This window comes from Hemicordylus capensis, chromosome 6 (assembly GCF_027244095.1).
Source record: "Hemicordylus capensis ecotype Gifberg chromosome 6, rHemCap1.1.pri, whole genome shotgun sequence".
NCBI lineage: Eukaryota > Metazoa > Chordata > Lepidosauria > Squamata > Cordylidae > Hemicordylus > Hemicordylus capensis.
In genome coordinates, this window is record NC_069662.1 from 51,299,719 (window position 1) to 51,434,786 (window position 135,068).

At 46.6% G+C, this 135,068-nt stretch overlaps 2 protein-coding genes across 6 annotated transcripts; one reads left to right on the forward strand and one right to left on the reverse strand.

Annotated features, from left to right (window-relative positions):
- Positions 1-11,261: 11,261 nt before the first annotated feature.
- On the reverse strand, positions 11,262-83,805 carry ITGB3 (integrin subunit beta 3). Of its 5 annotated transcripts, none has more exons than XM_053265621.1 (15): positions 83,390-83,805; positions 68,911-68,996; positions 46,908-47,097; positions 45,401-45,653; positions 43,329-43,500; positions 41,366-41,527; positions 36,613-36,708; positions 36,245-36,334; positions 33,167-33,301; positions 30,271-30,700; positions 23,319-23,541; positions 22,362-22,462; positions 19,332-19,448; positions 14,640-14,806; positions 11,262-13,692 (listed from the first exon to the last, which is right to left on the reverse strand). In XM_053265621.1, exons 1-15 carry the CDS (start codon positions 83,451-83,453, stop codon positions 13,624-13,626), a joined length of 2,355 nt encoding a protein of 784 aa, XP_053121596.1. In that variant the 5' UTR covers positions 83,454-83,805; the 3' UTR covers positions 11,262-13,623. The 5 variants fall into 5 exon arrangements, with proteins under 5 accessions (XP_053121596.1, XP_053121598.1, XP_053121595.1 ...); XM_053265623.1 differs by lacking the exons at positions 68,911-68,996; positions 83,390-83,805 and adding exons at positions 47,197-47,330; positions 49,568-49,606; XM_053265620.1 differs by lacking the exons at positions 68,911-68,996; positions 83,390-83,805 and adding an exon at positions 49,568-49,894.
- An 8,316-nt stretch (positions 83,806-92,121) lies between these two features.
- Positions 92,122-92,457, forward strand: RPRML (reprimo like). The gene has a single exon (XM_053264664.1). The coding sequence runs from the start codon at positions 92,122-92,124 to the stop codon at positions 92,455-92,457; it is 336 nt and encodes a 111-aa protein (XP_053120639.1).
- The last annotated feature ends 42,611 nt before the right edge of the window (positions 92,458-135,068 follow it).

Here is a 135,068-nt window from a genome sequence, read left to right on the forward strand (position 1 = left end):
GGCCGGCAGGGGGGGCGCCGCCAGCCCATGAGCGCCCGCCGCAATAACTAACAAGCTGCCCCAGCCGTGCGCAGCCCGCCCAGACTGGAGATCTTTCTCACGACTCTTGAGTAAGTTGCGAGGGCACTGGCTGCTGTGCCTGCGCGGGAGGTGGGGGTGGCACCGGAGACGCTGGCCCGCTAGGCGCCCACTGATTCAATTTGGGGGGGAAGTTGGAAAAAAAATTGTTTGTTTTGTGGTGGGGGGGGCACCAGGCATTGGCGGGGCATTGCAGGCACTTTTGCACCCTCTTCACCTGGCGCCTAGGGCATGTGCCCTGCCTGCCCTACCGTAGTTATGCATCTGTATGTGAGCACTTTTGGGAGAGGGAACTATTTCCTCTCCCCCCCCCTTTGGAAACTGCATTGGGGACTTTTTTTTGGTAGAAAAGTGATATTCTAATCAGTCTTAACCCTAACTGTTGACTTAGACACCGTTAGCAACCTAGAATTGGATAGAGGGGGTGCGTGGGTGCTGGTATTTTATTTTATTTATTCATTCTGACAATACACACAGTTACAAATCTATCATATCATATTTGACTCAGATACAGAATACTAAAGCTAACCGCTTGAACTAACACCAGCCTTTACCAATTACCAATTAAGAAGTAGATCTCTCACCAGCAATAGACATAAGTAAGTGATGAAGGTGAATGGACTGAATCCTTGCCTTTTTCTATGTAGTTCCACCTCATATAAAAAACAGTGTCTTGATTTTGTTAGGGGTTCAGTTTAAAAGTTGATGAGATTTTATCCATTATCAAAATATTCCAAATTTTTACAAGCCAGTCTCTTATAGAGATGTGACCTCTTTCCCCCCATACTGATCCAATTGTAGGTTGTGCAGCACTTGCCGATAGGCTAAAGAAGCCTGCAGAAGAGAGACGAGGAGGAGGAACATCTGCTTCCCAGGCAGACCCCAGGTTGAGGGACTGGGTGTCTGCCTGTCTGCTTCTGCTCCCCCCCCCCCCCGTTTGCTATCTGCCTCCCAGGACTGGCTGCTGAGTTGAGCTGCGGGGAGGCTTTGGAGGATTGGGGCCCAGGGGGTGACTTGGAAGCTTTTTGGATTCCATTTGCCCAGAGCCAGCGGCTCAGGCCTATTTAGGGAGCTGCCAGTGGCGGCAGGCCCACCACTGGCAAGGTCGCCACCAAAGGGGCGGCACAAAAGGGGGGTCACCACTTTGGGGGAGAGTGAGGGCGCGGGCCAGGCCTCCTTGCCTGGACTTGGACATCTGGCCCCCTCCGTTTTTGGAAGTTCCATCTTCACCTCCCACCCCGGACGAAGGGCTGCCTGCCGGCCTGCTGTTCTGTTCCAGCTGGCTACCTTCCAGGATTGCCTGACTTTGACCACCTGTCGCAGGCCCAGCAGTGTCTCGTGAGAGGAGGGGCTTCTGGGGGCGTATAATTCTGGAAGGCAAACCTGAAGCCCACCTCCAAAGGAGGCCAGCCAGCCTTCAAGGTGGAACTGAGGGCTGGGGGAAGGCTATACTGCGGGGGAGGGGAGGTTTGGGCTGGAGGTTGTTGGGTTTTTTAGTGTACTGGGTTGTGCCAGGCCTTTTTCAGATATGTGTTCGGGCTCTCTTGAGTGGGATGGTGCGTCCGGCAGTTTGGGGGCAGCTATTGCTGTAGTGGTGAGGAATAGAAGAATTGGCGCTGGCAGAGCAGCTGGCCGTTACAGAGGAAGGGAAATCAGTAATTTAGTAACTGTTTCCACTTTCAACTGCCTTGTCAACTCTCAGGCCTTGGAGAGCAGCTCCAACTACCCACAGAGTCTGGCCTTGTTCCTCTGCAATGCCAGGTCAATTCAGATTAAGACCGAAAGTGTCCATGGATGAAGGAGACTTTACTTGTTGAATTCCCCCAGACTTTTAAAATATTTATTTATTGTTGAGTGAGTTTATATTTATATATTTATATTTATGTGATTGTCTCTGCTGCTGCTCTTTGTACTTTGTATTTATTGTTTTTATGCTTGTGTCTTACATTTATTTAATCAGATTTGTCTCATATTTTTAGCTTAATATTTTAACTGTATCATATTTATAATCTTGTTTTTAAATTTTGCTGTAAACCACCTTGGGATTGTTTTAATGAAAGGTGATATATAAATTTAACAATCAATCAATCAATCAATCAATCAATTAATCAATAATATCTCACCTTCCCATAATGATTTATTTTGCCATAACACATTGTACTTCTATTTATTATTCATTATATCTCGCCTTTCCTTAGATACAATCCTGAGGCGTTATTCCTTTCAAGGCTGTGTTTGTGTCTTTTGGCCCACCAGAGAAGAGAAGAGCTTTGCTCTTCTCCAAATTATTCAATCTTTTTTAAAAATTAGATTGGGAGAGAGGGGGATTCTATTTAATTTTGGTATTTGAACATAATATTTCTTTCTTCCTAGCCTGCACTGCAAGCAAGCCTCCTGCCTCCCGGAGCAACCTCTCCATGTGGGAGGAGGGAAAGAAAGGGAAATGTGCAAAGGGATGATTTTTAAGTAATTCCTGGAGACTGCATGTCTTCGTGGCAGATTTGGGGCAGAAAGAGGTCTGCTAGGGCAGAACAGTTGGTTGGGTGGAAGTGCCCCAAGGGATGCCTGCCACAACCCAGACTCCCACTGAATTGGTGAAAGGGCTGCTTTCTTAGGAATTGTCAAAGTTGCAGTGTCTTGGGGGCAGATTTGGGGCAGAAAGGGGTCTGCTGGGGCAGAACAGTGGGTTGGGCGGAAGTACCCCAAGGGGTGCCTGCCACCACCCAGATTTCAAAGGAATTGATCAAAGGGTTGATTTTTTTGTGATTTGGGGGAGTTTGAGTGTCTTTAGGCTCCCCCCCATAGGGAATAATGGTGGTTTCAGCAGCCCCATAACTGTACTTGGGGGGGCACTGGTGTGGTGCTGAGCGAGTAGTGGTGTAGTGCACAGAGGGTGCCAACCACACCCCCCAGGTTGCTAACCCATTGGGGTACTGTGCTTTGTTGTTTCTGAGGTGTTGAGTTTAGATTCTCTGGTAGCAAATGAGATTTTAAATGAAAAACCATGAATCCACTCTCATATACTACCAGAGAATCTACTCTAAGAACACTTCTAGAACAACAAAACCTTGTACTTCATGGGTTGGCAACTCATGTGGGTGGTTGGCATCCTATGTGCACTACACCACCATTCGGGAGCACTCCCAAGCTATCTACCTGATCTTTCAGGGGGAGTGTAATCCCATCCAGAACAGGCAGTTCTAAACTATCTCTTGGGTCCCGACTCCTCACAGTCAGCATCTTATTAATGGTTTTGAATTGTTCTAACTTTGTTTTTATAATGTTTTAAGCAGTTTATTTTACAAGGAGTTTGTTTTTGTTTTTTATTTGATGTATACTGCCAAGTGCCGTTGGATAGGGCAGTATGAAAATGTAATAAATAAATAATAAATAAATAAATATGTGGATTCAACTTTAGTTTGCTATCCCTCATCCAGCCCATTATCACTGCCAGGCAGGTTTTTTAGGGAAGATATGCCATTTCCTGATGAGGTTAACAGGGAGAAGTAGATCTGGTTGTCATCAGTATATTGATAACACCCTGTATGATCTCTCCCAGCGGTTTGATGCAGATGTTAAAAAGCACTGGAGACAGTATGGAGCCTTGTTGAACTCCACACTTTAGCTCTTGCTTTGTAGAGCAACAGTCTTCAAACGACACCATCTGGAATCTGCCAGAGGGGTAGGAATGGAACCACTGAACAGTGCCACACAATTCCACCTCCCTCAAGCAATCCAGAAGGATACTGTGGTCTATGGTATCAAAAGCCACTGAGAGATCCAAAAGGATCAGCAGAGCCGCACTCCCTCTGTTGATAGCCAATTGGATATCATCCATCAGGCTGGCCAAGGCAGTCTAAACCCCATAACCCACTCAAAAGCCAGTTTGAAATGGGCCTAGATAATCTGTGTCATCCAAAACTGCCTGGAGCTGATTGGCTACCACCTGCTCTAATAACCTTGCCCAACCATGGAAGTTTAGAAACAGGCCTGTAGTTAGCCAGCTCAAGGGATCCAATGCAGGTTTCTTCATAAAAGTTCTAATAATAGGCTCCTTAAGACGAGGAGGCATCCTGCGCTCCATCAGAGAAGCATTTATGATATTTACCAGACCCTCTCTGATAATACAATTACCAGATGAAAAAAGCTATGTTTGGCAAGAGTCAAGAGAACAGGTTGTAGGCTGCACAGTCTGAAGCAGGTTGTCCACATGCTCAGGAGTCACAAACTGAAAAGTGATCTAATCTCATCATATAAGAAGAGTTGCTGGGCACCTCTACAATAGACTCTGCAGTAGCTGTGGAATCCACTTCGGCACAAATACGAGAGATTTTATCTGCAAAAAAGTCATTGAAGACGTCCCAGCGAGTGACTGATGGTTCTGAGTTCAAATTCAAGGGGGAGGGGGGCATAACAACATTTGATATGATCACAAGCAGTTTGCACTATTTTTTATTATTTTTAAAATGTAGGTATGAAGTATTTTAAGTATTTTGTATTATTATTTTATTGTTTTACTTCTTTTGTTTTCAGTGTTCTTCATTGTGGTGGACCTCATCAGCCCTAAGTGTGGCTCCCTGACGAATTGCTTAAACTTCGGCCAAAGCTCAATGCTCTGCACAGTCCCCTGGAACCATGAGGAGATGACTTTTCTTGCTGTGCAGTACTGTGCTTTGTCCAGTGCTGCCTGGGGGCTCCATTAAGGGAAACCAAACCCTCTTGAGCCTCTGCACCATCTTGTACGGTGGGCATGGAGTGCTGGGAAGTGTAGCCCTTTCCATTGCTTCCCTTCTAGGGCTTTTAAGAGGAGGCTCCTCTGTCTCTTAAAAGACCCTCCCAGCAGGTGCAGTACTGTGCAGAAGTCAGCACAATGGAAAATGGCTCACACATGGAAGGGTGGTGGGTTTGGGGTTTTTTGGAGTTGTTGTTTTTTTGGCCAAAGCAGCCCCCACTTGAAAAACAGTGAAGTTCACTGCACTAGTGAAGATCACTGTTCAAATACTACATGTTTAGTGCGATTAGGGATGTGCAGAACATCTCAGCATCAAAATGTTTTGACTCGAAACAGCCATTTTGAGTGTTTCAAGTTCAAAACAGAGCACCCTTGAAGTAAAGGGCCTATTTCAAGCTTGAAGCAGAACCAGGCGCGGAGCCAGCCAAGCGGCGGCCTGTGTCCAGCCCCGCTCGGCAGCCCCTTCCAATATGCCCGTGCGCGTGACGTCACATGCGCACGGGGCATGGCGTGGGCTCCATAGGAGCCCAGAGTGAACTCCCTCCTCCCATGCCCGGGCTGCTGAGAGCCCGGGCAAACTCTCTGCCAAGTATTTCAGGCAGCTCCGACTGCCCTATAGAATGTTTTCCCCTTCCTCTCCCTCCAGACAGGGAGAGAAAGGGGAATATGTCCTATTAGGCAGCCGACCCTGCCTGAAATGATGCGCTGAGAGCTTGTTCGGGCTCTCAGCAGCCCAGGCCACGCCCCCTTGTCATGTGACTTTGTCATGTGCAAGGGGGCGTGGCCTGGGCTGCCGAGAGCCCGAACGAGCTCTCAGCGCGTCATTTCAGGCAGGGTCGGCTGCCTAATAGGACGTTTTCCCCTTTCTCTCCCTCCAGAGAGGGAGAGGAAGGGGAAAACATTCTATTGGGCAGTCGGAGCTGCCTGAAGTAATTGGTGAAGTGTTCGCCAGGGCTTTCGGCGGCCCCGGCATGGGAGGGGGGAGTTCGCTCTGGGCTCCTATGGAGCCTGAGCCACACAGGGCGGGGCTCTCTCGGTGGCTTTTCACCATTGGCGGCCTGGGTTCTTTGAACCCTTTCACCCAATGGTGGCTCCACCCCTGAGCAGAGCAGCCCCATTTCAATTGAGACATGTCAATTTTTCGAGCACCATTTGGGGGGCCTGTTTTCCCCTTATTAATTGGTTTTCTGGCACTGGCTTCCAATTAGCTTGTGATCTCCTTGCTTATTATCATACAAATCAAGCGTTGACATGGGCAACTGTGCCCCCATTGGCTGAAAGGGGGAGGGAGACTTGGGGGGGCACAAAAGGAGAGAATTTCAAAATGTATTCAAAGGGACTGGGGGGGTAGAGAGAGTCCTCATAGTGTGCCTCTCTCATTATGCATCAGGAGAGGAGGAAGATAGGTTTGATTTTGTGGTTACTTTCTCAGCACTTAGTATAATATGCTGTGCTATTCCTGCTATAACTACTTGTTTTGTTAGATCTCAGATTGAAAAAAGCAGAACTTGGTGCCTGCCTTCCTTGAGTATGGTTCGGTTTTGGTTTGTTAGAGAGAGAGAGAGAGAGAGAGAGAGAGATTTCTTGGTGATTGCTGTGATGAGCTCTGTGTCTGGCCTTGAGACTAACTTGTGCTTCACTCACTGCTCTGGTCTGCTCCGCAATTTGCATTGCAAGGTGTACTCAGTCAAAATGTGGCTGAGGTTGCTCTAGTTGAGCTTATGGCTATGCTTGCTGCTAAGGGTGCTGCTGTGGCAGCTGTTGCAATGCTAGAAAGTAAGGAGTCATAATTGTGTGAGAGAGGGCAACTTGTACCAATGATTTTACTGCAGCGCAGGCACTGTGGCTGGCAGTGGATTCTGGGTCAGTGATTCCTTTTTTGACAAGTTTTGGACTGTGTTTGAAATGTGTGTTCTGTGTTGGGAGGGACAGATTCCTGTTTTCTGTGTGCTTCTGCAGTGTTTTTCAAGGCATGGTTTCAAATTGCAATGCAAAACATGTGTGCACTCTGTGAGGACAGCTTATTTTGGCCATAGGGAACAAAAGGGGAATTGAAAACATCCCATTGTTCCCCATGGGTAGCTCCTAGGGACACCAAAGTGGGTTGGATGGTAGGGCATGATGGGTGCTAGCTACCACCCAACTCACAAAAGATATGGGTAAGTGGGCAATTTCAAACAAATATTTAACCTTCTCCCCAACCCCCTATAGGATCTTATGGGGTGTTTTGAGTTTCCCCATTGTGCCCTATGGTCAGATCACATGAAACATTTCACGTTGGTTGACTGCTGTTTTCAACAAAACATTTTGGCCATTTGTATTTCGTTTCGAGCTCAAAACAGAATGCAAAATCCATTTTGTGCACATGCCTCATTGCAATATGCTGTCCTTGTTTTGATGAAATCCCATAAAATACCCCTAGATGTCATTATTGCTCCAGTGCTAGATGAAAAAACACCTTTATTATGGTGATAAAAGATTACTGACAGGCAAATTAAGGGTGTTTCCCAGTCGAGGCTTTGGGGGTGTCAACTGTGCCAATACAGAACTTCTGGCAGTAGTTACAGAAGAACTGTGGTGCTCCTGGTCATTGCTAGCCTAAAGAGCAGTCCAGGGACCAGCAGGAAGAGAATGAGTGAGTGGCACAAGCACTGCATGAAACCCTCACCCTCTGGATTTGCTGCCCCTTCCTTCTACTACTCCTTTGACTGCAGAGGCGCACTAATCCCCGGACATTGGGGACCCAGTCCGGTCCTCCAAGGTCCGGGGGAGGCTCCAAATGGCTGGGGCCGGGGGCTTCTGGCAACTGAGCCACCCCGCACCCGCACCTCCAAAGCTCCACTTTTTAAAGAAGTCTTACCGCAGTCGAGGGGTGGCCGCGGGGGGAGGAGTAGAGTAGTCCTTTCCCCTTCTCCTCCCCTTCCCCCCGTGGCAGTGAGGTAGGAGCAGGAGAGACGCTGGCCCCATCCATTCAGGCCAGCGTCTTTAAGCAACTGCGAGGTGCGCCTGCGCAGTTGTGATCGTTGCAAGCTCATGGGCTGTCCAGATCCAAAGAGCTCTCTCCTCTATTGCTATTAGCAACGTCAGCGGGGCAGTTCAGTCAGGGAACTGATGCAGGGGCAAAGGGCTAGGTTTCCCTGCTAGCTGGACACAGAGACATATTTTAGTGGTGGCTCTCTTGCATCACAGGGGGAGGGTGACTGTCCCAATTCAGCCGAGTATAGGATTGCTCCCAGTGGCTGTTTGCTGGTTTCTTCCTTGCATTTCTCAATAAATTGTGGCTGCATTTGGAACAGGGAACCATCTTCTTATGCCTTTCCTATGTAAACCACTTTGTGAATGTGGTAAGCAGTACATACATGTTAAAGAATGTGTATGTTTTGTTTGTGCAAAATAGTCATACATACTGATGATCAACAGATACCACAGTTTGCATACACAATCCTGCCACTTCTATTAGCTGAATGCATTACTTTTAACATCAGAATATGCTTGGGGACATGTTTTATTTTTAGAAGAGATTCTGGACATAATCAGATTTTAACTGTTATTGTTTCCAATAGATTTTTATCATTCAGTAATCCAATCAGTAATTCTACGATGACATACTGGTGATGAAAAACGCATTGCACTGCTCCAAAGACAAACTTCAAATGACCTCTCTAATGATTTTCAGCTTCTATATTTAAGTGCCTTCAGCTGGCATGCTAAATGTATCACTGAGAGGAAAACTGATTTAAAGTTTACTGCCTGTATTACTTTAAAAGAAAATTGTTATAAGATGATGTACAGGTGGTATCTGACACCGAAAAAATGAGCATTAATGTATAAAAATGTTTCAAACAAATGTTGGAAATGTGGACAATGTGAAGGAACCTTCTTCCATATGTGGTGGTCATGGGGGAAGGCAAAGATCTTTTGGGATATGATATATAATGAGTTGAAGAAAAAATTTTAAATGACATTTCCTAAGAGCCCAGAATCCTTCTTGCTGGGAATAACTCAAGGAGAGTTCTCTAGAAGAAACTTAACTCTTTTTATGTATGCAACCACGGCGGCTAGAATAGTATACGCAGGGGCATAGCTATAATAGGGCAAGGGGAGACAGTTGTCTGGGGGCCCACTGCCTGGGGGGGCCCCAGAGGCAAGTCACATGACTGACTCCCCCAGCCACACACCCACCTGGGCTTCCTTTAGTTGTATTCATCCTCCAAAATTGATATGGGTGTTAAGACCTGGAGCTACCAGAACAGCATGTCTTTCTCTAGTACCATTAAATGACTTGCATCGTCCACAATTTACAAAACCTTTTAAAGAATAATTTAGGATAATGTTCTATTGTGGCAAATATGTTACACACACACACACACACACACACACACACACACACACACACACCTCACTGCAGCTCAGCTCATGAAGTAAAGAAATCTTAAATGAGGCTGAATAGTGGCAACAAAAAAATTAATAAATTTTACTATGCTTTTTGTTACCACTATTCAGCCTCAAATTAGGATTTCTATACTTCATGAGCTGAGCTTCAGTGAGGTGGGGCCCATTTTAAAATCTTGTCTCTGGGCCTACTCCAGCCTTGCTATGCCCCTGAGTATACGTGCAGAAATGGAAAGACAATAAAATGCCTTCACAAGAAGACTGGTTGATAAACATTTTGGAATATGCAGAGATGGCAAAACTTACAACACTTATAAGGGATGAAAACTTGGAATGTTTCAAAGAAGATTGGGAACCTTTCTTGCTTTACTTAAAGAACTATTTTTCTAACATGGACCTTTCAGCAGGGTTTGAAATTTAGTAATTACAGCAGGCTGGGTAGGGTAAAATCGAATTGGATGATAGAGTATATATGTTTTGTATTATTATAGCAATGGCTTATATGTATAGTTAACAAGAACCGCGCAGAATGATAAGCGGGAAGTCAATATTTACTTAAGTGTAACTTGATTGTTAAGGTATTGTAAAAACCAAAAAAATTTTTAAAAGGAAAAAAATGTATCACTGAAGATGGTGTATTACACTGAAACATTTGCTTGTTTTTGTTTTAGCTTACATGTTCTGTGGAAAAATCTGTAAGTTATTTTAATATATTTTACATATTAAAAAGGTCATTTGAAGTTTATTTTTAAAAAACCCAAAAAAACATCATGCCCCAAAGAAGCAGAAGATCCTTCTCAGATTCAAATTTACTATATATGGTAATTATTCAATTAAATGAATAATATTTGAAGTTGAAATCCTACAAATCCTACAATGAAGTTGAAATCCTTCAAACTGTTCTTTTACTTCCCTTTTGCAAGCACTTAAACTAAAAAATTCTACTACATATACAGTACAGTGGTCCCTCGACTTACAAACTACTCGACATAAGTATTTTTCAAGTTACAAACGGCAGTTTTAGATCCGGTTTTAGATGCGGTTTTTTCGACTTACAAATTTTTAGATGGGGTTTCCTTGACTTACAAATTTTTAGATGGGGTTTCCTCGACTTACGAATTTTACATGCGGTTTCCTTGACTTGCCTGCCTGTTTACTGCCTGTTTATTCTTGAAAAGAAATGTTCCTGTGCAGTTTGCAAGCCTTACTGGGGGTCTGGGTCTTTTTTCTAGGCTCCGGAACGCATTAATCCGTTCCCAATGCATTCCTATGGGAAACCGCTTTTCGACTTACGAATTTTTCGACTTACAAATGTGCATTCGGAACGGATTAATTTCGTAAGTAGAGGGACCACTGTATTTAATTTCTCTATCTGTGTAATCTATGCAAAATGATTTTGCCTGGTCAATGGCAGGCCTCACCTACTAGTTCTAAAGAATAAATCAATCATTTCTTCCCCTGCAATGCTATGGTCCTGACACAAATCCCCTCAGTGGCTGCCTTTTGAGAAAGAAAAAGACAGCAGGAGCTCCAACCACAGAGCTCTCACATCGCAGCTAGTTTGGCCTTAAATTTCATACACTTGTGGGAAAGTCCTTCCCAGCCAGGACGTCGTGTGGCAAGGATTCTGAGAATAAAAGCTGTGTGAACCAATACTTCTTTCTTGTGTACCTTCTGGACTATGGTGGAACAATTGCACTGGGTGACCCTATGTTCTAATACCGAGAGGAGGAAAGAGATTTATCACTATTATTTTTTCCATATTATTAATAACTGTATAAAACTCTGTCATGCCTGCCCAACTCATCTTTTTTCTAAATTAAAATGCCCCCAAAGATTTTAGCTTTTCATCATTGGGAAGGTGCACCAATGTATTGATCATTTCAGTTGCCCTTTTCTGCACCTTTTAGAATATGTGTATTTGCTTCCACAATTATTATAATTGCGGTTGTAACTATATTGTACATGTCTATGTGCACAAATGTTAGTGTTAAATATGTCATTGGGCTAAAAGGGAACAAGTAATGAATGAAAAAAAAAAAGAGGACTAGAGACACAATTAGTGGGCTGAGACAAATCTGATTTTATTAGGATCTGCCACACATTGCCACAATAGACTTACTTCACTTCTCCTGCTAGCAATCCACACCAGCTGATAACTTTTTGAAAGGATTGTGCATTACTGAAAGAGGGAAGGGGAGGAATGAGGAATACAAAGGGATATCCCCTCTGTAAATGTAAGCTGGTACCGTGTGAGCTTTCTTTGTAAGAAAAAACACTAAGAGGGAACCTCAGCTTTCTTAAATAGCAAACCCATGTTCTCCTACTTCAAATATATTGTGCTAATTGTAGCAATAAGTCTTCTTAATCCCAGAGGCAGATGTGTGTGTCATAAATGTGCAAACTCTTTGGCTGAGGCGGGGGGAGGGGTGGGGTGGCTCCTGGGTGTGAGAGAAAGCATTAGTGCCGTGGATGTGCTGGCGTGGGCAGCATGTGGACTGGGCTCCAGGAAAGAGGAAGAGTGAAAATATGTGTGCTGCCGTTCCTACTTCTAGAAAGGTCTGTGGGTTTCCAGAGGTGAGCAACCACAGAGGCTTTTGAGAACGTTTCCTGTGCGAGTGGCCAGCTGTGAACGTATGTGATTCTGTGGGAGATCACAGTCCACAGGGGAATCTTTTGACCCGTATTTATACACTTTGGAGCAACTAGAGAGCAACTTTGGGCATTAGCTGGAGCAACTAGAGCCCAGAGAGAAAGGGTCCATTGGGCGGGCCCCCTCTTTAATGGCAGGCTCAAACCTGAGGACAATTTTGGTAGGAGCTTTTCCGTCACCCAAAATGCAAATGTCTCATCACCTGAAGGTGACTCTTTGGGTCCTGAAAATAAAGTAGGACCTGAGAAGACCCCATGGGGGTAACGGGGGCACCTCCAGAGATTGTAAGGTATGGGGCAACATATTGAAGGCTCAGAGGGACACACATCACATCTTGACAAGAGCACTCTAGGTTTATGTGGTACGTATGAAACTGCCTTACTATGAGTTGGACCACAGGTCTATTTTGCTCCCTATGGCCCACTCTGGCAGCAGCTCTTCAGGGTCTGAGGTACAGCAAGGCCTTTCCCAGCACTACTACTCAGGTTTTAACTAGAGATGCCAGTAATTGAGTTAGGGGCTTTCAGTGTATGCTTTACCACTGAACTATCGGGGCCCTTCACAAAGCCACCCCAGCACGACCATATATTCAAGGTGAGATCTATTGTGTGAAGTATTGACCCAAACATAATTTGAGCCAGGGCTCAGCCTTAGAAAATAAAAAATCATAATGCAAAAGGAATGAGAATGTGCGGAGTGCCTTTTCTGTCTTCACCAAACTAAAGTGAAGACATCTGAGCCCCTCATGAGCCTCTCTATAAATTATATGGGGTGTGTGTGTGTGTGTCACAGAGTGTAGTTTCAAGGCAAGTTTGAAGGTACACACACACTAACACCTCTCTCTTTTAAGAAATTAAATACCAGACAGCCATGATTCTGGAGAGAAAGAAAACAGAAGATATATTCTAAAAACAAATATGTAAGACTTTCTGTCCCATGCAGTAAAAACTAGAGAGAGGTGAGCTTCCCCTCAGCAAAGTTCAAAATGGGTTGAAGTAATTTTTTTAAACCAAATCCAGAAAAAAATACTTTCTATTTCTGAGTCTCTTTTGAAGTTCACCCCTACTGCACTCCCAGTGAGATCTTAGGAAGTGTGATAAGCCTGAGGTAGCCTCTCAAACCCAACATGAAGCCCCCACCCCACCCCCTTCTCTTCCCCAAAACTTAACTGGTGGCACCAAGGCCACTGCCCAGTAAAGCTTGGATGGGAAAGGGAGATGGATAGCACTAGACAAGTCATTATCAACTAGGACTGGATTTCAGAGGGTGTTTGGGCTTAACTTGCAATTAACTCAGCTATTCCAAGTTGGAGAACTTTGTTGCTGAACCATTGCCCACCCCAAACATCACTGTTTCTTTCTTTCTTTCTTTTTTTTAAACCCTTCTGAACTAGGTTACATACCCCAACATTTTTGCCCCTGATTTTTTTTCCCAAGCAGAGTGTCCTGTGGGCCCCAGAGATTTATACAGTGCTGTCCCCACTGTAGAGAAAGACCTGCTTTCTCCTTCTTCAGTGTATAAGTCTGGCTCGCAATACGGAGCGAGCTGAGGTAAGCAGAGGATCTTGAGAGGATCGTGTGCAGCCATTCTTGCGTGACAGCAGAGCAATGAAGAGCAAAGGCCCTCAAACAACTTAAGCAATTGTCATTAAAATACAGCCCACCCAGCATACATACATACATACATACACACACATACACACACGCACCCCAGCACAGGCTGTTCTGTAAACATGAATGGGGAAGGGCCTGCAAGGCCTCATCTCCCTTCATGAATTCCCACGGTATGTTATGTTGGTGAATGTGGAAGTGGCTCCCTTGTACAATGGGTTGTTAGCCTGGAACAGAAAAAAAGGTACTGTAAATGAATGGGAACGAAGCATATCCTGGACTTGTTCATTAACGGTCCATTGTTAAGACATACTGTATCTATGCTACACACTGAAACTGGTTTAACAGTCATTCGCTCACTCCAGCGAACCCTGGGAACCATCTGTGAGAGGGGAAGGGAATGGAATCTCTATTACGCAGCATCCTCACCAAAGCTACAATTCCCAGAATTCTTGGAGGAAACTGTTTGAATTAAGCCCAAGCCAGATGTGGCAGAGAGATGCATGGGCGCCACCAGCCCATGTAATGTGTAGCTGAAAAAAATACATGACATAGCATCAGTTATTGTTTTTCTCTCCTCTTGCCCATAAGCAGTTACAGAATGGAGCAGAGGATGGGAAAATGCAAATACAATTATATCCTCTCATGACCGAAACAAAGTGTCTGACTGTGTCCTTTTTAGCTTATATGTATTTTAGCTACTCTGTTTGTGCTTTATAGCATATTTTAAACGTTTTGTAATTTTTAGATTCCTCCCTTCTCAGCCTTATCTGCTATATCAATCTTATTATCCGTAATATGTAACATTTCCCCCCCTTTTATATAGCATTTATTGTATAGTATTACTGTTTTATAACCTGTGCTGGTCTATGACCGTAATAAAGATTGATTGATTGATTGATTGATATATCCTGTCATTTTTTTCCAGCTACACATTACTGAAAGAAACACGGGGGTAGATGTAGGTCAGTGACACCCACATGTATCTTTAGACTGAGCCTAAAACTGGTCTGAAACTGAAATAAGGTTGTATGTGGACAGACCCACAGTCAAACTTGTATTCACTAGAAATGCTGGAGCATGGAAAATGACATTTAGATACTGCAAGATTTCCCACCCACCCCTAAGAAACTTCATAGGATCCTTTTCTGCCCTCCACCCTCATATTTCTCACCGTGTCCCATCTAGCCTTGGACCGCTCTTCTTCAAACTTGGCAAACTCCCGGCGGTCATGGATGGTGATGAGCAGTTTCCAGATGAGCAGGGTAGCCAAGCCAATAAGCAAGATGGCTCCAGCCACTGAAAGGAGAACTACAAGTACGTCTGGCCCCTTGGGACAGTCTGGAAGGAAATAAGTCATTGTACAGAGCTGTGAGCCTTCCCCATACCACTCTGGTCTGATGTCATGTCCCCAAGATTGAAATCCCCTCAGTCTGGAAAAGAGGAATAATGTGGAGCGGACAGATTGTGGAGTTCCCCCAGTGCAAGACCCAGGTGCTCCCATTCCGCCTGAACCAGAGCAAGAGGATATTGCTCTGCACCTTGCTTCCAACTCAGAGGACCCTCTTGAGGACCCTGCAATTAAGCTAAATCCCACCTACCCCCAATGTTATCAGAGCCAATGCCTGCAAAACTGGGCAAGGGCCCATTAAGACACAAAGTTTCTCCTGAGAAAAGGTGGAGACAACCACTAGCTAGCTGCAGCATATATCAATTTCAGCAGGCTCCAGACATTTGCTTGAGCAATATTTGGTGCTAGTATTTAGCCATGGGTGGTCCAGAGTGCCCCCATGGGTGCCTGACCACATCTGGAAAAGGTCCTGAGGATACCGATGTATCCAGCCATATCCCTCCTACCTCCCCTTGGAGAAGTCCAAGCTTCAGATCCCCTACTAGGGCTCTTGTCTCTGCTCAGAACCCCTGCTCCATTAGAAGACAGGCTCAGCCAGTGCCCTCCTCTGGAACAGAATAGCTACTCTGCTTCTACTTTTGGTACCATATCTCCCTCTCTATGCACACTTGATTTAGCTGCAATACCAAAGGCGATCTCTACTGAGGAAGAGAAGAAGTAACCACTATATTATAAAGGAATGGCTTGTTTGCTCTTGCCATCTGGAGCACCTTCTTGGGACACCTGCTTAATCTGTGAAGTGGGGAGATCCTGATCCTGTCTTGCGGTAGAAGGCTAGATGGCTCTACATCCAGGTTATGATTCTGGTTCCCACAAATATGTTCAACATTCTTTTATGATACCTGGGATTTGCTACAGTCACTGTCTCAGTTCTTTATACAGGGCATGCTTCTCTATTTGAATGTATCTCTGTATTGGCTTGGGACTGGAGTCACAGTTTGTCTACCTCTCACTTGTTGCCTTGAATTCAAACTGAGAGGTTCTCTCTCTCTCTCTGCATAAGAGGCTTTCAGTCAGTTTATTGTTTTCTTAGCCTATATTTAGTTAGTAATAAATATCAAACTCTTCTTTCTCAGTTACAGTTGGCTTCTTGTTCAATTACTTATAGCGGATAAGTAATTTCTTTGCACCAATATTGATATCAAGTAATGGCTTGCATGTGTGAATGAGCCATCACAGATCTACTGACACAGAACTTTAAAACACCATGGGGCTATTCTCACGATTGCAGAAAATCGGGCTAGCCTCCGCTAGCACGATTTTCTGTAATCGTGAGAACCACCAGGCTTGGCTGTGAGCCCGGTGGTTCTAGAGCGGGTAACCCGCTCAAGTACCCCTGCCCTAAAACCAGTTTTGCGGAGTGAGCGCTCCACAAACCTGTTTTTCAAGATCGTGAGTAGCCATGGCGTGGCTCCGTGGCACACCTACTCACGAGGAGACTCCCAGAGGGGAGGTGAAAAGCTGCCTCCTGGCTCTGGGGGTCTCCCCAGTATGCCCTGTGCACTCACACAGGGCATACTGGAGCTCCTGCGGGCCACAAGGCCTCCGAGCTCCCCAGCTCCCGTCGGCTCTGTTACACAGCCAGCAATTGTGTGGGCAGCCAATCCGGCCGCCCAGGGCTCCTGCTCACTTGTGTGCGGGGAGAGTGGGCTTAGCCCGCTCTCCCCACTCAACTTCACAAACTAGGTCTTACTGATCGTGAGACCCGGCTCCACCATTTTCAGTGGAGTTTGTCCACACAAATTCAGCAACTAATTGTCAAGAACTGTGCCTGTTCATGTAAATCAATCGTAAAAGTTTTTCTATATACAGTTTTCCTGGGCCCATCTGCTACAGGCCCAACCTGACCAAAGGGGGACATTTTAGGGGAGATTTGCTCTAGGAGGAGACCACATCTTTAGCCTCATCCCAAAACAATAACCCAGGGGGCCTTTTTTGTTCGAGGTTGTTGATTTTTACCCACAATAGGTAAAACAGCAGAGCACTAAGGAATGAGCACACACTCCAGTTACAGAGTAGGTAGCAGAGGATGGTTTGGATATTGCAGCTGTTTAGAGAAAACACATGGAGATCCTCATAGTGGATAGGTAAGGAGAGAGAGAGATGTTTCCATCTGCTCTCTAGGAGGAAAGGAAGGATTGTGACTCAGCACAGGAAGTACTGCAGAGTCAGTTCAGGGGTCATTAGGACAGTTGGTGCAAAAGGTCGATGCACTGGAAGTTCATCTCCAACATTTCTAAATTCAGAGGAAGATTTTTGTGGAATACCACACATTTTCAGCCAGACCTAGTTCTTAGGCTGTGCTATTATGTACTCTTATTTTTATCTTCAGGTTCAGTGCTATAGTGCTAAATCACCCACTGAGGAAGCTGCCATCAAATGCAACCCAGGAAAGGGGGTTAGGTGAGAGCGAGAGAGGCAGGTTCAAGCTGAAAATTATGAAGATCTTCCTAGTAGTCAGAACAACACAGCAAATGCCTAGGATGATTGTGGAGCCACCTTCCTGAGAGGTGTTCCAGACAAGGTTGGGCAACCAACAATCTACAATGATTCAGGCAGTGGGGATCTTAACAGTCCCTGTCATAGAAGGAGTGGCAACTTTTGTGGTTTCCCACCATTCATTAGCTGGTCTCAAACTGCTCCCCATTGAGGTCTGGCTAGGCTCCCTCAAAATCTGCAGAAGCCTCAATTATGTGTCAGCCTCCTACATGTGATGTGGTTTTATCTGAGCCACGTTTATACCCCCTGGGGCTATGCTGTATGTCACTTTACATACTTTGCACAACCAAATGTTGGCTTTATCATCCTGTTCAGCAACTGGGATCTTGGATGGCTTTGAGGGCTTTTTCTCACAGACCCATCATGCACCACCTGAGTGGGGAAAGATGCTCTTGCATTGCTGGAGGCCAGAGCAGGGTCAGTGACCTCACGCTCCTATACTGATGCATCAGCAAGCACAGACAGGCTGAGCATCCGGCAGCCTAAGCAAAACAGGCGTCAAACTAGACATGTGATAGTCAAACTAGGTCTGTGAATGGAACACCCAACATATTTTCCTTTTCTAAAGGCAGTTGTGGGGGCCCAATTTAGATGGAAACTGCAGCGTGGGGAGGAGTCTCCCCGGAGAGGCAGGTAAAGGAGTTCCAGTCAGAAATTCAACAAACTGCTGACTAGGGAAACTCCTCAGGGACTGACTGGCCCCATCCCGGTACTCGCCATGCCCCCTGTGTCTGACATCAAACATGGGTTCATGGCCACTGCCCAGGATAGGATCTGTTCAAATCCTCTCCCCATCCTCCCCAGTCAGCATTTCATTGAAGTGCTGACTGGCTCGGTTTTTTCACCAGCCCAGCAAGCATTTCAATGAAATACTGGCTGGGATGGAGGGGGAAGGCCGCATCTCATACTCCCAGCCAGCTGAGGGCAAAGCAATGCCTGGTGTTCCCCCAGGACCCTGAAGGCTGAGGGATGGTTGTTCGCCCTTGCTCCATTGTCCCCACGCCCCTGCCTTCAGGTATCTTGAAGAGTGTGATCATGCCCTCTCTTTTTCAGGCCCAATATACCCAGTTCATCCAACATTTCAGGCCCGTGCTAACTTGGCAAAGAGGCACCTTTTAACGTGGTGATTCTCTTTATTTAGCACGGGGAGAGTTACTGGCCCTATCCACCCCCAGCACAGTACCTCCAATGACTGTTGCTGGTGTCTATTTTATGTTTCTTTTTAGATGAATTTAGATGAACCTTGAATTTTATTCTGCTGCATTAGCTATTCCTCCCAGTTTTGTGTCATCTACACATCTGAGAAGGATTCGCTCCACCCCTTCATCTAAATCATAAATAAAAATGTTGAAATGTAGTTGCTGCTGAGCCCTGGACAAAGCCCTGTAGCAATCCACTTGAAACCTCTTTCTAGTTTGATGAGAAGCCATTGATGAGTACTCTGAATGCAGTTTTACAACCAGTTGTGAATCTGTCTAGCAGTATTATCATTCAGACCATATCTGACCAGTTTGCTAGCCAAAATATCACTCAGGGGCGCACCTAGGTATTTTTGGCACCCGGTCCAGAGGCTGAAGGGCTTTGGAGGCCCCCACTGTGAGCCTCCCCCCACCCACAGTGAGGCCACCCCTTAATTTTTTAAAAAAATACTTCTTGGGTGGCCAGCAGGCCTCACAGCTGATCCACCGCCACTGCCCCACTGCTTCTACTCGGCCCCCACCACTGCCCCCCTGTGCAGCCACAATTTCCCCCTTCCTGCCACTATTTCCATTCTTCACCTCTTGGGTGTGTGTGAGAGAGAGAGAGTAGCAGAGCGGAGCAGCAGGCACAGGCAGGCCTCCCTGGCCTGTGCAGACTGGTCTCCTCTGCCCGCACACATGTGCAGTTGGAGCATGGAGTGTCGCATCCCGTGATGTCCAAAGATCAAGCTTCATCTCAATGGCTTCTGGCCCTCACCTGGTTCCTCAACAACATAGAGGATGGACTTGCCACTGGAGTCCTCATAGTACTGGAAACGAACCACACAATCATTCTCATCCTTGTAAGTACAGTTCACAGCATTCTTCTTGTCTCCTGCGTGAGGGGGGAGAAGAGAGAACATTAGAACTCTCTATCAGACCAAGGTTCATTTGGTCAGGCACTCTGCCTCTAGCAGTGGCCAGCCAGAAGCTCCTGGGAAGCAGGACAAGAAAGAGAGAACCATCCCCTGGCACTTACATCTGGAATTTGGCAATTAGAGATATTCTGACTCTGAGTGTGGAGGTTGCATTTAGCCATCATGGCAAATAGCCACTGACAGACCTACCCTCCTTGATGAATTTGACTCATTTGCTTTTGAAAGCCACTTAGTGGAGGTCATTGCTGCTAACTGTGTTAATTAATTCCATATGTTATACACTGCATGAAGAAATGCTTTCTTTTTCAGCTCTAAACATCCGGCAAAGAGAAGGATGGTAGTCACGTGCTCTCATTTTGTGATTGTGTGCTTTTGAAAAACGGGGGAGTGTTCATCTGTGAGGTTCCTACTGGGCAGGAAGGCTTCATCCTAACCCAGCAGTTGTACCCAGCTGTTTAATGAGGTAGGAGGGAAAGCTCTCCTACCCAGCAAGAGCCTCATAGATGATAACTCCCCACCCACGACATTACTTTGTTTTTTAAAAGCACATGATCACAAAACAGAGTGCACACAGCTCCCAAACTTGGGTAGGATGTTTGTCTTACCCTGTTAAAGACTGACTAGCCTAGTAAGTGCATCTTTAAGAGACGGGGAAGTACCATTTGTGCTGAAGCAGGTATGGCCTTCTACTGAAGAAACACCCCCTTGACCACTTCACTCTAGGTAATTCCTGGCTGGTCTTTAATCTTTTTTTTTTTTTTTTTTTTGAAGGCAAGGTGATGGAGCATGTGCTGCCAATTCAGCTTCAGAAGGTTTTGAATGAAATGGTATTTAACCCATTTCACTCTGGCTTCCAGCTGGGAAGACTTGCCTTGATTGCCCTGCTGGCTAATCTTTGCCAGGAGCTGGATGGAAAATGAATCTTTTTCATTCTGGTGGTCCTCTCAACAACGTCCAGTACTATCAGCCATGGTATCCTTCTGGACCACCTTATCAGGTTGGGCCTGGGAGGCACAGTAATATGCTGGGTTTTGTTTTATGGGGAGCAGAGGGTCCAGAAGGTATCCAGAAGAGACTCCTGTTCAGCCCTGTGGTTTTTGCCGTTCCAAATGTCCTATCTTGTCCCCCATCTTATTTCACATCTACATGAATTGTTGGTAGAGCCTGTCAGGTGGTTTGGGTTCAGGTATCATCAATATGCAGATGATACCTGCTCTGATTCAATAAGGTCATTCACATGACATTTTTAGCCAGGCAAAAAGGGCTGTGTGGCAAGGCAAGAGTGCTCCTACTCCCCCCCCGCCCCCCGGTGATCTTTTTTTCTTTGTAGGTTGCGCAACTCATGCGCCCAAACGATCTGCACTGCTCGCAGCAGCGCGGGTGTCCTGGAGGCCGGGAAAATGCAGTCTGGCCTCCAGATATCACTACATGCATTGTGTGAGGAGCACTGTGCATTGTGGGATTCCCCTTCAGTTGGGCATTCTGGGCATCCGGCTCTGTGTCTGCTTGGGCTGCCTGCACCAGGGACCTGGGGAGGGGAGGGTATGCTCGCGCCCTTCTATCTATTGATCATATTTTTATACCACCTGATATGTACATCTCTAGGCAATGTTTCTACCTGGGTAAAAGCTCAGGTAAAAACCCTGAGCTACCTGACAGGACAGCACTGGGACTGACCACAATCCTGGTGCTTCACATGAGCAGCCCTACCCCAGTAGGGGATGCTTGTGCAACCCAGTAGGGCTGCACAAGCCGGCGTAGAGCTGCTTGTATGAACAGCCTCACTATGTCATCTGACTCCATAGAATCAGTGTTTGGAGGTAATGATAGGCTACATATAGACCAACAAACTAAGATTTAATCCAAACAACAGAGGTGCTCTTGGCCAGTAGAAGTGCCAACTGGGGAGTGGGGTACCCACCTATTCTATTCCCTCCGAAAAAGCAGGAATGCAGCCTGGGGGTGCTCCTGGACAGCTCTGCTCCTGGGGAATCAGCTGTGGCCAGAAGCGCCCTTGTGTAGCCCCAGTTGATCTGTCAGCTGCAACCCTTCCTAGAGGAACAGATCTGACCACTATCACCCATGCCTTGGTCACATGCTGTTTGGATTATTGCAACACACACTATGTGGAGCTGCCCCTGAAGAGTATTTTGAAATTGCAACTGGTGCAAAATGAAACAGCTAGGCTGATGTGAAGCAGCTAGGCTGATGGCACAGAGCATATTGCACCTGTGCTGCTCCACTTGAACAGGCTTCCAATTTGTTCCAGGTCCAATTTAGGATACTGGTCTATATCTCTAAAGTTCTTCCCCCTTCTCAGATATCCTAAGGATTGCCTGTTCAAATGTATCTACTTGCCAGTTAAGATCACCTGGATAGGGTCTGCTCTCCATGCTGAAAAGCCTGGAGAAGTCTGGTTGGCAAGCACCCAGGACAAGGCCTTCTCATTGGTTTCACCCAGGCACTGGAATTCTCTGCCCCAGGAGGCCCACACTGTCTCATCGCTAATGCAATTTTGGCAACTGACAAAGACCTGTCTTTCACTGTGCAGTTTGGATGGACTGATGCTGCTGCTGCTTACACTGTTGTTGTTGTGCAATTTTATCTGTGTTTGTTTTATTGCACATTTTTATTGCTCTCTTTGTATTTTTCAAAATTATATATGCTGGTTTAGGGGCCTGTGAGTGAAAAGCTGCTTCAAAATACAAAACTAAAGCCAAGCCACGCCAGCCACCCTGTAACCCTCTAGCAGGCACCTTGAACCATAGAGGGAAAGGGCAAAACAGAAATCCAGTCCATTACAAAACACAGTTCATAAGAAGGACAAGCAACCTGCAGTTCTTGCAGGAGGACTCATGTCTCTTACGTACCCAGCTCCTGCACCAACTCAATTTCATCACGGCAGTGACGGTTGCAGGTATCTTTCTCCATCAGGGTCCCCCTCTCAAACTTCTTACATTCTACACAGTCCCTGTGAGGAGGAAGACGCAGGTGCAGTGAGGACAGGGAAGCAGGAGGGCTGCTGGCTGCTGCCACTCCACGTACCACCTCTGTAAAACCTAGGAGGGCTGCATCTAGATTTTTTAGCAGGATCTGCAGTGGCTCCCTCCACTTGGCCAAGGGATAGACCCCTCTTTGAGCCCAACACACATTTAGGGTTGTCGGATCTCAGGGTCTGGGATGGGGGCATGTAAACGTTGAAACAGCTTACTTCAAAAGATGCTGAGGACAATTCAGCACTTTTTAAGGTTCACCCCTTTTTGTGGGGGTTTGGGGGCGATTTCAAGATCAGTGCTATCTTTCTTTTTTCCTACTGCAAGCAACCACACACACACCCTCAATTTTCAGAGTGTGAAACTCTACATCAGGTTAAATACATCGTTTGGCCCATATGTGTTTTCTTTTCTTTCTTTTAAAAACACACACACTTAAATAGCAGGTGGTAGGGCAGTCAGGCTAGGACTATGGAACCCAGAGAGGGGGAGGTTTAACCCTTCCCTGCTGTGCTGCACCCCTGACAAAAATACCACACCCCACCAAGTTGCTAACAGTCCTGGGAGCAAATGGTGACAATGGGAGCTTCCCTCCTGAGGATAACAGAAAATTGAGGGAAGAGCATTTCCATCAGGATTTCAGCACAGTTGGAAATGGATTAAATCCCCTTTCCTTATGCCCTGCAGCCCTGATCCTGATTGGATACTCCTTGTGGCTGCCCTTTTAGGTTTTCAGCACACAAATAGATTGGTTAATGATGACTGAAAAACTCAAGTGGATCATGGGAAGAAGGGAGGAGGAGAAGTTTTGGAACTTGCCCACCCCTTACTCACTTCTTGATGGTACAGGCATCAGGGCAGGTTGGACACTTCTCACAGGTGTCCCCAAAAGAGCCAGGCTGGGTGCAGACACATTTCCCACAGGCACAGTACCCATGAGCACTGCAAACCAGCCCATTGCCAGACATGCAGGTATCAGTCCGAGTGGTACAGTTGCAGTAGGCTCCTGTCCAGTCAGGGTCACAGTCACAATCACCGCAGACGCATTTCCCATGACCTGTAAAGCAAACCAGAGTATGAATATGTGCCTATGTTGGAGCCCAATTTAAATTAGAGGAAGAATTGCTCAAAAAATCATCATCATCATCCAAAAGAGGATCTTTGACAAAGGCCAAACCACACAATGTTAGATGTGTCGTACAGTTAGAGGCTTGTCTTTACTCACAAGTAGCAGCTACAATTTGGATCGGGACCACAGTGTGAAGGTAGGGATTGTTTATTTCCAGTCTGTTTTCTGCTGAACCCCACCCCCAAAATGGCAATTTTACCTTGAGTGTCATGTGCTACATACAATTGCACTGGGGTGGATTTTCGGCAGAGGAAATCAACGTGAAAGTAAAGGGTGAAATACCTCCTATCTCCACCAATTTGCCAAATTGCGCCCCCACACAGCTACTGCTTGAGAGAAAGTGCAAGCCTCCAACTACACAGTAGGGGTGTAGACCACATGCGGCAGTTCAGTCCAAATTTGAACCAAACTACTGCTCCGCGAACAGGTTCAGTTGGACCAACCAGCTGGGCTGCTGAAACTGATGAAGCATCTTGAACCACCTGGTTTGCGGTGGACCAGTTCAACTGCGAACTGGTCCGTGCACACCCCTACTGCACGGCACATTTAACGTCATATGCAGTGTAGCCCTATGTAGTTTAGTAAGCCACTATTTCTCCCTGTCTATAATGTGGGGGAACTAATTAGGGCTGTGCACTGAGCAAGTTATTACTCCAGTTTGCTCCCATGTTGCCAATGCACAGAGTTTTATGCATCAAAATGAGCATTTGATGCAGTGGGGTAGAGGGCTTACCTGCATCCAAGAAGAAGGTTCTCTTCTAATTGTAAATCAGCTGCCTTCTGGGCAGCCACAATGATGGCTCTTTAAAATTCTTCATTCTCTTCTTCTCCCCACCCAACCACCGCAACCACCACCACCAGCAATCACCCCACAATGCCCCATGGACATCAAAACAATGTGTCATTTCCCTGGCACTTGTTACTGAGAGAGGAATGGCTACTCCCTGTGACTATAGGCCATCCCACCATCCCTGTAATGCCCATGAGATTCCTACAGGGAAAGCTGACAAAAGCCTTCAGGAGTGTGTGGAAGCTGATAAAGCTCTTGCTTCTAACTTGCAAACACGTTCTTAACATTGTACAATTTTTTGCTGTCTGGAAGGACCCGAGGTTGGGGAAAGGCAAAGACAAGAAAAAGGTGCACTCTTAATATCTTTACGTCAGTATTGCCAAATACCAGGGCCTGTTCCTGCATTTAATTTCCATTCATCTGGGCACTGGCCCTTGTAGATTACTGATGCAGTTAAGCCATTAGCACTGGAACACACATGCCACAGTCAGGGAAGAGGTCAGAGGCCCCACAAAAACATCCAAAGAAAATATTTTCTCCAAGATGTCTGACTCCACCTCTGCACACACAGAGGGCAACAGCAACAATCCCCTCTGCAGGGGAGGATAACTAGGAAGACTGGTTAATGAGAAACTGAAGTGAATCATGAGGCGAGGGTAGAAGAAGGAGCAGCTGGTTGGAAAAAGCCTCTAGTGACACTGGGAAAAATGCAAGCCAGAGAAGCAGGTCGTGGGTTTGTCATGCGCCTGAGAAATAATGACTCGGATGGAATGAACTAGGAGAGACAACAGCTTAGTCAACGGAAGGGCAGTGGAGGAAAGCAAACACAAGAGCAGATCTGGAATGGCAACAAAACATCTTTGTATTCCAAGTGTGCATACTGAAATCTACACTTAGGATTAGGTTTGCAAACATGAAGGCTGTTCGCACAATTATAGTTAGGGTAGAGCATATGTCCTACTCTAGTTTGGAAGCTGTGCATGCTCCTGTTTTGTGATTGTGTGTGAGGGAAATAGCAAGTCAGAGGGGGCAGAAGTGATCAGCTGTGAGAGAGAAGCTGGGCCGGACAGCAATACCTCCTACCTTGGTAAAGTGCTGGGTATAAGAGCTGGGCAAGACAGCACTATCCGACCCAATTCCTCTCTCCCAGATGTCCGTTTCTTCCCACTCCAGCTTTGCTGTTTCCCTTGCACACAATCAAAGAATGGGAGCACATGCAGCTCCCGAACTAGGGCAGGACACTTGTCCTACTCTAATTATCATTGTATGAACTACCTTATTGTCTCTTGTGCTTCTTAACACCACTCTTGAGTGAATCATGTAGAAACTTAGCAGACGAAGCCTTCTCTATTACTTTCTCTCCATGCCAGAAAAAATCTTCACCTACTTATTTGCCGAGTGCCAGGCCTCTATGAAAAGTTCAGAAGTACCACTAAGAAATGGCGATAACCCTATACAAAATCCAAATGTCCCATCCTGAATGTTAACATTTGAGAAGGAATCTACCGAATCTGCGGGCTTAGCCAGATGGTGGCCCCCTGTGCCTGTACTGTGGCATTGTAGGCATGCAATGAAGAAAGATACCTGGATAGAATATGTATTTTTTGCCTGCCCCATTGGTGTTGCCAGTTTGCAACCTGGAGATTCCCCTGTACTGATCACTGTGCTATTGAATCAAAAGTTAAGACAAGACAACCGCAGTCTCCATCCCACCCATTTCCTCCTTTAAATTCCTCCATCTACTGCACAGCACACATGCCTAGAAGTTAGATGGAAGAAACTGCAGCTGCCTCATCTCCCAATCTGGTCTTGGATTTAGGGCCAAAAGATAGGTTTGTAGATACCCCGGATTTTCAATATTTCAATATTCAATAAATTGCGTTAGCAAAGTAACTTGTATAATATTTTTCTAGAGAATCACAACACTCAAGTTACACAATGGATGGCTTGCCTGTCGTACAGCTGTATGAGAAACACTGTTAACTAACTCATTGCATAACTATAGTTGTATTTCACAACACACACAGGAACCCGCATGGAATGGAGTGTGGTTCAGTTCCATACAAGGACAAGGTTCATTCCCACAGTTCACAGCAACTGCTCCTCATTCTTTTATTATTCTGAGTCACTTGCACAGCCATCCTGGGTTCTGGAACCATGCAGAAAGCCAAACCCACACAGTTCTTTCCTCCTCCCCCAAAGCAAACATTATCCTAGCCTGCATCAGTGTCAGAAATCACAGGGCTGGAAGCACTGCTGAAGTGGTATCCTATCCTCCCCTTTTGCATAAGCAGCAAATTTTCAGTTTACACAGAACTCTTCAAGGAGTTTCACAGATCCAGTTCTTGCCTGAACAGGGGCTTGGTGTAAACCTCAAGCTTGTCAGATTCTCAACATCCAATAAAATGTATCCTGTTGTGAATCCTACCTGCCATGGGAAAACACAAAGAACTTAGTATGCATGTATTGCATTGTGACTAGTAGAGCTCCCAAACTCAAAAGATATTCTGCCAGCCAGGAGACTCCAGGGCCCCTTAGGAAGCAAGGCCAAAGTTACATTTACTTTGAATCCCCTCCTAGATCCAAACTCCATAATCTTGCTCTTCCTCCTCTCTCCCCTAAAACTTAATCCCAAAAAAACTTTCTGATCTACTTTGTTTAAATAGAAAAGAAGCATGTTTGTGGTGAATTTAAACAGAGGAAATATGTGGCTGTCATATAACTATTTGCACACCAAAGCTCAGCATTTGTTAACAGTTTGCCCTTTAAGGCCTCATTCTTAGGCACAGAAGTAAGAACCAGCGGGTACACCATTTAAGGAGGGGCACCATCCTCATGGATTTTTCAGACCTCATAAGATTATTCCTCAGGGGAGTACCTTTATTTCTGGTCAGCTCACTGGTGCTATGCACTGAGTGATTATTATAAACCATTCAATAGGCTTCTATATTAGATACCTTATATTTTTGGATTGTGAGCCCTTTGGGGACAGGGATCCATCTTATTTATTTATTATTTCTCTGTGTAAACTGCTCTGAGCCATTTTTGGAAGGGCAGTATAGAAATCAAATAGATAGATAGATAGATAGATAGATAGATAGATAGATAGATAGATAGATAGATAAAATAAGAAAATACTATTGGTATACCAAAGGTCACAAATCCCTTTGTTTTAAAAAGGGCAGCCACCATACTTGGGCTGATAACACTCCTATAGTTATTCTGAGCAGGAGTGTAGACTTTTAAGTTCTCTGGGGTGGGGTGGGGGCTTTTTAGTATATATTTCCAGGCAGTGTACACTACATCCCCCCACCACATAGTTAGTCCCATAGTAGATACCTTGCAGATCAAAGCCAAAGTTGGGGTGGGGGGATAAACTTTACTACATGAATCAACACGAATATATTAAAGCTAATAAGAGTGGGTCAAAAAGCAGCTAACGAGCCCCAATGCTAAGAAATACATTCAGTATACTAGGGATTTGCACGAACCACAGTTTGACCCACAGTCCGAACACAGTTCCAGACTGCATTCCGAGAGCTTTTTTAAAAAGGAGAGCAGGTCCTTACCTGCTCTGCGCTACCCCTTCCAGCTTCCTGCTGGGGTGGCACACATCCCAGAAAGCTCCACGTAGCACCAGCATGGACATGGTGTCCACGCATGTGCGGGTGCCATTTGCATGGTCAGCATGGTGTTGCTGACCATGCAATGGTGTCAATGCATGAACGGACATCATGTGCGTGCTGGCGCCATCCGGAGCATTTTGGAACATGTGCCACTCCAGCAGGAAGGGGTGATGGAGAGCAGATAAGGACTTGCTCTCTTTTTTCTTAAAGCTTCTGGAATGAAATCCCAGACTGTGCTCAAACAGTGGGTCAAACTGTGGTTGGTGCACATCCCTACAGCATACACATTGTTCAAATCCTTCTACACTGAGTGTATTTCTTCCCATTGAGTCTTCCAAAGGATTCTACAAGAAAATATTAGAAGTTCTGGTAAGAACTAAACTGACTACTTTCCTTTTACTATCCCTACAACTGGACTAAATTTGGTCCAAATCCGTTAGGCAGTTCACAAGTTAGCCCACTTGCACCTCAAACATTCATGCATCCACCATCTTGAATTGGGGTGGATGACATCATTACAAACTACACTGTTGAGGTGTCGCTATGTGTCACTCACTACAACCATACCAAATTGGGTTCAAATTGGTTAGACGGTCCACAAGTTAGCCCACTTGTACCTCAAATGTTTATGTGTCCACCATCTTGAATTGGGGTGGATGACATCATCACAAACGACACCATTGAGGCGTCTCTATGTGTCACTCACTACAACCGTATTAAATTTGGTCCAAACTGGTTAGGGCACTTGTGCCTCACACCTAATCAGTTAGGCCACAAATTAGCCCTCTTGTGCCTCAAACGTTCATGCATCCGCCATCTTGTACTGAGGAGGACATCATTACAAACTACTCCATTGGAGTGTCCCTACACCTGTAACAAATCAAATTGGTTAGGCGGTTCACAAATTAGCCCACTTGTGCTGCAAACGTTTACGCGTCCATCATCTTGAATTGGGGAGGATAACATCATCACAAACAACTGTTCCTAACTTGGTTCATATTGGTCAGGGCATTGCCAAGCAGATAGGGACACACACACGGGGACACATGCACAGAATGCCAGGTGATTATAAGCTTACCTTCCTTAAGGAAAGTAGGCTAGAAAAGGTGAGGCTGACACCCAGCATCAGTGTGTAGTGGAGGCTTCTGCACTTAGGCAAAGTGGAGCTTTCTAAAACTAAGACTTTTGCTGTCATGGTGCTCCTTGACCTGAACTGTTCAGGCCAATTGTTCCTTAGTTGCTTTCTAATCTCCTTGGTAGAAGACAAAAGGAGGTCTGCTGTACAGAAGTACAGGTTCCTCCAGGCTTTTCCTCACTCTCTCCACAGCCAGGGATTACAGCTTGAAGATCTTCCTCCCCTTTTTACCTTTACACACACACACACACACACACACCCCAGTGGTGTGTCTCCTAGGCCCTAGGGACTTGCCAAGTCCCTATGAATACCAGACAGGAGGCTGCCAGGCTGCAAGCTTGCTGATGGTAGCTGACAGCTGGGTGCCAAATTGCCCTCTCTGAATTTTACACCCCTGATTCTGAGTATTAAAAGCACAAGCTCTTAAAATGAACTGCTTTTCTGCAATTTAATCTTAGACTCTTAACATTTTCTCAGAATCCTCCCCCATCCTCCCCCATCCTTCCCCACTGCCACTATGATATCTTAAATGCTGCCCTGGAGGATCAGGCTAAAGTTTACCAGAATTTTCTCCCCACCCCCCACCACTTTTAATAATTTTCCAGAATTTTCTGATGCTGGACATAGACAATAGATTTCTAGAGGGTTGAGAGCGGTTTGAGAGAAAGACATTGCTTCCTATGGTGTTGACGAGATGCTTCTTTTGTTCCACTGTTAGCTCTGGTGTGCAGGGGGTGGTTTTAAAACACCAGTCCACTCACCCACCCCCCCCGTCCTCCACAGCCATTTCCATCAGGCTGCAGCAGAGGACCAGGCAAAGCAGCAAGGCCCCTCCATCAGCCTGAGGAGGACAAACTGTTGTCTGCCCATTCCCCTCTGAGAACTTTTTTTTTAAAAGATTGCAAGCCCCTTGGGGACAGCAGGATTGTTTTTTAAAAGGCTGTAAGCTGCTCTGAGCCTACAGGATACAACAGGATATAAATTATTATTATTTTTTTTTTAAACCGTTTGACCAGGAAAGAAATAGAGATGAGTGGTACTCCTCTTTCAAAGTGTCTTCAACTTTTAAAAAGCCTCTCCCAAGCCCCTGGACAGATCCCACTCACCAGAGCACAGCTCTCCCTTGAAGCGGACACAGGAGAAGTCGTTGCATTCGCAGTACTTGCCAGAGAACTTGCCAAAGCCACTATTGTAACAAACACACTGGCCGCAGATGCATTCCCCACGTTGGTTGCAGGGAGGTTCCCCCAGACGGGGGCTGCAGTTGTCCTGCTGGGAAGGACTGTAATCCTCCTCCGAGCACTCGCAGTGGAAGCCTAGCCGGCCCGGGTAGCAGCGGCACATCCCGCACTCAAAGGTGCCGTTGCCGTGGTTACAGCTGTCGCTGTTAGGCTGGGCATCCTGCTGGCAACTACAATCGCAATCGAAGTTCACCTCCACTGTCAGGCTGTCCTCAAAGCCCACTGGCTTGATGGTAAACGTCCTCTTCTGTACCTGAGGGCAACCACGCGCCTTTGCCTCGATACTGAAGCTCACCTGGGAAAGGGAACACAGGCAGAACTGCTCACAGGAAATCTCCTAAAACATTCCTTTGAATCATCTCCCTCCATACAATAACTAGGCTCCAAAAGTCTCACTTCAGGTGAAACCCCTGCTAACTGGGCAAAGAGGCACCTTTTACCATGGTGATTCTCTTTATTTAGCAGGGGGAGAGTAACTGGCCCTATCCACCCCCAGCACAGTACTTCCAGTGACTGTTGCTGGTGTGTGTCTCATGTTTCTTTTTAGAATGTGAGCCCTTTGGGGACAGGGAGCCATCTTATTTGTTATTTCTCTTTGTAAACTGCCCTGAGACATTTTTGGAAGGGCGGTATAGAAATCGAATTATTATTATTTCTTGTTTACACAGTCAGACAGGTGTTATTGACTGGTTTGTTTTATCCAGACATCGAGTCCTTCCCAAGGACCTGGGATGCCAGAATTTTATCATCAATACTGTTGGTTATTATAGATATTGTCGCAAAATATAGGCTGTTTCCAGTAAAGCTGCTTTTTGTAATTGGCTGATGGTGATTTCTGTGGCCCCTATGGTGTTAAGGTGCTCTTCAAGGTCTTTTGTTGTTGTTGTTGTTGTTATGATGATGATGATGATGATGTTAAGAAGTAAACATAGGGTTCCCAATCCCATGTGCCCCTGGCATGTGTGGGAGCATTTGGTTGGCGGGGGGGTGGGGGGGCTGACAGACAAGAGAAATACTGCTTAACTCTTCCTCCACCCATTCTTTCCCCTTTTATACAACCCTTCCTCAAACCATTTCTAACTTGTATTTTTCCCTAGCTGGGCTCCAAGCTCAGAAACAGGCCTGACTGGAAGAAAAAGAAACCTGGGTTTGGGAGAGATTGCAGAAGAAAGCCGGCAGGGGTAGGGTTCTCTTGCTAACGCAGGCCTGCTCAATTTAGGGCCCTCCCCGGTTATTTTTGGACTACAACTCCCATAATCCCCAGCCACAGTGGCCAATAGCCAGGGATTATGGGAGTCACAAGCCAACACATCATATTTTAATTGTGTAATTTTTATAGTCTCGTTTTAACTTTTTCTATGTGAACCGCCTTGTGATTATTTTAATGAAAGGCAGTATATAAATTTAACAATAAATAAACAAACAAACATCTGCAGGAGAGCCAAAGTTGAGCAGCCCTTATTCTAATGCCTGCTGATCCCAGCAATGCAGAGGTAGACCATCCATTAGGTATGGTGAAGTGATGGCCTCAGGTGGTGGGCACAGGAGTTCAGCAGGCCCATTTCACCTCACCTCGTGGCCCCTGCTTACCCTGCTGGGCTGCTGTCCTGTATGGAAATGCCCACTCGGCAGTAGCGTGCTAATCATGCCTTTTCCTCCGACCCCATCCTCCACTCCTGTGCTTCCTTTTGAAAATCCAGGCTGGGTAAGGGATCGGAAAGAGGAAGCGCTTTAAGCTGGAAAGTAGTGCTGGCATATAGAATCTCAGAGATACCAGCCCTCTACTCTCCAGTAAAAAAGCACTTCCTCCTCCTCCTCACTCTGCCTGCCTTTTCAAAAGCTAGAGCAGGAGTAGAGGAAAAAGATGGAGGCAGAGCAGCTCAAGATGAGTGGGAAGGGAAAGCCTGTCGGGAAGGAAGGAAGAGAGCAAAAGAGAGATGAGGCATTAGTATGGAGTTTTGTAGAAGGGAAGGCACAGGGGGAGACATTTTGCACAGTGTGCAAAGTACTTTATAGGGATCAAAAAGGATATCAGGGAAGGGGAGCATTTTGGCCAGTGTGCTTCTCACAATATGGGGAATGCAGCATAGTGTCCCCTGCCTCCGGCACCACAGGGGCTTCAGCCGACCACCACACAGAGGTTTGCAAACATGTGGTTGCTGAGGTAATTGATAATTCCATCCTCTGTCACACACTCTTCCCAGTATTCCGTCACACACATCCTAACATGACTAAGGGTGTATTTGCACTGGCAGTTTGTCCCTAGCTGACTGCTGGACATGCTTCTGCCATTTTCTGGTTGGGTACATGATCAAGCATTATAATTCTTAAAGTATTACTAACATATTTAGCTATAGTTCTCTCCTATCTCCCTGGATTCTTTAAGGAGAAAGTGAGAGCCACGAAAGAGCAGAGTATTTTTTGTAACTCTTTTTGTCTCTCGCAAGGTAGACACAGTTGACTGGACACACAAAATATAAAGCTCCCTGCTCATAAGGTAAATGCAGAGGTGACACATAGAGGGCAGAATAGACAGATGAGAAGTGGGGGTGTGTGCTTAATCCTGGGGTAGGCGTGGGGAAGACTTCATGAAGAAGGGCAGGAAAATGACTGGAACATTGTACTGACACATTTCTGTTGCCTAGGCTTTTAAATCTTTTGTAAATCTTTTAAGACTGGTGGTGGAGGCCAGGGGAAATTGAGAACCCAGTCTTCTGTAACTATTAGAGCCCTAGGGCTGTCCACCCCCTCTGCAACTCACTGTGTCTCCAATCTTCAGACCAACACAGGACTTAACTCCAGGAATGACTTCATTATCCAGGCAGGTGGCATTGAATGACAGGGACAATTCCTCTGGAAGGTTCCGTACTTCCAGTTCGACCTTGGAACGGATTTTCTGAAAAAGTGAGAGACAATAAGGAGAATATCTCAGCCTCAGGTCATGGATGGAAGGAAACCTCACCTAAAAACACAAAAACCTTCCAAATTTGAAATTGGGTAAGCCCAAACTGAATAGTTTGAAAGTTCTGAATTATACATTTGACTCCATGCCTTATACTTTGATCCCTTCCCCCTTCCCATCTCTCAAGTCAGTTCAAGGGGCTTTTCAGATGGCAGTTTATTCTATAGGTTTTCAAGCTTCCACCTTACTTAAGGATGGGCTCCCTCTCAGGCTTCAGGTGTCTGTCTCAAGAAAATAAATGCTGTCTGGCAGTCAATCCTAAACAAAACAAAACAAAAATCACACAGGGACAGTGCTCCCCAGCTGGCTGGAGCACCAAAACTTGCAAGGAGACATGATGGGTTTCTTTAGAACTCAACACAGGCAATTGGAGCCTGAGAGTAAGCCCATCCTTAAAGTAAGGCAGCACTTGAAAAGCTACAAAATATTAGGGATGTGCAAATTGATTCAGGTACAAATCAATTTGTACCCAAATCTAGCTGATTTGGATGATTTGGACACAATACAAATCATCCCTGTGGTCTATTTGCTAGATTCCAGTCCAAATCGAATAGCGCCTAATTCAGTTCAAATGGATTCAAGATTCGGATCCCTCCTATTAATTTCCCCAGATTCCCAGCTTTCATTTTTTTAAAAAAAGCTAAGCTCTAGCCCTTGTGGAAGTGGCATTATGGAGCAAAATGTGTGGTCACTATTTTTCAAGTGTTTGGATTCTTTGGTGTATAATAACTTTGCCTCAATGAATCCCTATGAGGATTCATTACACACCTTCATTTCTTCTATTCATTTTGACTGTCTTTTTGGCAGTGCTGTCAACTGCCATGTGCCAACTACACCCCACTCCCACCTGCAAGGCAGTGGTACTACTCTGTTTATGTTCTAGGATTGTTTTTTCCAAGTGTTTAGGCTCTTTGGTTTCTAATAACCTTTCCTCATAATGAATCCCTATGAGGATTCATTACACACCAAAGAGTCTAAACACCTCAAAAATTCCTAAAATATAAACTGAGTACCCAGTGGCTTGTGGGGGTAGTTGGAATATGGGATGCCACTAATTCCCCACCCCCACCTGCAAAGCATTGGGGTAAAAATGAAAAGAAGAAATGAAGGCGTGTAATGAAGACACCAAAGAATCTAAACACTTCAAAAATACCTAAAAAATAAATTGAGTACCCCAGTGTGTGTGTGTGTGGTGTAGTTGACACATGGCAGTTGACAGTTGGCAGTGGCACTGCCCAATGATAGTCAAAATGAACAGAAGAAATGAAGGCGTATAATGAATCCTCATAGGGATTCATTATGAGGAAAAGTGATTAGACACCAAAGAATCTAAACAGTTCAATATTCCTAAAAATTAAAATGAGTACCCCACTGCCTTGCAGGTGGTGTGTGTGTGTGTGTGTGTGTGTGTGTGTAGTTGGTACATGGCAGTTGACAGCTGGCACTGTCTAGTGACAGTCAAAATGAACAAGGGCTAGAGCTTAGCTTTTAAAAAAATGAAAGCTGGGGATCCATGTTAGGGTTAGGATATGGCAACTTTGAATCCCCATTGTTTCCTATGGCGGAAATGTTCAAAATCAGTAAAAACTTTTTAAAAAAATCATTAAAGATCAATCAAGCCTTGAAATTTGGGTGATAGGTGGCACCCATGGGGGCCTACCCACCACCCAAATTTGGTGCCCCAGGACCTTGTTAAGTGGTCTGAATCAGTCCAAATCTGAATCAAATAGAAGCAAATACAAATAGAATCGGAGGCGATTTGCAGCGGGGGTAGATTTGGACACAAAACAAATCAGGGGTGATTTGTTTTGTGCACAAATCAAATTAAAAAAATCAATTTATGCACATCCCTACAAAATATATCATTGTCTGGAAGAGTCCAAGGTATAGAACAGATAGTGTGATGGTGTGTAGCACAGTGTAGCTGTGACCAGGATTTAATTTGCTCAGTCAAATGCATTGGGCAAGTCACAATCTCTCAGTTGAACCTAGTTCCCATGGTAGAGACCACAGTTCAGTGGCAGAGTTCAATAGTGCTCTCTCACTATATAAACAACATGAACAACAACAAGTGATAACAGGAGGAAAGGAAATCAGAAATGAACCACACACACACACACACAAATGGATGTTAAGGAACAATTAAGAGAAGTTATTCAAGAAGCAAGTAACAGGCTATTCATTAGTAATTCTGCTGTCGCATTCAAGAGCTGATCTCAGAAGGAGAAAATGGGAGGCCAATTTCTGCAATGTTCAGTGAGGCCTGAGAAATTCTGACAAACTTCTCAGCTTACTGGCCACAATTTTTTCCAAGAAGCCCCCCCCCACCCAATGAAACATTAGACCATTAATGAACTGTCTGAGTGGCAGTCTATGCAGAGTATGGAGTTGTATGGGGAGTATGGAAGTCAATGAGCACGCATGGACCACCTGGGCCCTGTTTCCCCAGTGCTCCATTCCCAGGCCGGCATAATCACATGGGGTCAGAGGGTTGAAACTAGACCCTCATTTTGGGCTGTAAATCCCAGTTTACATCATCTGGACCGGCTTTGTGGGGTAGGTTAGGCCGAGAGATGTGACTGGCCCAGAGTCAAACAGTGAGTCTCATGGCTGAACGGGGATATGAACTCAGGCCTCCCCAGTCCTAGTCCAACACTCTAATCACTATGCCACACTGGCTCTCTCTCCTCAAGACAAACTGCTCTGAGAACATTTTATTAAAAAGTGGAAAAGAAACAACAATAATAAAAGACATTAAGGCAGCTAGCCCTGAAAAGCTGACATCTGAAGTGGTTGCCTAATGTCAAATATGCCTCAGTCGCTGGGCCAATCTGACGACACACCGACACTTCCACATATCGCCGTCCATGTACTCACACTATATGAATCCAAAATGAGTTGCAAAACATTGTTGGAATTTGTCGACAGGATCCCCACAGTAGTGCCAGGGATCAGCTCACTGTAGCTCTGAAAAGGAAACAGCGGAAGCTTCCAGTCAGTGGACAAAACAGCAGTAAAGAAAATTTAGCTGAGGATTTGACTTCCTGTACTCGTCATGATTTTTCTGAAAACCTAAAATGTGGCTGATGACGGCATGCAAGCTGAACGTTTTAGTCTTTTTGAAACCGCTTGTTATGTTAGCCTTCTTAACAGGGAATTACAGACAACAGGAAAGCAGAGCAGGACGCAGATAGCCATTGGTGTGACCTCCCCACAATAATCTCTCAGCAAACAAGAATTCTTACCTGGTAAAGAGCCACAATGGTGTGAGTCACAGCAAAGATCAAGTTGATGTTTTTCTGGGACAATTTCTCTGCCATGAGACCAAGCGATGGATAGTCCTTGGTGGGGAGAGCAAAAGGGAGAAACAGAAAAGCCATTTAATACTCACTGGGACTCAGTATTAATTTTTTTAATTCTGGGAATACTTCTGTGTTTTAATAGTAGATTTACCCCCATCTTTCCTTATTAAAATAAGTACAAGGAAGCTTGCAATAAAAACAAAAAATATTTGCTTGACCTTCAGTACAGAATAAGTTATATCCATACAAGGTGTGTATGTGTGTAAGCAAGATCTCAGTATAGCATCCCACTCTTCGAACATACTGTCACATTCCCAATATACAGTCTTACTGTTAGCAAGACCAAGTAACAGAATCCAGTATGGGGCTGTACAGATGAATTGATGCACCTATGCAGGTACAAGCATGTTTCATGCTCTCAATGGCAAAGCTCACCAAGGGGGCAAGCTTGACCCATCCTAATGATATCCTTGACTGTGTCCCTTCTTTTGCTCCCAAATCAGCATATGGATGCCAGTCATTCTTATGGGGGAAAGTGCTGCCCTTAATGACCCTGTTGCATTGAGGGCAGGGGCGTAGCTATAATTGAGTGAAAGGGTTCAAAGAACACGAGCCCCCAGCTCCTGAGGGCCCTCCAGCTCCATACCTCCCTATTTTCTTCATTATCTTCCTCACTCTGGGGGGCCGCCAGAGAGAAGGATGAACACGGGGCCCCTCTCTCCTAGCTATGCCCCTGATTGAGGGCAAAACCTTTTTCCTTCTATCCCCCCAAACTGTATATATCTAGCCTCCACTGACAGGGATACCTCAGTGGGTGCAATGCTTCTATGTGCATAGACATACAGCATACCCTCTAGGGCCAGCTTCGGATACTGAGAAGATCTGAAAAATGCTAAAATGAACAGTAGACCCACTGCCTTGACAGAGGGCCTACCACCTAATTCTCACTTTGTAATAAGGCACACCAAGAAAGGTCATTGTTTTATAGCTGCTTCCCTCACAAACACAGAATCTTGTATACATTTAACTAAGAGTTTATTCAGAAACAACTCCATTTTCTCCTTCTCCTTCCTGCCCCCCTTTCTTCCACTCTGACTCCAACCCCTGCACTCTCTATCCCCACTGGGACAAACTTCTAAATAAGAAAATATAACAGATACGGGATATAATGAGATATCATATCCTGCCATGAGAGGATGTGTAATAAAGCGGCCTAATGAGTTTGCCTTGCCTATGCACTTTTCCCAACCTCCAAGATCCTGAAGCTGGCACAGATACTCCTAAGATTCTTCACAACAAAAATAATTTCTCTTTCCCCCTCCCTGACCCGCCCAGCTCTCCCCCTTCCCCATTCCCTCACACGCAGAGATAGTAAAGATGGGCATTTTGCTGATTTCCACACATATAACAAATCTTTATGTCACGCTCTGCTCTGTCATGCCAACTGCCTCCTCATTCCCCATCCATCACTAAGCTGTTGCTCTGGGTGGAGAAAAGGTGAGACAGGCAAAGGTCAGGCTTGCTTCTTCAGGCCCAGCTCTGCCCACTGCTCACAGGACAGAAATGCTGTGGGGGTGAGTAGATTGAACTGGAAGCTGGGCTTGTGAGTGATGGAAAAGCATGAGACAGATAATGGGAGGGGAAAGATCTAGGGTCTTTTTGTACACCAAATCCAACTGTGAAATTTCACAGGCCTAATACATGAAAAAATTGACTTGGCATGACAATCAAAAATGGTGGTAGCCATGTTTGTTTTATACACTCACAAAATCCTATCGCTCCTTCTCCCCACCAGACTAGAGCAAATGTGGAATCATGTTATTGCTATTAGTACTGATTATGATTATTAGTGAATGGTTGTAAGCATTCCGGTCATTACCAAGTCAGAAGGCTACAGGAATTGAGGGAATAGCTACAGAAATATGGCTGGCAACAGAAGAAGAATCAGTCAAGGCTCTAACCAAACTATACCAGCAAAATTGGAAAACAACACAGTGGCCAACAGATTGGAAGAGGTCAGTCTACATACCCACACCAAAGAAAGGAGATTTAACAGATTGTGCAAACTATCGCACAATCTATATAATTCTCCTAGGTGTGCCTTGGAATGTGCGTCCCAGCGCCCAGCTGATTGGCTGAGCGGCGGACGGGCCTGATTGGCTGAGGCACACCCAGGAGGATTGGTTGCTGCAGCAGCGGCAGGCCTGGCCACAGAGGCCAGAGGCAGCTGCGGGCCCAGCTCAACCACGGAGGCAAGGCCCAGAGGCGGGGGGGGGGGAGAAGGTGGGGCAGAAGTGGTGGTAGGGAGGAGAGGCGGCTGGGCCTGGAAGTGGAGACTGGGGCAGAAGGTGGGAGGGAAAGGTAACCGACAGCCCCAACGAGCGCACAGATGCTCTGCGCAGGGTCAGCTAGTATCCTTAATTTCACATGCTAACAAAATAATGCTCAGAATCATCCAGCGCAGATTAGAGCCCTACGTAGAAAGGGAAATGCTGGATGTTCAAGCTGGTTTCAGAAGAGGCCGAAGAACAAGAGACATCATTGCTGATGCACGCTGGATAACTGAGAAAGCCAAAGAATACCAGAAAGAAATCAATATGTGCTTTATTGACTACAGAAATGCCTTCGATTGTGTTGTCCATGTCAAGTTGTGGAATATCCTTAAGAAAATGGGCGTCCCAGAACATCTAATTGTTCTCATGATAAACCTATACACAGGACAGGAAGCCACAGTCCAGACAGAAGATGGTGAAACAGACTGGTTCCAGATCGGCAAAGGAGTAAGACAAGGCTGTATACTTTCTCCTTATTTATTCAATTTATATGCTGAACATATACTGAGAGAAGCTGAACTGGAAGAAGATGAGAATGGTTTTAAAGTTGGAGGAAGGGACATCAATAGTCTGCGTTATGCTGATGACACCACTCTGATAGCTGAAAATGTGGATGATCTGCAAGCTCTAGTAATGAAAGTCAAGGAGCACAGTCTAAAAATGGGACTACAATTACAGGTGAAACTCGGAAAATTAGAATATTGTGCAAAAGTCCATTAATTTCAGTAGTGCAAATTAAAAGGTGAAACTGATATATGAGACAGACGCATTACATGCAAAGCGAGATAAGTCAAGCCTTAATTTGTTATAATTGTGATGATCATGGCGTACAGCTCATGAAAACCCCAAATCCACAATCTCAGAAAATTAGAATATTACATGGAACCAAGAAGACAAGGATTGAAGAATAGAACAATATCGGACCTCTGAAAAGTATACAGTGTACTGTGCTTGATTGGCCAGCAAACTTGCCTGACCTGACCCCATAGAGAATCTATGGGGCATTGCCGAGAGAAGGATGAGAGACATGAGACCAAACAATGCAGAATTGATGAAGCATCCTGGTCTTCCATAATACCTCATCAGTGCCACAGGCTGATAGCATCCATGCCACGCCGCATTGAGGCAGTAATTGCTGCAAAAGGGGCCCAAACCAAGTACTGAATACATATGCATGCTTATACTTTTCAGAGGTCCGATATTGTTCTATTCTTCAATCCTTGTCTTCTTGGTTCCATGTAATATTCTAATTTCCTGAGATTGTGGATTTGGGGTTTTCATGAGCTGTACGCCATGATCATCACAATTATAACAAATTAAGGCTTGACTTATCTCGCTTTGCATGTAATGCGTCTGTCTCATATATCAGTTTCACCTTTTAATTTGCACTACTGAAATTAATGGACTTTTGCACGATATTCTAATTTTCCGAGTTTCACCTGTAAATGTAAAGAAGACTAAACTAATGACAATGGGTACAGCAACCAGCCTCAGAATTGACAATGAAGACATTGAAGTGGTGGATAGCATCTGCCTTTTAGGATCAACCGTCAATAGTAAAGGATCCAGCTGTCAAGAAATATGCCACAGACACAGACTACTTGGTAGTCTTGCAATGAAAGCCTTGGAAAGCATATTTAGATGCTGTGACGTGTCTACACCTACATAGATTAGATTCGTTCGGACAATGGTTTCCCCGATGACATTCTATGGACTTTGAAAAAGCAAGATAGAAAAAGCATTGATGCTTTTGAACTTTGGTGCTGGAAAAGACTTCTGAGGATACCATGGACAGCCAGGAAATTATGTGGTCACTAAGAGTTGACACCAACTTGACAGCACTTAATCAATCAATCAATCAATCAATCAATACTCAAGTTCTTACACAACATGTCTGTCAACTGCACCAAACACAAAAACAAAAGTATAAGGGAGCCATCTTATTTATTTATTTCTCTGTGTAAACTGCCCTGAGCCATTTTTGGAAGGGTGGTGTATAAGTCGAATAAACAAACAAACAAACAAACAAACAAACAAGAATGCAGTATGTTTTATTATTCTTTTCTAAATGGAACATCAGCTTCCATGGAATGAACCTTCTACTGGTTGCAACCATGGACTTGATGTGTAAGCACTGTGAGATATTCCCCTTAGGAGTTGAAGCTGCTTTGGGAAGATCAGAAGGTTCCAAGTTCCCTCCCTGGCATCTCCAAGATAGGGCTGAGAGAGATTCCTGCCTGCAACCTAGGAGAAGCCGCTGCCAGTCTGTGTAGACAATACTGAGCTAGATGGACCTATGGTCTGACTCAGTATATATCAGTTTCCTATGTTCTTATGTTCTGGCTACAAAACTCTGTTCCTACCAGTGTGGTAGAAGCTGCATAGAAGTTGTTGTTGTCGATGTGGCATTGCCCATCATTGGGTGTCACAATTCCTGCGAGTCTCCCATCCAAAGCAATGTGTGTCTTGGCATCTGTAGTGAAGACCAGCAAGTGAGAGGCATCCTGCCTCCAGCCAATTTTGTCCTGTGGCAAAATAAAAAATGGCAAGATAAAAAAATCTCCTCAGAGATGCACACAAATGCAAGAACCAGAAAGAAGCCTTCAAGGGCACATACCCAACATCAATTATCCCCCATTAGTTATCCCCTTTTAGCCTCATAGTTAGGGCAATAGAAAGATTCATCTTTTAAGTGCACAATCTATTAATTGGGTAAATATTTACTATCAATCTAGCACATTATTAATATTAATAGACCAGTAATAAAATCACAGATAGGTGAGGCGTTCGCTTGGTTAGGAATGGCTGTTGAACTTTAAAAGAGCAGTATTTATTAATTTATTTTATTGTTAAATTTATATACCACTAATCAGTCCACCACCCCTGCAGAGGGCAGACGGAACAGTCAAACTAAACCCCACCAGAAGTGTAACTTCTGAACTATAATTTCAGCTCTCTGCAAAAGGTCAGAGTCTTATTTTCTATATCTATAACTCCATTTTCCACACAAGGTCAAGTTCCATGGTTCTGATCAAACTCATCTTATGACAAAAGGCCTACATTCATAATTTCTAGGTCAACTGTCAGCTTTCAGTTATTCCATCAATAGTATCAAACTAGGTGTGTTAGGGAAGCATATAGCCCACCACAAAAGTGATATTCATCTACATCAAAGAATGTTCTCTGCTTAGATACAGAAAGGGAACACCCACAATTGACGTACACATATCAGGTGATATGCAAAGTCAAGGAATAAGGAAAGGTCAAGGAATAAGGGTTCTAGTAAATCAATATTCTGATAAACAAGTAAAGGTCAAGGGTAACACGTTCTAAGGGTTCCGTTGTGGGAACGGAATGGGTATAAGAGTGGTAGAGAAAGGGAGGTGTTGCCAGTTCTGCAGAGAAAGTGCCGCACTACCTCTCCAAGACCTGGTTACTTCAGCAAGCTGAAAATGATTGCATTCATCTTGTCCAGTGGTAAGCATATTAAAGTATTTCTATAACATTAACTGAATAATTGTGTCTGGACATTTTTCTGTGGGTCAATAAGACAAATAGTTCTGGAGAGGCTAGTGATTAGTGCACTGCTTTTCTGCTGATGATAATGGCCATACCCCATACACCCAGTAGACTTCTGGGTGCCTGAGGTGGAAAACCCAACTAACTCTCCTCCATTGGCATGACACACAGAGGCTATTACCACGATCAACGGAAAGCAGGCTAAGAGTGCTTAGCCTGCTTTCCATTGATCGTGGGAACCACCGGGCTCACAGGCAAGCCCAGTGCTCCCAAGGTGGCTAGCCCGCCTAAAACACTGCCCCCTTAAATGACGTTAACAGAGCGAGTGCTTCATTAACCTCATTTTGTTGCTCATGTGTTGCCAGAGCACACAGCGACACATGAGTAGACCCCAACCGGGAGGCTGAAAGCAGCCTCCCCAACTCGGGGGTCCCTCCCCTTAAATGAGGTTAATGGGGCAAGTGCTCGGTTAGCCTCATTTTGTTGCTTGTGTGTTGCTGTGGCGCGCGGCGACATGAGTAGACCCCCAACCAGGAGGCTGCAAGCAGCCTCCAGGCCTCGGGGGTCTCTCCAGTGCATCCTGGAACTTCTGGGGGCTGGCTGGTCCCCAATCCCCACCACCCCTGCCAGCTCTGTGTCAGAGCCGGCAATGCCCAGGGCTCTGGGCAGGATCATCTGCGGGGATTGCAGGCTAAGCCCACTCTCCCCGCAGACCTGACAGAAGCTTGTGCAAAGAGCTTCACAATCTATTGGGAAATTATGAAGTCACATTACCCCACTAACCCATGACAAAGAGCAGGAGCTTACATCACAGACAATTGCTTGGATGATGGCATCAAACCCTCCTTCGGGAGCATCACGGTTCCTCGACACATTTTGCTTCTTCACCTCCTCATTGAAACGCTCCACCTCATCCGTGAGCGCTAGGACATGCTTGTAGCCAAACATTGGCAGGCAGTGGTTATCTGGTGGTTTCAAACTAGCGGGCAACAGGGGAAAAACTTAGGGTAGGAATTGGCAACTGGCAGCCCAGAGGTGTGATCCAGCTCAAAGCATAGCCACTAGTTCCAAGCACTAACACCCCTTCTCACTATGATGGACCTTCTTTCTGAGCTGAGACACAGGCAAAGGCTCTCTAACCACCACCCATACCATGTGTGAACAGAAACGGGAGCCTTGGCAGATCCTCCACCTTATTAGGCACATCAGCCGCTCACTGCCACGTACAAGCCACGACACAGGCAAGTGGAGCAAGCAGGCAAGATACATAAGAGGATAATTGCCAAAGCCACGGTTAATGTTAACCCTCTGAAAGAGCCTTATGTTTATCTCTTCATTTGCATAGGACTGAATCAGTGCAGGGAACCAGTGTTTTTGTCTTGTTGTGTTGTTGTCTTTTACATTTATATCCCAAGTATTTATATACATGCTTATTTTTATCCTCACACCACCCCGTGAGGTAGGTTAGGCTGATAGATACATGACTGGCCACCCAGTGAGTTTCATGGCTGAATGGGGATTTGAACTCGGGTCTTCCCAGTCCTAGTCCAGCACTCTAACCACTAGCTGAAAATATCATAAGGCCTTTGTTAAAAATTAGTTGCCAACCAGGGACTTAGAACATTTTCATACACGAGGTTTACATTGCAGAAGAGAATTTTATGTGGCACAGTGCCAATGAACTTCTTTTGCCTGTTCTTTTTGTCATTTGTGCATGCTAAATGCAGAAGAAGGCAGCAGAGAACTCAAATGACTATTGAGGACAATAGATGTTTTTATCTTAGGCTATAGCTGATTTAAATTTTCTGCATGAAAATATCATTGAATGGCTTAAATCGCACTAGTAAATAGTTTACTTGCCAGATGTGTTATGGTTGTGGTGATGGTGTGTGTGTGTTTGTGAGGAGGGGAGATTACACTAAAGGTGACCTTAAATCAGTGGTTCCCAACCTGGGTTCCTCCAGATGTTGCTGAACTACAACTTCCAGCATCCCCAGCTATAATGTATTGCAGTTGTGGATGCTGGGAGTTATAGTTCAGCAACATCTGGAGAAACCCAGGTTGGGAACCACTGCCTTAAATCAAAGAATCCCTGAAAATCCCTGAAAGGGATTTTTTGACGCTACCAAAGTGACCTCCTTTCAGCTCACTCCTACGAAATACAAGTAGTCTAATATGTTAAAATCACATAATTTAATAAGTGAGGAAGAACTGTTAGCACTTGTCTGCACATCTATTCCTCTACCTTGACAAAGCTGTTACACACTTTTAGCTATTCTAGTTTCTTGACAAGGCTTGCTTGTTTGTGTAAACTGTTATGAGAGAGTTGCATGAAATGTAATTATGTGAATGCAGCCCCACACCACACAATACTTGGAGATGTTCACCATGCAAGTACAGAAGAACAAGGGGAGGGAGGCAGAAACTTGTTGAAACAATGTAGGAAGAAATTTCATACAAATCAGTTGCCCTGTGGAGCTATCTTCATGTAGCTGCACTTTAAATGGTTACAAAGCTGAAAAGTTGCACATATGAGTTAGCCTAGAAAGAACACTTAAGGAGTCAGTGCCGCCATAAAAATGAAAGGGGGTATGTTCTCTTAACCACAATTAAGAGGACTGGAATGTACGTGCAGTCTCTCCACTCAGCTATCTCCAATCCCACCTCAACAATAGTTAATAAATACATTCACACCGACATTAACCAGGATTTTTAAAGTAACCCGATTTGCCTTAAGAGGTCCTTTGTTATGCCTGCACTGCCTCAGAGTGCAGAGGGAATAAGAGTAGAGATTTGGAAACCCTCCAAAATCCTGATCATAAGCTTTTATAAAGGATTGCCTAGCAACTAATAGCACTTCTTCTGGCCAGAGAACTTACTCGTAGCATGGATTTTTGATGGCTTCTGGAGGGGAAATGTACATGTAAGGAGCCATAGGCTTGTCCACAAACGCTCCAAAGCCAATCCTCAGGTTGCTGGTCACCTCACGCATTTCTGTGGCAAGCCTGGTACCTAAGGTCTGGATGGTGCGGAGATCATCCCTCATGGAATTAGACAGGTCCATAAGGTAGTAGATGTCCACAGGGTAGTCCTCTACTTGGCGCACTTGAACTGAGAAGGTTTGGGAGTCATCTGAAAAGTTAAAATGTGGATGAGCTAGAAGGAAAGGATGGACAGATTTCCCCGAGATTCCAAGCCCATCCACTCTCTCCCCAAATGCTTGGTGAGCCTCGTCATGCTGACATAAACTGGCGAGCATATACACCACCCTCTTTCCCATGGCAGGAATCTCTGGACCCACATGGTCAACATTCAAGGTGTTAGGGCTCATGTGTCCATCTTGAAAGCAGCTGTACATAAGAGGTTCATAAGTGAAAGATTCTCAACATGCGAAGTAGATATTCAGATAAACAAGGCTATGAAGCTGTCTTATACTGTGTCAGACCACTGGCTTATTTAGTCCAATGGGTTTAATTAGATCTTATTTAGATTGCATGGGTTCAGCCCGGTTTGGCATTTCATCATGCTTGTAAAGGGGAATCTGGTAAGGATTCCTTTAATGCGGCTGAAAAGGGCAGGTGGGGGTGGGTGGGAGGTCACCTTATGTGCTGCAGTGGTGGCGGTGGGCCAGCAGCAGCGCACCTAGGCCCCACCGGGGCCAGATTCATGCCTCTGCCAGCCCGCACTGGTGTTGGGAAGCACTGGCAGGACCCAGGAGGAACCCCACTGGCCTGCCACCACCAAGGAGCTGCTGTGGCAGTGGCACAGAAGGTGACCTCCCACCTGCCCCCCTCTGCCCACCTGTTTCAAGTTACTAGAGTCCCCCCACCTTTGCTTGTAAAGGAGAATCCTTACTGGATCTCCCTGTACAAGCATGTCAAACCAGGCTGGACCGTTTCAATCCAGCTCGAGTTCACGAACCAAACCCACAGCCCATTCTGGCTTGCAGATCGGCAGTTCGGTTTGAATTACACGGAACTGCCTGGAGTGGTTCTATGCACACCCCTACAGGAAGCTGCCTTATACCAAGTCAAACCATTGGTCCATCTACTCAGTATTCTCCAAGGTTGCAGGGAGGAGTCTCTCTTAGCTCTATCTTGGAGATGCCAGGGAGGGATTCTTCTACATGGAAGTGTGCAGATGCTCTTTCCAGAAAAGCTCCATCTCCTAAGGGGAGTATCTTATAGTGCTCACATGTAGTCTCCCGTTCAAATGCAAACCAGGGCAGACCCTGCTCAGCAAAGGGGACAATTCATGCTTGTTACTACAAGACCAGCTCTCCTCCCACCAGGAAAATGTGAGATCCCCATGGGTGCCACCCTGACCTCCTTGGAGGAAGGGTGGGATATCAATGTGATAAATAAGCAAAAATGAATCTTGCTTTACCTGGCCGCAGGTGGAGCCGAATCTTCTGCGGTGTCATTTGGACAACGTTCTTTCCTGAGCCTTTATCACTGAGGGGTCTGGCCTCCAGAATACTGGTGCTGCTGGCTGGATCTTCAATAAAGTCACTTGGACAGCCATTGTTCAAGAGATTGACCTTCAAGTCACAGCGAGAGAATCCCGGGGACAGGCCCTGGTGGAGGAAGGGGAGAGAAAAGAAGACAACCAGCAGTAAGTGAGGAGGGAATTCTGACAGAGCAATAGTGTCCTTGTTCTGACAAACAAGCATCACCTTGAGCTTGTTTGTGTTGATGTGACTCCTGGGCACCCACAAATCCATCTGCCAGCTTGGCCAGCAGTGACTGCCTCCAGCTCTATGGTGAGCAGAACACCACACAGATCACTCCTCCAGAAGCCATCGCTCCACTGCCATTTTTGAGAAGATAAAATACAGCAAGGATCCCTTCAGAGCAATAGCAGAAGAGGCTCCTGCTATTTATCATCTTCATATCCTGGCACAGGGCTTACCAAATTTGAAGAGAGAGAAAAACAAGTGTACCCCTTCTGTAGCTAACCTTCAGCTCAGGTACCCCATAGATAGGGGCAGAGCCACTACTGAGTGGACAGGTTCAAAGAACCTGACTGCAAGCCACGGAAGGGCCACATGCACCCTCCAGAGCACATCCCCAGCCAGTGTGTGTTGGCTGTGTGCATTTATTTCCCTTTCTCTCCCTCAGGAAGGGAAACAAATGTACCAAGCCAGCAAATGCTGGTTGAGAATGAGCTCTGGAAGGCTCGTGCAGGCCCTCTGGAGAACAGGACATGCCCCCTTTGCACATGACATCATGAGCAACCCGGGCCTCCATACCCTGGCTCCGTCACTGCCCATAGAGATGTGATGTGTGTGTACATGTGCGTGTGCACACACACAAAATTTTAAATGGTACAGTTATGAGACAGGCTACTCCAGTCAGTGGCTTCCATTTAGACTAAGTTACTCATGAGCACTCCCATTACAGTAAGACTGTTTATGAGTAACTTAATCTGGATGTAAGCTGGTGACTGGATTAGTCCATCCCATAACCAGTTGCGGAGCCTGCTCAGCGGCCCCCTCCAGTTACACCCCATGCGTGTGATGTCATGCACATGGGGGCATGGCTCAGGCTCCAAAGGAGCCCTCCCACACCCAGGCTCTCAAGAGCCTTGAGCTAACTCTCTATTTGTTATTTCAGGCAGCACTGGCTGCCTGACAGCACGTACTTCCCTGGAAATATGTCCTATCAGGCAGCCAGTACTGCCTGAAATGACAAGCTAAGAGCTCTCTCGGGCTCTAGGGAGCTCAGGCCATGCCCCCTTTGCATATGACATCATGCCCCCTTGCAAGTGGAGGAAGAGAAAGGGAAGTATGTGCTGTCAGGCAGCTGACACTGCCTGAAATAACAAACAAAGACTTTGCTCTGGGCTCTCATGAGCCTGAGCGTGGGAGGGGAGAGTTCACTCGGGGCTCCTCCTGCGGGCTTCAGAGGCCCCTTTCATTGGCGGCCCGGGTTCTTCGAACCTGTTTGCACAATTGTGGCTCTGCCCCTGCCCATAACAATAATTTCTAAGTGTGTACACATATAATCATCAAAACATGAATTTTTATGTTACAGTTACTTCTCCTACAGTCACTGCCTCACATCCACACTAAGTTACTAATAAGCAGCCTTACTGAAATTAATGGGACAAGTAAGTTTACTTGTTCTATTAATTTCAATAGGAGTACTCTGTGCTAATTTTCTGAAGCCTTTCTGAGGGGTGGGGTATACTGGGCTTCAGCACATATCCAGCCAATCAGGAGCACAGGAGAAGAATCTTCAGCTCCCTCCCACTTCTTCTGCAGTGGACACATCACTGAGGACACGACAATGTCAAACTGGTGATCCTCAGATGGGGAACAAATAGCACCACTGCAGTGTGAGCAGGCAGGAGGGAACTGACTATCCCTAGAAGCCCTTAAAGTACTTCTAGGGGTGTTAGTAACCCATGTTGGGAACCCCTATCCTAGCACATGCTAGATGACATGGGGGGAGAGATGTGGCTGACTAGTGAGTCAAGTCACCATTTGTTTCTCTGTATGACTTCATTGCTTAATTTCTAAAATGAGAGACTCTGTAGGTTAGTCTCCTAGAAACCACTGCCCAACAAGCCCCTAATCCCATTTGTGGGAGCTGGCTGTGGTTCCTCAGGGGTGAGGAAAATTCAGCATGCACACACCAAGCCCACTCTCCTGTTTCCAGCCAGCCTGAAGGTGGAAGAGAAAAAACAATCACCCATTGTGCTTAAACCCGAAGGACTAAATTCCAAGACCAAAGCCATCTTATTTATTACTTATAACTAGCTTAACCCACCCAGAGCATCTGCGTGCTTGTACTTTGATTGCTCCCCTCATCCACCACCACAGCCCCCTCACCTCAGAGATCTCTCCACCCTCACCTGGGCCATACTCCCACTCCTCGTCCTCCATCCCATAGCTTCTATCCCCCTCACCCCCTCACCCCTCTTGTTCGCTCCTCCATCCTATTGCTCCATTCCCCTCACTCCTCTTGTTCGCAGCTGTGGTGTTGTCCGTGCTGACTGGCCAAGCTGCAGCCCCCCAACCCCAGAGGCCTCCGTATCCTCACCCGAGCCCTGCTCCTCCCTGCAGGAGCAGCAGCAGCAGTTGACCGGGTCCTTCCTCGCTGCCACTGCCATAGCCACTCATTCCCCTCAGGACATTGACAGGCCTGGGCCAATCTCTCACATGCCTGCCTCCCTCCACCAATGGCCTCGGTAGCCCTGGGCAGCAGAGGCGATTGACCGGGCTCTTCCTCACTGCTGCCACCATGACCATTCATTCCCCTCAGGCCACTGACAGGCCCAGGCCCATCCCTTGCCTTCCCTTCTTTTTCTCTCTTTCTCTCTCTTCCACTCGCTCTCCTCCCCTCCCTTCCTGAGTTAATCGATCTTGTTCATCTTGCTTTCTCATCTAATTCACACAGTGGCAGCCTCCTTCTCCTGAAGGGGCTCTTTTCTCCCTCATGACCCCTCTCTTTACAGGCCCCTGCCCACTATCCTTTTATCTATATATATAAAAGGTTAAGGACGTATGTGGCAAGGAGGAGCAGCCTGTGAAGGTTAAGGTCAGTTGGAATGCAACTGTTACTGGTTGGAAGATGTGCTTGATTGTAGAGGAGAGAAGAATATATATGATCAGGCTCCTCCTTCCTATCTGCATATGGAATTCCCACTGCCCAGTCACCATGGTGCTTCTGCTCTGTTACCTCCAATTGGTAAAGAACTGTGTGGGCGGGGCTTCCCATGTACGTCCTTAGCCTTTTATATAGAGAGATATTTGTATACCACTGTTCAGCCAAAAAAAAAAAAAATCCCAAAGAAAGAAAGTTTGAAACAACAATTTATTCATACACAAACTTCCAAACCACCACCACCACAAAAAATCAAAATAAAATATTTGTGAGTATTGGTCATGTGAGGTATTTATTATAAGCCTGCAGATAACATTTTAGATATTCATAAACTAGATTGGTAGACCTTATACTTACTTTAAAATTTCTGTTATACTATAAGAACTCTGGTAATTCAAGTGGACCATTATTTATTTTTATTTAATTATTTATATATAATTGACAATTAATTCTTAGTTAAGAAATGCATTTGATAAATGCAATTTTCACTCCACTACATCACACCACCACCTTTAAACCTGGGCAAATTATGGGCAGTCCAGTCATTCATTGTGTTAGTGGGGCATGAGAAGTAAACACTAAGGCCTTATTGTAACCACATAATAATTGTGGATATTTAGTAACATTTTACACATTATTTCAGTCATTAAATAAGGTCTCTATTGGCCCATGGCCACTGTAGCCCTGTATTATCTTACACAGCACTTCCAATTTTTTAAGGGCAGATCAACACTCTGGACTGAACAGCCCAAACCTATCTATGTTTGCTGGGCAGGTAGTCTTGCTGATGTGCTCAACAGGATTTACTGCAGGCACCCATTAACCCCTGAAAAGCTGTCAGGAAAGCCGGCTTTCTTCAATCAATCAGACTTTATTTCAGACTTTGGCCAACAAGAACCTGGATTTCTTGGAACCAGCTCCCAGGTTGGTACAGTGCTTTGTCACTCATTGTAAAAGCCAGCTGAAAAATAAAACCACCAGCAGCTGCCAAAGACTTATCATTTCCTCCAGCACATTAAGAACAGGAACATCACAGCAGGGCGGTTGAGATGAAAAAACAAAACAAAACAAAAACGGAATAAGGGTGATGCAGCAACAGGGATGGTGCAGGAGGAAAGCAGAAGGAAATGGTAATGGAGTTTCCAGAAATTGCAGCAAGATATTTTTGTGGTTCCTCAGAAAAACATCATAGCTTTAAAGGCGGAAAAAAATCCCTAGAAAATGCTTGTATCAAAAGGGGCTGCTACCTTGGGTTTTCAAAGTTCTGGCATCTCCAGCTAGACACCTTGGTACATGTGCAGGGAATCTTTCCCCTGAATTGAACAAAGTTTTTTTAAAGGCCCTGAAGACAGGAAGAATAGGAAGAGATCTTGGAGATCTTCTAGTTCAGTTTTTCTCAACCACCGGTCCACAGACCAGTGCCGGTCCACAAAGCATTGGGTACTGGTCCGTGAGGCATCACTAATAAAAAAATCACACACACACACAAATAAACAATTTCGGGCCAGCGGGGGCCACCAAGAGCAATCTGGAGCTCATTTCCAGGCAGCCCTCATTGCTGGATAACGTTCATTTCGCTTCCTTGAAATGAACATTATCCAGCAGTGAGAACAGCCTGGAAATAAGGTCCGGAAAGTTGCCCGAAATTGTTTTTTTGGGAGTGCCAGGGGGTGGGGGTGAGGGGGTGACCCCCTTACTAACAGCTTGTCCGGGAAACTGCACATGAATAATGTACCAGTCCATGACTCCAAAAACGTTGAGGAGCATGTAGTTCAGCCTCTGTTCAGTGCTCTAGTTCATAATACAGGTACTGCTACTACAGCATCCGTGACAGATGGCTGTCCAGTCTCTGCTTTAAAACTCTAATGAAGGAGAGCTCACCACTGCAGAGGCAGGCTGTTCCACTGTCAAACACACTGTGGAACACAGTTAGGAAATTCCTTCTGTGAGCTAGCTTGAATCTGCACCAGTTCAGACAAGACCATCCCTGCCAGCAATCAAGAACGGGACAAGCCAAGAGCGTGTCCATCATGACACGCTCATGGCACGCCCCTTTATCACATAGGTGGGCTGTTCATCTGAATGGTCCCTCTACACATGCTTCAAATACAAATATTAGGTGTGCATGTAGAGCAGGGATTCTCAACGTTGGGTCCTCAAATGTTATTGGACCAACTCCCATAATCCCCAACCAAAGGCCACTGGGGCTGGGGATTATGGGAGTTGAAGTCCAATAATATCTGGGGACCCAACGTTGAGAATCCCTGATGTAGAGGGACTATTCAAATGAAAACACCCACATGCACATGATGAAGGGATGTACCGGGAGGTAATTTGTAATTTTATCAATCTGGGGTGGGTTTGTTGTTGTTGTTGTTGTTGTTCGAGGGGGGTTTGCTTTGGTTGTGAGTAACCTAGATATAGGTCTTTTTCTGGTTTATTTCCAGGAGGGTGCTAGGACATCTGCAGAGGATGTCACAATTGGCATGCAATTGGTGCATCCAGGGGTGGAGCCACCATTGGGTAAATGGGTTCAAAGAACCCGGGCCACCACCAATCAGGGGCCGCGAGCACAGCCCCAGACACGCTGGGCATTGTTTCGGTCCCAAACAGGGCCAGGCAGCCCTGTTTGGCGCTGAAATCGGCCCACGCTGCGTTGGCAGCGCAGCCGGGGTGACTCTCCCTGCCTTAAAGGCAGGGAGAACCACTTCTGGTTGCACTGCCAACACAGTGGGGCCGATCGATCTCCCTCCCAAACAGGGCCACACAGCCCCGTTTAGGAGATCGGCCCATGCTGCATTGGCAGCGCGGCCAGAATGGCTTTCCCTGTCTTTAAGGCAGGGAGAGTCACTCCGGCTGCACTGCCAATGCAGCGTGGGCCGATTTCAGCTCCAAATGGGGCCATGCAGCCCTGTTTGGGAGGGAGACCACATCTCCCGCATATGACATCAGATGCAGGGCATGGCTAGCCGGGGGCCAGGGGGCCGCCACTGGGGCCGCACATGGGCCGCCGCCAGCCTCCCTGCGCTGCTGGGTGCATCCCCTTCCTAATTACATGGGCTGGAACAGGATTGTCTGAATCAGCTCTCTGCTTCCTTGCAATTCCAACCCAATGGTTCTAATTCTGCCCTCAGGAGCAACAGGGAAGAAGTCTGTTTCTTCTTCTGTAGGACTTCAGATATTTGAAGGCAGCTCGCATATCTCCCCTTAGCCTTCTCTTCTCTTGGGGCTTTTCCAAATGGCGATTTAATGGAACTTCGCCACACTTTGTTACACTTAGGGTAGGGGAGAGTTCATAGTAGCAAGGGATTTACAGCTACTTCAGTACAGTGCCGTTCATACAGCAAACTGCTTTTCCCATGACGACTCAGGACGACTGGCAGTTATTGTGCAGTGTAAGGGTGTTTAAAAAGTAGCACTTTGGGAAAGTGCTGGAAACGGCAGTGCTGAATATTCTGGCATTGTTGTAGTGCCATGTCGAGGGGCCCCATGAATAAAGCATGAGATGGAGGTGTGGTTGGCCCCTCTGCCTCCACCTTCCCCACTGCCGCCGCCGCCTCCTCCTCCTCCTCCTGCCTGTCTTCGCTGCCCAACCGGGAAGCAGGCACCCAAGCTGGCGAGCCAGGCAGATTGTCTGCTTTCTCACACACGTGAGCAAGAGAAGAAGCAATCCTGTCTGCCAGCTCTCCGCCAAGTCGATGAGCCAGGCATATCGTTTGCTTTCTCTCACATGCAAGTGAGAGAAGAAGCAACCCTGTTCAGCCTCTCACTCTCTCGCACACAAGAAAGCAGCCAATCCACCCAGCTCACTCGTTTGCCAGCCAGCTGGCAAGTGGGTAATGGGTGCTTGCTTGGCGGGTGGACAGCGTAAGCAGGAGGAGGAGGAAGAGGTGGAGAGAATAGGGAGAGAAGCCTGCCATATGAACAAGCCAAGGTTTGAAGAACATAGAAAACCATAATCAACCATAATAAAATGCCCCTGCTAACTTGGCAAAGAGGCAGCTTTCAACATAGTGATTCTCTTTTATTTAGCAAGGGGAGAGTAACTGGCCCTATTTACCCCCAGCACAGTATCTCCAGTGACTGTTGCTGGTGTCTATCTTATGTTTCTTTTAGATTGTGAGCCCTTTGGGGACAGGGATCCATCTTATTTATTTATTATTTCTCTGTGTAATGTTGAGGCCAGAACCCTGAGCCATTTTTTGGAAGGGCGGTATAGAAATCAAATCAAATCAAATCAAATCAAATCAAATCAAATCAAATCAATAAAAGGCAGCAATGTGAATGGCCCAGATGTACTCCAATTTATGCTTATTTATGTCCTAATTCATCCCAATTTACACTACTTCCTCTGCAGTAAAGCCTCACAGTTTAGGAAAGCTCCAGGACAAAAAATCTCAGCTCCTTTAGCCATTCCTGAGGGAAGTGAGTCAGGCCACACATAGCAGGAGAAGGCACAACACTCTCAGGCTCACTGGTCTGGCTGTTTTGTCCCCAAATATATTAATCAGCCAGACCTTGAATTTAGTGCATTCTGCTGTCACCTTCATGATTTATTGTCTTTAAAAATCAAGCTGAGTTCTACCCAGCTGAAATGGAAAGGCCAGTGATTAGTCAGAGTCCTACTCCCTTCCCAGCAAGAGAATGAACACTGCTTCTGGTTCTGGGTCATTTAGGTCTCCAGAATGTTGAGGCCAGAACCTGCCCCCAAAAGTCAAGGTGCTTTGGAGAGTGTTAGAGAGCTCATGCAGGGGAGATTTCTTTATCTGCCCCAGCTGCAGCGGCAGTGCACAGGAAAGGGAGCACTGCTAATTAATATTGTCTGGAGACATGGTGTTAAAGTTTCAAATAAAGTAGTTTATTTAGGAAATCCACCAGGGAGATAGATAAGACCTGCATGCTTGGTTGCTAGCTTCATATTGGAAGTGGGGAAGGGGAGAAGACTGAGAGAATGAAACCAGAGACTATCAGTCTAACAAAGGAGAATCAGAGCAGAGAACGCATGATCAGAGGGGAAATGCTCTTACCTGCTATCTCTACCCCTAATGCCCCTAGTGGTCAATAGGATTGCTGATGCTAAGAGTCGATGCTAAGGATGTGCATGGACTGTGAGACGTGGTTTGGTCAAACCCACCAGCTGGGCCAATCAGGTTGATGAACCGCTCGAACCAGCCTGGTTCATGGCGGACCAGTTCATGGTGGAGCCGGTTCTGCACATCCCTAGTCAATGCCATCAGGAGCTGCATCTCCAACAATGAGCTGGTCCCTTGAGAAAAAATGTGGGCCTAAGAAAAAGGCTCATCCAACGTCCAGTCACATGCAGTCCACTGCAAACATATACATATGTTTGCAGCTGCCATCCTGATTTAATTACTTGGCAAAAGTCTCATTGAAAAGTCTCATTTGTCATTACTAACTTTTCCTATTGATTTCAATGGGACTTCCCTCAAAAAATTCAGTCAGGATGTCAGTCAGTGTTGCTGGCACTGCTTTTCTGACAGCTCCCAGAAGCCTCTCTGCCTATGTTTGAGACTGCAGGCATATGGGTGCTCAGGAGCCGTACAGCACTGTGAGCTCTCTATTTGTTGGCATATTGGAACAGTCACTCAGTAAGCAGTGGGACAGTTACCCCTAGATTTAGTAGCTGCAAAAGAGCCAAATTAAAAGGGAGCTCACCTTGTGCCCTCCCCATACTGGGATACCTAAGTAGACTCCCAAAGTTAACTCGCAACAGTTAACTCTCTGTTCAAGGTCTTTCTGCACGATTGACCCTCCTATGGGTTACCTCGCCTCCACAGATGCCTCAAATGAGCTAAAACCCATTATCTCAGCAAGGAAGACAGATAAGGCACTGTGAATGTGCATTCCCTCCTTATCAAAAGAAGGCTGGAGTGGGCAATAGGAACCCAGATATGTACCCATTAAAACATTGATTAGTTCACTAAGTGTTTCCAACCGAAAAGTGTTCCCGTGTTTGCATGTTCAACCACTTCATTTGCATCATCCTATTCATTCATTTCCTGGGTCTTTCCTCCTTGACCTTGTTCAGTATGGGTTATGAACAGGCGAAAGCCACCATCAGGCAGCACATGATAGACATTGAGCACCAAACCAATCTCAGCAGCATCCCAAACTTTCTTATCAGTGATGGGCTTAGATATTCTGCCTCTCCAGCGGCATACTTCACCCAATTGCAAGTTCCAAAGCATAGAAGGGCGTTCACTCTGGCTTGCTGTCATGCCCTCCCTTCAGCAGTGCTAGAAGGCGGTTATAGAAGAAACCCATTTGCAGAGCGTCTAAGCCCCTGTGGATCAGGACAGATTGAAACTACTGAGCATGTCCTCCTCCAATGTTTGTTCTATAGACATTCACGCCTCCCTCATCCTTCCATTGCTATGCAAGTATCCAGGACGTCTGAGCCATTTCTACAGCTCTTTGCTGCTTTCTGACTTTAAGCCTGCCATCACATATAGCATTGCCAGGTTCTGTGCGGCAGCGACCAGCAATTATTGGCAGATGGTAGACAGCGAGTCCTATCAGCCTCAATCTGACCCTCGGTGACTCAGGGCGGGCTCTACACTTGTTCATTCAATACTGATTCAATAGAAAGACTCCTTTCTAAGGACAAGGGCTCCTCCCTTTTTCTTACTGCCCCTTATAACTTTATAATCTGGCCGTTATTTATTTATTTATTTATTTATTATTTAGAATATTTATACCCCACCCCTCCAGTACACTATTGCTAGGGGCGGCTCACAACATATATTTCAATAATGCAATAAACAGAACAACAACAACAACTATTTATATATCACTTTTCAACAAAAGGTTCCAAAGTGGTTTACATAGAGAAATAATAAATAAAATAAGATGGATCCTTGTCCCTAAACGGCTCACAATCTAAGTTTTATTATCAAGTTTTATTACTTAGGTTTTTATGTATTTTTGTCTTCTCATATCTTTTAATCTTTTTACATCAATTTTTATGCCCTCCCATCCCTTTTTATGACTTTTCAGGTTTTTTATACCCTCATGCTCCTTGTGTACTTTTTACTATTTTTATTATCTTTAGTATTATTATGTACCTTAAGTACTGTACCATATGTAATCACCCTGTGTATTTTTAATCTACTCTTACTTTTAACATGTAAGCAACCCTTATACTTTATGCTCGTCTATGACCGCAATAAAGACTGATTAGATTGGATTATTCACTCACTGTGTTGTAGTGCAGCACAGACAAAACAATGGGATCTTTTGAGATTCCCTGGAACTGCCCTAGTCAAGAAAGATGGTTGATTGCAATGTTGCCCCCAACATCTTCTTGGGTATGTCAAACCCCAATTCCATGATCCAGTGTGCTCCTTTGAGACCCACACACACCTTGGAGTCACCAGCAGCTTGGGCAATCTGCTGCTCACACACCATCACACCAGACTGTGTCCAGCTTTTTGTGCCAATTTCCAAATTGGTTATCTGGCCTAACCCAGTCTGCCCAGTCTTCCTTGCCAAAACGGGGAAACCACCCTGATGTAAACTGCCATGAGCCCTTTTTGAAAGGGCAGTATATAAATCGAATAAATAAACGCTAACCCCTGCTAACTTGGCAAAGAGGCACCTTTTAAGGTGATGATTCTCTTTATTTAGCAGGGGGAGAGTAACTGGCCCTATCCACCCCCAGCACAGTACCTCCAGTGACTGTTGCTGGTGTCTATTTTATGTTTCTTTTTAGATTGTGAGCCCTTTGGGGACAGGGATCCATCTTACTTACTTATTTATTTATTTATTTATTTATTTATTTATTTCTCTGTGTAAACTGCCCTGAGCCATTTTTGGAAGGGCAGTATAGAAATCGAATAAACAAACCAAAGAAACCAAACAAACACAGGAAGCTGGTTCCATTAAGGAGGTACCCTCATGGATTCACTTCTATCATCTAACCCCTCCAGTCTTCTCACCCTTGCTTCTGACTGAGCAGTCCCTGAGGAACGAGGTCCCTCAGTTGTTCAAGAAGCCCCAAGGTCTCTGCACCAGTAAAAGCTCGAGTAATCGCTGCGCCCATCTCTATCCCTGCTCCTTTTTCATAAACCCAGCCACCTCCTTCTCTAAAGCCTCTTTCTCTAGCCCGTCTGGGAATTCATACAATTAGGACATTAAACTAAAATGCCTCTTTGCAGTTGAATGTACCTTTAATCGGATTGCTCTAATCACACAGTTCTTTCCATTATACCCCTCCCTTCAACAAATCCTTCTTTTGATTTTTGAAACTTCAACCTTGCCTCAGTCCAGATATTTCCTGGGTCCACAACTTTGTGTAACTTTAATCTGACATGGAACTGTCCTACCCAGAGCTAATTTCCCCACACAAAGACTGAATGCAATCTTGGGGTGTTCACCAATCACCCTGGGGCAGTTTCATTAAAAGTCAGTGAGCCCAAAAGGTGACCCTGATAAAAGACTTTAAAAAGAGCCTTATTCCGAGAGAAAAGGATTCAGGAAGCAAGGCACAAACACCCAGCCACCTCTCCTCTCTCTCTCTCTCTCTGGAACTGCTAAACGAAATCATGCTGTTCTTTCCCCCACCCCACCCCCCATTTTTTTTGTTTAAGTGGAAAGAGAAAAAGAACTTTAGCATTATACACTCTTGAGCTTCCTACAGGTACATGTAGAGTATTTCAGCTAGCATCCTATATAATAAAAGGCTAAGTGAGTGGCCGTGGCTTTGGAATGTTGGGGATCTGCGTCCCTGCCTCCCTGGGCTGTTCTGGGCCTGCGCGAAGCGCAGGCCCAGAAGAGCCCAAGGGACACAGGACTGCAGACACCAGTGTCCCACAGCCACGGGCGGCCATTAGCCGGTGTGTGGCGGCGGGGGAAAGTGGCCGAGGCGGCGGCAGAGCCGCCGCCTCGGCCATGAGCTGCGGCACGGCGAGAGGAGGCCGAGGCAACCAGAAGCGGCCGCCCTGAAAAAGGCGAGGGCAATGGCGGCGGGGGAAGACCGAGACGGGGGACAGGGAAGCTGGGCGAGGTGGCGGCGAAGCCGCCAACGAGGCCCCCGCCCGCTCACAGCCGTCGCCCCCGCCTGCTCACCCTCCCTCCCAGCTGCCCAAAATCACCTTCCCCGCTCCCCCCCAAAAAAGATTAAGGGCCAAAATGGCCCATGAGAAGGTCGCCGCCCCCGCCTATCGCCCTCCCGCCCACCCAGCTGCCGAAGACCACCTTACCCGCTCCAGCCCGAGGGAAAAGAGAGGAGCTCACGAGCAGAGCTCCTCTCTGTGCTAAGTCACTGCTCAAACTGCCGCTATGGACGCAAAGGACGCCTATTGCGTCCATTGCGACAGTATGGGCAGCAGCTTAACACAGAGAGTAGCTCTGTTCCCGAGTTCCTCTCTTCTCCTTCGGGCTGGAGCGGGTAAGGTGGGCTCCGGCAGCTAGGTGCGCGGGAGGGCGATAGGCGGGGGCGGCCACCTTCTCATGGGCCATTTTGGCCGTTATTCATCCACACAACCCCCCCCCCCCAAAAAAAGTATAAGCAAAATAAGGAAGAACAAAAACAGAGACAACAACAACAAAAAAAACAAAAAGAGAGAGGGGACAAGGGGGAAAAAAAGAGACAGAAAGAGAGAGAGAGAGACAGAAAAGACGGGATAGAAAGCTAGCGCCCGTTATCATAACGGGCTTAAAAATACTAGTTCAAATAGAAAATCCCTTACAACATTGGAATTCAGCAATTCATCAAATATTCCAGAGCTGAAAACAAAATGCAAGTTATACAGTAATTGCTTAAACAGAGTTGTGCTGTTTAACAAAAACCAAATCTTGGGTGTGGGTGCAAACTTTGCGCCGCATTATAATTTATAGAGGGTGCCCAAGATGCCCGGAATATTTCATCTGTTATTCTTAAGGTGAGCTGTCACTTTAGCCATTGAAGCATACTCCCATATCTTTAATGCCCATTCGTCCTGTGTCAGGAGTGTCTGGGAGCGCCAGTCATGCTGTTCTGTTGCCTTGCCCAGCTGGACTGATAAGAGCTGGACTGACTACCCACAAGACTTCCTTCCTGTTGCTCTCTACTTCCAGCTCCCTGCTGGTTGATAGTGTGAAGATAGGAAACAGTGCTATTCTGTTCTAGACAGTCCATGCCCTGGCCTGTGAGTGGCAAAAACTTGAGGATGTGTAAGACATTTCCATATATAATAACCCCTAACACCTAACTTTTGAAAAAAGTTTTGATCAAAAATCACAGGATTGACCAATTTCCTTAAAACAAAAATACACAGGGTCCTGTCATCTTGGGCTATCTGTGTGCCCAATTTCAGAATTCTAAGCCCAGTCATTCTTGAAATGTAAATCATTGGACAAAAGGTGGGGGGGAGCATGTTGCACTTTTTAATGAAGGCAATGGGCAGATTCTTTCACATGGGGGCGGAATGATAGCTCAAGTGGGGAGGCCTTCAGTTCCAGACGTTTTTGTAATTTTCTGCCATGAAACTAGACACTTATAGGACTTTAGTTATTTTCAAAAAACTAAGAACAATCATTACAAGTCAATGGAATTACCATTCTGATTTAAGATCAATACAAAGTGTCCTGCTAACCCATCCTACATCTGTGCCCAATTTCAGAACTCTGAAGCCATTCTGGAAATATAAAAGGGGGTGATGTTTACCCATTTTTATGAAAGCAATGGGCATACTTTACGGAGCTCGTTCAGCTCATACAGTACACTGGCCAGGCCTGTTGGGCATCACCAGAGGTACACCTAGGTAATTTTGGAGCCTAGACCTAAAGGCCTTTGAAGGCACACACACACACAATTTTAACACATTTTAATGCCACCACCCCACCTGGGACAGACTAAAAAATATTTTGAGGCCCCCAGGGGGTGTAGAGGCCCTGGACCTCAGCCCCAAATTCCAGGGGTAAGAGCACCACTGGGCATCACCATGGCCCTATGTCAGCAAAGAGTGCTACTACACTCTCAGTGGAACACACCCAGAACACCCCTGCAGCTGCTCCATGTTGCAAAGGAAAGCAGTGGTGGTAGGCCAGCAATCTTTCAGGGACATTTGTCATTATTGATATTTTCATCGAGGAACTCCTGATAAATTCTGAGGAACCACTGCCCTAATCCATCCCCACTATCAGTGACTGCCTTCTCACCCCATTTTGTCCTATTTGTTGCAGACTGGAAGCTTCCCAGTCAGAGAATATGTCCCTTCTGTTCTCCATACAGGCCTAGAACACACTTGGCAAGGTACAGAGGTGATAGTGGAGGAAGAGGAAGACAAATTCAGATGGCAGAACCATTCATAACCATTCCCAGGATCTGCCAATGTGTTTAGCATATTTCTTTGCATCCCAGAAAACAGATCTTTAGAAAATTAGAACATCTTCATACCCTTCAACATTTCACCAATGAAAATAGAAGCATGCCCGATGTAAAGAGTGTAGCCAAGTAACATGGAAGCTGTGGTACACAAGGTGGGGCATCACCAAGCAACTTGGGAGGCATGGCATATAATCCTGACTATCAGCATGCCACAAATGAAAAGCAGGGAATAATGTGCATGCACCAGTTTACACTTAAACAGTTCCCATACCAAGGATAACTGCCCAAGCCCCTCATCCACTATTACACATTGCTGGGGCCTGGATTCCACCAATTCTATGCTGTGCACTACATATAGTGCCTTTCTGTTGTGCACCCATTTACATGCAAGTGTACTTGAGACGCAATGTATCCACCTACCCACCTGGAGATATAATTTCCAGAGGCTCTGGGGAGGGAGCGGAATCCTGAAGAATGACAACTCTAGCCACTCGCATGAAGAAAAACTGAACAAGGCACAATGCCCAAGAGGCATAAATAGGGACAGTAATTTATCAGCAACAGATTCCAGGGAATACTGGTATAAGGACTGGTATCAGGGGTGTAGCAAGGTTGGAGTGGGCCCAGAGACAATATTTTAAAATGCACCCCCCCTCACTGAAGCTCAACTCATGAAGTAAAGAAATCTTAAATGAGGCTGAATAGTGGTAACCATAGTAAAATGTATATATAACCTATGTGCCACAATAGAACATCATTCTAAATTATTTTTTAAAATGTGGATGATGCAAGTCATGTAATGGTACTAGAGAAAGACATGCTGTTCTGGTAGCTCCAGGTCTTAACACTCACATCAATTTCGGAGGATGAATACAACAGAAGGAAGCCCGGCCAGGTGTGCAGCTGGGGGAGTCAGTCATGTGACTTGCTTCTGGGGGCCCCCCAAGGCAGTGGGCCCCCAGACAACTGTCTCCCCTTGCCCTATTATAGTTACCCTCCTGACTGGTACGTGGCATAGTGGTTAGAGTGTTTGACTAGGACCAGGAAAACCCAAGTTCAAATCCCCATTCAGACAAAGGAACATAAGAAGCTGTCTTCTACTGAGTCAGACCATTGGTCCATCTAGCTCACTGGGTGACTCTGGGCCAGTCATGTATCTCTCAGCCTAACCTACCTCACAGGATTGTTGTGAGGATAAACATAACCATGTACACCACTCTGGGCTCCTTGGAGGAAGAACGGGATATAAATGTAATAAATAAATGAATACATAAATAATAAATGGGGACAGTTAGAGCCTATGCATCTTGGTATGTACTTGTAAACCACATTAACCCATTGCTCTCTCCAAAATATCTTACTATCCTTAGGTTCCATTCTGCCATTGGAGAAATTTTATTTTGTAATAGACAACAAAGTAAGGGGGTGGGGGGGAGACCTGGGCATGTTCTCATTCTTAGCTTAAATAGCAAAAAAGTGGGGGTTGGGAGAAGTCCAACACAAAGTGAATACAGCATTCAGAATAATATGTGCAAATTGAGTGACTGTGCAGAACAGAAGCAAGCACAAAAGGAGGGCTCTGTGTTTTAAAATAAGACTGGATGGAAGACCAAGGAGGATACCAGGGAGGGGAAAACCTCATTTTCTAAATTAAGACAACATGTTAGGAAGTTGCTTTGCTAGCTGTTTTTGCACCCGAGGGAGCCTGGCTTATGGCAAGAGAAACAGAGAAGGTTCTTTTGCTAATTGTTGCTTCTCTTCAGTAAACAGAGTCCCAGAGCCCAGCAGGGAAAGCATTGCCATTTTTGGAAACGCTTGTTAGAGTCAGGGAAAAAACATAAGCTGCTGTCTAGGAACACGGAAGATGGAAAGCTAAGACGGCTGGGGCAAAGTGATGACGTATTCGTCTGAGCTAACCAGATTTTTTTTAAAAAAAAAAAGCTTCCCCATCATATTACACACAAAACTGGCAAGCATTTCTGGCACTGGGCCTTGTGGTCCAGCCGTTACACACCCACAAATATCTCCTCATGAAATCTGCAGCCAGGAAGTCTGACAAATTGTATTAGGCCAAAGCCCTTAGGCATAAATCTTCAGCAAATGCCTGAGTTTGATCCCACAAGAACTATGTGGGATCATGGGTTTTCTTGATATTGATAATCCTTGATATTGATTTACATCCTGCTCCACAGTGTGTGTGTGTGTGTGTGTGTGTGTGTGTGTGAGAGAGAGAGAGAGAGAGAGAGAGAGAGAGAGAGAGAGAGAGAGAGAGAGAGAGATTATATACAGGATTCTTACAACCCTATTTCTTCCTGAATTAAATATGTTAGTGAGTAATGAGAGGCTTACAGCCACCTAATGGCACAGCAGGGAAATGCTTGACTAACAAGCAGAAGGTTGCCAGTTTGAATCCCCGCTGGTACTATATCAGGCAGCAGTGATATAAAAAGATGCTGAAAGGCATCATCTCATACTGCACAGGAGGAGGCAATGGTAAACCGATCCTGTATTCTACCAAAGAAATCTACAGGGCTCTGTGGGTGCCAGGAGATGAAAATGACTTGACAGCACACTTTACTTTACTAAATGAAAGGCTTACATTTACTTGTGAGTAGCAGCCACACAGGCCACAATTTGGATCTGGATCACAACATGGAGTTAGGGGCATTTAACTTTTTACCCCCTCACTGTTTTCCTGTAGAAAATTACCCCTTTGAAGCAGCTTTTTAACTCTTAAACTGCCATTTGCTACACTGGCACTTTGGGGGTTAAATAGCTGCTGGGGAATAGGGGTGTACAAACAGGTTTGGCATTGAACGTATTCAATGTCGAACTGGTTTGGATCGACCATTCGGGGCCGTGCACCTGCACACATGGCCTCTGCGTAGGCCGGGCCATGCAGAGGCCATGTGCACAGGAGCGCAGCCTCCATAATGGCCACCGGGTGAAGGCTGAACCGGCCAAGGGGGTCATTTCGAAGGTTGGAGGTGGGGTGGAACCTCCACAAAAAAAACCCCACCGCCGCCTCCAGGAACTCCCCGGAGGGGAGTAAAAGGTTAAAAAAAAATTCAAAAAAATTAATAAATCAAGATTGCGAACCCCACCCCCCAGTCCAGACTGACCCACGCGGGGGGGGGGTGTCCAAGGGAGTACCGGACCAAACTGGCCCGGTTGGGTTCGAAGCCGGTTTGGCCTCGAACCGAACCAGGCCAGCTGGTTCCGTGCACATCCCTACTGCGGAAGCATTTTTCAGCAGGAAAACAACACTGAGGTAAACTGTTAAATACTTCCTATTTCCATTATCCGATCTTGATCCAAATTACAGTCTTCTACGGTTACTAGTCATGAGTAAATGTCTTGATGTCATCACACTTTCACAGTTCATGTCCTCTGTAGTTTGGCCCTGAGGTGGTAAACCAATGTCTGGTTTGTACCACTTAAGATTGCTGGAGTGGGGGCGGGGGAATCACGGGACTGAATGTTTTTCTATACAAATAACAAGTTGTTCTAGTAAGATCTAATCTGCCCACTTTCCTATCACTATCCCTATCCCTACAACTGGAGTAAACCTGGGTCAAATCGGTTAGGCAGACATCCCTGTATATCATTCACTACAATTGTACCAAATCTGATTCAAATCCACAAGACAGTCCACAAGTTAGCCCACTTGCACCTCAAATCGCATCCACCATCTTGAATTGGGGTGGATGACATCATCACAGACTACGCCATTGAGGTGTCTCTATGTGTCCCTACAGCTGTAACAAATTTGGCTCAAATCGGTTAAGCAATTCACAAGTTAGCTCACTTGCGCCTCAAATGTTTACATATCCACCATCTTGAATTGGGATGGATGACATCATCACAAACTGCTGAGGTGTTCCTGTGTGTAACTCACTACAGCTGTACCAAATTTGGCTCAAATCAGTTAGGCGGTCTACAAGTTGGCCCACTTGCGCATCAAAAGTTTGTGTGTCCACCATCTTGAACTGGGGTGAATGACATCGTCACACACTATGCCATTGAAGTGTCACTATGTGTCCCTATAACTATACCTAATTTGGTTCATATTGGTCCAGACATTGCAAAGTTTATGGGGAGGGGGTGGACACACACACGGAATGCTGGGTGATCTCATAAGCCTACTGGGAAGTAGGCTAAAGAAAATCCCCGGCGTATACAAAAGTTGATGACGGAGATTGGTTCTAGTGTAGCTTTCTCCTGACACTTGTTTTCTATGTGCACAGAATTTGCAGATAGAGGAGCATGAGTATGATTCCAGTCTAAAGTGGTACTACTCAGACACAGGTCTTCCGCTTTCGCAAGAACCTGTACACACTTTAGGTAAGACACATATTTTTATTCCAGGAGCATAGCCCCTGGTAGGACTGCCAACTAGCTGTTTCTTTAGCAGTACCTTGACCTACAGAATCAGCAGCTGGAGCTTTTCTCAGCATGGAACATTACCACTGGCTAATGTCAGCACATCAGGATGCAGTGGCCAGTAAACTGGCAACCCCCAAGATGTAAGCCCAAGTCAGACATCATGCTGTACAAGTGTACAGATGGCTGCACACTCATACACATGTATGTGTGAATGACTGTACCTGTGTTCACTTTAAAAGTGAACCTGGATACAGGCCCTTCAAATGCATGGTACAGATAGGAAGTGTACTTCTGTACCTGCGTTCAGCATAACATGTGGATGACTATAACTGTTACAGATCTGTACCTGTGTACACAGTACACTTGTTGTATAAGTGCTGAACATAATGTGTGAATGGGCCTTAGTTTCAGCACAATGACTATCCTCTGGAACATGTAATAATAATAATTTTAGTATTAATATTACTTGGGAGAGTGCATACAGAGAGTACATTTCCCATCCCTCTGGGAAAGGGAAATCTTTCCCATCTTCCCAATCCTGGGATTAGAAAACAGGGTTTCCAAACCAGAGGAGCGAAAGCTAGGGATAGGCATCGCCCCTTCAGCTGCTCATTTTAGAAACTAACTAGTGTAGTGTAGTGTTTAGAGTGCTGGACTAGGACCAGGGAGACCCAAGTTCAAAACCCCATTCAGTCAGGTGACCTTGGGCCAGTCACTTCTCTCTCAGCCTAACCTACTTCACAGGGTTGTTGTGAGGAGAAACCTAAGTATGTAGTACACTGCTCTGGGCTCCTTGGAGGAAAAGTGGGATATAAAAAATAAAAAATAAAATAAGAAAAGATTGGCTGGAAGCAGGGACGCCATTAGGAGGTGGTGCTTGGGGCTGGGGCCCCCAGGGAATGGCTCAGAGTTTCGAATCTCATCAAACCCTTCCTTCACAATCAGGAGGTGGACAGTCGCCTGTGCAGGAACTGCCTTAAAGATTTCCAGACTATTCCCGCGAGCACTTTTAAGCAGCATGGCTAGCCATAGTTCGCTCCAGGGGGAGACACAGATGGAGTTAGTTAATGGAATGGAACTGTTCTGGCAAAATAGCAACTTGCAGTGGGGAAATTGGCAGATACATCAGGTGGTCCCTTTTTTGCCAAGAGCAAATTGTTTTGATGCCCAATAATTAATTTAACATCAGGGGAGGATATTCAAGAGGCTTCAGAAGAATCGGAAAGGGGCTTTTTGCTTCTTTGTTAACTCAACCTCCTCTCCCTCTCTCAGCAGGCTGAAGCTGGCAGGCCCTGCCACTGGGGATTTAACAGCCACCAAAGACATTCTTTAGATACTTTGAGAGGATTCCAATACAGGGTTATCATTATTTAAAAGAAAAACATTCCTTTCTGTTTAGCTCCCCTCTCCCACATCATGCCTTTCCCGGTCAGTGGCAGCAATGTTACCTGTACTGAAGGAAAGGACTGTTATTAGAGGAAGACAGAGAGGTACCTCCGGCACCACCTGAGAAGGTAACTCGTCTCCCCTGTACTTAAGGTGCATAGTTGGATGTTTCTGTAAATGTGTGTTGTTGTGGAGAAACTACTTATCCTTTATAAGTAATTGAACAGGAAGTCAACTTTAACTGAGAAACAAGAGTTTTTTAGGCTAAACATGGGCTAAGAAAGCAATTAACAGGCTAACAGTCTCTTATGCAGAGAGAGGGAGAACCTCTCAGCTTGAATTTAAGTCAGCAAGTGAGGAGGAGACAACACAGTGACAGATCTGACTTATTTTAAGCCAAATTTTGGGTTACGGCCCATTTGACCCACGAGTATATCCCTTAGGTTCTGGCAACAAGGCAAGCCAGTACACAGACACATTCAGATATCAAGCATGTCTTAGATCAAGAACAGATACAATGTCTATAGCAAATTCCAACACATGTTTGAGATATTTAGGGTTTCTTTGTATTAGCAGTTTTGTTGAAACTTGTGGTCTTGTAGCAAGCATGACGTCCTCTTTGCTAAGCAGGATCCACCCTGGTTGCACATGAATGGGAATCTACATGTGTGAGCACTGTAAGATATTCCCCTTAGGGGATGGAGCCGCTCTGAGAAGATCACCTGCCTGCTTGCATGCAGAAGGTTCCCAGTTCCCTCCCTGGCATCTTCAAGAGAGGGCTGAGAGAGGTTCAGCCTGCAACCTTGGAGAAGCTGCTGCCAGTCTGTGTAGACAATACTGAGGTAGATGGACCAATGGTCTGACTCGGTATATGGCAGCTTCCTATGTGGCATGGCTGGCCCGCAAGTGCTACTCAAGATCATTTGGTGTAGATGGGCAGGCTTCAGGTTTGTGGGATCTCCCCCCCCCCCCAGTACCCTAAAGTCCACCAACCAGAGCCAGGTGCAAAACATCAGCAGTGATGGTGGTGGAGTCAGATACAAAACAGTGGCTCAAGGAGCACAGCCAATTACCTACTGCTTCCCATGAGCCAAGTACTCGGATAACCTGTATATTTGTAAGTACAACTCTTCATCTGAGTTAGTACAGCTCGGGGATTCTAAGAAAAGAACTCTAATTCATAGTTAACCAATTTATACTTTTGTTTTACAGATGAGGAACACCGAGGCTGAGATATAAACAATGAGTACAAGGCCATGGCAGAGATTGATTTAATTTGCAATGTTACTTGCTATGACTAAAACCACTGGGAATCAGAAACTCTTGCCAATCTACTGCAGATTACTCTGTTATCTACCGATAGATTCCAATCTACTTCTTGCCACCGTCACCCTGGACCCTGTACGTCATTCACCTCCTCGATAAGATATCCCTTCCCTTACAGCAGCTGTACAGATGTTTAGCAATCTGTCAGCAAATCGAATGCAAACTTCCTGAGATGTCACAGCAACTTAGCCAACAGGGAGAGCTCAGAAAATGACCACTTTATAAAACAAGAACATTAAAACTAGGAGGCCTGTTTATAGTGAACATGGAACAAATTCCTGGCTGCCGCCCAAAGACCACAAATAAAAGTGGGGAAAGTATATGGGATAGCATAGTCTTAGTTTTGCCTCACCTCCTGAGAGCACCAAGCACAGCGTGGACTCACAGACAAGCACTGTTGGCATGAGTTCACACCTCTTGTAGCACAGATATCCTCACCTGAAACAGAAAGACAAAAAAAACAGGCAGGAATTGGACCACAGCTCTGAATGGCATTTTCAGGGGCCATTGGTGGCAGCAAAGCAGATGACACAGAGCCCTCCCCACCACCACCTTCTCTTCAAGTGCTCTTTTAAAACTGCTGGCAGTTCAGTTGCTGGTTTTGCCAGTTAAGATATTGCCAGTTCCTCAACACCCCCCACCCCGTGGACCAGGTGATAACCCAGAATGCATTTCATTTCCAATGGTTCATAAAAATGCTGCCTATGCTCATCCCACACACACAAATGCACAGCCACGATGTGCACAGTACACTTCCTCATGGCTATGCCTTCCCCGGGATCGTGATGGCAGGACCACTAAAAAACCATGTAACAAAAAGGCAAAGGTGTGCATGTTCGCACATAAGCAGGAGATAGTCAGAGGTGGCAAAAAGGTTAGTTTTTCATGCTATTTGTGATACTGCTCCTTCTTTGCTGTCATTCATTGTTAGATAATGAAAAGACTTAATACATTTTTGTTTAAATGTTTTTAAAAAGAGTATTTCATTGTAAAGCCATTAGCTTAACTGTGCAATATAGAATCAAAAGTTACCTTCTTGTATTATCTAGAACAAATATTCTGATTTCGTGAGAGGATGAAAGACCATTCATGATCAAATGTTAATGTTTCTAATTTGCATGTGCTAATTTGCATCTCAAATTTCAAAAGTTGGGATTCCAAAAAGTGATATCTGGGTCCTATATATAAGCTGAAAAAAATATTCTTTTTTAGGAATTGATTTTTATCTCTGGAGCATGTGTGTTTCTTCTTCAAATTCTGGTGAGAAACCTTGAACTTCACCACACACAAAAATTAATGGTGAATGGTGAATATAAAGGTATGCCCAATGGGTATGTCAAATCTTTCTTCAGGTGAAGGGTGGTAACAGCGGGAATAATTTTCTTGCATGTGAGTTGCTACTTCCGGTTAAAGCTATACAGAACTTTTCACACTCAGATCTTCAAATTTTAAGTGGCAATATGCACTTCAAATATGAACTTTCGATTCAGAAATAAACCCACCAGATTTTGAATTCCTGCAAAAATGCTCAACTCTGAAAATGCCATTTCTGCCTCCACCCCTGACACCCTTTGTGCCTTGTAATTTCACAAGCCCTATTTGGAAACATACCATGAAGGTCAAACTTCCACAGAAAGCTGCTTGCTAGAGGTTTTTACAGGAGGATTCCAGAATCCTTGGAGCTATGCATTCCTTAGGGAATTATCAGTCATATCTGACCAATGATGCAAGAAGAAAACAATGTATTAAACGAGCCAAATTCCCCTTATCTTATGAACACCCTTCACTTGTGAGAATGAAGAAGATCCTTCACACATGTAGTTGATAGGAAAGTCAAATGAGCTACCCCAGTGTGTTCTTGATGGTGAGGTGTGCTACCATATCCAGTGAATGTGTTTGTACGATATCTGCATATTTGTCATGTAATTCAGAAGGGGGTGTGTGTGCCTCAGCTATCACAAGTTTGAAAAACCCTGGTATAAGAGGAAATGAAAAGTGATTCATTTCCACTTCCACTTCCCTTGCATCTCAAACAAAAGGAAGTGGTGGGGTCACTATGGTTGGCACAATCCACAGGCGGAAGGGATCACAATGCCTCACAAAGCACAGCACTTCCTCCTCCTCCTCCCAGTTTGCACTAAAGGAGTGTAGAGACATGCCTGAAGAGACAGGGGAAGCTAGAGCTGGGGAAATGTTCACCCACACACCCTTCAATCTGGTACAACTCCATGAAGCTATTCTCGTGAGCAGCAAAAACCGGATTAGGGAAGCCCAGCCTGGTTTCCATTGCACATGAGAACTGCCAGTGTTGGGGACACCTCCCCTGACCCCAACATTAAACTCAGAGCTACCAACCAGGAATTATATGGAACCCAGGCCTGTGTCTGATTTCATTTTATATTAAGAGTTCAATTAAATGCCTGGACTCAAGGTAAACTGATACCCAGGTCAACTGCTCTGTGAGGGAGGAGGCAATCCAGCATTGTATTATGAAATGAGCACTCACAGAAACAAAAGGGCTAGGCCTGAGCTAATCAATATGCTAAAATGTAACTCACTATCAGATAATGTCTGTGGAAGAAGCCAGGGGCTGATCTCCCCTTTCCTGTTGCAAGAAGTCTGTGTTAATCTTTGTCAATGATTGCTCTGCTATGCCCAAAGGGGATGACTCAGTTGCTGTCTATAGAAATTCCACCCTAGGAGAACACCTGTAGATTTAGTCCTTTTACTAACACCTTTTGGGACCAGGCTAGCACATCAGGGGCCCATTTGCAACTCAGAGATGCAGATTTGCTTTAGGCAATGTCCCCTCCTCAAGATAGCAGCTAACAGAAGATGGGATTAAGATCTCTCTGGACTGACCAAATATCCTGAGCTAATTTTGGTAATTAAAAGACAATATTCAGAGGATAGCAGGAAAAGATGCCTTTTGGGATCCAGAAGACTCAAATGGACATCAAAGGAGGGAACCACTATAAGAAGGAGTCTCTGGACATGGCAGATTAGCTATCTTGTGCCTCCAAGCAAGATCTGCTCACAAGCGATCCCAGAGTTTGCTGCCCAAGCCACGGGGCTAGAGGCAGGAACTCTGTCCATGGACAGGAACTGTCTGTGACTTCCACTGCGCAGTGGGAAGTCAAGAATTCCCCAGCCATGGTGCTCTGACTCTCAGCCATGCTCTGAGCAAACTGCATGCTTGATCCAAAATGCTTGTCTCCAGCCAGAGGCCTCGCTCCTTCAGCTGAAAGATCCACCGTTCTCAAAGCCTCCAATCTGGGTAATATGCTGCCTTCACAAGCCTTGGATCCCTACTTTCCTCCTCCTTACTAATCACTGCTACCCCCCCCTTCCTCCTCCTTCTTTCTCTGCTTCTTTCTAAATGTTTTATTTAGGACTAGTATCTTTAAGCCCGTTAAATTAACGGGCGCTAGTAGAGCTTTGGGGCCACACTCCTCCTCCTCCATAACTTCACCGCTGCCTCCACCCGGCTGGGCCCGCCGCCTCCTCTGGCCCCACACTCTTGCCTCTCTTCCCCTCCCTCCCACCCCAATCTCCCCAATCCCAATTTTTTTTTCTTACCGGGCCGCCGCTCCTCCTCCCAGACAGCAAACAGTTAAGTTTGGAAGCGGCAGCGAACCAGCAGCAGGAGGTGGCGGCGACTGGGTCCGATGCCGGCCGCGGTGGGCCCGCCATGCCATGCGGCCTGCCGTGGTCGCTGCCGCCACTTGTCCATCGTTGTGGCCGGCTGCTGGACTGCCACCGCTCCCCCCATTCCCAACTTCTGCCCCTGGTATTGGGGCCCACTGCGGGCTGCCCGACTGCTGCTGGGCCGGCCCCGCAACCACCAACCGTCAGCCTGCCGCCGCTGCCATGGGCCCCACTTGCCGCAGCCATCGCTTCCCCATCACCCCGTCGCAGCCGCCACCGCCATCGGGCCCTGTCGCCCCACCACGGCCAGCATCGGCCCCAGTCGCTGCCGCCTCCTGCTGCTGCTTCGCCGCCGCTTCCAATGCTTCCAGGTATGGAGGTCCGGAACGGGACCAAACATGGCTGCCGTGTCTCTGTGGCCGTATCTTTCTCGGACATTCTGGGCATGCACTCCGTGCATGCCCAGAACGGCCAAGAAAGACACGGGCGCAGAGACACGGGCGCACACCCAGGGCTTTTATTATAGAGGATTTGTTAGATTGTTAGATAGTTGTAATTACTGATTGCACACATCTACACCTTGAATCGGAAACATGTTTTTATTTTATCCTGATGAGCAACTTTTTATAATAAAGCCCATTGAACTTTCTGAGTGTGTCTCTCTCTATCTCTGTTTGCGCGCCCAGATCCTACATGGTCACCATCCCCAAGAACCAATTCAGTTTGTGTATGATGTGACTTTGCCTCTTTCCCTCTGAGCATGTACAGAGTGCGAAACCAGATATAGTTCACAACACCAGGAGCTCCCGCTGCCAGCAAAGCAGTGAGCCCTCTGAAGCAGCCCGGCACTTAACCCAGATTTTGGGAGCAAGTGTGCCCCAAAACCAGACTAAATGATCATGTGTCTGCCGCTGCTGCTTGCAGCTGCAGCAGACACAACCGGGGAGAGGGGGCTCCCAGTAATGCACCATGCACTTGCGTGGTGCATTATTGGGGCTCCGGTGGGGGGAGGGCACCATGCAGGAGCACTTCCCTGCAACCAACCCCTGGAGAGCTGCTGGGTGGCCCACAGGAGAGCCGCTGCTTGCTCGTCTGGGCAGGCAATCCGCCCACCCAGAGAAGGGTAAGAGATCATCTGTGGGTAGGGTTGGGGAAACCCGCTCTCCCTGCAGTCCTCCTTTTGGCACTTCACAATGCTTGTGTGAAGCGCCCTCATGTCAGAATGGACTGACCTGAATTCTCTCACATACTTGCATGTACATGATATTATTATAAATATCATTGCTTATATAGCAACTGGCTGGACCATTTGCAAAGAAGAAAAGTCTCTGCCCCGAAGAGCTTACAGTCAAGGCATACAAAAAAGGAAAGAGTAAATTAGCAATAGAAACAGAAACTCCCCACACCATGGATGTGCACGGAGTACGCACATGCACTGCACTCTGCTTACATACAGCTTTTATATAACCATCTTTGGAATTCACCCACACACTCACATACATGTTTTCTTTGGTTATTATCAGTGACTCACAATGGGTTAAAAAACAAAACAGCTTGGATGCGCTGTTTGTATGGTGAAGGAGAATATAGCCTACTACAGATGTGTTTTGCTGTGACAACTTCCACACAGACTGAAATCATCATCGATATCGTGCCAAAACAGCTAATGAGATGAGAAACTGGCGTACTTCCACTGCAGAGAGAGGGAACTGGAGTTGAAAGACACAAGGTTTATCAAGACCTGCTGCAGCTGGGAAGATTTACAGAGATCTGAACCAAAGATCCCACATAAGACTGCTGTCCTCAGTGGAGCACACAACTGCCAGTGATTCACACAACAGGCTTCAGCCAGCTGTGTTCTAAGAGGGGGGCAGCACTCAGGTAGACCCTTTTCCCCGGTCCCTATAATTTCTTCCCTCCCTCTTGCTACTGCACCCCCCTCTAATAATCACATCCTTCAGTCTGCTGACTCACAGGCTGTGGCTTCTGCAGCTCCTACAGGATTACACAGCTCTGGGAAACTGTTGATTAAATAGCCCTGGGTTATTATTAACCCTCCGCTGGCTTCGCCATGGGAGTTTGCTTTTCCCTGTTCTGTAGGGGCTGTTCCCTTCTTTGTGAGTTTGCTGAAAGGGTGGTCATCAACTTTTGCAAAGGCCTGCTTTCCTCACTCTCTGGCTCCTTGCCCACAGCTTGGGAGATGACAAATAGATGGGTGTATCTGTGTGCACGCATATCTTTTCCGAAGATAACAAGGCTGGATTTTTTTAACATGACAGGTATGATGGCAGAGAATGGTTTTTGGATAAGCGAGAGGCAACAAGGACAGAGAGTTAGGTGAAGATAACTGGAGGCTATGAGCAAAAGGAAGAACAGAGTAGGGGAGAGAGACAAACAGGCATGGAGAGCACAGAAGACCAATTTCAAAAGAACATGAGATGTCGTCAACTGAGTCAGACCATTGGTCCATGCGGCTCAGTTTGGTCTACACTGCCTGGCAGTGACTCTCCAAGGTTTCAGGCAGGAGCTTTTCCCAGCTCTACCTGGGGATGCCAAAGATTAAACCTGGGACCTTCTGCATGCAAGGGAGATGTTCTGCCACTGAGCTCTGGCCCCATCCTCATTTCCCTCTGAAGAATGTTTGCAAGCCCTATCATATTTTCAGATCTTCAAAACTATGAGGCTTTGTTGAACTGGGTTCATCATCTATATCCTACTGAAGTCAAGTAGGATATAGCCGATTTACTTTAGTGATTTAACTGGGTTTGTGTTGTTGTAAACTGCCCAGTGATGGAAGTTTTGGGTGGTGTACAAATTTGATAGATAGATAGACAGACAAGCATCCACTGAAATCAATGGAGGGTTTAAAAAAAAATGACCACCTGCTTCACAAACCCTGACCACTTTGCCTTAAAAAACAGTATGTATGTATGTATGTATGTATGTATGTATGTATGTATTATTATTATTATTAAATTGATAAATTAATTAAAGAGTATAGGATTCAGACTACCCTTGCATGCAATCACAAAATACCTGCCCCAATATATAAACTTCTGACAGGGAAGCCATAACTCATATGATAGTGTGTACAGCATGGGGTTATATCTTTCTAGATTCAGTTGTGCACACTTAGAGCACACAAAGGTGACCTTTGGTGATGAGAACTATAGAGAAAGGACACTTTGCACAAAGTGCCTATTGCACTGAGAACATATATGGGAAGTGCCATTTTGTTAACACTTGCAAAGTCCCACTCATTGCAAAGAAACTAGACTGCACTCCTGCTATGAAGGGTCAGAGAAACTTCGCTCACCCAGAGATACTCCCTGAAGCTTCAGAAGCATCACTACCCTCATAATGAGAACTAAGAACTTGTGGGAAAGAAGAAGAAGAAATCTGTGAGCCTCCACAAACCCTGCTTCTGCACCAGAGAGCAGATTATTATACTTGAAGTTCTCAGACAAAGAGCTCTGCTACAGGCAGAGAGATAGAAGTACTGCACCAGTAAAGGCAATTTCAAATTGCCCCCACTTAAGGTTTCCACTCTTACCTTTGGACAGAGAGCCAGATGGGATTTTCCGTTCATTGCAAGATAAGATGACACTTTCCAGTCATCCATCTGGTGATGGAAATCCGAGGGATCACAATCATCTGAAGAACTTGTACCACAAGCCAACCCATGTGTGGAAACCAACAGTAACTAAGGATTCTGAACACCAATTGACCCATGATGCATGGAAACAATTCCAAAGACTGGATCATGGTGTGTGACTGTTGCCTTATTCCATGCCACTTTCTTCTGTCCTTGCAAAAAGCTTATAATGCTTCACATTCTTTCTCATTCCTTTGCACCTTCTGCTATGCAACCTGAAACAAGCTCCTTCCATTGCACCACCTCTTTCTCAACATGTTGACCATCATATTTAGTAAAATTTCTGGAGTTCCTCCAGTGTCACGTGACCCTCTCTGACCCCATTGCTACCACAATTTTGTCAGCTCCTGACATCTCCCAACTATCTTAGTCCTGTCCATCCAAAGTAGATTGTAAGCCCTCTGGGGGCAAAGACAAAATATGTTGTTAACAGTTACATACAGTGCTGATGCTAAACATATGATGAACAGATAAAAGGTGCAATCCTATGGGTTAAATAAACCAGTCTGGAGCAGCACAGGATTTGGTGTATCTTGAGATACACCAGAATATCTCCACTGGTGCAACTTAGTCAGCGCAAGGGCTCAAAACTGGAAGAGATGGGTTGGGAATGTGTAGTGGACACAATGGGGGGAAACTGACTCATACCTAATCAGGTGCGTAAGCAGGGTGGGGCAGGTAGGGCACATGCCCTAGGCGCCAGTTGCAGCCTGCCATGACCCACCTCTGCCCCCAACCACCACAGTTTGTTTTAATTATTTTTTATTTTGCCGACATGACAGAGATCTGAGTTGGGTGCCCTGCCCACCCCACCCCCACCCCCTGGCCCCCCCCGCCCCCACCTACCCCACCCCCCACCCCCGCCCCTTCCAGTAGCTCATGGGCACATGGATTTGATTGGTGCCGAAGGATAAACAAAATCTCTCTTCCTCTGCTGTTTGCTCTGATTTATTGGAAGGGGAAAGGAGGGGACAGTTTGATTAACATTCCAGAATTGTTCATAAGTGTACCCCTTATGAATTAATTTGTTAGTTTCTCTCTCTTCTTTGCCCCAACCTTGAGATTCCCCAGCAATAGCCCTGCCTGCTCGTTTTGTGTATCTTATTCTTAAGATGGAGTGGGTTTTTTGTTTGTTTTATTGCATGTTGTAGTTGTATGTGCATGTAGGCTGACGTGTTTTGTAGGAGGCACTGAGGCTGTAAGGCAACCCATGGTATTCAGTAACATCAAAGCTGATGAGCATTTCCAAAGCAACAGGCGAGGGGGAGCAGAGTGTGGTTGCCTTAGCAGACAAAGGTAGACCGTTTTCTACTGACTACAACACCCTCCACATCTGTGCCTTTTTAAAAAAAGAAAAGCTAATAGCTAGTGATACTTCCTTAATAGGCACCAGTGGCTAGAAGACAGCTGCATAATTTAGCATTGAGGACTTGTGGTTACTAGGTCCTGACAGCCCACATGCTCAGGGGTGGGCTGGAGAGAGAGAGTTTGGCAGCTGAAGTGCTGGACTAGGACCAGGGAGACCTGAGTTCAAATCCCCATTCAGCCATGAGACTTGCTGGGTGACTCTGGGCCAGTCACTTCTCTCTCAGCCTAACCTACACCACAGGGTTGTTGCGAGGAGAAACTTAAGTATGTACACCTCTCTGGGCTCCTTGGAGGAAGAGCGGGATATTAAAAATGTGTATGTTGCTGCTTGCTGGCAGATAGCAGCGGGGGGGCGGGGGGGAGGCAGGGGAGTTGCTAATACACACTGCTGGATTTGGAATGCAATAAACATGCTGATCTGGGAATGTAAGGACTACATCCAGTCTCCAGTACCTCTCTGAATAGCTGATAGGTGTGATTCCTGCTCTCTGAAGAAGGCTGTATCTGTGCTGCCTCAGCAATTTGCATCAGTGAAAGCAAGTAAGGTGCAGTTATAATTTTCAGGTAGTGCCATAATTTGTTAATTGAAAGATTAACAAGCTTGACTTTTATTTTTGAGCTGATATTATGGTGAAGTTATCTGAGAGATGGGTGTCAGATATTGGGGAGGTGGGGGGCACAATTTCAGTTCTTGCCCTAGGCGCTATTTTCCCTAGATACACCTCTGTACTTAATTCTATACCCCTCCAAACCATGGCTTCACCCTTGACAATGGCCTAAGGTTACATCAACTTCAGAGGTGGTATATGTCAATTTTTAACTTTAATTTAACTTTGGTTTTAAATAGTTTTAAGGTTTTTACTTTTGTGATTTAACTTGTTTTGGATTGTTGTAAACCACCCAGTGATGGAAGTCTGGGGTGGTGGTGTGCAAACTGGATAAATAAATGAATAAAATGCATCCACTGAAATCAATGAAGGGTAAACAAAAATCTACCTCCTGCTTCACACACCCTGACAATTTTGCCTTCAAAAGCGGTATTTATTCATCACCACCATCATCAATATCATCATTAAAGAGTATAGGATTCTGACTAACCCTGCATGCAAACATAACATACTTACCCCAGTATATAAACCTCTGATAGGGAAGCCATAACTCATACGATAAGATGTACAACATGGGGTTATATCTTTCTGGATTCATGTTGTGCACACTTAGAGCAAATAAAGGTGACCTTCAGCAATGGGAACTATGGAGAAAGGACACTTTGCACAAAGTGCCTACTACACTTAGAACATATATGGGAAGTGCTCTTTTGTTAACACTTGTATTCTTAGGCCCTTTACAGGTACTCTGTTTCTGGGGTCCTGAGGCAAACCCCCAGCCAGCACTTGCTCTCTACCACACCGGCTGGGGATGCAAGGACAATGTACCTCACACAGGGAAGGGAAGGCTGGAGAGAATACCATGCCTGAAAGCATAAACGCTGCAAATGCTTTTCTCCTTTTTCCTCACCCTCCAGTATGGTCAAATGTGTCTTGGCTATAAACAGTATTGGCTAACCATTTCTTGCTCCCACAACAGGTAATAGCATAATAACAGTGCCTCCCACACAGGACACGCAGGGTCGCAATACTCTCTCCTGGTGAATGCTGGATAGTATACTCTAACCATTGCTACTGCTGGCCAAACGCATGAGCCCTCTTGCTTTCCAGGACTGCAGCCTGGCCACATGGAGCAGAACAGTCAGTCACTGGACACAGAGTTCTGATGCAACTCCTTAAAAGGGAGGGAAAGCTATTACCTCAGTCACTGCACCCTTTTCTCCACCAGGGGGCAGGGTAACCAGGACTGGGACAAGGCCACTGCTACTCAGCACTAGCACTCAGGTGGTGGCGGGGGGGGGGGCACTGCTGTCACTCAGTCTCTTGTTTGGCCAACCTGGCTGAACATCCAGATGTGGAGACCTTGTGTGCAGCTCTTGGCCATTATTTATTACTCTCTTCTCCACAGGCATAAGAACAGAACAGCCCCGCTGGATCAAGGCCAAGGCCCATCTAGTCCAGCATCCTGCTTCACAGAGTGGCCCACCAGATCGGGGGGCATCCCTCCAACTGGTGCAGACCTTTCCACATGCCCCATTCTGTGCAGGCCACCATGGACCAGTGTGATTCCAACTGTTTCTCTGCGGGGTGGCCAGCCTACTTATTTCAGACAGGCCACTGTAGTGTGGCCAGCTCCATGACAGACAGTTCTGTGACAGGTGAAGGCAAACCAAACCAACCACCCGCTACCTGCTGCCTGCCATGCAATCCACAAAGGCAAAGGAGCCTCTGCTAGGGTGTGATAGTTGGCAACTCCAGTCATGTGTCTTTCTCTCGGAAGCTGCTTCTCCATAGCTGAGGCTGTTCAGTGAGAACATCCACACCATTACAGTTGCTGTTAAGGAAGGGATCCCTTCCTTCCACTCTAATTAGCACTAGCAATAGCAATAGCACTTACATTTATATACCGCTCTATAGCTGGAGGCTCTCTAAGCGGTTTACAATGATTTAGCATATTGCCCCCCAACATTCTGGGTACTCATTTTACCGACCTCGGAAGGATGGAAGGCTGAGTCAACCTTGAGCCCCTGGTCAGGATCGAACTTGTAACCTTCTGGTTACAGGGCGGCAGTTTTACCACTGCGCCACCAGGGCCAGCCTGGTTTCTTGCCTCAGTCTGGAGGGGGACAGGGACCTCTCTGCTACCAGGACTCCGGGCCTGTGATTTTCCTACTCTCTGACTCCATGAGCTCCAACAAGAATGAGAGGTCATTCACACAAACAATAGCTGAGGTGATTCTCATGACCTCCCAAAAGCGGGCTAAGGGAGCCCAGCCCGCTTTGGGGAGGTCGTGTGTAGCAACGGGAACCGTGTGGCTCCCGGCAGCAAACGTCCCAAAATACCCCTCCCCTTAAACAGGGTTAGCGGAGAGAGCACTCTGCTAACCCCATTCTTCTGATTGTGAGTCATCACAGTGCGGCTCTGTGCACTCGCGAGGAGACCCCCGACCGGGAGGCTGCAGCAAGCCTGGCCTCTGAGGTCTCCCCAGAATGCCCCGCACACACACGTGAGGCATCCTGGGACTTCCAGGGGCCGGGCGGCCCCCGATCCCTGCCACCCCTTACCAGCTCCACGACAGAGCCGGTAATTGTGTGGGCGGCCAATCCGGCCGCCCAGGGCAAGCTCCCCACTCGTCTGCAGGGAGAGCCTAGTTAGGCTCTACACACAGATCGTTTGTAGACCCTCACTGTGTTCTACCCAGGTTTGGGAGCTGTGTGTGCTCCAAATTTTTGGCTGTGTGGAAGCAAGGTAGGAGGAAAACCTGGGTAGCTTTTCATCCTACCTTGCTTCCACACAATCGAAAATCGGGAGCACACACAACTCCCAAGCCCGGTCAGAACATAGTTTTTTGATTGTATGAATGACCTCTAAGGTTCCCCCAAGCTTACAAGCAACAGGATCACTGTTGTGATGAATTAGGCAGCAGTTGGTTGCGGAGGGAGAATGGAGGGAGATAACAAGGGCAGTAAAAAAAAAAAAAAACCCTTTAAAGGTGCACCTCTGTCAGCCACTCCCTCAGAGCCATGACAACATTGCCGGTATGCATCAATGACAGGCCAGCATCTTGACAATACGATTTATATGGGTCAGGCCAGTATGTCAGGAGATACACCACGCCAGTATGTCAGGAGATACACCACGCCAGTATGTCAGGAGATACACCACTCCAATCCCTCTTATACCGTTCTCTCTCCAGGCCAGTTCCAGCACAGGTGAAGAACATGGGGACATGTCAAGAGAGTGCCCACCATGACATCACTGAGATGGACATCCCAACACACTGTCAGGGCATCCTTCAATTATGTGAATGAGACATGCAACTGAATCACCCCACTACACATGCCTCAAAATTCTGTCTAAACAGGATTTTGGAGCACTTGTTTAATTTAGATGAATGCCCCTCTCACGTGAGTAAAGAACACCTTGATAACGCATGAGGAGGACATCCTTCAGTGATGTCAGGGTGGGCAAGCTCTCAGCATGTCCCCAGCCTCCCCATATTTGCTGAGCCCAGCATGTATTGTCGGAACTGGACCTCTGTCACACACACAATGAATAACCTCTTTTTTCAATGCACAACTCAAACAGAAGGGAGATCACTCCCTTGGGATGAAAGTGTCATATAGAGAAAACACACAGAGACAGCCTTGGGTTCTAGACTCATCAGCAAGGAAGGCTCTTTTTGCCATGAAAGGAACTGGGGCAAGCAACAAGGGGATCTCTGACCGCACTGTTCTTCTTCTGAGAGTCCATAGGGTCCCAACTAAGTTACACTGAAGTTGTACCTGCATAAAAGTGGTCACCTGCAGTGTAACTAGGACCATAGGATTGCTGCTCTGTAACTTATCCCCAAGGCATGGAATCACCATATGTTGCTTTATAAAGTGCTGTTAGTACAAAAGCACAGGCACCAAATTGGATGTGAGAGAGAGATGTGAAGCATCTTCTGTAAGGAATTTTGATTTGGGTTTTTTATTTTAATGTTGTAGTTAGGAGATCCAAACTGTATTGAAGCAGCAGTGGAGAGGTACTAGTGCTTAATCCTATCCCTCTAGGTTATTTGTTCACTAGAAATTGCCTTCCCCAAGCTGCATTTCTCCCCAAATGGGGGTGGTGGTGGTGGTGTTGGAGGATGGACTCAGTATGTTTCAACTCATGGATGGGAAAGCGACTGAAGGTGGGCAATTTTGATCAGAAAAATGGCCCCACGATGATAGCATTTGGCACCATGTCACTGCTCTGATCCAATTCTTGCCTAATAAATTTCAGTTCTAAGGGAAAGGTTAAAAAGAAACATGTTTGGGCATCATTGAAAGGAAGTGATAGCCTTATATGTCAAAAAAGGATCTGAATGACTGTGTGTATAAGCATTCATCCTTTCATAGGCATGCAGGACAATCCTATGTATGTCTCCTTAAGAGTTCAACGGGGTTTCTCCCCTGCCCCGCCACATGAGTGTGCATAGGGCTGGAGCTTATTTAAACAAACTAACTAACTAAAATTAGTTTGTTCGTTCATTCCAAATTTGTTTTGGACATGGCGTTCTTACTCATTTTCGGCACTATTCAATAGGTAACTGGATAGCCATAGAAAAGTGTACACCCATCTATAGTAGTCATTCAGGTGAGGCAAGGCTTGATGTTTCTGGGGAACTATTTGAATTGCTACCAACATCTGCAGACCTATTTGGAACACAGAAGTGGGGGGAGGGGGATGAACCTGTAACGTACCATGAGCGATGAAAATTAGATCTCCTCCAAGTCTGTGAAAAGCCATCGCTGGGGTGGGGTGGGATTGGAGGGAGGTGGAAACATGTTATTCTAAAATTAGTGTTTCAGAAGAGAGCAAACTTTGAAGAAAACAAGCAACTGGAAAGTAATTACAGAGTCACAGAAGAAATGCAACTTTAGAAATTAAAATGGGAGTAGAATGGAGCAGAAATATTGCAGGGGAAGGAGAGAGACCCACAGGACTGATACCATGTTTCTGAAGAGGGGAAATCCAATTTGGGAGGATGGGATCATCTGCATGAGGAATGTATTGCGGTTCTAAATGGTTGCCACATTTGACAGGCTTTCTTTCCATCACCACCCCACTTCAGAATCTGAGCTTGATTTATGGACTGACTAGGCAAACCCACCAGGCAGTTCCTGAAACTGCAGTTAGAAGTGAGCTTACAAACCTGACAGATTGCATTAATCTTTAGGAGCAAGGACTTCGAGGCTGCTAACCATTATCCAGCCCTTTTACCTGGAAACGTAACACACCCATTCCCTAAGGGCATGATCTTTAAAAAGGCTGGCTTTGTTGTTCCCAGGGACAAAAACACTTCTGGGTAAAATGCTCTCATTACCGAAGCGGCATTCCTTTTTTCAGAGTCCCGAAAGTCCTTTCTCAGCAAGAACAAAGCACTGCAGCAGCATCTAATACCCACAACGAAATCTCCAAGTTTCTTGGAACGTGGTTAAAAAGAAGTCGATTCAAGCCAGCCCAAGTTGCTAGGTCGTTCAAATAAGCAGGACAAGGGGCGGGCCGTGTGTGGACAACTTACCGCAAACTCCGGCGGCGAACGCAATCAGTGCAAAGATCTGGAGAGCGAAGGGACGCTTGCCCATGTTCCCGAAGCAGGACCAGCTGGACGAAGTTTTCCTGAGAAGCCGCCTGTTTGCGAAGCGTTCACAGGAGGCAGGATGAGTTCATATGATATGACACGCACACACACACGGCACAAACTGAAGTTTACTAAGTGCGAGGGCTGGAGGAAGGAAACAACTGTCAGAAGAGAGTCATGGTGTACCCCCCTCTGTCGATCTGGACTCGGGCTGGATCATGGAGCTCCGTGCAGTCCTTTCTTCTCCTCCCCTCCCAGGGAGGGAGGGAAGGGAGGGCCCTTTATTAACTCCACACTGGGGAGGGATCGCTCCTTACGACCTCTATGAGGACTTCTTTCCCACCAGCTTCCCGCTGTCCTGGGGTTTCTCTCTGCCGGAAACTCCCTTCCACTTCCTTGAATCCAGGGCGGGTTTTTATTTATTTATTTGCTAGCTTTGAGTACCCGGCGTTGCTGGGGCTTATGGTGCGAGTTTCTCTTTGTTACTGCATCCATACGTTTTGTGGCTATACCCGTTGTATGTCTGTCTGAAACTGTGCGGGGTGGTTGTCGGGGTTCGCTGAAGTCACTGTGCCAAGTTTGGTGCGAGTTTCTCTTTGTTGTTGCATCCATATCCGTTTTGTGAATATACCCGTTGAATATCCATCTGTCTGATGTGGGGTTCCTCGGGGTACTCTGGTCCTAGGAAGTCACTGTGCAAAGTTTGCTGCCGAGAGCTCAAAAGGCACGGCGCGGGAATGTATAGGGAACGGACAGACATTCAATGGGTTGATTGGTTGATTTTCTGAACTAAATGAACTTCAACCCCACCCCCATCTCTCTCTCTCTCTCCTTTTCTTTTTCCAGCAGGAACAAGGAAATGGGATATACAAAAACTCATTCGTTTTAGCAGAACCCAGACTGACTTAGTCTGACTAGTCTGACTTAGACTGACTATGCCCCATTAACAATAACTGCACTAAAGTTTGTCATGGCTGACTGACTTACCTCGTTGATTTCAATGGTCCTTAGTCATGACGGACTAGTCTGGGTGTGGCTCACTGTCTCCCCAAGGAAGTAGTCTTTCACCCAAGTCTCATGCTTACACTAAAAAAAGATCAAGGAGCAAAGCGGAGGCAGGGGGGCCCAACCCATTCCCATTTAAACCTGTTCTGCTTTGCATCCTTGCTGGTTCTGGTGGCAATAGAGAAAGTTGCAGCAAGCAAATATATTATAATTTGTGCCAATGAACAGAGAGCAGGACTTTAAAAAAAAGCGTTTATATTCTGCTCTTCCTCCAAGAAGCCCAGAGCGATGTACATACTTAAGTTTCCTCCCAACAACTCTGTGAAGTAGGTTAGGGTGAGAGAAAAGTGAGTGGCCCAGAGTCACCCAGCAAGTCTCATGGCTGAATGAGGATTTGAAATCAGGTCTCCCCGGTCCTAGTCCAGCACTCTAACCACTACACCATGCTGGCTTTGTCCTGGCCCTGGGTGGAACAGTGAATTCAGAGTTCATCTCATCTGGGAAGGTGCCCTTGAGCAAATCCTTGATAAGCATAGCCCATGTTCTCCCTGCAAAATTATAACCATTGTGACAAGCATTATAGCATGAGCTCCTAATCTTCTTACACCTACAGACACCTTCCACACACACCCACACCCTCCACCCCTCCCTCCCTCAAGTATTACCCATGGACCCCCAAACCATTTATATATTATTATAATATATTTATATATAAATATAAATATATTATTATTATTATATATTTATATATAAATATAAATATATTATATAGTTTAGGTTGTGAGCCCTTGGGGGACAGGGATCCATCTTATTTATTTGTTATTTCTCTGTGCCAATTTTTGGAAGGGCAGTATAGAAATCAAATAAATAAATAAATGATATAATATATACTAGCCGACCCCGCACAGAGCATCTGTGCACTTTTGGGGGCCAGCGGCTACCTCTCCCCACCACCACCTTCTTCCCCAGTCTCCGCTTCCGGGCCCAGCCGCATCTCCTCCCCACTGCCACTTCTGCCGCCCCCCACACTTTCTTTCCCCTCTCCTGGGCCTTGCCTCCGTGAGGCCCACCACCACCTCTGGCCTCCACGCCGGGCCCGCCACAGCCACCGCGACCAATCCTCCTGGGTGCGCCTCAGCCAATCAGGTGCATCCACCGCCCAGCCAATCAGCTGGGCGCTGGGACACATATTCCAAGGCACAGCCAGGAGAATTATATAGAGAGATGTTCACAAGGCTTCATTAAACCTTAGAGAAAAAATAAATTCTCAGGATAGTTATTTTCAAGAACTTCCTTTAAGAACAAATTAAATAACAAAATCAAGAACAAATTAAAGTAAGTGCAGCAAAGATTTTTCCACTGATCACCTGGATTTACCTCATGGACCCCCAGGACTCCAGGTTAAGAAGCCTTGCTTTACAGGGTCATTTTGAAATGAATTAAATGCAAGTTATAGTGCATTTTTGTCCCAATGTGGGAAACGCAGTCTGTCCCACACAAAGGGCAGCTGATTGATATTAGCAGCTGATTGATATGAGCCCCTGGTGGCGCAGTGGTAAAACTGCCGCCCTGTAACCAGAAGGTTACAAGTTCGATCCTGACCAGGGGCTCAAGGTTGACTCAGCCTTCCATCCTTCCGAGGTCGGTAAAATGAGTACCCAGAATGTTGGGGGGCAATATGCTAAATCATTGTAAACCGCTTAGAGCGCTTCCAGCTATAGAGCGGTATATAAATGTTATTGCTATTGCTATTAAGATTTTTTGCTCCCGTCTATTTTTTAATATATTTTTTTAGCTTTTAGAGGGGGAAAGTCTTCTAACCCTCACCAGCCTCTTCTCTCCTTCTCCCTCTGTGTCCATCCAAATGGCTGTTGCTGCTCTGGATTCAGTGTTGCAACCAGAAGAACTCTAAATCACATCAAAGGGGCATTAGCAACTGTTTCGTTGTTCCTGTCTTGCTGCAGACACATGAGGATTTAAATTGGGGGAAATAAAGCCTCAAAATCCCAGCACTTTAAAATGTGCACAAACACAAACCCAACAACATATATGCATGAAATCTGTGTGGTATAATGACCTCACAAGGGTCTACGCACATGCTACTTTCATCTGACAAGAAACCAACCAGTCATAAGCACGTTAATGATTTCTCATTATAACCGATGGCTGAAGCATCAGGGGGGAAAGCAAGGACAGATGAGTGTAACAGCAGCAGCCTTCATGCCTTCTTACTCATTCTTAACATATAAGTTATCTGCCTCCTCCTCCGCTTATATCTATCTATAAGATAAAGTGCTTGGGGTTGGGCCTTACTCACTCACTCACTGACATGGCACTTTCCGCATTACATGCTGCAACGTATCCGCTAAGTGTGCTTCCGTACTGCCCCTGATCTGACATCACTTGCAGCAAGGTGCCATCCATATTTCTGATGCCCTAATTCGGATTTTATTGCTGCGCTGCAGCACTACAATGTCACATCTGTGTTGCAGGAAAGTAGCGGTATTTTTCCATTGTAGCAGGGTTGCAACAATGTTGCCCTGGTGTAAGTGGCATGGTGTGGATGGTTCATTTTGGGGGAGGTGATCTGTCCATATCGCCCCTTCCTGCTTCGATTTTATTTGTCTCTTTTTATTTTATCCCCCCCCTATTTTTTTTGTATTTTTACACTGTGTGAGGGGGAGCAGTGGGCGGGTGGGTAGAGACTTAAAAGCCAAGAGGCTCTGCCCAGCTTGTTTTGCTCACCACTTTGGTGGGGGGAGCAAAGCAAGAGGACAGTTGCCTTGACTTCCCTGCCGCGATCCTCTTGTTCAAAATCTACCCAATCCCCAACTCTCCTGATATCTGTCTAGGGGTCCTCTCTGCTGTTTTTGTTTGTTTTGCTTGATTGCTTGCACAAGGGTGCAGTGCTGCGAGTAAATTTTTGTTTTGGAGCGGCGCTTTCCCCACCATTGGTGGTAGGTTTTTTTTTCTTCGTTTGGGGGTGGGTTTTGTTTTTTGTGTGCTTGTGTGTGTGTGTGTGTGTGTGTGTGTGTGTGGTTTTGTTTTTATTTTGTGCTGGATTGCTTGTGCAAGGGTGCAATGCTGCAAGTAAATTCTCTCTTTGGGGCACTTTCCAGATTAGGCTCTGCAACGGGGTCACGACATATCTCTGAAGTGTGCTTCTGCACTTCATGGGTTGAGACATCACAGTCCCTATGCTGACTGCAGGGTGCCGTTCATATTTCCAATGACTAGTTTTGAATTTCACTGCGATATAGTGCTATAACACTGTATATCTGGCGTTTAGAAGTTGCTGTTTTGGAGGGGTTGTTAGTTTTCATGAGACTGCTCCCCTGCTGGGTGGTTTGCTATTTATGTTTTGAACGCGATTTGCCTGAATGGAAGCACTTTGCCACTGTTGAACAGCTAATCTGGAAAGTGCCTGGAATGGCACTTTCCTTGACATTTGTTTTTGTTTGTTTGTATTACTTGTGCAAGGGTGCAACGCTGCAAGTAAATTTTTGTTTTTTAAATGGTGCTTTCCCTGGAATCCAGCAAAAAAAAAAAAAAAAAAAAAAGAACCCAGATACAAGCCCTGCAAATGCTTGGTACAGATAGGAAGTGTACTTCTGTACCTGCGTTCAATATAACATGTGAATAACTGTACCTGTGTACTGATCTGTAGCGGTGTACACTGTACACTTGTTGTACAAGTGTTGAACATAATGTGTGAATGGGCCTATGATTTATTCCATTTCAAGCTCCATAGGAGTCTTGGCAGAAGTATATGGGACAGTGGGATATGATGCAGAAGTCAGTAGACCAGAAGTGCACTAAACCAGACAACATTTAATTTAAATAACAATAAACTTCAGTGGGAGGGACAGGGAGAGACCCCAACTTGCAGTGTTCCCCAGTGCTTCCCACTGATGTGAATAGAAAATAATGGGAAAAGCAAGTGCTAGAAATGCTAGGTATAGACACTCACTATCACTCTCCATGTAGTTCTTTGTGCAAGCCCATGAAAGGTCCTGTGGAAAAACCCACCATCCACAATACCCCTTGCCACCTTCTGTAGCCAGCCCTGATAGTTTTCATCCCAAAAATGTCCTTCACTTTCTACCCAGTCCCCCTACCCAACATGCACCCCTTTACAAAAACCATGTCAGCAGTTTGTATGTTTAATAAACAGATGAAACTGCAGTGTTCTGGGCAGAAAAAAATAGGAAAATTCTAGATAGCATCTCTTTAATCAGCAAATTGGGCACACTAATATGCATCTAAAATAACTGTAAAGCCCTAGTTTCTTATAGGTGGGGGGGGGGGGCTTTCTATGCTGTTCCTTCACTGCCCCCTAGTGCCCAGAAAGGCAAGATTCACGTGAGAAGTGTTTCCTTTCCACACTACGAACCTTAGCACAGTTCCACAGTCAGCGGGGAGCAGATTTATAGCTGTGATTCCACACAACACTTAATAAGGTGTTATATCTCCAGCAACACCCCAAAAATGCCCATCCCCACTGCAAAGACAAAAACAAAAAGACCCAAATGCCAGATTTTGGAAAGGAATGACTTGCCAATTAATGTTTCTTTGTCTTCTGATTTGTTTTTTAAATGAAAGCACTTCTGTTCTGGTGCACAAAAACATATTTTAAAAAATTAATGTGAGACATGCATTCATTTTTTCTTTTCTCTCTCCCTCCTCCCTCTCTGAACCTGCTCATATTGGGAAGCTGGACTGGACATACCATTTCTTCCCCCACTACAGTTAAAGTCCATTTTAATATTTTCTTCTCTAATTGGGGAGAGGAATGAATGTTAAAAATTCCTCTCCTCAATTAGAGCTCCAAGCTGTACTGGTCAATGACTGTAATAAAGATCTGATTCTGATTCTAGAGCTCCAGGTTGGGTGTGGGGTAGTTCCACACTGTGGTAGAGTAAAATAAAGTGTGCCATCAAGTCAATTTTGGCTCCTGGAGCCCACAGAGTTCTGTGGTTTTCTTTGGTAGAACACAGGAGGGGTTTATCATTGCCTCCTCCCATGCAATATGAGATGATGCCTTTAAGCATCTTCCTATATTGCCGCTGCCCAATATAGGTGTTTCCCCATGGAAACATACCAGCAGGGATTCTGTGGTACTGAGATACAAAGCCTCCCTGTAACTCCAAGCAAGTTATTATTCCCCAAGTGGAGAAAGATGCAGGAATCTCACACAGAAAGTGAGAGTGAGGGATTCCTATGCACTTGAGCTGGCTCAGGAGAAGGGGAGAAAGGAAACTTCAGACTCTCCCAAACGTTGATAGATCCTAACTCCAGAGCAAATTACTTCAAAAAAATAAAATGGGAGATCCGCACTGCCAAATGTTTCATACCATATTCTTAGTGCCCTCTGCAGGCAATCTGTGGCAATTCATGAAACAACCTTCTTTTTTCAAATTAGAATAAAAGGAGTTGGGGAAAAGATTGTTGTTTCACAGATAGTTGCACATTGTCAGCAGATGACGTTAAGACTATTACCCAACATCCTTCTTTGGAGTGTGGATTTTCCATTTTATTTTTCATATTAATTTGCACTGAAGTTGGAATATATCCGCATCGGAAAGAACCATTCCTCCTTCACACAGCACGTGGGTGAGATGGTGAAAAGCTTTGCATGCCCCTCTACAGCTCAGTACTATAGGGTGCTGTCTCTGTCCCTGCTCCCACTCAGAGCTCTAAAGCTGAGTGCAGCCACGAGAATATATATATATATGTGTGTGTGTGTGTGTGTGTGTGTGTGTGTGTGTGTGTGTGTTGTTTTTTAAAAAAATTACTGTGCTTGTGCTTCAACACAACAAGGAGTGGAGGAGGGACGCTAAAGAGAGATTTAAATATAATGGAGGCAGGAACACATACCAGAAATACTGGTAGAAAGATCAGGTCTGAGCAGAGACTGTTACGTTAACAAGATGGGTCTTCAAGGTGGAACAATAGCACCTCTCTTGTCCTTACCAGAAAAGCTGACACTGGGATTGCATCAGAGGCAAATTGCATCAGATCTGCATCAGATTTGCTCTTAAAAAGTAAAGGTAAAATGTGCCATCAAGTTGGTGTCTCGACTTTGGTAGAATACAGGAGGAGTTTACCATTGCCATCTCCCGCGCTGTATGAGATCATGCCTTTCAGCATCTTCCTATATTGCTTCTGTCCTCTTAAAAGAACCTGTAAAAAGATTGGGGAAACATGAAAATATAACAGATACGTTAGCATCTTCTGGCTTATCAATCATAAATGAGTGAGTGAGCCAGTCATTTCAAAAACTGAGAAAATGTCTAGTGCGAAACCATCCATCAAGATAAGCAAATAAATTTCCCTTGGTATTAAACATTGCACCAAAATCAGGGGGAAACAGAATTTGCATTAGCTGTTCCATCACTTCCAAATCATAACCCACCATGCAGTGTGACCTCAAACTACACACACAAGCACACAAACATACAAGGTCTTTAACTGAAGCTTGCAATTGTGACACTGAAGGAATCACAATGCAAACAGAACTGGATGAAATCCAAACAGGGGACAGGGTTTGTTTGTTTGTTTGTTTGTTTGTTTGTTTGTTTGTTTGTTGAAACCTATTGATTGGGTCTGGGGAAACTGAACTGAAAATGGAATGCTGCCAGTGAATTTCACAGATCTGCTATTTGCTATAACATATCCTTCAGACCTGTATTTCAGTGCCCGTCTGCAAACAAGTCTTTAAAGGCCTCAGGATCATTTATTCAATGCAGCTAGCCCTTACAGACCACACATGGCAACCCAGCAGAGACATCTGGATTCCCCTTACAATAAGAAACAGTACATATTGTGTGCAATAGATGGTTTGAGGAGTCCAGTATGAAGAGCTCTCAATACATTTCCCACCCAAAGATGTATAATGATTGCAAATGCCTGTGAGGGACTATGGCAGTGAAATATGGGGTTGGACCTTTGGTCGCTCTCAGTTCTAGCTGTGGGGAAGATAATTCTTCACAGGATCAGAGGAGACTTTGATCATCATTGATCAGATACATTCATAGTCACCCAGCCACAGAATCTGGATAGGTGTGGTCCAGGGCAATACCTCCCACCCAATCCCCCGCTCTGCCTCTGAGCTACATATCACTCTCCAGAAGATCACTTCCTCTATATGATTTGGTAGCATCTTGGCATATCAGCAAAGTTCCTTAGAATTGCATAGATTCTCTTTTGGGGGTGGGGGGAGAATATGAGCAGACAGCTCTCTGCCTGTAGTGGTGGGAGGGATGAAGGTGGTGCTTACGATCAGTTGAGGTGGAGTTTTTGTGTGAGTTGTTTTTGTCACACTGCTTAGAGACTTTACAATGTAACATGCATCTCCTGAGTTTCCAGCCTGCCTGACTGCACACGTTCTTTTGTGCCTGGAAATTTGGCTTCTGGAATTGTCTTTATTTTCCTTAAAGATTTGGTGGAACAGTGCTGAGGAAAAGCTCCTTACTTGTTCTGATATTTCTTTTCCATTTCTGCACGCACTTCTGCTTACAAAGTCTTTGCAAGAAGGATTCAAGGAGTGAAACAGACCTGCTATTTGCTGAGAAGTCCTCACATTGTTGGAATCATCTATCAAAGAGGCTCTGCTTTTTTAAAAAAAATTGTTGTTTTCTGGAAATTCTGGTGGATTCAAATATAAAATGAATGGGACTTTATTTAACCAAACACTCGTGGAAGAAGGGGTGTATTCCAACCGATCCCAAGACCTGGGCACTTTGATTGGCTGCTGCAATGGGACAGGGATGGTGGTAGCCAGTGATGGAGGGGCAACAGTCCTGCTCCCAGATGAAAGGAACCTCTTCATCACCCGAGTGGTCCAGATTGCCGTTCTCTGTGTCCTTTCATTGACTGTGGTCTTTGGGGTCTTCTTCTTGGGCTGTAATTTGCTCATCAAATCAGAGAGCATGATCAACTTTTTGGTCAAAGATCGGCGGCCGTCCAAAGACGTTGGCATTGCAATCATGGGGCTGTACTGAGAAAACACCTGAAGTGCTTCTCTGTGGGTGACTGACAAGTATGGAATTATGTCAGGAGTAAGGAATTCCACCTTGAGGTTGGAAGAATGGAAGCCCTGTGATATCATGCTGCTAGGCAAAGTAACAGAAAGAAAGAAAGAAAAAAAGAAAGAAAGGAAGGAAGAAGGGGGAATTCTGTTTGTGTGCTACAGATGATAAAGTTCCTGCCTGTATTAAAAAGTGAGAAAGAAAAATCCATTAGCCAGTTTTGTGCAAAGTTAAATTTCCACCTAATGTTGCATGTAGAAATGTCGTATGTTTTGCATGAGCGGTCCATGTGCAGAGAGGGGCGAAAGTGAAGATGTTCAAGTCTTTTGTGCTGTTTCCCTTGGATACCGGTGACTGGCCACAAAGCTTTGATTACATGAGCCAAATGTTCACATCCAGGTGCATAAGCTGAACTCCTGCTATGGCATGCAAGAGAAAGATGCCCATTCAGTCTCTCCAAGTCACCGCATGCTAAGTGAAGCAATGCTTTGTTATGTTGTTGGACCTCAGGGCTTAGAGCCTTGGCCAGGGGGTGGGGGGTGGGGGTTGTAAACTATATTGGCAGAATGTGTTGATATTCTGTCATCATCCAAGTGAAATTTTGTGTTGTAAGGGGGCTTCATTTTACCCTGTATATGAAAAAACCCCAAATTGAAACAAAGCGTGGTGTGTGTTGTTGTTGTTTAAATTGTACACAGAGATTCTTTTTCAGATGCAATGAGATGTTAATTCCTTGGAGATGTTTTTTTGAAAAACTGGAGGGAAATTTAATTTTAAAAATATATGTTTCAAAATGCTGCCTCAATCTCTCTTTCATTTGGAATCTCCTATGAGTTGCAATTTGATGCTCCAGTCAAAAAGATGAAGCACAATGATCTTGGAAGTTGTTCCATTGATAAAATGTTCTTCTGAACATACAAAGCTGCAGACCACTGGTCCATTTAGGTCACTGTTGTTGAACCTGGCTGGCGGCAGCCTTATAGGGTTTCATTCAGGGGTCTTTCTTTCCCTGTCCCTCCTGGCGATGCCAGTATGGGTATTTGTGGGGTAGACAAGAGGAGAAGTACCCCCCGGCTTCATAGCTGAATTAGATTTCTACTGACCCATTTTATGTATATATTTGTATCATCTACTTTGCTCAAAAAATTCTTGTGGACACCCATGGATGCCAGGAATTGAACCCAGGTTCCTCTGCATGCAAAGCATGTGTCCAGCACAAAGCCATTGCTACAGAAATCATAGCAGCTATCAACAAATGGAAGATTGCTCTGTTAAACTTCTATCAGTCAAAGATTTTGCAAAGGTATCACAGACAAAAAAAAAAAGTTCACTTTCAGTCCTGAAGTCTGCATTCTGATAACCTTGCAAGGTTGTCAAAATCCAAGCAAGTGAGCTGGGGAGGGGGACTAATTAAGAGTGGAAGGGGCTTGCTTCTCTTTTCCAGTATATGAATGCAGAGATAATAATAAAGGGAGTGAAAGGCAGGGTTTAGAATACAGAGAGAAGATCCTTTGTCATACCTACTCAGCTTTGAGGTACGGCTATAAGGATATGAAATTAAAAATATACATCCCACTGAAGCTGAGGGAAGTGATATATAAATTGAAAAGAAAGACGAATCTCAAATTTGTACAGAGCTGGATTACACCAAATTATGAAAAAATGTGATTATTACTTTTTTGCATCTTGCCTTGAAGTTCCTGGGGTGTGTCCGTGTGTGATATTTAAATTTATTTTACGTTTTTCATATCTATCTATCTATCTATCTATCTATCTATCTATCTATCTATCTATTGCGTACTCGTCGCTAATCCCATGAATAGCAGCTCTTGCGAGATTTCGTGAGTGAGAGGAGGGGGAGAGGAAAGCAAGTGGCCAGGCTGGCCGACGGGTGATGAGAGGAAGCAGCAGCCAGGCCGACTAGCCGGCCCCCGGGCGGGGAGAATGAACTGGGGCTGAAGGGAGGGGGGGAAACGAACTGAGGCTGGGCAGTGGGGAGAACAGCTGAAGGGATGGGTGGAGAGACAGGAAGAACTAGGGTCGCAGATGCGCTGCTCCAGGTCAGCTAGTTTGTATTATTCTTTCAAGAAGATCCAGTCCGTATCCCCTTCATCCTCACAGGAATTCTGTGAAGATCAGGCTGAAAGATAGTGACTTGTGCAATGTCACTTAATATGTCTCCAATTCCGACACATTATCTACTAAAAAACCACTTTTTAAAAAAATGCTGCCAAATCTCTCTCAATTTTCCAGTGCTTCCCTATTAATCCCAATTGACCATCAAATGCCGGTCTAAAGAGGGAAGGAATCCACATGCCACCGAACGCAGCTTGCCAGATTGTTTCACAATCCCACCTGTTTTTTCAGCCACCGGCATCAAAACCACGCAAGCCAACATACACCGTCAATGTGGCTAGAGAGCTAGGGACTTATTTTGGCTTGGTAGGTTATGAGTTGTGCAGTCCTGGGCTAGAAAGTAGGATCCAAAAGAAACCTAGGCTCAAACCCCACTCCGCTATGAACCTGACAGTACTAAGCTGTGACCAGCAGCCACTAGGAGGCCCAAAGCTAGAAACTGAGACCAGGAGGGCCAGGCAACCAGCCACATACCTGCCAACATGGCCCTATTTTCCCATGATTCAGGTGAATGGGAAAATAGGGACATGTTGGCAGGTATAAAGTCAGGGCTCCAGGACCAAAACTGGTAGCCAAAAGACAGGCCAAGCAGATAGGAATTAAGGACAAACCAGGAGCCAAAGGCCAGGAACACACCAGAGGTCAAGCAAGCCAGCAGCTCATGGAAGAACAAATGCACCAACAGCAAGGAGACCTTGAAACTGAGGAAAGGTCTGCTTCAGGTAGGAAGCCTCTAGCACGCTTCCGGTCTGCAGGGAAGCCAATTATGGGCCTCACAGAGCAGGACCAGCATAGGGCCTGCCCTGTGAGGCCCCGTGCAGTGCAGTAAGTCACCACAAGGGGCAGTGGTAAGCAGAGTCTCAGGCCCAGGGAACAGTGACAGAATGTGACCATAGGCCAGTTTCTCACCTTACCTGCCAGATAAGACCACTGAGATGCAGAATCGCCATTCTCAGCTCCTTGAAGGAACTGTGGAATGCACACAATACACACATTTAATATTACAGGACACAAAGTGGGCTTGTATATTTACCCTATATACAACCTGGCTCTCCAGGCCCCATCACTTTTATGAGGCCTAGGAATGGCAGGCCCAAGCCTGTCTGGAAGTGGGGAGGGGAATGGGCTGGATGATTACCCAGAGCCCTATGGCTACAGAGCCCCACATATGGCAGCACAGCAAGAGAGACTCTTCTAGTTCCAATGGGGCTGGAACAATATTGATTTATCAAGGGCAGGCCCTGCAAAGGTTTGAGAGAGCCTTGGGCAGGCCATCCTCCCAACAAATCTCCTGGTTGCCTTCCCTGCTCCATTACTCACCCCAGCTAGGGTTGCCAGTGCATCTCAGGGCTTGACCCAAGTTGCAAGGCGTTAACTTTCTCCTCAGGGTTTCCAGGCAGAGGAGCCAGAATCTCGGAGGCAACCTATTTTCTGGTTGGTTTGAGTTTTGAGAGCGTTTGCTATGATCTACATGGTTCATCAGGACACTAGGCATAGCTGGGCTCTGACCCCAGCTCATCAAGAGCCATCCCACACCAGGCAATTCCATCCAGTCCTGCTGGCTCCTTACCCATGAGGCACCACCACCCCTTAGCAACCATGCTCTGCCCTCTGACTGACAGGCAACCCAGCAACACTAGCAGTGCTTCCTCGTTTCTAGGCAAGGTTAGCGCCCCAACCTGACATCCCGCTAAAGCAAGCATTTTCACATTCAATTCAGGAGGCCTCCCATTCTTGGCAGGGGTCTACAAGTCAAGTTTTCTTTGCTCCGCCTGCACAGCACAAGCACTGCTGCTTCTTGTACCATTTCCTCTGAGGCTGACCTCCTCTTGCCTGACTGAGCCATCACAGAGGCATCCCTAATAATGGCCGAGAATGAGCCACAAGCAGAGAAGATGGAGCAAACAAAGCGCTTGATACCATGAACACTGTTCCCTCTAAGAGGGATTGCCGGATGTTGTAGACTACAACTCCCTGCATCCCCAGCTGCAGTGGCCTTTGGCTGGGGATTCTGGGAGTTGTAGTCAACAACATCCGGCAATCCTTGTTAGAGGGAACACTGACCATGAAGCCCCTGCAGAGCAGACAATTCAAGAAAGTGACCTAATCTGTATGGTACACACACAGGGGTGTAGATGGGTTCCAAGAGCCCAGATGGGTTCAAAGAGACCGGCGCCACCACCTCCTGAGGGGCCTCCACTCCACCCCTCCCTATTTTCTTCATTATATCCCTCACTCTGAGGAGCTGCCGGGGAGAGGGGTGAACATGGACCCCCTATCCCCTAGCTACACCACTGATGGTACAGAATGTCAAAAGCTTTGAGGGTTAGCAGTCACTCTAACCTGGCGGGGTGGTGGTGGTGACATTTCTGGCCCCCAGTTCCAGCAGTCATGCAAACCTTCAGTTTTTGCAAGTGGGTAATGAAGGAAAAGAAGGTGGGAGAAAAACAAATCTAAGAATAATCATGAACCAATTAATAGAGTTTTTAAAACAAGAGGTGCTAGCGCTCAAACCTGCTGGAAGCTTTTTCCAGTTAAAGCCCTCTTCAGAAAGAAGACATTACCAGCAGACTGGACTGGAAATATTGGATGACACGGTAATAAATGTAAAAGGACATCTGTGCTTCTTAGCTAGTCAACAGCACTGATTGCAAATTCAGGCTTGTCATGTTGCATTTCCAGCTTGAAAAAAGTGAGGGGAGAGGTGGGGGACAACCAAATTAGCAACACTTTTGCACGAGCTTTCTCACACATAGCTTCCAGCTCTCAGTGTAAATGTTGAGTGAGAGTGAGAGTGAGAGTGAGAGTGAGAGTGAGTGAGTGAGCGAGAGAGGTGTGTGTGTTTGCGAGCAACATGTGGAGAAACACAATGTTGCTTTAAAAATCTTGTGTCCGAGACTGGGAGCATTTGTATACACTAGCAGATTTCATCCCTTTTTTCCAACACATGCGTGGTGTGCTTTACATCAGTTTGTTGGTAATAACCTCTTTTTAAACCAGCGAAAACCTTAATCAAGCAGACTAATATTGTTCGAAAAAGTCAACTTGAGCTTAGTAACGAAAACTTTCGAAGAGTTTGCTTCCTGAAAACTGGTGTTTCCCCTCTTCACATCTAGGCAAGGCAATTCTATTTGTCTTCCTAAAGAGTGCTTTCCTTTTCTCATGTTAATGTTATGATTATGTAAAGACAGAGGCCCTCTAACCCCTGGACCTTGGGGCCCTGGCCTGTGTCCTCCAAGGCCTGGGGGGGGCCTCCTGCTGCCACTGCGAGCCCCCTGCCACCCCTGCGAGCCCTCCTCCCCGCCTCGACCACAAGCCCTCCTTCCCGATATGCCAGCTGCACATACATGCAGCTGGGCGGTGATGGGTGAGGCGAGCAGGGCAGTGGTGGGCGCCTGCTAGTGCCACTATGGGCGGGAGGAGGCCTGCTCGCCTCACCCCCCAAGCCACCCCCCAAGCCACAGGCACATGGGCGGCTGGCATATCAGGGAGGAGGACTCACAGCATTGGGGGGGAGGCTCTTGGGGGGCTTTCAGCAGGGGCAGTCCGGGCACCCAGTTTGCCAGGGTGCGCCACTGTGTAAAGACTCTAGTCAGTGCCTCTCCCTGGCATTTGCTGCTGGGCATTCTGAAAAACCCACTTAAAACCAGGATTTTAAAAACCTGGAAATACACAGGGATGAAGTTAGAATTTGGAAGACAAAGCCCAATTTGTGTGTGGGGTGCTCCCAAAGATCTTGAATGGGCTTCAGGGTAAGTCTGGCTAGTGTGTGAAAGCACACACTCTGTTCCAAAGGAGATCCGAGGTAACAGCCCTGTGTGGAAACCCTCCAGGAGATTCAAATGAAACAAATGAAGTTTACTCATCCATTCATATTCACTTGTCTCCTGATTTCTCTCCTCTTAAACCAATTAAGGACAAAGTGCATCCACAACTCTTGTATGGAGCAGATGTCTGGGGTCACTCCAACTTGATTGAACTTAAGAGCGCCAAATAAAACCCTTAGACTAGAGGCATTTTGAGTGTCCCTGAGGATACCTCTTCATTCTGAACCAAGGAGGCTTTCTATGGTTATGAGAGTTCATTCCTGCATCTTCAGTTCTTGGAGTAGAATTATTCCATTGCAAACAGAGAGATTGCCTGAATTCCATTTTTAGAAGTAGAGTTCTCTCCATGAGAAGTCTACTGACAGTGTGAGTGATCAGTCAAATGGCTTCTTTCTCACAGTCCGATTTTTCTGGCTGTCAACCTGCAGTGGCTGGTTATTTTAAAAGTTATTAAAAGATAGACTAAAGGAAGTGTCGATGCTGTTTGATCTAACTTTGCTTGTGTAAGTAAGTTTTATCCCTTGGCATGGCACATAATTAAATTTAACTATACTATTAGAGCTACTTAGCAAATCTTTAAAAGTCAGGGGAGCGTTGACACTTTTATGTTTTCAGTGGACACCCACAACAATCTCGAGGTCAAACAACACAAAGTTATGTATAGGCTTAGTACCAGTGTGCTTTGCTACTTAATTAAATAGTAGCTAGGTTGTGTCCTGATCATTGGAACTGTGGCATAAAGGAAAGGGGGCTTTATTCCTCCCCACCCCATTGTGGTCCCAATCTGGATCCACCCCCACCTGTAGAATTGTGCTAGCTTTGTAATAGTAGTGATATATAATGTACTTGGCTAACTTGCAAGTTATAAAATGTAGAAACAAGAAACAATATATTAATGTTCAATATTGTAATAACTGGCTGAACCGCAAGCTCTTAAACAATGTATCAATTTGTACTAGCTCACTTCTGTAACCCATTGAGCCATGTGATCTTGACAAATGGGAATGCTTAGGTAGTACTTACGAATGGTATGTATGGAGGAATGCATGAGTGAGCAACATGAAGAGCGCCCCTGGCCTCCACTCCCTCTCTAACACAGACAATGTTTGGAAAGACGCCAAGGCCCGAAGAGAACCAGGGAGGACTGCCAGTGACGCTGCACGGGAAGAAAGAGCTGAAGGAGACAAGATGGGTACGTCTTGTAATCACAGAGATGAAAGTGGACTGCAAATGTACCAACTGGAACTGGACTGGAAACTTCCCTTTATAAGTCAGGCAGGAACCCAGAAGACCCCTGAGAAGCACCAACATCCCAAGCAAGGCCTCTACGCTTCTTCCAACACCCCTTTCAAAGACTGATCACCTTTGGAGTGGGGCTGGGTGAGTATGTGTGTGTGTATGTGTGTGTGTATGTGTGCGTGTATGAGTTAGAAGCTAGCTTGCTGTTTTGTTGGCTATAATAAACATGGATCCTTGATTGAGTAAAACCAGCTGGTGTCTGTGTCCGTTTCCTGGGGCTACCTTGTTGTTGGTGGTGCAGTGCTAAAAGGACTTAGAGTAAATAAAGGTCACACCCACCCACCACCCACCCCACGGCTGCTATTTGCCTAGGAAGTAAAACTCACAATGGCACCAACAAGAGCTTCTCTTCCAAGGCAAAGAGCAGTCATGGGGCTCTTGATCTGGATTGGGACCCTGCGGGGAGCAAAGTCACCCTTCCCTATGCTACAATCTGCTGAGGGCCCAATCTGCCTGCTATTTATCTGAGAGGAAAGCCCAGCCTGCCAGCATTAAGCATGTACTTAACAGCATGTCATTTGATGCTGAGGTAATGGTGATAATAGTGTTTCAGCCAATCTACTTTAGTATCTGCAAAGAAGATTCAATAGAAGGTTTACTCCACTGTGTGCTGAGTTGCCACGTGTAAGAGAATAAGACACAGCTTCTTGCCCACAGTTTTTTGTCTGTGTGGTTATTGACAGGGATCCGTAGTCATACAGAGAGACACTGGCACACACATTGTTTAAGTCAATGCAGGCAGTAGCAGCATCGGACGAGTTGCACCACAGGGCAGCCCAGCCCACCCAATGCAGCATAAAGTTGCACAACGGCATTTTGCACAACTGTATGCCACGGCTGCCCTGTGGCACAACTCTTCTGCATAGCAGTGAGGCAGCAGGGCTACTACTGCTACAACAAATATTTATATTCCGCTTTTCAACAAATGTTCCCAAAGCAGTTTACATATGAATGAATGAATGAATGAATGAATGAATGAATGAAAATAGTTCCCTGACCCCAAAGGACTCACAATCTAAAAAAGAAGCATAAGATAGGCACCAGCAACAGCCACAGGAGGGATGCTGTGCTGGGGACTTGTAGGGCCAGTTGCTCTCCCCTTGCTAAATAAAGAGAATCACCACTAAAAAGGTACCTCTTTGCTCAGTTAGCAGGGGTGGTGGCTCCTACTACCCACGTTGCCTTGTGTAGTAGGTGAGTCACTCAGTTCAAATTGTACCAATAATTCAAAATATAGGTTACGGTTTACCTTATGATCCAACAGTGATGACTGAAACATTGAATTTCTGCTAGCCAACAGTAACAGATTGATAACAAAAAATGGGACTTTAGTTGGCTTTGCAGTAGAGCAGGTTTGCCAAAGGTCAACCCCCACCCCAACCCAGGCCAGAATATCTGATATGATGAATGGTGTTAATGATGATCTGGATATATTTTGATAATTAGTAACTCACTTGTCTAATAATGGCCTATAGTTTTGCAAGTGCATTCTTGGATTTTATTTTGCATGGTTCTTTTAGTTTTGTTATGGCCAACAAACAAAACATACTACTCCTGCTACTTGTTCCCAGAAGATCTCAAGAAGCAGGGCTGTGCCCGAGCAATCCCAGTTATATGCCAAATCCTGCCATCTGTATAAATTCTAAAAATTCAGAACATTTGCCTAATTTCTCTGATATCTCTTTATTTATTCTGTAAGGTTTGCTAATTTGCAATATGTTTCTCCTGAACAGGGTTGCCAACTCTGACTGAAGCTATTCCTGGAGAGTTTTTTGCTAACATTTTTCACAATATCAAGCTATTAACATCTCCAGGATTGCTGATTCCTGGAGGTAGTCCTGGAGGGTTTGCAACCCTGCTCCTGAAGCACAGGTGCATTGTCCTTTCACGCCAGGCTTGAAAACTAGTTCATGAAAAGGAGCTATTGTTTATTTATATTGCTGACAAAGTGTACTCTGGCTTGAGGCATCTGTGGCACAAGGTTCCATGTTTAAAACCATGAATTACAATAATAACACTCCAAAATGTGAATCCTAGTGAAATATTGTATCAATTACTAAAAATGCCTCTGAGTTGCAGGGGTCCTGGGGCCACCCCAGGGCACTCACTCAACCAGCGAACCAACTGCTTGCCAATTGGGAGGGCAACAGACTGCACTTCTGGGTTTCTACTCCAGCCATGCCCCTTGTGCTGGCATCAGCACATCGATGCACCATGCAAATCAGCCATGGTTAGAATGAGAGACTTAAGAGGAGCAAGTTACCTGGAGTATACTTGAAGCCTCTGAGATTCTAGGGCCTGAAGTGACCTCACCTTGAGGTGAGCAGTTCTCTATTGGCTGCAGGTACCGTCATCTTTTCTCTCCTGGGGTCTTGGCCTGGTTCTCCTTAAGGGCAACAAAAGCTTAACCCCGCCCCCTAGTTCTACTAGGGCCAGGTGTGGCCAAACCATGGCCCTTCATGAAATTGTACCAAATCTACCACCTTCCTAGCTCTCTGGCAGGGGCGTAACTACCATTAGGCAAGGGGAGGTGGCTGCCTGTGGGCCCCTACACCTCGAGGCCCCCCCCCAGAGGCAAGTCACATGTGCAGTGAGTGTGTGTGTATCAGCGAGGGGCCCATTTTAAAATTTTGTCTCTGGGCCCACTCCAGCCTTGTTACGCCCCTGCTCTCTGGGTTTTCTTCTCTCAACTGACCCCTCCCATCTTGGCCAGTTGTTTCTTCCACTAGTGCTTGGCAAGGTTCTCAGGGCCCCCTTAAGTGGACTGGGCCCAGCCAGCAATCAATGGCCACTGGCTAGGTAGGCCCCCTTCCTCTTACTGCTGCTGGCTACAATGTTGTTTGTGCTGCTGACCTGCCAAGAATGGAGAGGAAAAAAACCCACTTCTTTCTCCATGGTAGGAGGGAGCTCACTGAGGTATAGGGTTGCCAACTCTGACCAATGTTATTCCTAGAGAGTTCCCCTCCCACTATTTCTCACAATATAAAGCCATTAACATCTCCAGAATTGCTTCCTGTAGTCCCCTGGGCATGAGTGACAATTGCTGGAGACTTCAGGCCAATTCTTGGAGCCTTGGCCATCTTACTCAGATAGAAGGAGCCTCCCTAGGGTCACCTTGCCACCCCAGGGATCACCAGGAGCCACCCCCAGGGGTCACCAGAGGACTCCCACAAATATATCATGATCCTCTACCAAGATGGTAGAGGAGTGGGAATTGGGTGTACCACATTCTCAGGGGCGTAGCTACAATTGAACAAATGTCCCTGGCCCCCTGAGGGAGAGGGGCCCACCAGCTGTGACAGCTTGCTCTTTGCTCTCCACTTTGCACCTCTCTAAAGAGGAAGAGGGCAGGGGACAGGAAACCATCAGCCCTTTTAGGCCTACCAATTACAAACAGGCCATCCTGCTGCCACTCTGTAGGGACTCCCTCTGGAATCAGTCCTGACTCTCTGAACATCCTGCCAGAGGAAGTCAGTAGATGAAAAGGCACTCTGTTGTTTCCTATGGAGCCAATCATGTCCATGGAGCCAAAAATTAATTCTTTTAAAATTCCTGATTAATCAACAATAAATCCTATCAGCTTGGGGGTGCCTTGGGGGAGTGGAGGCCGGCCCTGCCTACCATGTGTCTAGCATGTGTCTAGTATGTGTGTGCCCTGGCCATGCCCCCTGTGTCACTGTCAGATGCAGGAGGTGTGACCAGTATTAAGAATGGTGCTGCTCAGCCTCACTCTTGATCCCCTCCCCAGTCAGCACTTGGTTCCAGCCTGTCTGGGAGCTCCTTCCTCTGCCTGACATTGATGCAGGGGGTGTGGCCACTGCCCCAAAGAAGGATGCTTGGACCTTCTCCTGATTCTCCCCAGTCAGTGCTTAATTCCAGTGCTGACTAGCTGAGGCTTTCTTTCTCTGCCTCATTGGAAGTGAGGCAGGGAAAGAAGCCTCCAGCCAGCACTGGAATGAAGCACTGACTGGGCAGAAGAGGGATGTGCCTCATGTCCCAGCTGGTGAGTGCTTTGTTCGCTGGCTGGGTGCAGGAGGGGACAAGGGGGTGCTCTAGGGCAGGGTTTCTTAACCTTGGGCCCCCAGATGTTGTTGGACTACAACTCCCAGAATCCCCAAACATGGCCTTTGTGGCTGGGGATTCTGGGAGTTGTAGTCCAACAATATCTGGGGGCCCAAGGTTAAGAAACTGCTCCGGGGTGAGGGTGAGGGAGTGCCTTGGCACCTCAGCAGCTCAGGGATGCTCGTTCCCCCTTGCTCCATTGTCCCTATGCCCCTGCTTCCTTTTTAAAAGACTGGCTGTGACTGTCATCTCGTCTTAATCCTGGCTGCTGTTCTACTTGTCTTATATCTGCTCTGTCTCTTATTGTGTTAGGATGATCCATTGAATTTTATTCTCTGCCTTTTTATTCTTTTATCTTTGATTTTGTTTTTGTGCTTTTATTGTAAGCCAGGAACTATTTTAAATACTTCAAATAAAATAAAATCATACCATCAGCCATTGCACAGCATTGGGGGTGGGGCAGGTGCAATTGCTTTCGCTCATGGGAAGCTGCCCAAATCCCCTCTTCAGTATGAACTGTTACAGGTATAGGAATCCCATGCCTTCCTTTGATCTGTTGCTGATCACTCTTTTCAAGGTGAAATAGGCACACAAGGAAGCTTCTCCATTTGGAGTCCCTTACAGGTGGAGGTAAGAGCCACAGTCAGAGCTCTTCTCAGCCAGTCTCCTGGCTGTAACAGTAACAGAACTAAGACAAACAAATTAAGTAACACTCCGTTTTGAATGTCTGGTAAAACAACAACAACTGAAAAGCTGGATTTGTGACTAAATTGTGGAACCCAGGGGTATAGCAAGGTTGTAGTGGGCCCAGAGACAAGATTTTAAAATGCCCCTCCCCCTTCACTGAAGCTCAGCTCATGAAGTAAAGAAATCTTAAATTATGTTTTGAAAGGTTTTGTAAATTGTGGACGATGCAAGTCATTTAATGGTACTAGAGAAAGACATGCTGTTCTGGTAGCTCCAGGTCTTAACACTCACATCAGTTTCGGAGGATGAATACAACTGAAGGAAGCCCGGGTGGGTGCGTGGCTGGGGGAGTCAGTCATGTGACTTGCCTCGGGGTGGGGGGAAGGCACTGGGCCCCCAGACAACTGTCTCCCCTTGCCCTATTGTAGTTACACCCCTGGCAGAACCATGACATGGGTTGGGATGCTGCCATTCTATTCTGACATCTCCATGGAACAAACCCTCTTTGCCTGGCATTGCCAAACTGATCGCATTCAGTTTGCTACTGGAAATTTGAACATTGATTGCAATTAGATTGCAGTGGGATAAGGACACCTTGGTGACAACAATCACCCCTGCCCAGAAGGCGATTGCCTCATATCTATAGAATTCATCTGCTTTCAAGCCAGCATGGGTTGATTCATCTGTTACTGGAGCTTTCCTGGTAATACCTGTACCCACATCACAATTGTCATATGCCAGCAAGGAGTTATTCACACATGGCTTCATGCTGCGGGGCAAATGTTGACTGAAGCCACTTTGAATTACACTCGCAGCACTGAGGGAAGCAGCCCTTCCCCTCTGCCCTCTGGTTTTGTTTTGATGCAAGTTCATATGGCATGCCTCCATGTTTTCCTTCTAGCCAATGTGTGTGTGTGTGGTGCTTTCTAAAGAGCTATATCTGCATTTCTAAAGAGAGTATCCCTCTTATCATGCTAATGATTCTACTTGAGTCCCTCTCCCTATTTGCTCCAGTGTTTTCAGAAAAAGTAGCTTAAAACCAGCATTTAAAAAACCACAGAAATACATCGAGATAAGCTAGAATTCTGAAGACAAAGCTCGATGTGTGTGTGGAGTGGGTCCAAGGATCTCGAAGGGACTTTGGGGTACGTTTGGCTGGTGTGTGAACACACACACACTCTTCCCAAGGAGATTTGAGGTAACAGCCCTGTCTGTAAAGCCTCCAAGTCAAACTAAATATATGCAGGATAGGCATGAACAGTGTCCTGACAATGTTTTTAAAAACTGAAATGCAGCATCGTAGGCTGCTATGAAGAGAGGAGCTGTGGTAGAGGGAGGGGCTGCTCAACCCTTTCTCTCCCTACCATTTTTTCTCTCAAAATTGCCCCTGAAGCTCCTTTCTCACCCACAGGTGAAAAGCTGTGGGACTCTGTATTTCTTCCCCTCTGTAGGGAGAAAAGCAACTTGGGGAGGACAGTTCTGAGCAGGCAAATGATGGGAGGAGAGAAAGAAGCACACCACCACCACCATTTCTCTTCTGAAACTGGCAGCTTCCTACAGTTGTTTTTTTCAGCCCCAACACCCCTGCCCCTACCCCCCCCCCCACCACCACAAACAAAACAAAACTCAAACCATCAGGGCATCTGCTGCATAATGTCTAGTCTGGCCCTGACAGAAGGGCAGTAGCAGGGAGTCTTCAAATGCAATAAACTACTGCCAAAGCACAAGGTATGAGAGAGGGGGAAAGGCTTGAAGTTTCTGAAACAAAGTGATAAGAAAGCGAGGGAAGGCAGCAGCTGCTTTTTGGGCGCCTGGTGCCAAAAGCCCGATGGCCAAGAGAACAAAACTAGGACCAAACAGGGAAGGAGGACAAGACTCTCAAGCTCGTAAGCAGAGATGGAGTATTATAATTGAGTCCTCCTCTCCCTACATGTCGCCATGACGGCAAGAGAGAGGTCAGCAGGGGCACAGAGAAGCAGGCACACAACTGTAACAGAGACCTTAATGAAGGTAATTTATTCAGAATAGATTTGTTTTTGTCAAATAATAGGCCCACATTTGCTTCAGCCGGTCACGTTGGAGACTAACTTTATAGCTTACAGCAAGTATCTTTTAACACCATTCCATAGATTTTAGCCCTACCGTGACTCATAGTCACATGGTACTGTTTAACAATTTTATTTTATAGCATCTTTATCGCTTTTTACAGGCATTCATTGTTCTTAATCTTATAGTAATTCCATAGTAGCCTTACAGTCTTTATGCTAATAGGCACATATCCTGTCTGCTTTTAATTGCTTTTAATATCACATGTTACATGCTCCTTTTACCTTGTGCTGGTGCTCTGAGACCATAATAAAGACTGATTGGTTGGAGACAAACAAGATTTTTGCAGAAGGGCAAAACTCAAAAGGCGTCAACAAAATACAATACAAAGGAAGGTCTTCCTAGCGTAGGAAGTTAGGTTGTGCTTGTTTTGTTCTGTTTCACTTCACAGCAATAGCAAAGCCAGACATATCAACTAGGCTGTGTGTATGCTGAGATTTAACACAAGTTCTTGTGCTGTCAAGTCGGTGTCAACTCTTGGAGACCACAGAGCCATGTGGTTTTCTTCGCTGCGATACAGGAGGGGTTTACCATTGCCATCTCCCATGCAGTATAAGATGATGCCTTTCAGCATCTTCCTATATCGCTGCTGCCCAATATAGGTGTTTCCCAGCAGGGATTTGAACCAGCAACCTTTTGTTCCCTTGGCAAGTTACTTCCCTGCTGCACCATCTGGTGGCATAAGATTCCACACAACCAAGCAAAAATCATAGAACAGGGGTAATGGTACGATTGCCAGGAAGTTTTTCACATGGGGCTTTTAAAGCCCTTTAACTCGTATCTCCTCCGGAATGGAGGGGTTGTATTCACATATTGGCCAGATTTACCCTGAAGTCCATGTGAGTTATCGGGGAGCACTTCACACACAATTCTGGTTTTCCACTGCACATTAGAGTGGTTAGAGTGCTGGACTAGGACCGGGGAGACCCGAGTTCAAATCCCCATTCAGCCATGATGCTAGCTGGGTGACTCTGGGCCAGTCACTTCTCTCTCATACTTCACAGGGTTGTTGTGAGGAGAACCTTAAGCATGTAGTACATTGCTCTGGGCTCCTTGGAGGAAGAGCGGGATATAAAAATGTAAATAATAATAATAATAATACAAGCTACCTGTAGCGAAACATTGGTGAGGCCGCCAGTGAGGCACTAGCTTGGTGTGGTTGTGGGGCTTGTGTGCTCTGAGGAAGGTGAGAGCTATGCCAGAGGTCCAACCATACTGGACAGGTCTCACCAGAGGAGCCAGACAAAGAGTGCCTCTCCCATCACCAATATGGTGAGATGTAACTTTAATAAATCTATACCGGATCAGTCGTCACCCGGGTCAACAAGGACCGCGCCAGGTGCTATAGTCCCTGGACATCTGGTGGCAAATGGGCAACAGGACTCAGGATCTTCAGTTGAGCAACCAGGGCTGAAGACAGAAAAGTTACTGGAAGAAACGTCGCTTAACCGGAAAAAAAACACCAAAAAATGCCAACAAGGAAATAATGATCTGCTATTACAAGTCTAGTCCAACTAGAAGAGGTTATTTAAAAAGAATGTACCAAATCTGGAAAGAGAAGCATCCAGATACAGAAATAACAGAACAAAGGCTAGCAGACCAGAGAAGATTCATAATAAGAAATAAAGTATTCACAGGAGTTGAGCTGGAAGAACTGCAAAGAGCAACACAGGCTCAAGATATGGAAGAAGAATTACCACCAACTGAAGCAGTTGCTCAGGCGCAGATGGAGGAGGTGTTGGAAATAGAGGATACAACCATTGCTGAACTGTTTCAAAATCAAAACCAGGCAACCTCCCCTTTGCCTTCACTTCAAAAACCCAAATGCCATTTAACAGAAAAGCAACAAGAACTAAAGCAAAAAATAACTGAGCACATGAACCAAACAACCACCAGGGTTCGACTTCCAGCTCTAAAAACAGTTGCCAAAAAACAACTTGCTCAGGCATTAAAAGATGTCAATGCTGCACTTGCAGAAATAACAACCAATAATTTGCAAGAAACAAACCAACTAATGTACAGAGTAGCAACAATAACAACAACACAAGAGCTCGGATATAAGATCAGTGGACCTGTAAAAAAAGAAAGCAGTACATCACCTAAATAGAAGATTCGATTAGAAAATAAAATCTCCAGGCTTAGATCAGATGCTAGTAAATTGAAAGATATGAAAGACAAGAAGCTGAAGAATGAAAACACCAAACAGTATCTGATCCAAAAATACCACCTAGATTCAAGGAAAATTAGAGAAGTCCTGGAAATAATAAAGCAGCAAATAACAGCAGTGTCAAAGAAGATTAGCAGATACGAAGCCAGAATTACACAACACAGGCAGAATCTCCAATTCCAGTCGAATCAGAGACGTTTCTACCAAAGCATAGAAGGAGAAACTGCAAGAAACCTAGAAACACCAAATAAAGAAGAAACAGTGCAATTCTGGCGGAAATTATGGGACAATCCAATAGATTATAATAAAAAAGCAGGCTGGATGAAAGAGGTAAAAAAATGTAACCAACAAATGCAAGATCTAATAATAACACCAGAATTAATAAGTGAAAGAGCAAAGAAAATTAAAAATTGGACTGCGCCAGGCGACGATGAACTGCATGGCTTCTGGCTTAAACACCTAACAAGCCTTCATAAACAACTATCAAAACAGTTCAATCACATTATGAAAGGCAGTGATATTGAACAATGGTTAACAACTGGGAAAACTCATCTCATGATGAAAGACCCAGCAAAAGGTGCAGTTTCAAGTAATTATAGACCGATAACCTGCCTGCCAACCATGTTCAAATTATTAACTGGAATAATAGCAGATGAAGTGATGCAACACTTATTAACTAACAAACAGCTTCCAGTTGAACAGAAAGGAAATTGCCCGAACACCAGAGGCACAAAAGACCAGCTGCTGATTGACAACATGATTTTAGAAAACTGCAAGAGAAGAAAAACCAATCTAAGTGTTGCATGGATTGACTACAAGAAAGCCTTCGATTCATTGCCTCACACATGGATACTAAAATGTTTAGAAACAACTGGTGTCAGCAAAAACATTCAGATATTTATTAAAAAAGCAATGAGCATGTGGAGTACACAGTTAACAATCAATGGCGAGGCACTTGGACAGTTTAGCATCAGAAGAGGTATTTTCCAAGGGGACTCACTATCCCCTCTATTGTTTGTAATCGCCATGACCCCACTTTCACAAATACTAAACAAAACAAGCCTCAAATACCAAACATCTAAAACATCCAGTAAAATCAACCATCTGCTGTACATGGATGATCTGAAGTTGTATGGAAAGTCCCAGTCAGAAATCGAATCACTGCTAAACACTGCCCGTATATTCAGTAGCGATATAGCAATGGAGTTTGGACTAGACAAGTGTGCTGCATTAATAGTGAACAGAGGGAAAATAACAAAAACAGAAGGAATAGAACTGCCCAATGGAAGCAAGATCAAGAACCTGGAATAGAAAGAACATTACAAATACTTGGGCATTCTCCAGGCTGATAACATCGCACACACTGAAGTTAAAAGAAAAATTGGAAGTGAATACATCAGGAGAGTCAGAAAAATCCTCAAGTCCAAACTCAATGGCGGGAACACCATACAAGCCATAAACACCTGGGCTATACCTGTTATCAGATACACTGCAGGAATAATAGACTGGACCCAGGCAGCTAGAGATGCTAGATGGTAAGAGCAGGAAAATCAGGACCATCAACCATGCTCTGCACCCCCGCAGTGATGTCGATAGGCTATACCTCCCTCGCAGCTCAGGTGGAAGAGGAATGCTGCAAGTCCATCAAACAGTCGAGGAGGAGAAAAGAGGCCTTGAAGAATATATCAAGGACAGTGAAGAAGATGCACTTCAAATGGTCAAGAACGCGAAACTATTCAACACCAATGAAACAAAACAGGCCTACAAGAAAGAACAAGTCAAGAACCGAGCAGAAAAATGGAGAAATAAGCCCCTGCATGGTCAATATTTACACAATATAAGTGGAAAATCAGACATCACCAAGACCTGGCAATGGCTTAAGAATGGCAACTTGAAGAAAGAAACAGAGGGTTTAATACTGGCTGCACAAGAACAGGCACTAAGAACAAATGCAATAAGAGCCAAAGTCGAAAAATCCACAACAAACAGCAAGTGCCGCCTTTGTAAAGAAGCAGATGAAGCCGTGGACCACTTGATCAGCTGTTGTAAGAAGATCGCACAGACTGACTACAAACAAAGGCATGACAAGGTAGCAGGGATGATACACTGGAACATCTGCAAAAAATACAAGCTACCTGTAGCCAAGAATTGGTGGGACCATCAAATTGAAAAAGTTGAAGAAAATGAAGATGTAAAAAGATTATGGGACTTCCGACTACAAACAGACAAACATCTGCCACACAATACACCAGATATCACTGTAGTCGAGAAGAAAGAAAAACAAGTCAAAATAATCGACATAGCAATACCACGGGATAGCAGAATAGAAGAAAAAGAAATAGAAAAAAATCACCAAATACAAAGATCTACAAATTGAAATTGAAAGGCTGTGGCAGAAAAAGACCCAAATAATCCCAGTGGTAATTGGCGCCCTGGGTGCAGTTCCAAAAGACCTTGAAAAGCACCTCAACACCATAGGGGCCACAGAAATCACCATCAGCCAATTACAAAAAGCAGCTTTACTGGGAACAGCCTATATTCTGCGACGATATCTATAACCATTGACAATAAAATTCTGGCATCCCAGGTCCTTGTGAAGGACCTGATGTCTGGATAAAACAAACCAGTCAATAACACCTGTCTGACTGTGTAAACAAGGAATAATAATAAATATCCGGGGCAAAAAAAAATTCCACTTTTTGCATTATTTGGGGGGGACAACGTTGAATTCGCAGTAAAACCTAGTAGTAAACTTCTGGTAAAGCCTGCTGTGTGAAGAACTCCATGGCACCTCTAGTGGCAGGTGTGGTGGTGGACTTGGGAGAAACCCATGTCTACCCCTTGTTCAATTTCCGACATCTCCAGTTGGGGCTGGAAAATATCCATCTGAAACCCTGGAAGGCTGCTGCCAGGCAGTGTAGCCATTACTGAGCTAAATAGACCAATGGTTTGACTCAGTATAAGGCAGCTTCCTATGTAACCTATGTTCAATATGCAAAGCGGGAGGTTGGGGGCAGAACTCGTAGAGGAAAAGAGGCAGGCAGGAGTGTAAGCACCCTTCCCTGCCTGCTGCTTGTCCTATGCACATTTTTTAAAAAGATAACAATATGGGCTTCTTCCTGAAATGATCCCAGCCAATCAGGGATCACATGTGCATCTCCCTCACTCTGATTTGTTCCATGATGATAAACATTTTCACCCTATTTTGTATGTCCTTGGAAATAATGCTAAAACGAGGTGAGTGGTGGTGTATTCTGTCTAGTCATTGTTTATGCTGTGGTGTTGAAAAGTTTGTCTCAGTGGGGATCTTGTAGAGCAGGAATTCTCAAAGTGTGGGTCCCCAGATGTAATTGGACTTCAACTCCCATAATTCCCAACCAAAGGCCTCTGGGGCTGGGGATTATGGGAGCTGAAGTCCAATAACATATGGGGACCTACATGTTGAGAAACCCTGCTGTAGAGAGTGTAGGGGTGGAGTCGGAAAGGAAAAGGGAGGAAAAGGAAGCGAAAATGGATGTTGCTGAACAAATCTTTAGTTCAATCTACTTAAGTTTTCTTTGTATGAGGGAAGCAGCTATAAAACAAGTGGGCACCTACTTTGTGACTGGCAAAGTTTTTCTCAAGTGCCTCCTACTTCCAGCAGCCCAAACCTTAAAAAAAAACAAAAAACCCACACAAAAAAACCCACACCATTCAGTGGCCACTCAGGTTTGTTTGTGCATGCCTAATTATGAGTCTGACATTTTTAAATGTTTACATTGTTTTGATACTGGTAATATTTGCTTGCTAGAATTGCATGATGGGAGAGGAGGGGTCCCTATCGGCATAAATCCCAGCCGCCAGTAATGCAAGAGGCTTACAGGTGTATAAATGCTTATGCTTGCCAACATATTATGATCATAATCATTTACTCTGCAATCACTCATTCGATGTGCAATCCGATTATGCACAAACCAATTTGCGCTGAATTGGGGGTGATTTGAGGATTCAACAACAAATCAAATCACCCCTTAAATTAAGGGGCTGATTAGAGGTCAAATTGAATCAGCCCCAATTTGACACAAATTGATTTGCATGTTTCCAGTGGCCATTTTGGTGGGCTTTCCCCCCTTGCTGATTGGTTTCCTGACACTGGTTTCCAATTGGCTTGAGATCTCCTTACATAGGATCATAGGCAGCTGCCATATACTGAATCAGACCATTGGTCCACCATTGGTCAGTATTGTCTAGCCAGACTGGCAATGGCTTCTCCAAGGTTCATGTTCTTATGGATAACTTCATGGAGGAAAGATCTATCAACAGCTACTAGTCAGAGGGCTATAAGCCAGCTCCAGCCTCAGAGGCAGAATGCCAGTGAATACCAGTTGCAGGGGAGTAACAGCAAGATAGATGGCATGCCCTCAACTCCTGCCTGTAGGCTCCCAGTGGCATCTGATGGGCCACTGTGTTAAACAGGATACTGGACTAGATGGGCCTTGGGCCTGATCCAGCAGGGCTGTTCTTATGTTCTTAAGGTTGCAGGCAGGAGTCTCTCTCAGCCCTATCTTGGAGATGCCATGGAGAGAACTTGAGACATGCTCTTCCCAGAGCGGCCCCATCCCCTAAGGGGAATTTCTTACAATGCTCACATATAGTCTCCCATTGAAATCATGCTTACTACCACAATAACAGCTCTCCTTGCTTCTTGGTTGACTCCTTGTCCTTCAAATCAAGAATTAGCATGGACAACTGTGCCCCCATTGGCTGTGGGGGAGGAAGGAGAGGGGTGTTGGAAGTTAAGGACTTTGAGCTGTCTCTTGTCTCAGACAGTGGGGGACAGACTAGTGAGTCAGAGGGCTAGAGGGTCAAGACATTGGTCATCCCTTCTCTACTGCTCTGACACGATCCCTTTGGAATGTAGATTGCTAATCTCAGGGTGACTTCCTTCCTCTCTCTCTCCCCTTCCTGTTCCTTCTACCTTGCAACATGGCAAGCTCCTCTCCCTGTACCATGTGTGTAGAGAAGATGCAGAATCCATCTGCATCCAGCTAGATAGATAGATTAGAGATCCTAACTCCTCACTTTCCTATCTAGAATTGAGTTCCTTAATAAATGCCTTTTATATTGATTTGAAACTATGAATTGGCTCCAAGTTACTTTACTCTCAGCATACTTGCATGCCTAAGTAAATTCTGCTGTGTTGTGCCTGTGTGCACTCTGCTATAATGAAAAGGGGATTCTTTCACCACAGAGAATTCCCAACAAGGGGGATACTTTTGGAAGGAATTTCAAAATGTATTCAACTAGACTTGGAGGCAGAGAAAGCCTTTGAAACAGGAGAGAAGGAAGGAATCAAGGAAGGTTTGATTTTGTGGTTTTCTCAGCACAAATGCTATGCTACCTATTGCTGCTATATAACCTTCTGATTTTGCGGGATCTCAGCTTGACAGAGGCACTTGGGTGCCTGCCTGCCTGGCTTGAGTTGTGGTCTTGGTTTTTTTCTGTTTGTGAGATGATGGTGTGATGAGAAATGGGCAGTGGCAACTCCCTCCGGTCGGTCAGGCTGCGGGTGCGATGGATTGGTGATTGTCATGAGATGAGCAAAATGTCTGGCCTTGAGAGTAACTGGTGCTTCACTCGCTGCTCTGGAGCTTGTTGTAGTAACTAAGAGACTGAACTACAAATAGGGAAGTTCTCAGTTTAATCTGTCTTGTGACATGAACTCACTAGGTGACCTTAAGTAAACCACTACACCTCCACACACCCTGTCTGCAATATGGAGATGCTAATACCAACCCCATCACCTTAAGTGGTGCAGCGGGGAAATGCTTGACTAACAAGCAGAAGGTTGCTGGTTCAAATACCCACTGGTACTATATCAGGCAGCAGCGATATAGGAAGATGCTGAAAGGCCATCATCTCATACTGCTTGGGAGGAGGCAGAGGCGTAACTATAGGGGGGGCAGGGGGGGCACGTGCCCCGGGCGCCATCTTTTCTGGTCACGTGGGGGGCGCCGCCATGACAAAAAAAAATTTAAAAAATTTTTTCTTTAAAATTTTTTGTTAATACAAATGTTTCTTGCTCAGTGCAGCAGTGCTGCAGCAGTCAAGGGAGCACGTCGGTGCCCCCTCCCCCATGAGCGGTCCCTTCTGCGCCGCCCGTGCCCACCCCATTGCTTTGCTGGCGCCTGGCGGCCAGTCAGTGGCCTGGCTTGGCGGCGGTGGCGGGCGCTTGTGAGGAAAAACCTAAGTATAATGTAGTATGTTGGGGGGGGCGTGGGGGGGTGCCATTTCAGTGCTTGCCCCGGGTGCCGTTTTCCCTAGTTATGCCTCTGGGAGGAGGCAATTGTAAACCCCACCTGTATTTTACCAAAGAAAACCACAGAGCTCTCTGGGTGCCAGGAGTCAAAATTGACTTGACGATTTGCCTTTACCTTTGCCTTTAATACCAACCTACCTTACAAGCTTGTTGTAAGACTGCAAAATAGTGTAAGTGAAGTAGTTTGAGCACTACCAATATTGCTAAGTAGTATTAAGTATAATTCATCATATTTCAAACATGGTTCTGTCATTCATCTGAGAAAAGAGAGAGGGGGGAGAAAGATGATACAGCACCAAAAGCCAAAACAAAAGGGGGAGGGAGATTTCCAAGGATGCTGAACGAATGTCAATAATGGTTTGTTAAATATGCCTAATGCGTTTCGAGTAGCAATGCTGTTCTTTAGAGGCCAGTGAATATACTATTGTCTTTCAGGGTTGCAGGAATATTCCTGCTGTTGCAGGATATAATTCCCAGAAAGATAATATTAAAAATGTCAGACCATTACTGACATTCAGCAGCACCCTTGGAAATCCCCATACTTGTTCTGTCATTCAGTCCCCATGTCTTTTGGTCTTATTTAGAAATGAATAATCTCTGCTATACAATCTGTTAGAAGAGAGATTTACTCACTGTATTTCGCTCGTCTCTTGGTTAGGTATTTTCACCGGACACCAGGATCAAAGTTTCAAACAAAGCTTTATTTCATTGCTAGCAAAAGCTTTTGGGTGCGGCTGCCCCCAATCTGGCAGGCCATCCATCTCTGATACTCTGCCGTAAACAACTTTCGCACCTGCACATCGTATACTTTAATCCCAAAAGTTCCGATTTGCTTCCAAGTGCTATATTTCCCACTTACACTTCTCAAGACATCTGGCTTGTGGCCTTGGCCTGGTTTCCCCTCCCCATTGAGACATACTTTTAAAGCAGTGCCATCATAAAATATCCTCAAGGAGTGGGGGAATCTACCAACAACTGCAAGCACCATTGGAAGGGTGTGTATCATATTTAGCTATAGGGATGTGCAGACCAGTCCAGAGGTTCAGGGGTTTGGCCCGGAGGTTCGGGGTTTGGGGGTTGAACCAAAAACCCAACCCCACCCGGCTCTGTCCGTACTGGAACCGAACCTCTAGACAAGTCCGTGATTTTTTTTAAAAAAATTAAATAAATAAAATAAATACCTGTAGCCCATTCAGGGGGCTTGCTGTATGCTGCGGGGGGGGGGGAGGGGTTTGTCAGCGAAGGTTCCCCCTCCCCCCGCAAGCCTCTGAAATCACCGCCGCGGCCGGGTAAAGGGACTATTTTTGGCCCGTTTGGGTCTCCGTAACTGCGTGTGGCGGCCATGTTGGCCACCGCCGCACATGTGTAAATAGCCTCTGAGAGGCCTGACACGGCCTACGACCTCGCAGAGGTCATTTGGTCACCGTGCATTGACCGGGGGTGGTGGTGGTTTCAATGGGGGCCGAACCGAACTTGGCCGGTCTGGTTCGAGTCCAGTCCGGACCAGAACTGAACCAGGCCAGCCGCTTCCGTGCACACCCCTAGTTAGCTAAGTGCTGTTCAAACCAATCGTGCTTTTTGGCTGTTGAAGCAGATTGCAAATAACATTCCAACAAATTCAAAAACCACAAAAGGATCTAAGGAAAAAAGAAATGGGGGGGAGGAATTGAATTAGGATACAATATTAATATCCAATATTTATACCCAAGTACAAACATTAAAAAATCAGTTCCCATAGCAACCTAACTTGGTTTATCATTACCATGGCAATTATAATTCATAGGATTTGTTAGACACAGAACCACAGCTATAACTTTAACCTAGAGCAGGACAAGAGAAAATATTTTTAAATGTTAAGACTCTTAATCATTCTGCACAATCCAACCTTCCACATTAATAAGATGATTTTCTCGTATTTCAGGTTGTTGATATCAGCAGCACTACTTAATACTTTTAAAGTGCTTTTACGTAAGTGCTTAAAACACTCAAGTGTAAATAAAGTTATGTATTTTCACCTCCTCACTATATGGGCACTTTTATTGGAAGTAATTGAGTTGTAACGTGAGGTAAATATATAAATGAACAAATACAAGCAACCACACACGCACACACACACCCAACAGAATCCAAAGGGTCTGCAATTAGTTCTGTGGGCCCAAATGGATTTTCAGCTTGTGTTTCTCAAACACCCCCCACCCCCATGCCACGTGGCAAGCTGTTTTTGAAACTGAAAGGGCTTGCAAAAGCAGAGCATGACATCACAAGGAAGAGGGGCTGATCTGTGCTTCACAAAGAACAAGTTTAAAAATCCCATGGGTCTGCCCCAGTCCTTGGGCACGCCTGAAGTAACTCTGGATTCCAGCCATTATTATAAAGCAAGGCAATCTTTCTCTTTTCCTGTGCAGTTGTGTGGTTTTTTTTAAATTCTAGAAACATATTCAGCCAGCCTCCTCTAGATGCGGGTGGGTGGGTTTATATGAACCCTTAAGGAACAAGTTTGAGGGTGTGGTTGGATCCAGTCCTTATGCCGAGTATTCAAAAACCAGAGCTTGAATTAGAGATAGGATGAGGGGGCTGACCCTCTTATCTTTTATGCCAGCTCCCTTAGCTGTGGTTTAAAAGATTACAGAGGGGGCCATGTGTCGGCTAAAATTGGGAGGATTGAAGGGGTGGGACTTATGAATTTTATTCAGAACCCACTACCTTTCTCCCCATAATTAAAGCACAGTCAAGAAAATTCCACAGCATGTAGCACTTTTCTCCAGTTTAGGCTGGAGCACCAGATGCAGCCCCTCCTAGACAGAGATTGACTGGCCGGCTATGGTTATCCAGGCTCTTACAACGTCCAGATTAAATTATTGTTGTTCTTGTATATGGGACTGCCCTTGAAAACAGTTCGGAAACTTAAGCTGGCTCAGAACACAGTTACTAGGGATGTGCACAGTCCTTTAGATGATGTGGTGGCTTTGGATGGTGCTGTTGTGTCCATTGTCGGATATGTTCTGGGCAACCTTTTTGCCTTACTGAGGACTCTCCACTTGGAGCTACAGCTTGAATGGATGGAAGCAGTACCCAGAATGTTGGGGGCAATATGCTAAATCATTGTAAACCGCTTAGAGAGCTTCGGCTATAGAGTGGTATATAAATGTAAGTGCTATTGCTATTGCTATTGCTATTGCTATTTACGGTCCTCCGAATCGGTTCGAAGAACCGGCGTTTCTGCCAGTTCAAAGGTGGCGGGGGTCTCCCTTTAAGGGGGGGTGTACTTACCCCTCCCGCCACTTTTCCCCTGCCAGTGTCCACGTTTCTTAATACCCATCAGGTCAGCAGTGTACCTCCCTGCCGCCCCATTGCCCTCATCTTCCGGATATGACCGGAAGTCACAGGCAAGTCGGCATGCACTACTACTACTACTATTTACATACTGCTTTTCAACAAAGTTTCCAGAACAGTTGAGAGAGAGAGAGAGAGAGAGAGAGAGGGAGAGAGAGATTATAGTTCCCTGTCCCCAAACATCTCACAATCAAAAAAAGAGATATAAGGTCAACACCAACAACAGCCACTGGAGGGATACTGTGTTGAAGATGTATAGGGTCAGTTGCTCTCCCCCTGCTAAATATAAGAGAATCAACACTTTGAAAGGTGCCTCTTTGCTCAGTGAGCAGGGGTTACTGACAGAACCTGCTGGTCATATTACACCTCGGTGCTTCCAGGCACAATTCAAACAGTTGGTTTGACCTTTAAAGCCCTTAAAGACCTGGGAACCCAAGGGAGCATCATGTGAACCCATCCAGTAGATTTACTTTAGAGGTCTTCCTCTGGGTATCCTACCTATAGGAGGTGAGGCAAATATTGATTATGAATGAACAGTTTCAATGGTGGTACTCAACTTATAGAAAGCTTCCCTTCTTGTGCAGTTTTGACAGGCACCAATTCTTTTGCCCTCTTGACAACAGGTAGATCCTTTCAGTTCTGTAGGCATTTCTCCCCAAGAAAATGGTGGAAAGACATATGCAGAATTCCTGGCTCCCAGCCATTGTGAGTGCAGGTGCAGCAGGTGTGAAAAATCCAATTCTATGCTAGGGATCATTAGGAAGGGGATTGAAAATAAAACTGCTAATATTATAATGCACTTATACAAAACTATGGTGCAGCCACACTTGGAGTACTGGGTACAATTCTGGACACCACATTTTAAAAAGGACATTGTAGAACTGGGAAAAGGTGCAGAAGAGGGCAACCAAGATGATCAGGGGCCTAGAGCACCTTCCTTATGAGGCAAGACTACAATACATGGGGCTTTTTAGTTTGGAAAAAAGACAACTGTGGGGAAACATGATAGAGGTCTGTAAAATCATGCATGGTGTGGAGAAAGTGGATAGAGAGAAATTTTTCTCCCTCTCACATAACACTAGAACCAGGGGTCATCTCATGAAATTGATTGCCGGGAAATTTAGGACCAGCAAATGGAGGTACTATTTCACGCAACGCATAATCAACTTGTGGAATACTCTGCCACAAGATGTGGTGACAGCCAACAATCTGGAAGGCTAAGAGGGGTTTGGATAACTTCATGGAAGAGAACTCTATCAACGGCTATTAGTCGGAGGCCTATAGGCCACCTCCAGCCTCACAGGCAGGATGCCTCTGAGTATCAGTTGCAGGTGAGTAACAGCAGGAGAGAGGGCATGCCATCAACTCCTGCCTGTGGCTTCCAACAGCATCTGGTAGGCCACTGTGTGAAACAGGATGCTGGATTAGATGGGCCTTGGGCCTGATCCAGCAGGGCTGTTTATGTTCTTATCTGTTTTACTGTGACTACTAGGCTCCACTTCCCCTGGGTTGGTAATAGAATCAAAAGAGTAATTTTGACATGCAGCCTTGAAATGTCCCAACCATACTCTTCTGCCCCACCATAGAAGCCCTCCCATTCATCCAACATTCCTCCCTAGGAGAAGGAATGCTTCCATCCATTCAAGCTGTCGTTCCAAGTGGAGAGTCCTCAGTAAGGCAAAAAGGTTGCCCAGAACATATCCGACAATGGACACAACAGCACCATCCAAAGCCACCACATCATCTTCTGCTTCTTAAATCTTGTTTGATCTTTCTGTCTCCTCTAGAGCCTCAAGTAAAGGAACACTGAGTGACCAACTAAGGAAGCCACAGCTCTCCTTTCTTGATACAACTTCCTTTTTGGGGGACATGTGACTATGTGGAGGAGAAGAAGAACTTTCTCAGAAATATGAAGGATCTCTCTCTCTCTCTCTCTCTCTCTCTCTCTTTCTCTCTCTCTCTCTCTCTCTCTATATATATATATATATTCTCTTAAACATATCCGTTGCTAATCCTATGCGTGGCAGCTCTTGTTGGAAATTCTCTGTGGTGAGAGAATCCCTTTCTCATTATAGCAGAGTGCACAGAGGCACAACACAGCGGATTTAGTTAGGCATGTGTGTATGCTGAGAGTAAAGTAACTTGGAGCCAATTCATAGTTTCCAATCAATATATAAGGCATTTATTAAGGAACTCCATTCTAGATAGGAAAGTGAGGAGTTAGGATCTCTAATCTATCTATCTAGCTGGATGCAGATGGATTCTGCATCTTCTCTGCACACATGGTGCAGGGAGAGGAGCTTGCCATGTTGCAAGGTAGAAGGAACAGGAAGGGGCGAGAGAGAGGAAGGAAGTCACCCTGAGATTAGCAATCTACATATCCAAAGGGATACTGTCAGAGCAATAGAGAAGGGATGACCAATGTCTTGACCCTCTAGCCCTCTGACTCACTAGTCTGTCCTCCACTGTCTGAGACAAGAGACAGCGCAAAGTCCTTTAACTTCCAACAGCTCTCACAAGAGTTTGTGAGCAAGCTGCCATTCGGGTGGGGGGGAAGTGAACGGGGAGAAATGGACAACAGGCAAGAGAGTGACACTGGGGAAAGTGAGATGGTGGTGTGGGATGCGTGAAGAAAGTGGTACTGGGGAAAGCTGCAGCCACCGGCGGGGTAAGAAAGCAGCCGTGGTTGGGGTAGTGGGGGGCAGCAGGCGTCTGGACAGGAAAAGCGGTTGGCCAGGTGGCTGGTCAGAGAAAAAACACACCTTGGAGTGGGGAGGGCTGAGAACAGGGACCGAGAACTAGAGGTGCAGATGCTCTGCGCCCGGCCCAGCTAGTTATTAATAAAGACAGATCAAAATCCTCCAGGGAGAGGCTTGTAGTAAGAAGATGCAGTGTTCCGAGCCTTTCACATACAGTAGGGCCCTAAAGTTAAGGCAGGAGTCTCCCCTAATCATTATACAATCTGTGTATTCTGTTCCGTGTAAAAAGAAAATGCTTGGTGCAATAGTGCATTACTGACAGTATTGCTGCTCCAACTAAAGTAAGGTGCAGAAGTTAATGCAGTGGATGACTTACTGTACGCTGTCACATGCATGTTGCAATGTTACATTCACACAGCTGCACTCTTGCGCAAGGCACAAATGCCATTGGGTGATAGTACGATCATGATTTCACACACACCCCAGTGCAATCTTTGTGCTTGTGTAAGAGTGCTGTTGTGCTGCTGTATGAATGTTATATTGCAGTGCAGACATCACATTGAGCAGTATGTCAGCCAGTAGCCTTAACTTGCAAAGTCCATGCTCTTTGATGCGTACGTGAATTCATCAGCACTTCAAGAGTCAGGCAAGCAGCTTTCATAGCCTCTCAAGGAATAGGGGAAACCAGGCAGCTAACAGATCTCACAGTGGCAGATGTTTAGTTCTTCTCCCTTTAGAGTGGTGTTAAACAGAATAAGTGTTTTTGATACCAAACTATCTTTGAAATCCATTCATTCATAAATGCTAAGTTTGAAATGTTACCCTGTAGTAAACATTCGAACAGGATCCAATATTGTGTAAAGTATCATGTAAAATACTGTTTGTTTACCAGCACATTTCTTGATACAAAATAAAACTGGCATTATATCTATATACAAACCTCAAACCTTGTAAAAAGCATTTAACGTTTATTAAAATTGATCTGAAAAAATCTGAGACACGGCATGAGTTGGTAGCAGCTTTTACAGACAATTGTTAGGGTGCAATCCAGGCTGCATTAGGTAACATCCAAGCAGTTCTCTAGTTGATTTTCAGGGTGCTTTCCAGATTAGCCGCTCAACAGCTGCAAAATCCTTCCGTTCAGGCAAATCACTTTCAAAACGTAAACAGCAGGGGGAGCAGTCTCGTGAAAACTAACAACCCGAAAAAAAGCAACTTTTTAACTCCAGATATAAGAAGTCATAGCACTAAATCGCAAAGATAAAATTCAGTAAGGCATCGGAAATTTGAACGGCACCTTGCTGTCAGCGTAGGGACTGCGGAGTCACAACACAGGAAGTGTGGAAGCACACTTCAGAGATAAGTCATGACCCCGTTGCAGGGTGTAGTTTGGAAAGCGCCCTACTCTCCTTGAATAATTATGGGATGTAGAGAGGTGACACCAACTTGCTCTCATAAAAAGATCTCCCTATCCATACCGGCTAGGCTGGATGGATCCTTCATTCCTCAGACTGCCTGGGACACAATCAGAGCCCTCAATAGGAACTCCTCCATCTAGGAAATTCCACCCTCCCTGCATCTCTCCTTGAATTGAACATTCTGCAAAATGAGACAGCTGGCTACTTGCAGTGGCTTACGCATCTAGATACATCAGTGCAATTGTGCCACTTGCCAAAGAAGCAGATGGTTCAGGTCCTCCCAGGATCCAGATCTGCAAGTAGCTTCAAAGTTCAGTTGAAATGGAAGTCTGTTGCTGGGACATGATTGTCTTGCATGAAGATAGGGCAGGGCATGGGGAAAGCTTTCTTCCTCTTACTTGGCTCCTTCTAAGAGCCTTAGGGCTCCCTTTCCATGTTGAAGCAAAAGACACCAGTCGTTTTCGGATCTCTCTTAATGCAAGATGGCAATTTGAGAAACACATACATGCTGATGATCACTTTTGCCACAATCAACATAGCAATTGCAACTCCAAGGAGTATTTTGGAAGGCTGCCCATTGGTAGGATTTCCTTTAAAAGAGAAGCAACATACTCGAGTCACTACCATAACAACTGACTGGCAAAATATATTTCTGGAACTGGATCACTCAGAGTATTTCCCCCCACCCCAAGATTTGCTGTATGGTCCTTCTTAAGAAAACCTCTTCTCCAGTATTCCCTATGCAAGGAAGGTTCCAGACCTTACATCCCGAATTTTGAGGTGGCAGGTGGAACTGTGCACAAACCCTGAGGGACTGCTTGAGAATCCCTTCAGATGACACTCGCCAGAGGAGGGCGTAATAGCAAGGGGCCCAAGGCACCTCCTCAGAGACCCCACCCCCTCAGGGACCTCAAGCTCTGGACTCTCATCAGTCCTAGGATCTCTGGAGCAGCTGTGGTGGAAGGACTGTGCAGAAGCCCAGAACAAGTGACACAGCCACATTTGGTTTCCCTCCTTCAGCCCTACTTGAGAGGAGGAAGCAAACACAAGTGCATGCCTTGGATCAGGTCCAGACTAAGGTTCAGGGTGAGCTAAACATTACAAGCAGCGACCTCCAATATCCAACCCTTCTGCTTCCTCCTGTCAGCTGCTGATGCAACTGCTCTGGGGGATAGCTGCCTCCCTGAGCTCTGAAAGCCCAGTTCTGCCTGAACAGTTCCCCACGTGCACCAGGGAGTTATTCGCACATGGCTTCATGCTGTGAGGTAAATGTTGAGCGAAGCCACTTTGAATTACACTCGCGGCATTGAGGGAAGCAGCCTCTCCCCTCTGCTCTCGGTTTTGGTTTTTGCAAGTTCACATGGCATGCCTCCGTGTTTTCCTTCTAGCCTATGGGGCAGGGAGAGACGACTAAAGAGCTATATCTGCATTTCTAAAGAGAGTATCCCTCCTATCATGCTAATGATTCTACCTCAGTGCCTCTCCCTAATTGCTCCAGCGTTTTCAGAGAAAGTATCTTAAAACCAGCATTTTTAAAACCCAGAAATACCTCGAGATAAGCTAGAATTCACAAGACAAAGCCTGACTTGTATGTGGAGTGGGTCCAAGGATCTCAAAGAGACTTTGTGGCAAGTTTGGCTGGTGTGTGAACGCACACACTCTTTTCTGAAGGACATGCGGGGTAGAAGCCCTGTCTGTAAAGCCTCTAGGCCTCCTTGCCAAGAACTCTGCGTGCTCCAGCACCTCTCAGAATTGCTGGCAACAGCAGTGTTAACCATACGCTGGTGGGGAGCATTGTTAAGTCAATGCAAAGAGCAAAGAGCTAAAGAGTAGGGATGTGCGGTTCGGTTCGGATCCGGACCGGTTCGTCCGAACCGGTCCGGATCCGGCGGCTCGATCCCGGACCGAATCGGGCCCTCCCGGGGACCGAGCCGGACCGAATTCGAGCCGGTTCGGTACCGAACCGGCTCGGGTTTCCCGAACCGGTTCGGGAACGAAAATGAGTCTCTGGAGTGTCTCTTTAAAGTTCCAAGTGTGTCCTCCATTTTGTGTCTCCTTCCCGAAACTTTTGCTCCTCCTTGCATCCATTTTGTGATGCTATTTCCAGGCATTGTATTGGCTGCGCTATTGATCCTTGATTGGCCAGAATGAGTCCTTTGGTCTGGTAGGCTGCTTGGCTGTTGCACTGTTGAGAGCTGGCACCCTGTTGGCCGTGGGGGGAGTGCAAAGGTGGGGGCTCCCAAAGGAGGGAATTTCAAACCTATATAAACCCAAGCCTCTTCTCTGGAAACTTCTCTTGGCTGCAGTTGTGGGATCATCTCTGAGACCTGCTTGCCCTTTGCTGGCTGCTCTGGTGTCTCTGTGAGTCCTGACTGTGTCCTGTGTCTCTCTGTGTGTGCTCTGTCTAATCCTTTGTCCACCAGCCCTTTGTGACTCTCTGTGTGTCTCCTCTCTCTGTCTGTCTCTTCTCTTGCCTGTATACTGTGTGTTACTTCACTTTACTTTCTTCTTAATTTCCCCCAATTTTCCCTGTTCCTTGTCTGTCTGCTTTTCTCCCCCCCCCCTCCCCCCCTTTCCCTTCTCATCCTTTGGGCCTACCCTCCCCCTCCCCCACTCCCACCCACTGCATCCTCATTGCTTTAAATCTTCTTCCATTAATTATTGCTCTTTGTCCTGCCTTGTTGTTGTCCAACTTTTTGATTTTCACATTGCATTCCATTGGTTTCAGTTATATATTGCTTGCTGGTTTTGCTTAAATTGTACCATTTTGTTTGTTTCTGCTGACTGCTGCTGCCCTGCGAGTTGGTTCCCTGAATCCCTCCCCCCCACCCCCAGAGGATTCTGTTGTTGTTTCTTGTTGTCCCATATAATCAGTTTTGGTTCCCTGCTCCAAACTTGCCCCTCCAAGTCCAACCACACCCCACCCCAACCCCACCCCATCCAGCCTTCTCCCAAGTTTGCTGCTGCCAAACCGAGTCCAGTTTTCTTTGCTTGGTTCCACTTATTCATTTGCTATTATTAATTTGCAGCAATTGTGGTTTCATTGTCTCTGTTCACTTAGTGGCCCCCCTCAGAGTCTGTGTTTGGTTCCCCCTCCCCACACCCCCACCCCCAAGTTTTTTCTGCTGGTTATAGTCTTTCTTTTAATTTTTTTTTTAAACTTCTGGCTTGTGTTCTCTTGATATATATTGCTTTATATATTTTGCTACCCTCCTCCTCCTCCTCCCCCCCCTGCCTGCCCCCCCCACCCTCCCTCCTCCCAGACCCTACCCTAGCCCAGGCCCAGCTCCTCCCCCAACCACCCCATCCAGCCTAATCGCTGCTGCTGCCCGAGTTGTTCCAGTTTCTCCTTTGCTGTTTGTTGTTGCCCCCTCCCCTTCCCCCCAACACCCCTCTGCCACACACTAGCCCCCAACCACACACACCCTCTCTGCTCCCCCCACCCCACCTCTTTTTCTCCTTGCCCCTGACTCTCTCCACTCACCCCAGGCCCCCTGCCACACACTAGCCCCCAACCACACACACCCTCTCTGCTCCCCCACCCCACCTCTTTTCCTCCTTGCCCCTGACTCTCTCCACTTACCCCAGGCCCCCTGCCACACACTAGCCCCAACCACACACACCCTCTCTGCTCCCCCCACCCCACCTCTTTTTCTCCTTGCCCCCGACTCTCTCCACTTACCCCAGGCCCCCTGGCACACACTAGCCCCCAACCACACACAGCCTCTCTGCTCCCCCCACCCCACCTCTTTTCCTCCTTGCCCCCGACTCTCTCCACTTACCCCAGGCCCCCTGCCACACACTAGCCCCAACCACACACACCCTCTCTGCTCCCCCCACCCCACCTCTTTTTCTCCTTGCCCCCGACTCTCTCCACTTACCCCAGGCCCCCTGCCACACACTAGCCCCCAACCACACACAGCCTCTCTGCTCCCCCCACCCCACCTCTTTTTCTCCTTGCCCCCGACTCTCTCCACTTACCCCAGGCCCCCTGCCACACACTAGCCCCCAACCACACACAGCCTCTCTGCTCCCCCCACCCCACCTCTTTTCCTCCTTGCCCCCGACTCTCTCCACTTACCCCAGGCCCCCTGCCACACACTAGCCCCAACCACACACACCCTCTCTGCTCCCCCCACCCCACCTCTTTTTCTTCTTGCCCCCGACTCTCTCCACTTACCCCAGGCCCCCTGCCACACACTAGCCCCCAACCACACACACCCTCTCTGCTCCCCCCACCCCACCTCTTTTCCTCCTTGCCCCCGACTCTCTCCACTTACCCCAGGCCCCCTGCCACACACTAGCCCCCAACCGCACACAGCCTCTCTGCTCCCCCCACCCCACCTCTTTTCCTCCTTGCCCCCGACTCTCTCCACTTACCCCAGGCCCCCTGCCACACACTAGCCCCCAACCACACACAGCCTCTCTGCTCCCCCCACCCCACCTCTTTTCCTCCTTGCCCCCGACTCTCTCCACTTACCCCAGGCCCCCTGCCACACACTAGCCCCAACCACACACACCCTCTCTGCTCCCCCCACCCCACCTCTTTTTCTCCTTGCCCCCGACTCTCTCCACTTACCCCAGGCCCCCTGCCACACACTAGCCCCAACCACACACACCCTCTCTGCTCCCCCCACCCCACCTCTTTTCCTCCTTGCCCCCGACTCTCTCCACTTACCCCAGGCCCCCTGCCACACACTAGCCCCCAACCACACACACCCTCTCTGCTCCCCCCACCTCTTTGGACCGCTGCTACTGCTGTGTCCTCCCCCCACACCTGAATCCCCCCTCCCTGCTGCGCTGCGCTTCTCCTCTCTCCTCTTTCTCTCTATCATCTCTCTTTCTCCTCTCTCTCTCTTTCTTTTCTCTCTCTCTCCTCTCTTTCTCTTTGTCCCTGCCCCCCCTCTCTTTTCTCTCTCTCTTAGTCTTTTCTCTCTCTGCTCCCCTTCACTTTCCACCTCCTCTCCCACAGCTGCAGCCGCACACAGTAGCCTACCCACCTGGCGGCTGCCATCGGTTTTTTTTTTCTTTTTATAGTTTTTGGTTGATTTTGTCTCTGCTTGGGGGTGAGTTGAGCGACACAAATAGTGTTGTCTCCTCACTTCTGCCCCTCCATCGTTGTTGAACTACCCCGGTTGCCTGTGTGCCTCGTGCGGCCGCCCTGCTGTGTCTCAGCCCAGGGTGGCTGGCTGGCGGCGGCGAATCCGTGACCAGCAGTGAGTGGCAGGAGAAGGACCGGAAGAAGAGGGGTTAGTGCGTGTGCGATTGTGCACCTTTTGTTGCCCCTTTCTCTCCCTAGCTGGCGGTTTTAAATAGGGACACCCCTATTCTGAAATGCATTTGGGTGTGGGGAGGAGGGAGGGAACCTTGGAGAGGAGATGTACTGTTGTAAAACTTGTGTCTTCATGCCCATGCCCAGTAAAGAAATTGCTGCTGTGTGTTGCGTTGCATTGCATGCGTCTTGCAGGTGGTTTTTGAACAGGTGCCTTCCAGAGTGCTTCCTTGCCTCTGGGGCAGTCTGAGTGGGGTCCAGGGTTCTGATGCGATGCTGCCACTACATGCTGGGCCCATGCCATGCCAGAGTGCTTCCTTGCCTCTGGGGCAGTCTGAGTGGGGTCCTGGCTGGGCTCTGATGCTGCCACTACATGCTGGGCCAATACACACGTATGATGATGATCATGATGTTCAATCCATGAGGCTGCCATCAAGTGTTTGCTGCTGCTTGCTTGCCATGGCATTGGGCAGGCAGAGTCACAGAGTGGGTGGGTTCAACCTCTGTGTTGGTGTGACTGGGTTCTGGTTTTGGTTGTGTGCAATTTAGAGTCACTAAATAGGCTGCATTGAGTTTGATGCTCCCCCCACAGGAGCATTACTTGAGAACCACCCCCCAGAACCCACACTTTGTGTTCCAGTTCACTAAATAAGGGTTTCCTCCTTTGATCTGCAGGTTCCCAAGCGTTGACTGCATCCCTCCCCCACCCCCGGTAGGTGCTGTGCCCTCCCCCCATCCACTCTCCCCCCCAAAAAAAGCTAAAAACTTGCCACCCACACCACAACTACTCCACCCAACTGCCCGTGCCACCCTCCCACACCGGGGTTCCACCCTTTAACCCCCTATTTTTCTAAAAAAAACCCCTCCCAGACCCATCTCCCCAATTGGCTTGGTGGTTGACTCCCAAATTCAAAAAGGACACCCTCCCCCTCACTTCGATTGGCTTCCCCCCCCATATCAAAAAGTCTTCCTTTCCCCCCAATTGGCTTCCTTTTTTGAAAACAAACTTCCCCCCCGCCGCCTCCAAATCAGCTGCCTTTTTTTTGGCCCCTAAGCCCCTCCAAATTATTTTTTTGACCCTGTCTGGCCTTCCTCCTAAAGTCTCCCTCCTTCTGACCTAGCAGCATGTCTGAGCGCCGTGTGGCGGGCAGGGCTCGCTCAAGGCTGGCAGGCAGAGGTGGGAGAGGCCAGGTGCGGGGTGCGCCTGCGGCACGGGGAGGGAGAGGACGCGGGGAGCCTGAGGACACCCCAGTTCTCCCCATTGGAGAATTCTTTGCTCCGGCCCCATCTTTGGTGCGCAGGATTCAGTTCCCCACGCCTGCTGCCGCCAATCGCGGCAGAGGCAGAGGCACCGTTAGGGCTGTGGCGGGTCCCTCCTCGCCGGCGGCACCAGGTGCTGCTGAGCTACCGCCAGTTGTTGAGGTGGAGGAGACTGTGGAGTTGGAAGAGCAGGTAGAGGGCGGTGAGGACCGTGCGGCTGGCAGCGATGCAGCCAGGTTCTCCCTCCCTCTGGGGCCCCTTCCCCCTATCCTTTCGCCGCTCAGTGGGGCCCCCCCTCGTGAAGCCCGACACTCTGGTGGGGAGCGGTCTGGCGAGGTGGTGGAGGAGAGGCCTGCCTCTCCGATGCCAGTTGAGCCGGGCCCTTCCTCCGCTGTGGAGGGCGGAAGGGGCGGGTTGGGTGGCAGCAGTGGGCAGGCAGCGGCGGCCGCCCCCCCCCTAGGACTGCAGCCACCCTGCGAGAAACGGCCTAGGACGGCGCCCAGGGCGCAGGAGGCCAAGGGCAGTGGTGCATGGGTGCATTTTGAGGTCCCTCAAGATGCCCCATTCCACGCCCGCTGTGTCCACTGCAGGATGCTTGTCAGCCGTGGAAGGGACCCTGCGCACCTGGGTACGACGCCTATGTGGAGACACCTAGAGCGTCACCACCCAGGTCTCAGGGGACAGGCTGGCAGCGCTAGTGCGCATTGTGCATCTGCCACTAGGGCGGGCAGCGGCAGTGTGCCAGCCAGCAGGCAGGCTACACTGCCCGTCCAGCGGTGGACGCAGTCCTCGGGCAGCCAGCGTATTGTTCGCGTGGACCATCATCACCTCACCCGCCTCATAGGGGAGATGATTTCCACCGATGACCAGCCGTTTCAGGTGGTCGAGAACAACGGCTTCCGCCGTATTCTCCAATACCTGGCTCCCGAATACGTCATCCCCTCAAGGACGACGTTCAGCCGGAACGTGGTCCCCTCCCTGTACCGCCGGTGCAGGGAGCTCGTGTCGGCCGAGCTGCGTGCAGCTCCGGCCGGGACAAGCGTGCATTTCACGACTGACCTCTGGACCAGTGTCAGTGGGATGCACGCTTCTTTCCTGGCCCTCACTGCCCACTGGTGGGGACCGGAGAGTGAGGGGACCTCCGCGGGCGATGCTTCCGGGTCCGGCGCGGCTCCCGATGCACTACGGCACAGGTGGGCCGTCCTGCACGTGGAGACGATGGACACGAGGCACACCGCGGAGGAGGTGGCGGCCGTACTCGACCGCCAGATAGAGGAGTGGATTGGCGGGTGTCCACACCTCTCCCGCGGCTTCATTGTCACCGACAATGGAGCCAACGTTACCGCCGCTGTCGAGACAGTCATGGACTGTGTGAACATACGGTGTATGGCACACACGCTCCATCTGACCGTCAGGGACGCCCTTGGCCTTAAGGAGCTGAGGGCGTCCCAGGAGAAGGGGGCCCGCCCCATCGCAGGTGCTGTTGCTGCCACGGCCACGCTTGTGGATAAGTCCCGCAAGCTGGCCGCCCACTTCCACCGCAGCGAGAAGTCCAGGAGACTGCTTCGCCAGAAGCAGGATGACCTTGGCCTTCCTCGCCATCTCATCCCTACGGATGTGGAGACGCGGTGGAACTCCACCTTCCTCCTGTTCCAGCGCCTGTTGGAGCAGGAGAGAGCCCTTGTCGCCCTGGCGAGGGACGAGTCCTTGGATGTCTGCGACTTCTCGAACGCAGAGTGGAAGCAGATGTCCGAGGCGGTGTCGGCACTCGAGCCCTTCCAGCTTGCCACGAAGGGCTTGTGTGGCGACACCACTCCCTTGAGCCAGGCGCTGCCCACAGCTGTTGGTCTCGAGAAGCTGATGGGTGGACTCCATATCTCTCTGACCACGCCAGAGGGTCGTGCTCTGGCTGGGAGGCTGAGGTCTGGGGTTGACAAGCGGCTCGTTGATGTGCTGGGAGACAGGGAGGAGTATGTCCTCGCTTGTCTCTGTCACCCAGCCCTCAAGGGCAATGCCGTGAGTGCCGACGACTTGCCCAGGTGGAAGGGCATCCTGGTCGAGAAGGTTAGGGAGGAGGAGGCCGCTAGGGCCCGCAGAGACCAGGGTGTTGGTAGTGGTGCAGGGGCAGCCCTCGCGGCCCAACCCGCACCCAGCAGCAGCATGGGCGGCCAGCCGGCGTCAGCTTCCCCTTCCCCTCCCTCTTCCCAGTCCAGCAGCGCGGCATCCCAGGCGGCGCCATCGCAGCAGCCATTTGCTACCGACTCGAGATCCGCCCAGTGGTTTCAGCGGTTCTGCTATGGCGCCATGCCTGGTATGCGGGAGGCTCGACCTGCCAGGCCCCCCTCCAGTGCTGAGCAATGCGTTGCGCAGTACTTGGAGGAGCCTGTGGAGGGAGACGGCGTGGACTGCGCACAGTTCTGGGCGAGCCGCCGCCAAGTCTGGCCGGACCTGGCGGTGGTGGCTGTGCGCCTCCTCTCCTGCCCCCCAACCAGTGTCCAGAGCGAGCGGGTGTTTTCACGTGCCGGGGACGTGGTGACACCCTCTCGCTCCCGCTTGGACCCTGGTCTGGTGGAGCAGCTGGTCTTCCTTAAGGTGAACCTCCCCCTGTTGGGCTACCCCAAGCTGCAGTTTGAGACGGGCGAGTGATTACCGTGGGTTGCCCCATGGTTGGTCACCTGCCTGGCTCGAACTCTGTGCTTATCCCTACCCTCCCCCCTTCCACCTCTAGCTGAGCTGACGTGACAGATGCTGAGCCGTGCCAGCCAGTCGCAGCGTGTAGTGTGCCCACACAGAGATGCAGTTGTAGTAGTTGTTGTAGTGCTGCGACTGGCCAGATGTTTACAATGCCCACGCCCACCTAAAAAGAAACCCAATGCTGACCAGCACAGGCCCTTTATCTATCCACCTGTCAGCATTTGGGGACCTGGCGTGGGCACGGCACACCCCCCCAAAGTAGCACAGCCCACGGAGTACTAGACTTAGCGGCAGCGGCGGGTATACGTTCAAAAATGCAGTGTAGATATGTAAATACTGTATGTAAATAAACATGTAAATAATTTTTTCTTTAAAAACCCCATGTCAAAATCAAGCCTCAAAATTATGCAAAAGAAAGAAAAAAAGGTGACAAAGGGAGAACAAAATGATGAATGCCAAATGAATTGATTTTATTGAAAATGTCACCAGAAATCATGTGTGGGGGGCTTGGTTTACATGGAGAAGATGATTGGGTGATTTTTTGAAATGAAACGAATGAATTATTATCATCTTATGTTCATCTTGATTGTGGTCACTGTTGATGTTGGCTGATGGCAAAAAACCCAAAACCATCAGAATAGCAATGAACTGGCTGCCAACACAACATATTGATTGATAACTGTGCAGGGGGGGAATTGGGTCTGTGTGTGTGTGTGTGGTGCAGGCTCAGTCTGTCTCTTCCTGTTGTGTGTCTGTCTGTCTGTCTGTCTGTCTGTGTGAATGGATGCCTAGCACTGTCTCTGTGTGTGGATGCTTTCTGTGTGTAGTGTGGTGTGTGTCTGTCTACATGTTTTTTTTCCTCCCCCCCATGCCTCCCTCCATCCTTCCCCTCTCATCCTCTCCCCTTCCTCTTCACCACCTTCCATCCTCCCTCCCTTCCAGCCCACCACCGCCTCACCTGCCCCCAACCCCGGTCTGGCAGATGATGAGAGTCTGGTCTCTCCCACCGAAGCACACACGTGAGCACGTGTGTGCACAAATATGTGGCTGACCAACTCTGAGCCGGACCCTCCCCCCTTCAATCCCCTCTACATCCCTCTCCCCCTCCCCTTTCCTCCCCCCTGCCTCCCAGCCTCCCTCCCTGCCTCCCTCCCCCCTCCTAGCTAGCAGCGCACACATACACACACAAAACACCTGTGGTGGCAAACACCACCAGCACACATGCACTCACACTGGTGCCACCACCTCTGCCTTGGGCCTCTGTGTCCTTGAGCAGATATGTGGTGGTGGACCAGAGAAGCATTTCTTTCCAGCAAGGCAAAAGGCATGCACTCACTGCACACACACACACACACACACGAAGAGGTGAAGACGAGAAGAGGCAACTTCTAGAACCAGCAGCAGCAGGTGAGTGTCGTGTAATTGTGTTGCTTCCCAAGGCCACTGCCCATGCTCAATGCTCAGTCTGCTGAAACTAAAGAACTAGCTACAATCACCCTTCCTCACATGCAGCTCAGCTCAGCTCAGCTCAGCTGCACAGCACACTGACTAACTAGACACTACAGCTGGTGGTAGAAAAAACAGAAGTCTAGATTCTAGAAGATGTCCTGGTGGATTTTAAACTTTCAAATCTGTGCTAGGATTGCCTCGCCCGCCTCCTCCTCCTCCTCCTCCTCCTCCTCCTCCTGCCTGTAATTGTGCCCTCTCCCCTTGCAGTTGCGCCGTCGTGATGGGTTGGTGATGTGCGTGCGCCGTCTACTTGTTAGCTCTCTCCTCCTCATGTTGGCTGGGCTTGCCAGGCACTGGCTGGCAGCAGCTGTTGGCTGTGTGCTAGGCTCAGGCTGTGGCGCGCGTGACTGGACTGGGAATGTTATTGTAGCGGCAACACTGGTTGTGGTGGTAGCAGTAGTAGCTGTTGTTGTTGCTGGGCTGGTGGCTGCTGGCCTGTGCTGACTCTGCGCACTTGGTCTGGTCTGGTCTGGTCATTGGGATGCAGATGTAGGGTGTGTGTGCATCATCCATGGGGAGCATCAGAGCAGAGCAGAGCAGGTTGGCTGGCTTCTGTCTGTCGGGCCTAGTCAGTGGCAGGCACTGAGTGAGGCGGTGGTTCCTTTGGGCATCACGTCACCCATCATGCAGAGCGGCAGGTCTGCTGCTCTGCTGCTCCGCCTCCTGCTTCTTCTCTGTGTGTGCTGCTCTTGTGCTTAGTGTGCTGCTCCGCTGCTGCTGCTGTGCTGGCAGGCAGCACAGCAGTGGCCTTTTTGTTAGATCAGAGAGTGGGTGTTGTCTCTCTGAGTGTCCTCCTCTTACTTGCTTGGATAGGAGTGGTGGTAGTAGGTAGGCATTAAGATGGACTGACTAGGTGTTACGTGTTAGGGCGCCCAGAGAGAGGGGCCAAAAAGATGGGGTGGCAATTGTTGGGTTGCTCCTAGTATTATTGGTGAATTTCTGAAGAAAAATTTTTTTTCCATTGGCTAGAATGGGGGTTCGGGGCTGCCCCAGACCCGCCTCTGTGGGGTGGCAGCACCGCCAAAGTGGGTCCGGGGCCATGGCAAAAATGCCCTCAGTCCCTCCCAGCAATCCCCGTAGAGATAGGAGTGATGGTTCTGTTGTTTTTCTGAGGTGTTCTGAGTGAGTGTGGATTCTGTGATAGCAAATGAGAGTGGATTCATGGTGTCTCATTGGAAATCTCATAAGCTATCATAGAATCTACACTCAGAATACCTCAGAAAAACAACAGAACCATCACTCCTATCTCTACGGGGATTGCTGGGAGGGACTGAGGGCATTTTTGCCATGGCCCCAGACCCACTTTGGGGGTGCTGCCACCCCACAGAGGTGGGTCTGGGGCAGCCCCGAACCCCCATTCTAGCCAATGGGAAAAAAAATTTTCTTCAGAAATTCACCAATAATACTAGGAGCCACCAATTGCCTTGGGATTTTTGGGGTGGAGGACACCCATGGGTGGCTACCACCCACCCCAGCTTTTTTGCCCCTAAGGGCTCCACATTGTGAGTTATGGGCAAAAATTTATTTTTTGAAAAAAATTTGTAAAAAATCAGAGGAAGGTCCAATCGACTTGAAATTTGGGTGGCAGGTAGAACACAATGTCCCCTTCAAAACCAGCCACTTTTTGTGATCCGAACCGGTTCGGTTCGGATCCGAACCGGTTCGAAACCGAACCGGACCGGGGGGGTGGTCTGGCAAAACCAAAACCGAACCACCCCGGTCCGGTCCGGACCCGGTTCGGACCCGAACCGAACCGGGAGAACCGGTTTTATGCACATCCCTACTAAAGAGGTGAAATGAAATGAAATGTATTTAAC

Bases quoted from the DNA above. Each gene is read 5' to 3' on its own strand.
- RPRML (XM_053264664.1), top strand. From the start codon at position 92,122: ATGAATGGGACTTTATTTAACCAAACACTCGTGGAAGAAGGGGTGTAT.
- ITGB3 (XM_053265620.1), bottom strand. From the start codon at position 49,780: ATGAATGGTCATGGTGGCAGCAGTGAGGAAGAGCCCGGTCAATCGCCT. The intron at 47,098-49,567 runs GTGAGGATACGG...TTCCTCCACCAG, and splicing joins CAGGGAGGAGCAGGGCTCGG to GGCCTGTCCCCGGGATTCTC. The intron at 30,701-33,166 runs GTGAGTTGCAGA...TCCCTTTCCCAG, and splicing joins GTCTGAAGATTGGAGACACA to GTGAGCTTCAGTATCGAGGC.